This window comes from Phoenix dactylifera, chromosome 17 (genome assembly GCF_051530095.1).
Source record: "Phoenix dactylifera cultivar Ajwa chromosome 17, Ajwa_hap1_PhDact_Kaust_v1.1, whole genome shotgun sequence".
In the NCBI taxonomy this organism is placed as follows: domain Eukaryota; kingdom Viridiplantae; phylum Streptophyta; class Magnoliopsida; order Arecales; family Arecaceae; genus Phoenix; species Phoenix dactylifera.
The window spans coordinates 19,414,261-19,528,896 of record NC_143206.1 but is presented as its reverse complement, the minus strand read 5'-3'; the positions used below and the strand labels follow the sequence as shown (position 1 = coordinate 19,528,896).

The 114,636-nt window shown below is 39.7% G+C and overlaps 10 protein-coding genes and 1 pseudogene across 24 annotated transcripts; 5 read left to right on the top strand and 6 right to left on the bottom strand.

Annotated features, from left to right (window-relative positions):
- Positions 1 to 4,466: 4,466 nt before the first annotated feature.
- LOC103716777 (protein PLASTID TRANSCRIPTIONALLY ACTIVE 16, chloroplastic pseudogene) lies at positions 4,467 to 6,927 on the bottom strand (annotated as a pseudogene). Its single transcript, XR_015974297.2, has 3 exons — positions 6,859 to 6,927; positions 4,990 to 5,392; positions 4,467 to 4,877 (listed from the first exon to the last, which is right to left on the bottom strand). The product of XR_015974297.2 is annotated as a protein PLASTID TRANSCRIPTIONALLY ACTIVE 16, chloroplastic pseudogene (transcript).
- A 3,567-nt stretch (positions 6,928 to 10,494) lies between these two features.
- LOC103716751 (uncharacterized) lies at positions 10,495 to 20,659 on the bottom strand. 2 transcript variants are annotated; one of them, XM_008804890.6, is made up of 13 exons: positions 20,405 to 20,653; positions 20,196 to 20,285; positions 19,915 to 20,037; positions 19,661 to 19,828; positions 19,490 to 19,576; positions 19,208 to 19,347; positions 15,234 to 15,296; positions 14,190 to 14,732; positions 13,965 to 14,090; positions 13,614 to 13,850; positions 13,417 to 13,521; positions 13,116 to 13,316; positions 10,495 to 11,451 (listed from the first exon to the last, which is right to left on the bottom strand). In XM_008804890.6, the coding sequence occupies exons 1-13, from the start codon at positions 20,423 to 20,425 to the stop codon at positions 10,665 to 10,667; spliced, it is 2,691 nt and encodes an 896-aa protein (XP_008803112.4). In that variant the 5' UTR covers positions 20,426 to 20,653; the 3' UTR covers positions 10,495 to 10,664. The 2 variants fall into 2 exon arrangements, with proteins under 2 accessions (XP_008803112.4, XP_008803113.4); XM_008804891.6 differs by lacking the exon at positions 15,234 to 15,296 and having other exon boundaries at positions 20,405 to 20,659.
- A 10,708-nt stretch (positions 20,660 to 31,367) lies between these two features.
- LOC103716750 (protein PSK SIMULATOR 1-like) lies at positions 31,368 to 33,608 on the top strand. Its single transcript, XM_008804889.6, has one exon. It carries the CDS (start codon positions 31,694 to 31,696, stop codon positions 33,152 to 33,154), a length of 1,461 nt encoding a protein of 486 aa, XP_008803111.2. The 5' UTR covers positions 31,368 to 31,693; the 3' UTR covers positions 33,155 to 33,608.
- A 4,705-nt stretch (positions 33,609 to 38,313) lies between these two features.
- Positions 38,314 to 48,892, top strand: LOC103716749 (transcription initiation factor IIA large subunit-like). Of its 4 annotated transcripts, none has more exons than XR_015974314.2 (12): positions 38,314 to 38,809; positions 38,992 to 39,162; positions 39,263 to 39,415; positions 39,654 to 39,708; positions 39,836 to 39,894; positions 40,252 to 40,377; positions 43,055 to 43,189; positions 43,282 to 43,330; positions 43,451 to 43,629; positions 43,728 to 43,811; positions 45,578 to 45,983; positions 48,567 to 48,892. XR_015974314.2 is itself a non-coding variant. In XM_008804885.6 (11 exons), exons 1-11 carry the CDS (start codon positions 38,693 to 38,695, stop codon positions 48,588 to 48,590), a joined length of 1,152 nt encoding a protein of 383 aa, XP_008803107.1. In that variant the 5' UTR covers positions 38,314 to 38,692; the 3' UTR covers positions 48,591 to 48,892. The 4 variants fall into 4 exon arrangements, 2 of the variants coding, with proteins under 2 accessions (XP_008803107.1, XP_008803108.1); XR_015974315.2 differs by lacking the exon at positions 48,567 to 48,892 and having other exon boundaries at positions 45,578 to 45,665; positions 45,781 to 45,890; XM_008804885.6 differs by lacking the exon at positions 45,578 to 45,983.
- A 9,491-nt stretch (positions 48,893 to 58,383) lies between these two features.
- LOC103716775 (uncharacterized) lies at positions 58,384 to 61,341 on the bottom strand. The gene is made up of 5 exons (XM_088713547.2): positions 60,589 to 61,341; positions 60,401 to 60,480; positions 59,634 to 59,891; positions 58,668 to 59,486; positions 58,384 to 58,577 (listed from the first exon to the last, which is right to left on the bottom strand). The coding sequence occupies exons 2-5, from the start codon at positions 60,456 to 60,458 to the stop codon at positions 58,531 to 58,533; spliced, it is 1,182 nt and encodes a 393-aa protein (XP_088569673.1). The 5' UTR covers positions 60,459 to 60,480; positions 60,589 to 61,341; the 3' UTR covers positions 58,384 to 58,530.
- A 484-nt stretch (positions 61,342 to 61,825) lies between these two features.
- Positions 61,826 to 63,912, bottom strand: LOC103716748 (pentatricopeptide repeat-containing protein At1g11290, chloroplastic-like). The gene is made up of 2 exons (XM_088713546.2): positions 62,281 to 63,912; positions 61,826 to 62,088 (listed from the first exon to the last, which is right to left on the bottom strand). The coding sequence occupies exons 1-2, from the start codon at positions 63,794 to 63,796 to the stop codon at positions 61,961 to 61,963; spliced, it is 1,644 nt and encodes a 547-aa protein (XP_088569672.2). The 5' UTR covers positions 63,797 to 63,912; the 3' UTR covers positions 61,826 to 61,960.
- A 2,415-nt stretch (positions 63,913 to 66,327) lies between these two features.
- TOC75-III (translocon at the outer envelope membrane of chloroplasts 75-III) lies at positions 66,328 to 74,990 on the top strand. The gene is made up of 7 exons (XM_008804883.6): positions 66,328 to 67,805; positions 69,725 to 69,946; positions 70,116 to 70,223; positions 73,002 to 73,193; positions 73,301 to 73,549; positions 74,063 to 74,317; positions 74,529 to 74,990. Exons 1-7 carry the CDS (start codon positions 66,633 to 66,635, stop codon positions 74,766 to 74,768), a joined length of 2,439 nt encoding a protein of 812 aa, XP_008803105.4. The 5' UTR covers positions 66,328 to 66,632; the 3' UTR covers positions 74,769 to 74,990.
- Positions 74,991 to 76,654: 1,664 nt separating this feature from the next.
- LOC103716744 (transcription factor PCL1-like) lies at positions 76,655 to 98,426 on the bottom strand. Of its 9 annotated transcripts, none has more exons than XM_088713685.2 (6): positions 96,342 to 97,354; positions 96,045 to 96,167; positions 81,095 to 87,018; positions 79,561 to 79,677; positions 79,272 to 79,388; positions 76,655 to 77,700 (listed from the first exon to the last, which is right to left on the bottom strand). In XM_088713685.2, the coding sequence occupies exon 3, from the start codon at positions 82,908 to 82,910 to the stop codon at positions 81,165 to 81,167; it is 1,746 nt and encodes a 581-aa protein (XP_088569811.1). In that variant the 5' UTR covers positions 82,911 to 87,018; positions 96,045 to 96,167; positions 96,342 to 97,354; the 3' UTR covers positions 76,655 to 77,700; positions 79,272 to 79,388; positions 79,561 to 79,677; positions 81,095 to 81,164. The 9 variants fall into 9 exon arrangements, with proteins under 9 accessions (XP_088569811.1, XP_088569812.1, XP_088569813.1 ...); XM_088713686.2 differs by having other exon boundaries at positions 96,045 to 96,155; XM_088713687.2 differs by having other exon boundaries at positions 96,045 to 96,155; positions 97,108 to 97,354.
- Positions 76,799 to 78,567, top strand: LOC103716745 (thaumatin-like protein). Its single transcript, XM_026808326.4, has 2 exons — positions 76,799 to 76,937; positions 77,035 to 78,567. The coding sequence occupies exons 1-2, from the start codon at positions 76,877 to 76,879 to the stop codon at positions 77,709 to 77,711; spliced, it is 738 nt and encodes a 245-aa protein (XP_026664127.4). The 5' UTR covers positions 76,799 to 76,876; the 3' UTR covers positions 77,712 to 78,567.
- Positions 87,988 to 91,718, top strand: LOC103716774 (protein LATERAL BRANCHING OXIDOREDUCTASE 1-like). Its single transcript, XM_089928254.1, has 4 exons — positions 87,988 to 88,281; positions 88,534 to 88,781; positions 89,343 to 89,667; positions 91,452 to 91,718. The coding sequence occupies exons 1-4, from the start codon at positions 87,988 to 87,990 to the stop codon at positions 91,716 to 91,718; spliced, it is 1,134 nt and encodes a 377-aa protein (XP_089784380.1).
- Positions 98,427 to 102,423: 3,997 nt separating the features above from the next.
- Positions 102,424 to 106,269, bottom strand: LOC103716773 (pumilio homolog 1-like). Of its 2 annotated transcripts, XM_088713626.2 has the most exons (4): positions 105,699 to 106,269; positions 104,920 to 105,465; positions 103,112 to 103,673; positions 102,424 to 103,013 (listed from the first exon to the last, which is right to left on the bottom strand). In XM_088713626.2, exons 1-3 carry the CDS (start codon positions 105,771 to 105,773, stop codon positions 103,125 to 103,127), a joined length of 1,170 nt encoding a protein of 389 aa, XP_088569752.1. In that variant the 5' UTR covers positions 105,774 to 106,269; the 3' UTR covers positions 102,424 to 103,013; positions 103,112 to 103,124. The 2 variants fall into 2 exon arrangements, with proteins under 2 accessions (XP_088569752.1, XP_088569751.1); XM_088713625.2 differs by having other exon boundaries at positions 102,424 to 103,673; positions 105,699 to 106,264.
- Between the last annotated feature and the right edge of the window lie 8,367 nt (positions 106,270 to 114,636).

Here is a 114,636-nt window from a genome sequence, read left to right as displayed (position 1 = left end):
TCTCAGGATTTTGAAACATAAGTTTATTTATTTGCAGTTAAATTTTGGAGGTGGCGAGTTAATATTGGATTATCGAACTTGGATGTTGGAGTGTGGTTTTGCCGTTTTCGTGATTGATTCACGTCAGGGCCTCTGGTTTCTCGCCATTTTAAGTGGATGCTTCGAGGAAAAGCCGATTCGGTTGGAATGGATTCGGTGTCTCGGAGGGAAAACCAGGGCCGGCAGCTTCCAGGACGATGCGTTGGAGAGGTCAAGTCCGTGTGCTCTTTGGTGCATTGAATGCTCCTCCAAGTGGGTCGTTTTATTCCAAGTTTAGGGTTAGGTTGTTGGGGGTTTGGAATGCCTGCTATCACATCGAAAGAAACGTTCACCTCATGCACTGTTCTGCAGTGTCCCTTCTGCAGTGGAAAAGGTAAACCTATTCGAGGAACGTCGCGTACTTTTGGGAACTATTAGGTTACAGAAGTCGTACGAACCTCCACCCACTTCTTTTCTACATGTCATCTGATGGAATCTCATGTGCCCATTTCCCTGCTTTGGTTTTTATTATCAGCTAGATTAAGTAGGGCAAGAGTATGCTGTGCTATATTAATTGCATTGTTGCCAATTGAAGGATACTTGGTATTTTATTTCGACCGGAAGCAAATGAGTTTGCTGATATCTTGGTTTCTCCTTGAATGAACAAGTCTAGCTAGCTATGATGAAAATAATACCGGACTCATTTGATTCGCAGAATTTTTTTAATAAAAAAGAAAAATTAATGTTTGGATATATTATATCTGAAAAAATAATTTTTGAATGTTTGGTTGACCATAAGAAAAAAGTATATTCTGAATGTTTATATTTGGTTGAGCATATATTTTTTGAAAAAAAGTTATATAAACTATCTGTGTGTCTTTAATAAAGAAAAAAATCTTGTCTCGTCATTTGAAAACTTAAGAGTATTTCTGAAAAAAAAGTTATCTTAATTTTTAGCAAATAAAAATTGGACTTTACCATACTCCACAAGAATTTTTCTTTTTCATGAAATACGGAAATCTAATTTTTACACACACACACACAAAAAAAAAAGTTGCTTTTCCATCTTTATCCTTTAAAAACTTTAACCAAATATGAGGTATTTTCCTCTCTTTTTTGTTAACCTCACTTTTTTTTTCTTCCTTTTTATGCGAACCAAACGAGTTGGTAAAGTTAGATCTATATAGGATTGTATGTTAAGTCACGTAATTTCTAGCCCCAAGGTGAATCTTTCACAGGAATGAGGTAATTATGCGACAGAGGAAGATGAACATAGAAGAAAAGTTGACGATGAGGGATATAGGGTCCACAGGGGCCATTGACAAAGACTTGACACTGATCCGTTCGTTTGCACCCTTGACCATTCACCAGCCAAGGTGAACTTGTTCTTTCTTGCCGACTAGGCTTGTTTCCCAAGTTTTTGACTCTTGGGCCATTGTCCTTGGTCTTATTTATGCACGTGTTGTTATTTCTGGATTGCTGACCAAGTTTCGGGATCTTAGGTTCATATTTGTAGTGATTTGAACGGCATCCTTGAACCAGTGATTTCTCATTGAAAGCCGGTGCTTCATGCTCTTCATGCATGGCTGCTTAGTTTAGAGCTTGTTTAGCATTGCATTTATTTCTTATTTTTATTTTCAAATAAGAATATAAAAATCAAGATAAAAAAATATGTTTGATATTAGTATTTTGACTTATATTTTTTAATTTATTTTATTTTTGAAAAAAAATGAAAGCAGTAATTCTCACTTTTGATATTTCAAAAACAAGAACTAATATTTTTGTACTATAACCACAAATTAACAGTCTCCACCAACATCGTTGCCTCCACCACTGTACCACTACCGCTATATATCATTATATCTCCAACACCGCCACTTTCCATTGCCATATCGTCTTCACCATACCACCATCTCTACCATCTTGCCATAATCAATGTGACCACCAATGTCGCCGCTTTTACAACACCTCTACCACTATCATTGCTCTCTCTTTACTAATAGCTAGCATTTTGCCATCATTATTACCTTCACCACACCATGCTACTCTCATTATCTCCTCCACCATATCTCATGTACCTCCACCACTAATATTCTCATCGTCATCACCACCTTTGCCAACAATGTTAGCATATATATTGTCTTCGCTGCTGCTACAATAATCTTAGTCACTATAATTATAAAAATAATTAACTATATCAATGATATTTTTAAAAAATAAAAATATTTTTTTTATATTGTAGAAATAAAAAATGAAAGCGATGATGCCAGATGGCACTAGTCTTCCCATGTGCTGCCAATATTTGCCCACACTTCTTTTAAGTTATAGGTACCACAGCAGTGACTTTAGCTTGTAAGAACATCATCAATATTCTTAAGATCTTACATTGATGGAGATTAATTTTTGATTTGCATTTTAATTTAAAGTTACAAGGATTTTGATTAAATTTTGATTTGTATTTGGAAAGTTATAAGGATTTTTTGTTGTTCAGACAATCTAATTCTTTGCATCATTTATTTATCACAAACTAACTTTTGTGCGTTGCAGGTTTAGCAGCTCTTGCCTGTAACATGGCAAACAGACTTCATCATTCAAATGGCGTCATGTGATTAGCATGTACCTGGTACCTGGGACATTTGTTTCCATCCATATGTATTTGACTCGATAAATTTCGTATTTGCAGAGGCAACTAAACCATGATCATTGAGTTCTCAAATCCACATTATATCTACTGTTACTTTTACTGGCTCTGTTTTAACCTGCTAGAGTAGCCTCTAAATCCTAAAATGACTAGGAGTTGTTCTTGCCTCGAGTGTAGCTTGCTGGCAGAACTCATGTTTTTACATACTCATTTTGACAACAAATCCATTTATGGTCAATTTAAGTAAATCTGTGATTCCAAACCATCCTCATGGACTTACCAAACCCATTCTCGGTCAAAATCTGATAGACGTCGTACCAACCAGTCAATAATGGTTGTGGGCTCATCATCAGGTTTTTAATACTCTGATACATTGAGAATAATACTCTCTTGATACTCATCCAAAGGAGTAATGCTGTGGCTCGCTGACATCCTATGTGAAGCACATTTATAGAAGTTCTTGGCAATGCTGGCCTCTGGCTTATGATCTTCATCATTGCATCTTTATGTATCGACTGTGTTCGATCATTTTACTCCAATTGTGTCAAACATGTACAATTTTAACTTGCCTTCATTAGCCCATGAAACTGGAGGATATTTCTCTGGTCCAAACTTTCTTCAGCTCTGATGATCAGTATGCTTGAGCCTTGAAGCAGTGTCAAACATCCGTCTCTTACTCCATCTCATTCAATCTGTGTCTATCTTCTTTCCCATGGGCCAGTCCTGCCTAATCCATTGAATAGACTGGTCCCTCAGCTTGCATGATTTGAATTCAAACCTTTTTTTTTTGGTTTTTTTCGCAGGAGATTTATTGTCCGTTTCAACTGGGCATTCCATGTGCGTGATAGGATGATGTCCTTGCAGTGCAATTCCCTTGGATTTATTTGAAAGAGCAGCTGCAACTTGCCCTGAGGAGATAGCAGGGTTTTTTGACTCGACTTGGCCAAGGAAAGAATAGCGGGCAGGGGATAGAGAGCTTCATCAAGCATTTAACTTTGACATTGATTTCCAACTGGTTCCTTGCTGCAATCAATACGTTGGACAGACGGGGACCATCCCAAGTGGTGCTGCACAAAAAACCAAAAAAAAAAAAAAAACGAAAATGCCGCGGAGCTTGGCTGATTGCCTTAGATGTTGTTGGAGAAGATAATAACGTAGCATTTAATCTTCCAAGAGGATGCTACTGTTATCCGGAATTTGATGAACTGGAATATATAAGTTGCAGTGCTATCTGGCACCCTCATTTGCGAGACAGATTACTCCGGAGTTATGCTTAAAACTAGTCTCAGATCACACTCCCGTGCTTCCAAGTCCATTGATGCCTGGCCGAGAGCCAAACTTGGCTGCCCTGCTCCCAGTTCAAAGTCAGCAAGCTACCTCGCCAACTACCACTCATGCGGAAGCCAATATTGGGCTTGCCGTGACCACCTGCTCAAAAATTTTTATTTGGACTAGACCTGTGCTAAGTGAAGCTTCGACTCCTGAACCGAGCCTCACTCAGGCAGACCTTGAGGTGGCCCAAAGTAACTAAAGAAAACCATGGACCGAACCCTCACGAGCCCAAGATCTAGGTGTTGCAGCACACACAAAAATTTCAGGCAAACCATATACAATAAACTTGATTTTTTTAACACACACACACACACACACACACACACACACACACACACACACGCGTATATATATATATATATATATATATATATATATATATTTAAATAAAACATATCATCAAAAGAAAGAAATATCCAACCTACCTTGAATGCTGACTTGTCAGGGAAGCAGCTGGGCAAGAAATGAATCGTGATAGATAGCTTTCAGGAGGTTCAAAGGACACCAACCATGCAATTTGAACAGAAGACTGCACCCCATGGATACCAGCTAGAAGACTCGGTCATCATCATCTACATAAATTGTTTCTTGGTTAAAAAAGCCACCAAATACATCTCTGGTTTTTCGTCTGGGCTATCAGTCTGCTTAGGTTTTGCTTTCCCAGCTCGTTGCTTTGTTGCTGCCTTCTGTGGTGGCAGATTTCGAGCCTTGGCCTGGCCTCTGATGGTGGCAATTTGTGTTTTTGTTTTGTCGTCCCAAGAGAATTACACACCAAATCCCTTTGCTCTACTCAAGAGGTTTATCCAGGGAGGACCCAGCTGCCTCTGCTCTCTCTTGGGCTTCTTTAAACATCAGCGACGAGTGTAGCAATCTGCAATCTCGCCACCTGAAACACACACACCATAACGGGCCGGTGACTGAGGAAGAATGCAACTACGCGAAGCAATCATACTACTAAATCGGAATCCGTCAGCACCCTGGATTCGCTCGGTACGTACCGGCGGAGGTCCTCGGTCAGGCGGGCCTTGATGAGGGTGTAGGTGACGTCCGTCTCCACCACCTTGGAGAGGAACTCCCCCGGCGCCAGCGGCTGGGACCGAGAGAAGAGGTTGGAGAAGAAGGAAGTGATCCCGTCCAGGACGTCGTAGATGGACGGCCCCGATATCCCAGTCGCCGAGTCGTAGACCCCGGCCACGTGGCCCATCCCGGCCAGCTGGGCCTCGCGGACGACCTGGAGGGCGCCGTTGGCCGTGACCTCGGCGGGGGCCCCCTCTCGCCGGGGCTGATGGTCGCCACCACCTTCGCGGCGGGGCCGATCGCCTTGGCGATGGACTCCGCCTCCTCGAACGTCGACTCCACCGCGTTGAGCCGCTTCGACTCCTCCGGAACCGGTGCTATGATCTGCCAACATATCGGACCGTTATGATGATTCTAATTTCCTCCGCATTCCCACCGTACAAAGACCACATATTATATATATAATATTATTCACCCAAACTCCAAACTATGTATAAATATATTCTGTGCACCATCCAAATCGTAGAACATTATTTACATTATAGAAAAATCTAGATATCAAAATTTATATATTCTTATGGCCTCTAATTTAATTTTCAAATAGTTACAAAATGGACAGTATCAATCGCATTGATATAATAAAATAAATAATAGAGTATATAAATTAAGATTTTATTTTATATAATATAATTTAAATATTTTTAATCATAGATAGATTCAAATGTACCAAGTTTTTTATGATTAAATCCTGATGAAATATCGTATTATATAATTAAAATTGTCCATTTTAATATCTCCTTGGTGATTAGGATAGAATTTTTAGCGAATTTGGATAACTTCTACAAAATATATATTGATTTTTCAGATATATTCAACCCATCTACGATAACATTTTAATATAGTACAATATGATACAAGTTGTCGTTGTTATATAGGTCGGAGGTGCACGGTAACACCGGTCTGCCTGCTTGTCTCAGGATTCTCGAAATCCTGATGGAACGCTCCAGGGATATAACACGAAGGAATTAGACAGCCACGGGCAATGGGGACGCCCGCTTGTCCTGTGGCGCCCGCAACGAATGCCGTTCGCGGATCCTTTCGCCTCCGTCTGACAAAGAGAGACGTGGATGAGAGACTGGGCGTCTGGAATCTTGCCGAAATTGGGTATTGTAGATCCTTCGGCTTGGTTCTCGTCTGCGAGCGCTCCATTTTTTGGCTTTCCAAATACAAACGGATTTTGCCTGACATAAATAACGGATGCTGTCTTGGTAAGCACCTTCGAGATTGGAGGTCAGGGCCGCAGCCATCAAAGAGGGGGACTCTGGTGTTTTTTTTTCCTCTTCACTTGGCCGTGGTCTGACAGGCATCAAAGAGAGGAGTGCAGTGTCTTTTTTTATTGGCCGAGCGAGGACAGGCTCCTCCCCCTCTAGACAGGAGAGGTGAGCTCGCTCGGCCGAGTCTTGGATGAAGGACGAGTCGCTGACATTTGCAAATCTGGATGGGATGGAAGCCAGTGGAATTTTAACACCAGATAAATTACTAGGGAGGTCGGGTCGGTCATTAGCCAGATTTCTCGGGCAGAGATCAGTGTGGCATCACCTCCGCGGCGTGTAGAAGATCCCAGTGGATGGCTTGGGAGAGGGCTTGTTGGGGCGGAAAAGCATAGCACCTTAGGGCCAAAATAGCTAGCAGCCGATCTACTGAAGGTTTTTGACTACGGATAAAAGAGTACAAAGAAGCGCGTAGCCAAGCGGATGGATAGCAGATAGAGATGCAACAACTGCAGCAGTGCAGCACTTGGTAGGGCATACTAGCCATCTAATTGCTGCAAACAATTAAACATGCATCACATTTAGATTGTCTGCTTCATTATCCACAGCAAAACAGTATGATTTACCACTTAATCCACAACCTCCCATGCCTAAATTTCCCCCCCCCCCCTTTTTTTTGCAAGGTGGTTCTCCAAAGCTATCATAAACCTAACACACAATATATAGCAAGGCCAGCAACAGTACCTTGGGCATTCTTTCTTTCATAAAGAATTTCTGCCTCGGACAGAAGTTGCAATTGCAAAAACCTGAAAGCACAATTTATCTATATCCGACTATAAAATCACTCTATCAAGTGTAACCCTGCATCTACACTATCCTGTATCATAAAACCAGGTAGTGAAATTTCATCATTTTAGGCTGCTAACAGTCATGAAAAATTCAGACCAGAATAAAGATGCAGTGCTGCAATGTACACACAAATTCAGCTACATATTCTACCACACTAACAGCAGCAATAGGAAAACTGTGCAAAGGCAGCAACAAAATGGGTCACTATGTATACTAGTCTACCTTGAGCTAATATACTATTGTGTTTTAAACCTAGTTTACACACTCGGATCAAATCTAGTGCAACTCAATCTGTTACAGGCCAATTAAGAAAATTAAAGTTAGACATCTACTTGGTCCATTCCCTATTTCTCACCATAAACAAGCCAAATCAACCTGATCTTATAGGGAATAACATGAAACTAAGCATAAAGCAACGAAAGTTGTTATGCAAAGCTCAGTTTTGGTTGTTGTTTTGTTGAAGGAATACTAAATCAAATGTTTTTTTTTTATTCTTTGAATCACTCGATAGTATTCAACAATAACATATCAGTAGACGACCAACAAACAAAGTTGGAATTCAATAAACCAAAGATTGAGAGAACTCAACGTGGAGAAAGAGGATTAAATCTAAACACACACAGTTCAAACCATGAGTTCAATTTTTGATACCTTATTTGCTTAGATGATTTATTAATCCCATAAATTAATTTTAGCTTTTGCCAGCTTTCATCTGAACAATAATCTTCATGGACAATATAGTAATAGCAAAAATGAATAAATACTTTGAACTCGATAATAGCTTCCAAGTATTCGCTGTAATGATATCTGACATATATCAGATGTCTATGAACAAATACTCTCACTAGAAGAACAAAGTTACATCAATAGAATAATTTCGACAAATAAAATTTTGAAAAAAAGAAATCAGCTAAAATTCAGATGATTAATATACTCCATATTTTACGTCACTCTTTTGAAACAGTTTAAAATTGCAAACATGTTTTACCCTACAAGATCTGCATGATAGCACCGGCATTAAGATGTTTTTTTCTCAGTCTATGGAGCATATGAAGCTAAGCAACCAACTCCATACGACGCACAATAGATTTTCAACAGCCACATGATCAGTGCATATGACAAGCAAGGCCAAAAACCCAGTAATTAAAATCTTGGTGCTAGCTAAGGACTATTAGTGCTCGGAACCTCCAATTGTTACGGACAACTTCACACACACTGTTACATTAAATAATGCTAACAAGGTGGATGACGAATGTAAATGAAATATATCGGTACTTCCCAGAAGAGGAAAAGGAAACTGGAGTTGCTACGTTCATGAAACTGTGGCCTTGAACCATGAAATTTCATAAAAGATAGAAACATGCTTTCTTTTTCCTTTTTTTTTTTTGATGACCCTAGATGGAATAAGAAAAGTTGTTGAAAAGATGCGATAAATTGGAGTTATCCCAACGACCTAGACAACTTGCCACAGCCATAGTAATCAAGCATTCAGATGAGCCAATAAAAGAGAAAAACAATTGACCATATCCCTAACTCATGGGTTTCAATATTCTATTTTCAGCATCCATTCTTAGCATTTTTTTATTTTTTTAATAATTTAGCAATATGTACACATCATGCATTACCAAGTCTACTATAGCAACATGCTCCAACTCAGGGACGTGCTGAGTGCTGGCTAAGCTGCTTTTCTTTTTAGATGAATACAAGTCTGATTACAGATACAACAATTAACTACTAGTTTGCAGAATACATGGCAAATCAAAACAGACAAGACTCAAGAGTGTAAATGTAATAACAATTCAATACAACATGCAGCTGACTATACGAAAAAAAGTATGCAGCATAATTGGAACAAGGAGAAATGTACAAGAATTAATTATATTTAGAACTTCACCAATCGTTGAGCTATGATTATGCATTTGCAGTAATTACTCAAAACAGCAGAAACCAGCAAGAATCATATCCTCTTAAAAAAAACAAGATTAATTGCACAGTAATTGCCTTGTCAGAATAATATCTCGACAATATTGGCTGAGCATGTAGTTTTTGTGCATGATAAGGATGATTAAAAATTCAGCGATACAAGCCAAAGAAACCCACATGGTACTTCATATTCTAGATATGATGCTGATATACAATACAAAAATGTTGTGTAACAACTGCAGAAAAATGCTCAAGGTACACAACAATTCTCAGCATCACATATAAATTCAGATTACAGGTATACGCAACTCATAAAGGTCTCTGTATGCAAAAGAAAAGGAAGGAAAAGTGCTAGCATGAACAGAAATACTATGTTTGCTCATGAAACTGTATATAATATTCTCCGATCGGCAACAAGAGCTTTACAGTTACTTTCCCAACATTGGGGAGTAATAGAAAGAGAATGATACCAAGGATAAGAATTAACGTGGTGAAATGCATACTAAATTATGCTCAAGTAGCTTTCCCCAAAAATCTTGCTTGCAGTAACTTGACGTAGAGTAAGATTTTACATGTACTAGCTGTCAAGTTGTAAAGGTATCGATTTTGAAAATGAAACAAAAAAAAAAAAACAACACACACGTTCTTACAGCACATATGCATACACTGGGATAGTGGGATGACATCCATGAAGGGAATTGTCAGGTTGATACGACAATGAAACTATCATGAGATGGAAGCTTATCATCCTGACGTATATTTACAAAGTCTCCATAACAAGTCCAGCTGCCAATTATCCAGAGGTTAAACGAAAAAACAATGTAACAAATCATACTAATTGCTTGAATTATAGCTTCTATTATAGTTACTAAATCATTCTTCAGCAAACTATAAAGCATGTGCAGCATGTCATCTGAGTTGAGGTTCTAAAGGTGGTTCTGCACATGGCCAGATCTATGAAGTCATACTTGACAGTGTTGTCATTTATAAGTCAACACAAAACAGATTTTGTTTCAAGCTCAGCTGCAGAAAATTGTCAGGAACTTTAATTTGGAGATTAAACACTTGCTAAGGTTGTTTCTTCGATCATGTGGAGATTTTAAGTCTTAACATGAAATAAAATTAGATAGAATGATAGTTCCTGTGGAACCTGATACGAGTTTTCAAATGGCAATGTATCAAATTCCCCTGGCTAATAGCTATGAAACTATCATAGGAAGATCCCATAAGCAATTATTTAATCCTATGAGCAATGATTACTGCATATGAGTCCTATGAAGAGTACCAATAACTGAATATTAGCTAATAGCTATAAGCAACAAATCATAGACTCTGTTTCCAAGTAATTGAAGATCCTACAAAACAATAAATTCATCCAAGCAAAGTTAAGACGAACATTACCAGGAAATCTAGCAGCTAAGTCTGAATTTGAATGCAACAAAATACAGCTCAACAAATCTGCAATTATCGACTTCAGCTGCCAGAGTAAACACAGATTACACTAAACAGTCTGCTATATGAAAGGATATGCTCACACCTCATGCGAATATCTCATTCTACAGAACTTATGAATGCATAGTAAATAACAAAACAGCAACTCAAATATCCTAAGTTTAATGATTGATAGCCTTCTTTGCTCTGAGAGATTCGAGGGCCTTCTCTCGCAGCTCAATCTCAAGCTTCTTCTGCTCTAACAATGTTTCTTCTGTGTAACTTAGATGAGGACCCTTTCTTATGGCAGCATCACCATCAGATTCATCAGCATCATTATGATTTTTCTCCAAATCTGATGGGGGAGTAACAGTATCAATAGATTTCACTTTAAGTTTGCCTGCACGACGTTCCAACTTCCTCCGATGCCTCTCTTCACGCCTTAGACGTCTCTCCTCCTTGCGTTGCCTTTTCTCGTCTTTCCTTCTTCTCTTCGCCTCCTTCTTGTCATCTATCTGAGAATCAGATTCAGAACTGTTATCCAAATCCCTTTTATGCTTAGAAGACTTTTTGTGCCTTTGCTTTTCCATCTCCCGATATCTATGTGTATCAGTTTCTTCAGAGTCCAAATCATGGATATCCAAACAGTTGCTCCGGTCTACCTTTTTTCTGGACTTCTTAACGGATTCTATGTCATAATGTGATTCTCTATATTCATTGCTTTTTGCATGTGATTGTCTCTCAGCTTTAACTGCATAACCATCTCCATAAGGGTTCTTCACTGCCTGCTCATCAGATACCCTTTTCTCTGAAGAGGATGCATCTCTTGCATGTTCCTTAGACGATTGCTCTCTATCATAAGCATTATCTGGTGCATAGCTTTCATCCACTATTCTTCCAGGACCATACTCTATTTCCTCCGGTGATTGTGATACTAGTTGTTTATGTCTTTCAGGAAGATCTTCTTCACTGCCAAACAAACAGCCAAAATCATTTCTAAATGTTTGTGCATATATACATTACAGTTCACAGAGTACTAAATACTAACAAAACTTCCACAAAAATAAGTTCCGTATATAGACCTCTCAATCATCAAAGGGATCAGTGCAATGTGCAACCCATCCAAGTACATATAGAGTTGGTGATGTGTCAAACTCACACCAAATGGATCTTAGTACTGCCCTTCATGGCAGTGGTTACTTTCAAGTTGGATGCAATTTTTGAAAATGGATGTGAAGAATGAAGCATGTATAATACAACTCAAATTACAAGGAGAGATCCTCTTCAATAAAGTTGCAGGGAGCCCCAACTGTTTCCACATGAACCCACTTTATCCGCATTATAACCGCCCAAGTACCTCACACTAATAGTGGGACAACTTCTCAGAAAGTTCAAATTCAGGCAAGCAACTATGATTGAAGAGCTTGCTTATATGGCAGCAACCAAGGCACTCCCTATATCTTCTATGGAAGCTTCCCATATAATTTTGTCCAGTATCATGCAAACCAGATACAAGAATCATGTTTCACAGCCACGTGTAGATGTTACTCGGACCCTTTAATTTATCCTAAAGTACCCGCACCTGACACTTAGAAATGGGTATTGGCATAACACTGGGGTATGGGTCTGCAGGAAAAAATTCTTATAGAATAGAGAGATCCGACACTTGGCACATAGCAGCACCCAAGGCTCATACCCAAGCCCATGAAGCATTGTCTATAACTAGCCGATACTGCATAATCCAGTTTAGTTTGAACCATACAGTTTTCCGCAAGTTAAAGGACCATTTTCCAAAAGCACCAATTAGCTGTGCCTAACCATGCAATAACTGCACACTTTGTACATTGGTGTTTCATCATTTTCATATAGTTTTCAACTACTATAGTAATAGATGCCAATTGCTGTATAGATCGCATATAAGGGACTTGAGAAAACTCAATAAACAAGGCTAAAATCAATTGTAGTACACTGTGGAGATCAATCTCAGACTCAAAGGCAGTCTGCTAGATCTGACTTTTATGTTCAATTTGCAGCTGTTGATCAGAAATCAACACAGATTAATCAGCAGGAGTTTGTGGCAAAAAAGTGCTCCTAGTTATGTCTCACTATCTTAACACCAGAAACCACAAGTTAAGCTAAACAGATAGAAAATCTTCTCTCAAGATGAGGAAGTGACTGCAAGTTATTTACCCACACAACCTATAGACAACAACCAGAATAAGCTGATCGATGAACTCATTTATAATATAAAACTTCAAGTCAACTACATAGTTTGGCTTTACTAACCCTTTCTTCACCATGCAAGATGACAATATAAGTCAAAAATGAAATAAGTATGAAGCTCTGGAGTTCTGGAAGTACACCATTTTTGGCAAAAGACAGGATAAGCTCTCAAAAAGTGTAAAGCTTATTTCTCTAAGGTTACAATATGTTATTTTACCTTTAATCGATTTCCCAACAGCTAATTGCATGATAAAGAAAGGAAAAATACATTTGTGCATGCATATATCAGAATGCACTGGTGAGGAGGGAAGCAGAATGGAAGGCATGGATAAACTGCCATATCAAGAAACAAAGAACAAAACACATAAACATGTGGGGAGAGAGGAGGGGGGCGGAAAGGACAGGATCACCTTTTTTTCTCATAATCCTTCTTTCTATTTTCCAAGCTAACAGCTCGACCTTGGGAAACTGGAGAGCAGTCATCTGCCAATCTATCAGAAGAATACTCTTCTGGACCGAAGACCTTAGCATGGAAATCCTTTTGCTGCACATTAGCAGGTGAACCTCTACTGTTCTTGCATGAGGAATCAACCCTATGATAAGCATCCTCCCTGAAAATCAGAAAGTGAATTCAAACCACGATAACTATGAGACACTATCGAACTTGAAAATTTTGAAAGCTGAACAAGAGATAGTAGAACAAAATTTGACCTGGCATGACTCAGGGGATCCCTGTCTCTACTTGTTTCAGGTCTGTCACGAGGAGGTATCTGTCTTCCAGGTTGTTTAACAGGACTCTCAGAAAGGCTACGGGATCTTTAAAGGAAAACCCAACATAATTTAATCAGTACAGGAAAGGAGAATAAGCATTAGTTATTCACACCACATGGATTATCAGAGACACAGACCTATTTCCCCTTGGATCCATCCTTCGCAAATGGGATGGTGACTCTGATGGACTTGGAGATTCATCTGATGCTGCACCACACTCCCTATCATGAATATTGTTTTGATTCCTTGAATCACGCCGGGTAGACCTTGAAATTGGAAATCGGTGTAATTGTGAAACCTTATGTACTGAGTCAGTGCGTTCAGCCACCTTCCTATCCAAGGCATGATGAAAAGGTGACCTCTTTTCACGAGACCTGAGAGATTGGAAGATGTGCCATAAGAACAATTGTATGACGAAGATTTACATATCCCCTTGAATGCCAGAAGGAAGATGACTGGAATGACAAACAACAGCAAATAAGAACTACCTTTGAGATGTGTATCCACCACGATAATGTTTGGAGTTGATGCCATTAATACGGTTATCAATCTCCCTACTCGTACTCCTACGAGTTGGATATGGTGGACTCTGGCTCCTATATGGACTGCGGCTCCTGCACAATTACTACCACATCAGACATGCAATGTGATGGAAGAACATTACCACAGCTAATCCAGACAAAGCAGTATACAATTGGGCTCTGCATCAGGACCTCTTTCTTTGCCATGGAGATGCTTGACAATCCACAACACGACTTCTAGGCGAATGCAGAGGTGACCTCCTTCGGTGCTTTGGAGACCTAGGTGGAGGTGATCTCCTCCTTAAAGGAAATGGGGATCTGCGCCTTACTAGTGACAAAGACCTGCGTCGGATAGGAGACCTGTGATGTAAGGGAGAAGGTGATCTCCTGCGGACTTGAACTGGAGACCTGCAACGCGAGGAAGGAGAACCACGTTGCACATATGATGGAGATCTTTTTCGTGCATAAGGAGATCTCCGCCGGATAGGAGAGGGAGATCGATTCCTGGATAAGGAAACTGATCTTCGCCTAGTACGAGGCGATCTTCGTCTTAAAGGTGATCGATTGTATCGTGGTGAATGCCTATGGCTTGGAGAAATGGAACGTCGAGGTGGAGTTATGTATCGCCTCTCAGAAGATATAGACCGTCTGGGTGGTGAGCGATACCGCCTCTTAGGAGAGTTTGACCTTTGTGACTGAGATGAAACAGATATGCTCCTTGATTTGCAACCTCCCCTAATAGGAGGAGACACTTGTCAACCATGCTTAAACAAATAACCAAAGCAATAGCAAATCACAATGTCCGTGAGAGAGAAATTATTAAACTGATACTGAATCATTAACAAATGATAATCATCTTTGCAAAACACTTCATTCTTTTGCCAAATATTACGAATAATCATATTGATGAGAAACACTTTCCAGAACATGAATTAACAAATTTCATGGAAATATGGACCATACTCTAGAAAGGATCTTTTTTTGGTAACTTTGGTTCATTTTTATGAGAAGCCACCAAGAAATTGATTAGGCAAGCTTCACATTGTGGCTCATATTGCCAAAACATCTCATATTGCAAAGCCATATGAAATAGACAATAGAATTACTCCAATATCTACTGTAATCATGTTCAAATAATTTTAGAAGACATCTTGGTCCAGGATAGGCTGCTAAAATCACAAGAATATATAAACAAAATTCTAGAACTGATACCAAAAAAGAAAGAAAGAAAGGTACTTTGAGTAGCTCCCAGATTTTGAAAATGATTTGTTGAATGACTTACTTGGTGAAGGTGTCTGCCTGGAGGACAATAAAAGTAACACGTCAAGACCCACATTGGATACCAGTAACAGTAACCATAATATGATGGAACATATAGAAAATCAAATCAAAGAAAGGGCATTACCGATGAGATGGGGAATGATCATCTCAATATGGAGAAAAATAGGGCCTAAACAAAAGGGGTAATTTAGTTTATGGGAAAAAACTAGCTCATGCAACAGATAAATGCAAAACTTGCATTTCACTTGCCTTCGAATTATTCATTCATGAGAGACATATAAAATCAGAAATCCACCCAATTTGTCCCAACTCAGAACCAACAATACTAAACCAACTTTACCTCACAGGACCAGTGGTAAAAAGCATAAGCTACAGTCAATGGTGGAAAATGCCTACATGCTGAAAAAGATTTATTAGAGCTACTAAAGTCGGACAGATTAACAAATCAAAAACAAAAATGACTCCGTCACACTTAAGATATCAATTAAAATATGCCAAACAGTTCTGCCCACATCAATGATACTATATACCAAAATGATTAAGCACTACATATGCACAAGATACTACCAATTCTCAAAACAGAAGTGGAATAACGATCATATAAAAGATCAGAAAGCAACATTTACTCTATGCACAATTTATCAGCACATAACAGATATATATGCCTGCACATAGTGCACAACCACAGCAATTACAACACAAAGCAAATATTGCAGATACAATCAGTAGTACTCTGTTACAGGTGGAATTAGAAAAATATAAGGGCACAAAAATAAAGCAGCAGAAAAAAATTGTGAAAGCACATCAAGACAATGTGTATAAGGAGCAACTTGTTTAGAACTTAGATGCTGGCCTAAACCTCTAAAGCTAGCATTTGAATTATCTTTTATATTGGAGGTAAGTCGAACTCCTGAATGTAAAAACTTGTCATGAGTTTCCAAGAACTAGTTATCAACCATGCCACATAGGACAGGGTACAACCTTCTTTTGTTAACCACCTTTCATTATTCCACATGAAGTGCAAACAAAGTAAGATGGATGAAGGGTACCTCAAACCAATCTACTAATGAAGCATAAAGATAAAATATGGTCCAACTTTTTTATCATTTTTAGAAGTGATTCTTAGTTCAATATCATCACCCTGAGACTTAGAAAAAGATTAGTTGGGAAAGAAGCCATTTAGTTAACAAGATTAAACATGGATCATACAATCAATCTAGTCATTTCAAAAATAAACTAAATATATCAACAAATAAATAGAGAGGTTTAATGGAAACTGTGTCAATCAGCAAACATCATATCCCATGACAAGCAGGAGTCTAATTTTGCCATTAATAGATGCAATTTTCGGAAAATTAGTGAATGACAGGAGAACCGAAAAATATAACAAAGAAATCAATATGTTTATAGTTTCTACCGCAATCAAAAGATGTCATGCTACATATCTTCAGTTATAACTTCAGATAGTTTAGCGACTAACCATGATGCTAGAACTGTTTGTTCCATGTCTCTGTTTATGCATGCCTAAGCGACCAAATGTCATCTATATAATAGAGGAGTGATCAACCAGATTAGATGCACAAAATCCTTTACTCTTTCTCCCTCTTGAAACCAATTATCAGGTCATCTTGTTCTATTTTAAAATTATTTGTCCTTCTCTTCCCTTGTGCTTTGGGAACAGAGTTCCTTTTCCTTTGTTTTTTTCGCTTCTACTCTCTATTTCTCAATCAATCCCCAACTGTCCATGATAATGTATGCTAAGAACCAAGCCGAAGGCTTTTTTTAGAACAGAAACCTCACTAACCAAAATTCTTGATCATTCTATTAGTCTTCCTTAGCAATGTTTCTCTGTTAATATCTACCCACCCTCCTCCATTCTCCACCCTCTAGTCAAGGTTTTTACATCCAGATATCTTGGTGGGTACCCAATACCTAGAAAACAGGTCCCCAATACCAAGATAACTGAGATATCGGGTTGTCCAAGCCAAGATGGAAGGTGGAGCTGATTTAGAAACGTCCAAATACTCATTATCAAGAAAAATATCTAAGGAAAGAGATCTGGATATTGGCAAAATTTCAGTTGAGAGAAAAAAGATTCAGGCCCCATTTGGCAGAGCTTTTGGCGAGCCAGAAAGCACCTTCTGTCCCTCCAAAATTACTTTTAGATGAAATAGGAGTGTTCAGTAAAAAAAATGGAAAGTTGTTTAATTTTGCCAAAAAGTTGAAAACGTCTACTTGAGAGAAGCTCCAAAATGGAGATTCTTCGAAAAAGTACTTTTAGCACGCATCGAAAAGTTGTTTTAGATTTATAAAATTTTTCTTTTTAGACCAAAATACCCATGATAAAATCATATAATTACTGGAAGTGTCCCTTTATATCATAATACACGAAGAAAAAAATTTCCAAGAGCCCCAATAAACAAAGAACCCTAATCAAAATATTGTATTATGCTATAAATATAATATTATATTACATTATATCATACTATATTGACATGTTATGTTATATAATATCAAATTATGCTATATTATTATGCTATAGTATACAATATTATGTTAACTATATTAGAATAATATTATATTATACCATATCATATATTTATCTATTAACATATATTATATTTTATTATGCTCTGTTGTATAATACTATGCAATATCCTTTATGATCATTTTGTCATACCAAAAGTAATTTTTCAGTTTGTTTGCCAAACACATATTAAAGTTTCATGGCACTTTAGAAATGAAATTACCAAATAACAAATAGCTTTTTATAAAAGTTCTACTTTAAAAAGCTCTATTTCAAAAAGCTCAAATTCAAAAATCTCCACTGCCAACAACTCTGCCAAATGGAGCCTAACTCCACTTCTATTGTGCCCCCCTCCCTCCTAGCCAGTCTCCACCACCATCCATGCCTAGCTTATCTTCCTTTCTCGCAAAGCCATCCAAATTCATCTCACTTGCCTCAAAAAGCTGCCTTTTCCATCGACCCTTTCTTCTCTTCTCTAATGCTCCCTTCTTCTGCTCCAATGTCGTCCATGCGGTGAACCCATCTTTCTTCTTCTGACCTCCCCAACATCTTCTCCTCCCTGTTGTCCACCTTTCTTTCTCCTCCCAACGAAAAAATAGAAGAAGAAGAAGAAGAAGAAGAAGTGACCAGATCAATTTTCATCTTCATTGCCATGCCATGAACCAGATCCGACATTCAATAGCTTTCAATTTTGACCAACGGCCCAATCTCAGACAGTCCCAAGACTCCCAACCATCTCTCCTCCTCATGGTTTGACTAGATTGATACATGGAAGTGTTAAATCTGGAGTTGTCTTTTACTTTGATTTTTAGCATTAACCAATAATACATTAATAAATGTAATTACAATATCTTGGTGGATATACTCGTATCATTTTACCCAATTTTCCGGGAGTTATCAGTTTATATCAACAGGGATACTTTAGGCCTATATTTGAAACTAATCGTATCAGCCACTGGCTGGAACTAATACAAACTGAGATCTCGGTGAAGATCTATGCCATGAGGAAAACCTTGTTCCCAGTCCAAGTAATCATTGCGAGAACTATGAATCGAAGGGAAAGAAAAGTTTATTTTTACCTTTTCCATGTGTGTGTATGTTGGAAGGAGGTGAAGGGGTGTTGGATAGATTACTCAATGCTTGGACATGATGTCTGATATATCTAAAAACATAGAGATTTAATGTTGGTCACTTGCTATTGTAACATCAATGATCAACTTCTAGACTTTAGGAGGAAAAAAATTCATATTCTTATATGAAGAATCATCTGATGCATGCGAGTTTGAGAAGAATTTTAGCCTGAACACCTATAAATGGGATCGGATTGTTCATTGAACATGAATGCACTGCTAAGTCATATAAAAAGTAAGGAGGGGAGACAGGAAGGCATGTGGCTACTTACCAGTTTTTTGATCTTGAATGATGCCCCATGTCCGCTTCTCTATCTTCTTCAGGGTGAACACTAGAAGCCCTTGGCGGTGATCGCTTTGAAACTGAACCAGAATCAGCATTAGCAGACCTTGACTTTTCAGCTGCCCCATCCTACAGTAGTTTGAGGTAAAGAAGGATATGAACCCAAATAATCGGAGAAGCTAGCTGAATGGCATAGAGAGATAAACACATGTCAAACAAAAAGATTCCTCAATTAAACAACGAGAGCTCTTGCTCAGACAAGTTAAGTTACCATCCCCCTCGGTTTCTCTTGTTCCAGCTCTCTTCCCACTTTCTCTTTTCTCTTCTGAATTTCCTGAGCAATTCTATCAGTCTCCGCCTGCAATAACAAAGAAGCATTAGATAGCTCGGGAAACAAAAAGTACGACAAAAACAACAACTGTATGGTAGAATTCTGAGAAACCTTTCTCCTATCTGTTTCCTCTTTCTTCGCATCCAATAACTGCTGAGGAACCCCACTGGCATTATTCTGAGCACTGAGCAGTAGAGCCCAAAGCTCCTTCATGAACTTCCCTGTATTCTTCTCCATGAACCCAGTGAGCTGGATCTGGATCTGTTTCCCGTCCACCTCCTGTTTAATATAATGTAAGAACAGCTGAACGTAATTCCAGATGAATGTGCACCAGCTAAAGCTAGCAAAGAGTAATGGTAGAATACCTTGCCATCCAGAAGTCCATATACAAAGTTAATGAGGACTTCATCTTCGAACCCAAGGAGCTCTGTCGCCCTGGTTGCGATCCATGGCCTTATCACATCCATCTCTACCTTCGTCATATCCACCTACACATGGAGTATAAGATAATCGAGATTCAATTCCTATACTTCCAAAAACCCTAAACGCCCCCTGGAAGATTCCGTTAATTGGACACTAAATAATGGAGGAGCCTTAAAAAGGAAAACAAACGATCAAAATGCTAGAGTGGAATCGAGGTACCGACCAGATGATCGAGCTCCGGCGCGAATTTTTGTGTCTTCAAAAGCTTCGCCTGCTTGTTGGAGAAGCGAGTATCCTGATCCGCCGAGGTTCCCTGAAATTAATGGCAAGAAACCGTTAAAAACCCAATCGATCCCTAGGTTGCAGAAGAATCGAACCAGTCGGCGGAAGAGATCGAAGGATAGATGGGAGACGGCCGAGGATTCCGCTCACCCGGAAGAATCCGCCCGACATCTTCTAGGGTTTGCGAATAAATGGAAGGGTTTCGACGCGAGGAAGGAGAGGAGGAGGCGACTAGCACTGGAGTCGCGCCTGTGATCCTTCCGCTGCGAGGGTTTTCTTGCAGGAGCCTATCGAGGCGTCCAACCCGGTCGCGAGGGGGTGACGGTCTTTTTCATTGGTACTTCGCGCACGAAAAGACCCTAGCTAAAAGTGAAAAATTACGAAAGCCTTACCGTCATGGAGCTGGCCTTGGGCTCCTGGATTTGGAATATATATATATGGGCTATATATGGGCTGTTGCAGTATACGGCCAGATGAGGCCTATTCGGCCCGCAGCCTAGATGCCGTAATGCTTTTTGTCTTTGAAGAAAACACATTTCCTAGGTGATGTTCCGATGTCACATACTTCATTTTTTTTTCATGTAGAGGCAACACAATAGCAAATTGGACTTGCATGTGTTGTTTGTGATCATTATCATGTTAGAATAATTTCAAACTATGGGCTTACACTGATTGCGTATTTTTGTTTTATAAAATGGGTTAGACGTATGGCTCAGAATGGTACTATGATTAAGCCCAATATGATGTGTGATCATTTTGTTTTATGGGCTTTGGTGCACCTTGGATGTATAGGATTGAGTCCTATTTATTGTGGTACTTTTGGTATGTAGGCCAGGAAACCCAATTAGGGTTTTGGAGCCTTTAATGGGAAGGCTCCTCTATGTTTCCTATATATAGGCTAGGTCCCCCTCTCCTCTCCATATGGTTGATAGCTTGCCCCATTGACGGCTATCTTTTGTGAGGAGCAAGGAAGGGAAGATCCAGCCGCTATTATTCCAGGTGATTGAGGAACGTATTCAATATGTTTTCCGCAGGTATATCTCTTAAACTTGAATACGGTATTATTTGTGATTCTAAATCTTAGCATGTTATTATTTATGACTAACAATTGGTATCAGAGCCTCCATGCTAAGATTAGAGTCCTTCATACACAATTATGATTTCATCTAGACTTACGGATTAATTTTATGCATCGGTGAATGGATCTTCTACATAAATCTGCATACACAGATTTTTCATTGATAATCAAATATCAGGTTTGATTTTAATTTAAATCTGCCATTGTATATTATTTTCGGATTAAAAAAAAAAAAAAAAAAAAAAACTCTGTTTTCCTTCTCCCGCATACATCCTTCATCTTCTTCCCGTTCTACAACTCCTCTCTTCATGGGCTAAAAGAAGAAGAAGATGAAGGATGGCAAGGGGCCTTCCTCGCCGCTGGCCGGCGCCTCTGTGCCGTGCGACGGCCGGCGGAAGGAGGCCGAGGCGGCTCGCCCGCCACCACCGCGGGCGGACGGCCGCCCCACGGTGCCACAGCAGGCGGACGCCGCCGCCGCTGCGGGCCGCGGGCGCGTCCCAAGCCACCCCACGGCCGGCCGCAGGCCGTGGGGGCCTCTCGGCGTCGGGGGCTTTCTTTCGGCCACCCCACGGCCGGCCGCAGGCCGTGGGGCCTCGCGGCTTCGGGGGCCTTCTCCCGGCTACCCCACAGCCGGCCGCGCAGCGGCCCGGGGAGCCTCGCCGGCCGCTCGCAGTGGCCGGCGTGGGTGGCAGCCATGGGTGGCAGCCGCGGGCTGCCACCATGGGGCAGCCATGGGTAGCAGCCACGGGCTGCTTCCCAAACAAGGGAACAGCGGCGGCCAGGAAGAAGATAGGCCAAAAAAAAAAAAAAAAAAAAAGTTTTAGGGTTTTGCCCTTTGATTGGGCTTGGGCCTACTAAGCCCAACCTGAATGGGTCCATGGTTGCGGGTTGGGCTCTTTTATATAACCAACCCAATTTTATTTAATGGACCATAATGGGTTTTTAGACCTGGGGCTAAGAGTTAGTAACCTATTTAATTAATTATTTAAATATTGAATAAGCTGAATCAAGGCCCTCATGCATATTAATTATTGAGGTGTTAAATTAATAAATTATTAAATTTTGGACATCTCTTGCTGCCATATATGTCTTTTGTAATTAACATTTTTTGTTTAATCAATCACATATGTTGTTTTTGATTATTTTTGTAGCATGTTTAATGGTTATGATTTTGTCACATAACTATCATTTTGTGATTGAAATTGTTGGGCATAAAGACTATCCTTATTTTCCTATTTGAGAATATTTTGAAATTGAAGTGGGTGGTAGCCGCCAAAGTGGCACACTCACTGATATTTATCTGATTTTCTCAAAAAAAAAAAAAAAAAAAAAAAAAAAAAAAGGGTAGCATTGCATTTTGCCAGATCATTGAATGCAATATCTTGCCCGAAGGTGTTATTGTGTATAATGATTTGGAAAAATGACATGAAGTGATTAATGGGATTACATTAGCTTAGAATCATTCTTCTGCCCAAAGGTGATGGTGTTTTTGACAGCTGATGTGATTTTGTTAATTGGCTTCATGATATGTCTTAAGAGGACCTTATAGCGTGTTGTATTGTTAGCCCAAAGGTGACTTTACAATGATGCACCAAGGCTCTTACCGTAATTAGACTTATATGTTTTTCAAGTTTGATTACGGACTATTTAATTAATAACCCAAGTTGATTAGATAGATATGTTATCATCCATTGATTGCATGCATCACTTTTGGATGATATTAAATAAAATATGTTGTTTCCGCTTTTTTTTTTTTGAATGCCTGTTCCCTATCAAGCCAAATGTCTGTCGTTGAAACCTTGACTGGAAATAATATGTGAGATGGAAACGAGGCATAGAAATAGCACTGAGTTTTCTTGGGTTTAGATTTTGCTTTAGAGGAGCAGCACCGAGCTACGACCTCTCTAATGCACTAGTAATTTCAGCACCTCTTCACTAATCTGCAGATCCTCTCAAGTCATGAGCTAGGCTTCGGTTCAATTTTGATAGTCAAGTAATGGTTTAAGTTTTATGTAGGCAAACAGATAGATCCCAAGCTCATCTACTAGGTTTTATTGGGGAATTAAGAATGTGTCGATAAGCATTAGGCTTTTCTAGGCAGAAGTTAATGAGGGTTTTCAAGATAAAAAAAAAAAAAATAAATAAATAAATAAATAAATAAATAAATAAATGATGATGGGTTTCTGGAATCAAACAACAGTTGAACTGATATGGAAAACAAATCGCCCGCTGATCACAGATCCATACTTAGCAGCAATGGATGGAGTGATGTGAGCAACAGACCAACTTGCTAATCAAAAATCTGCACTTAGTAGTAGACTGGTCACGGTTAGTAGACAATTAAGAGCTGAGTATTGAGACAGCATGTTTGTAGACAATTAAGAGATTGATTTGAGCATCGGAAAGGGACTATAAGGGGCTGCTTTAAGAGCAGACCGAGCTAGTATAATCAAATCTGAGCTAAGTCGGACCAGAAACCCTTATTCAAGCTGGTGGCTACTTCTGATAGTTGAGGTTATATGCATGTAGAACTTGAAGCAGATTTAGGCTGGTTGGGTGCAGAAAAGGGAAAAGAATAGAAAATATTCTGAAGAAAGAAGACTTGCTCCAGACTCCCCATCTTGGTCAAGCCTTTTACTGAAACAATAAAGCCCCTAAGTTGGTTCAAACTTGAAATTAATTTTTAAGGAATCGAAACATTAGAGAAAGTAATATGTGACCTTTTCATAACCAATACAAAGGTCAACTCATCTCAACATTTTTGTCGAGATTCATCCAACATCTTTAATATGTCCTGAAATCATGGCAGACTCCATGAGGACTACTACAGCTAATTGATATGTCCTAAATATGTGGTAGACTCCACAAGTCCTACTACAGTTTATTGGCATGCCCTATCTCCTTTGGCAACCATGACATTCAATATGAACCTGCTAGCATGGTCGTTTTATGGTCCAATTTCATGATATAGTCACCTGCAATAAGGCATGTACTATACCTACTATTAAAGGCAAAATGCAATTTCCCCAATTGCTTGGAACAAAAGATTTGGTCATCGAGCCTCTGTTGGTTTTGATGCAACTGACATATTTTAAGCCATCAATAAACATCCATTTTCTGTGTTGTGGCATAAGCATTTATGCCACATTTCAAAGGAGCGAATGGAAAGATTGATGAAAGCTGACATTCTGCCCTCTCTGAATTTTTCAGATATTTACACTTACGTAGATTGTATTAGGAAAAAGCTGACTAAAACTATAAGGAAGAGATCCACTAGGAGCGATGGTTCTTTTGGATCTTATTCACATCGATATTAGTGGACCGTTACTTTCTACTATATGTGGGAACAAATATTTCATAACCTTCATTGATGATTTCCCGCATTATAGTTATGTTTACTTGAGTAATGATAAATCTCTCGCTCTTGAGAAATTCAAGATATTTAAAATGGAAGTTGAAAAACAATGTGGGAAAAGTATCAAAGTTGTGAGATCTGACCGTGGTGGTGAATACTATGGTAAGTATGACGAGTCTGGTCAGAACATGGGTGATTTTGCAAGATTTTTACAGCAAAGTGGGATAGTCCCTCAATACACAATGCCAGGAACACCTGAGCAAAATGGTGTTTCTGAAAGGCATGATCGGACTCTGAAGGATAAGGTTAGCAGTATGATTAGTAAAACAAATTTGTCAGAATTCTTATGGGGTGAAGCATTGAAATCTATCGTATACATTCTGAAAAATGTTCCTAGTAAAGATGTTGAGAAAACTTCTTTTGAATTGTAGACATGACGTGAACCCAATTTAGCCCATTTTAGATTTTGGGGCTGCCCAGTTGAGGTTAAGATTTATAATCCTACTGAAAAGAAATTAGACCCCAAATCTACACCAGAATTTATAGATCAAAGGGCTATAAGTTCTATAGTCCTAATCATGGCACCAAAATTATTGAGTTCATTATGGAGAAATTTCTTTCTTGTACTTGGTACTAGTGGGAGTTCTGTATTAAAGAAAACTTTTACAGAACCGAGTCAAGTTGTGGTTTCAATTTTCGTTGTACAAGAAAGAGTTATTTTTCAGCTGATTGCCACAGTTCATGAAGAACGTAAGCATCAAGAAGAGCCTCACGTTCCTCCTCAAACAGTGGTTGAGTTAGTTTTTTGAACCACAGGTTAGGAGACCACAAAAAAAAGAAAGAATGTCTGCCCTGCCTAATGACTATATTTTCTATTTACTAGCGAGTGATTTTAATATTGGGCGTAACATTAATTCCGTCCCTTTTAAAGAAGCATTAACAAGACCTGACTCAAATAAATAGCTGAATGCCATAGAAGATGAAATATTTTCTATGAAGAAAAATAGAGTTTGGAAACTTGTTGGGCTTCTACCACATGTTAACACCATAGGTTGCAAATAGGTTTACAAATTCAAGTTAGACTTAAAAGGAAAATTTGGTGTGTAAGTTGAACAAATCTATATATGGGCTCAAGCAAACATTCCGACAATGATATTTGAAATTTGATGAAGTTGTGACTTCTCTTGGTTTTATTGAAAATACAGTGGACCAATGCATTTATCTCAAGATCAGTGGGAGAAAATTCATTTTTCTCGTTTTGTATGTGGATGATATTTTACTTGCTAGTAGTGACTTAGGGTTACTTCATGAGACAAGGAAAATATCATTGCTAATTTTGAAAAGAAAGATCTTGGGGAAGCTTCTTTTGTACTATAAATTGAGATACATCGTGATAGAGATCATGGCTTGTTGGGACTTTCGCAAAAGATATACATACGACGCATCCTAGAGAGGTTCAATATGCAAAACTGTGCACCTGGTGATGTACCTATAGTAAAAGGGGATAAGTTCAGCAAAGCCCAGTGTCCAAGAAATAAACTTGAAAGAGAATCTTTGAAGAACATACTCTATGCAAGAGCTGTAGGGAGCCTGATGTATGCTCAAGTTTGCACTAGAGCAGACATAGCCTATGCAGTGAGTGTCTTTTGTAGATTTTAATCGAATCCAGGACAAGAGCATTAGAAAGCAACTAAGAAAGTTTTGAGATTATTGAAAACGACTGAAGGTTATATGCTTACCTTTCAGCGTACAGATCATCTTGAGGTGGTAGACTACTCAGATTTTGATTTTGTAGGATGTCAAGATAATCTGAAGTCAACTTCAGGTTATATTTTTATAATGACTGGTGGTGCTATTTTTGGGAAAGGTATTAAGCAAACTCTAGTGGCTTCTTCTAACATGCAGGCTGAATTTGTGGCATGTTATGGAGCTACAGTCCAAGCCATTTGGTTGAGAAATTTTATTTCAGGACGAAAAGTTGTTGATTCCATCTCGAGACCAATTACCATCTATTGTGATAATAGTGTAGCGGTATTCTTTTCAAAGAATAACAAGAGTTCTGGTGGCTCTAAGCATATAGACATCAAGTACTTGGTGGTCAAAGATAAAGTTAAAGAAGGGCAGACAAAAATAGAGCATATAAATACAAAAGCAATGATTGCAGATCCATTAACTAAGGGACTCGCAACGAAAGTCTTTAAGACACATATTGCTAATATGGGCATTGTGGAAACCTTTGATGTTTTTGGTTAGTGGGAGTTATTTATGTAAGAGAACTATATTTTGGCTTGATCCTTTTTACAAGGGTATGTAGGCAACCCATATGCTTCGGGTACAGCCTCTTCCAATTATAAAAAAAAAAAAAAAAATATTTATCTTCCTATTTATAATTCTGTATTTTGTGCACAGAAATTATAATTATGTTTGAGCATGCATTGCACATATGTCTTTTATTATGATATCATTTTGATCTCGAGATATAATGCATAAAGACATGATGTGAGTCTCTTTTGAGACATGTGGCTTCTTTTGAAGCATTTATGAGGACCAATATGAATTAGCACACCTTTGATCACATTTTGGTGCTAATTTCATACTACATACTACCACATTGGTTGGAGGATGGGGATCCATGTCGATAAGGATGTTAGCATTTGTAGCTGTGGAGTGGTCTTACATCGATTAAATGGTGTATCGACTTCCATGCTCAATGTTGATGTTCTTGTTGGACCGGATCATGTATCCAAGGTGATTATCATTTGAGCTATATGTGTGGCCACTTTTGTAGTCTAACCCGAGAGTCGTTTTCAAAACAAAGTTTTTAAATTAATATGACAATCCGTGTTCGCCCAAGTGGGAGAATGTTAGAATAATTTCAAACTATGGGCTTACACTGATTGCGTATTTTTGTTTTATAAAATGGGTTAGACGTATGGCTCAGAATGGTACTATGATTAAGCCCAATATGATGTGTGATCATTTTGTTTTATGGGCTTTGGTGCACCTTGGATGTATAGGATTGAGTCCTATTTATTGTGGTACTTTTGGTATGTAGGCCAGGAAACCCAATTAGGGTTTTGGAGCCTTTAATGGGAAGGCTCCTCTATGTTTCCTATATATAGGCTAGGTCCCCCTCTCCTCTCCATATGGTTGATAGCTTGCCCCATTGACGGCTATCTTTTGTGAGGAGCAAGGAAGGGAAGATCCAGCCGCTATTATTCCAGGTGATTGAGGAACGTATTCAATATGTTTTCCGCAGGTATATCTCTTAAACTTGAATACGGTATTATTTGTGATTCTAAATCTTAGCATGTTATTATTTATGACTAACATATCATAGATTGCTAGATCCAATGGATACTCAAAGCTAAAAGGACCATGTATAATGTGCTGCTACTAGGGTTAACATTGTTAAGTTTTAGCTAACAGAAAGCAGAGACCTGTAGCTATCATGTAATGAGTTATATGACTGCACACTTTACATTTTCAAGTCAAGGAGAATGATTCAGAATCAATCCAAACTGTTGAATATAATCTACGCTATACGATATACTTAAAAACCAAAATTTATGTTTTTGGTGGTCCCTAAGCTATTTATCAAATATGTGTCGAGATGGGTGATTAAATAGTATGATACTATATTTTACTATAAGCTAATCATCTTTTCAAATATAATGAATTTAAATTCGCATGTAATTTAATATGTATAAAATAACAATCCATAAATTGATTTTCAATTTATATATCCCGTCATATAGTTTACCATATTAGTGCAGTTAATACTATTTATTTTTGTACCAACTTGAAGCGCAAGTAGAAACTACCAAGACTTATGAATTCTAGTTTATAAGCATTTTTTGTTGTGCACATCCTGTTCAATGTTTTGGATCTTCTATTTAGATGACTTCCGATTCATTTAAAATCATTAACTCCTTTTACAAGGAGATGATGTAAAAGTTCATAGTTCATCTCTAATATAACAATTATGATCATAAGGGAAAAAAAAACTAAGTTGCATAGTACTATTTATAGAATTGCAAAGTATGTTTGATACGTACTGGCGCATAAGTTTCCTTTTCTATTGTTTGTTACATAATAAAGGCTAGCATCGAGGCTACATCCAAAGGCTTGAACAGCAACAATCTAGGCTAATTTGGTGAGGAAGATAAGAGGCCTCCAAATACTGTGCTTTACTAGCCTTGGCTAACCAATCAGCTAGCAAATCGTTTTCCTTCCCTGAAAAGATGTGCTGCCATGAATGCTGGAAGAACCTTCCGAATTCCCCCGAAATCCTTAAGAATAGCAATTTACTGAGATCTTGAGTGACTAGGATTGTCGATCCATTGGATGATGGTCATAGAATCAATCACCTTCCAGCCATACCCACTAAGTTTTCTAAGTGCACACAATGGTGCATAACCCTTCCAGCCATCCATTGGATGTGAAATCGGCTTGTTTTGCAGATTCGCCTGATACAAGAGTATATGGATAAGACCGCACCTCCTTTTATAGCAATGCCCAGGCAGGCAGCTGCTGATCTCCAACTGGATAGAAAGAGGAGTAAAAGGACTAAAATTTATAAAAGATTTCTCCAAAGTGATCATCTGCCAAGAAACCATGCGGTATTCTTCTAAATATTCTTTTAAGTGCTAAATGATCCTTTTTTGTTGCGTTAGTGATCAACAAGCGATCATCTGCAAATAAGATGAGTGATATCTCAGGTCCACTCACGGTCGGTTGATATACCTTACCTTTAGTTGATTCTGTCATTAGCTGCCTTGTGAATTGCTAGAGCAAAGCAAATCCACAACATCTTTAATGCAAGTATTTACGCTTCCGAAACCTATGGCTCTAAACAGGGCGGCAGTGATAATCCATAGATTACGAGGCAAATTAGCTCAATAATAGCTGGTGAAAGATGAGTTGCAATGAGAATTTCAAACAGATTAAATCTCTCTGACTATAAGTCCATCATCATCAACGAGTGGTATTTCATGCGAGGTTAACTGGGGATCAGTATGCATGCAGGAGGAGGAAGGTAGCCTTGGGGTCAAGGACATTACTCAGCTCAATCTCTCCCTCCGTGCACAATGGAGTTGGAGGATGCTCTCAAAGGGATCAGGACTCCGAAAAAAACAAAGTGCTTTCATCCATCATTGGAAGCAAGCATGATTTAAGATCGGCAATGGCCGACAAACCTTGTCTTGGAAGGATAGCTGGATTTGCGATGCACCCTTGCAATCCATTTTCCCAGCCCTCTACTCGAAAAGCCGCAAATGGAACGGTTTTGGTTGCAGAGTTCTTCAACAATAGATCTGGGACTGGGAAAAAATCAAATATTTTCTGTGGCTTAGCTGGAGGAAAAAATTGGAAAGAACTACCTCGGTCCGCGGGTTTTATACTCTCAAGTTTCCTTTGACGACCTCTGCCTGACTTGGTCACTTGGACACAAAGAAACATCTTGAAACCGACCCATCCTATAATTCTCACGCTTCTTGCTGCCGTTATTTGGGCCTGCAAGAGAGAGCGTAATGCTTGGCTGTTTCCTCTGCTGCCGCCCTCCCGCACGCCTTCAACGACTGGTCCTCCATTTGCAATCACAGCATACTGGCTCAATTCGGAGAAGTTTGGTTGAAAGTCAAGCATATTCATAGAAGACCGCCGGATGTCCGACGCCAATCTCGCTGGATCCGGCACGTACGGCACGGTCTGTTGGACATTCTGAGCTTTGAGCGCTGCTACGCATGGTGTTTTTCTTCCTCTTGCTGTGTCAATGATGATGTATACGACTTCGTCTTCGTAACTGATAGTCTCTTGCATGGTTGCCCTGGTCCCCGCCGCGTAATCTGTATCACAGGGGATTAACTCGACGTTTCCATATCCTTCCAATAAATCATGGGTGCCGTTTTTCTTCGCCTCCCCTTTATTCAAAACAAAGACTACAAATCCATGCTTACGGACCACATCTGACTGAGAAAAATAACACACTTGGAGACGACCGGAACCGGCTGGCCCCTACCATCAAGATCACAGAATCCTTCGTCAATGGCAAACCTCTCAAGTTAAAAGAGAAAACAACACGTTCAGACCACGGCGGGGTGGACACGCCAGAGACAGCAGCTTCATTGTAAGCACAATGATCTCCGAGCTTTTGACACTGGCGAGCCACGGACCGCCCACTTTCTACAGCCCTCTGCATTTGTTAATTGGTTGCGTTGACCACAAGGTGTGGATGCAAAGAAGGAACAAGAGGAAAAGGGAGTGCAACCTTTGGAAACCCAGATATCAAAATATTACAAAACACGCATGTTTCGCTAGCTGATAAGCTTACTAATTGTTTTCCCGTTTTCCACTGTTAGAATTTGGGAAGTCATAACCTCACTACTTCCCGGTGCCACCCCCTGGGCCCCTACTTTACAATGACAGAATCTGGTACGATAGCACGATAGAGGTGCAAGTGCAACCGAGCCCAAGCTCCCACCACGAGCTCATCACGCGGCCTAAATCGTGGACCAAATAGGAACGTTGGTTGACGTTCGGTCGAGATCCACCAATACACGCATCAACAAAAATCTAAAACACTAACAAGAGTTCATCAGATGGACTTACAGAGTTGGACGCTTCCCCCAGCTAGCCTAGCTATATATATATTGTATTTTTGGTTGTTGTTGCCTGCCGCTCAAGCTAGGCGCCAATCAAATGTTTGCTTGGTGTCATCCTGCGCGGCGGTAAACGCCCGCTATTCCACGGTTTCCACCCCTTATCCGTCACGACGACTTCCATCAAATGGTTGCAACCGCGTCGCCGAGAAACCTCTCGGAAATGGTGCCCCCCCCCCCCCCCCCCCCCCCATCTCGTCCCTTCCCTCAAATAATACCCGGTCTCCCGCCTCCTTTAAGTCCCCGCTAAATCCACACCAATAATTCCATAACAACCAACCCCTTATCTCGCCAAAGAAGAACAAAACAACGGAAAAGAAAGCCGTGGATCACTGGCGTCCGTTCCAATGGTCATCGCCAAGGCGTGGTTCGCCGATCTGCGGGCGCTAGTCGGCACCGGGGCCGGCTATGACCGCGGCCTCCGGCCGGACGACGCCCCGGGCGTTGTCGGGATTCTCGCCTTTGAGGCCGCGGCCACCATGGCCCGCCTCGTCTCCCTCCACCGCGCCCTATGCGAGCCGGAGGTCCTCCACCTCCGGTCCAACACCATGCGGTCCCAGGGGGTGGCCTACCTCAACTCCACCGACCAGTTCCTCCTCTTCCGCCTCGCCTGCGCCGAATCGATGGACGACCTCGACCGCGCCGCCGTCGCCATCTCCCGCCTCGGCGTCCGGTGCCGCGGGGCCCTCCCGAGAGGCTTCGCCAACATCTACGCCGACCTCAAGGCCGGCGAAATCATCGCCGATCCAGACCGGCTTGGGCTGGGGTCCACTCCGAAGGCGGTCGAGAAACGGGTCAGAAAGATGGCTCGCTATGTCGCGTCGACGGCGAGATTGTACGCGGAGATGGAGCTGCTGTCCGAATTGGAGGCGTCGGAGCGGAAGAAGGAGCAGCAGTGGAGGCGGTACAGCGGGCCGATACCGATGCAGAAACCTATCGCCTCCGATCCGCTCCGGCTCGAGATCAAGTCGCAGCGTCAGAGAGTCCGGCGGCTCAAGGAGGAGTCTCTCTGGAGCCAGAGTCAGGAGAAGGTGGTGGACCGCATGGCCAAAGCCGCCGTCTCCGTCTTCACCAGGATCTGCGCCGTCTTCGGCCAGTTCGTGCCGGGGCTCCCTACTAACCGGACCGGTCTCAGACCCCGAACCTATCCGATATTCACCAGCAAGTACTCGTCCGGTCCGATGGAAAGACCGATACCAAGGGAATCGAACATCAGAAACTCGGCTCCGATCTTAAGAACAAGGGAAGCGATGGCAAGGTCATGTACCAACTGGAGCGAGCAATTGGAAGCGCCTCCGGGCACGGTCGGAGGATCGGGCCTGGCGCAACGTTATGCGAATGTGATCGTACTGGCGGAGAGGCTACATCTGACGAGGGCAGCCGGCGATGGGCGGGTGGACCGCGAGAAGGCCGGGGAGGAGGCGGCGCTGAGGGAGGAGCTGTATGGGCTGCTGCCGGTGGGGTTGCGGGTGGCGGTGAGGGCGAAGCTGAGGGAGTGCTGGAGGAAGGACGGCGGGGTGGTGGACGAGTGGCTGGCGAAGGGTTGGAAGGAGGCGGTGGGGCGAATTCTCGGGTGGCTGGGGCCGGTGGCGCACGATACTGTGAGGTGGCAGGAGGAGCGGAACATGGACCGGCAGCTGCGCTTTGACACGAGGCCGAGGGCGCTGCTGCTGCAGACGCTGCATTTCTCCGACAAGGAGAAGGCGGAGGCGGCGATCGTCGAGGTGCTGGTCGGGTTGAGCTGCGTTTGCTGGTATGAGGAGCGGCGGTTCGACTCTTCGAGGCCAGGTTTTGATGAACATGATTAAGATCAACTGATCAAGTTCAGAAGAAGATGAAGAACAGTTAGTTATGGAGATTTAGGAATTTGTTAAGCCCCTAGGAATTGGTAAAAAACATTTTTGGATTCTTTTTTTTTATGATAAAAAACATTCCTGGATTCATGTTTAAGGCATGGAATGTGTTTACCCATTCCCCTTGCTGGGTTGGCCGTTTCCAAGAGTTTCATAGTCCCAGAGGCTCTAGAGACGGAAGATGCTAGAAAATATACTTATTTTTTCGTAAATGTGTTGTCGATCAGGTGTCTCGCGTGACAACGTAGTGGACCGGTCAAAATTATCTTCATGAATTTGTGCGGCGCTGCCCTGCCACAAACGTCTCGGTCAAACAAGTGTGTCGTATTGTACCAAAAAAAAAAAAAAGGCGCATCGTATCCGCGTCATGAATAATTTAGATCCAGCTTTTCTTCTGTTCCCACTCGATTCCACAAGATCAGTGTTCATGTCTCGAACGATGACGCTTAAAACACGGAAATAGATGGTAAAGGAGCTCAATTGAGTAATAGTAAGGTTTGACTTGATTCTTACTTTCTTACCTACCGATCCAATTCTATAGGTTCATACACCAATGATTCAAACATGTCAACTGAAGAGAGATATTACATCTATAGTTAAGTTCTGATGGGATTCGATATGTTGGTGCTGGTATGATTGTATTCTAAGCAGCATGATGTTAAAGATATAAATTATCAACAAGTTCATTAGGCATATTGGATGGATTGGGAGACTAACATAATAACAAATAGTCAAGGTCGTGCACGTTAGTAGAAACAATTCATTAATAGGTCGATCGAGCCACACTGCAGATAATAGCTTTAATTTAACAATAAAGCTAATTAAATCTCAGAGTTTATCTCGATGAGCGTAGATGCTAACCTGACCATGCAAACATGCATCAATTTGAAACACTTAAAGTGGGCTGTGCTCATGTCATTAGAGTCAAAACACATGAGAAATGCATGCCATTATTCGATTTTATGAAGATCATTATATGCAATTATCGGGTTTAAAAAGGGGGACCTAGTAATGATTAAACAAATCTCCAACACATCTTTAACAACCAACTACTATATGCAACTACAATGAGCCCCATAGAAGCATCCATGAACTCTTTGTATGTCATATTCTCTAGCATGGTGACAACTCTACCTTAGAAAATTTATATCTATACTCTTATTTTTCTCCATGTAATCAATCTTTTGATTGTTCTCTACCTTCGAGTTACTGCTTTTCTTATTGGCTTTATTCTTCATAATATTCTCATACTATTAGAAAGTTCAAGTCTTTTTATTAAGAAATATTGTTAAAATAGACTTTCTGATTGGTCTATTTAATTTGGCATACTAACAACCCTATCGATCACTAGAACTTTTTTTCAGAAACTAACAATAATTATAAAAATATATATATATATTGCAACTTTCTCATAGCCAACAAGTATAAATCATTATCGGTGCCAAACAAAAGCATCAATCAAAACTTGCATGCATGTTCAAAGATCTAAGTTGCCACATTACCTAAGTTGCAGCTCATGGAGCATTTTCGATCCGAATTGTGCTTTTTGAAAGATGATCTAATCCTCGCAAATGGAATATAGCATGTTAATAAGCTTTTTATTGGTTGCCATATATCAAGGATAGTGCTAATAGAAGCTTGCATTATTATTGAAGATTTTGTCGTGGACAAGGGTATTTTTGAATTGCTCATCGTCTTTTTTTCCTAGCATATGTTTGCTCATGAGTCATGAATGGTGAATGTTAAGCAGATGTCACATGTTTATTATGTATCCCATGGAGTTAGATATTTAACATGTACTCATAAAAAACTCCAAAAACTTCTAACGTATGATATGTGATGACATTTTCTTGAAAAGTAGAATAATTTCATAAATTTGATCAGCAACTAGTAAATCATAGTCTTTGGTATCTAGAAGTGAATGTCGAAAACACAACTGTATATATAGCGGCTCTAACTTTGGGTTCAAAAAAAAAAGAAAAAAAAGGAAGAAAAAAAAGAAAAAAAAAACATAATGCAGTATGCAGGTGCCCAAGCAAAAAAAAAAATACCTTTAAAGATGCCATGGAAATTTCTATCAAAAAAGAAGAAGAAGAAAAAAAAAAAGCTACGGGACCTTGGATGACTTGGTAAAACGTGCCTTGATGGAACATGCTATGTTTTTGCTTTCTTAAATGCGTTCCCTTTGTATGCAACCAAGGTTATGTTGCAGGGAATTATGTACTAATATGTACAATTTATTAGTTGTCTTTTCTTGACATCCACATACTCTTGTAAATTAGCTATTCACATGCATGATTACTCTAGTAAAAGTTACTTTTGCCATATAATACAATCAGCCATGACCCATGAGCTACTATGCAATTGTTTGTCAAGGTAAGAGGCATATATGGTGATGGATTTACAAGTTCATAGGTTGAAAGGATATACTTGTGTTTCAAGACATTTTGGCTCGCTTGATGATGAGAATCTGAGATGATTCCAAGTTAACTGGTCAACCATCTTATTATTGTCATTGAAGATAAATCTGGCAGTAATCTATCTCAATCATATGAAAGACAAAAGCGAGTGTACAAGTCTACACGGGTTATGAAATTATTGATTTTTTTTTTATATACTTAATTGCTCATTGATGTCTTGAGGAGAAGTTTGAATAATCAATGGAAATGAAAGCCAAAAAAAAAAAGAGAAAGGAATCAAAAGAGAAAAAGAACACCCATATCTCTATATTAAACGGGAGAAGGTTTTGTAACCGGACTTTTCCTTGCTGACTGGACTCTCTCTCGCTCTCTCTGCACTTTTTCTTTAAATCGAATGGCATATTATAATCCTAAAATTAGAAAAAATACAATTTTGTGTCACCTTCTTTACCTGGCCAAGAGGAGAGGGAAGCCGAACCTATAGCCTCCACATGTCGAGATCCCCTTTTTTTTCCTTCAAATTCGGATGATTAAAGGATTCCAAGAAGATAAGTATATTTGAATTTCTCCTATAGTTATTTTCTTTAATAATCTCGACTTTTTTTATAAGATCGCAACAATCTATCAAGGACTTTATGATTTTTTCCCTTATTTTACTCCAATTACAACGCCATTCTTATATTCATACTTTGTCTTTAACTATTGTAGTTGTAGCTAATTGTATCTGCACTTTGAAAATGCATCATAATTTGGAAATGAGCACACGAACAGGTGAAGTAATCTGCCATCCGCTTTCCGCATGTAGCAACTTCCCAAACCCATGAGCACGGGGGAATTGATATAGGAATCATGTGCAGGCATTTTATATAGAATAATCAACTCACACAATTCAGAAATTGCCCAGGATTTTTTTTTAAAAAAAAAAATAACAGGTGCTTGTTGAAACAACTATAAGTAATGGGTTAATATTACCCACCCAAGGTAAATTAGCAAGGTAATATAACTTGCCGTAGGCCCATTTCATTCTCCGGTAGGTTCCGAAACTGATGGATTAGGTTCTTTTGGCAATCAACAGTGTGTCAAATATTTCTGATCTGCCTTTGGCCTCGAGCTAGAGTTTTCTTTTAATATATATCTTTCTAAATATGTAAAATTATATAAATATTCTCATCAAAATTATTATTTACATGTATATCCTCATAAAACACTTATTTCACATATATATTCTTGTTTTTCTTTTCTTTTTTTTTCATATATATCCATACCATCAAACACCATTAAAAATAAATGGTTTAAAATTAAAATAACTGAAGTACCTTTACGGTAGATATGCAAAAAAAAAAAATAAATCATAAGGGTATACACATAAATATGTTATTCGCAGAATTTTATATATTTAGAATGGTATACACTAAAAAAATCTATCAGACAATGATCAAAATTCAGCTTAGACTTGCCGAGTCTTTCCTGATTCGGTTAGATCGACAAGTCAATACAAAGGCCAAGTCATATTATCAATTTTCTTTGTTTAAGATCTTAACTCAGTTAAGTAGAAAATATTAGACGGTCATTTTGGTAATGCTATTTTCTATTTAATTTTGATATAATTATAATTATTAAGTTTATAACATCTGTATACTTTTCATTATTATTTTTTAAATAAAAACATAATGAATTAAAATTAATTATAAATACTTTAAATGAGTAAAATATTTTTTAGTAAATTATAAATATTGAGTTTAAAATTTCATAAAAGCATCATAATTTATAATATTAATATTGGATTATGCGACATGATAATATCGATCTTTTTTTGTCATTGTCTTCAATTAATAATAACTGAATTATCTTCAGTGGATTTGACTTCTATCGTTCGAGCATGTGCCCCAAATTGAATATAATTCAATCACAATTTTGGGGCATATGCTCCAATGGCAGAAGTCAATTCCAATAAAAATAATTTAGTTACTCTTAATTGAAGATGGCGACAAAGAAAATCAATATTATCATGCCCTATGATCTCATGTTGATGTCAATTTTTATGAAAAAAATCATAATATCTTTATGAAATTCTCACCTCAACAAATGAACAACTCACTACTTATAAATCACCACAAACCATTTCACTAATCCAAACATCTACAATTAATTTAAATTTACTATGGTTGAATATTACAAAAGAAATATAAAGTATATATATATATATGTCATAGACTCAATAATATTAATTACAATAAAATTAAATAGAAGACTATAATTATCAAAATAGTCAACCGATATTCCAACTTAACTAAGTTAAGATCTTAAATAAATAAATTTGATAATATTACTTAGTCTTTTTTTTACTTATCGTTATGAAAGACTTGGCAAAACTTTTATCATTTTTTAATATATTTTCTTGAGTATGCACTCTTCTAAATATACGAAATTACATGAATATTCTCATTATGAGAATATTTACCCCTAAAAATATTTCAATTATTTTTAATTTTAAATTATTTATTTTTTACTCTAGGATCTGAAAGTACGTTGTACATATGAAAGAAAAAATAGTATACATACAAAATAAATATTTTATAAAAATATAGATATAAATAATAATTTTATCAAAATATTTATATAATTTTATATATTTAGAAAGATATATATTTCTTTTTAAAAAATATATATGACCCCCTGGTCTTCCTGCAAAAAGGCGGTCGCACAGTCCGGGGATGGGCTCGCTGGTCTCGGACGCCGCCTCCTCCCGAGCCTCGCACTAGCGCCGGTAGATCTAGACACGTGGCCCCACGGTCCTCACGGATGCAAACCTATTTATATTCTTCTCTTAATACCAGCTTTCTCGTCCGCAACCCCTCCTCCCTCCCCTCTCTCCTCGCCCCACACCACCCCATCCCCCGCCCACCAACCCGCTGATCGCCGAGCTCGATACCCTAGATCCCCCCAAAGCCCCTGATCCTCCATGCTCTTACCCTCAGTTGGGCTCCGATTCGCGCCTCTCTCACTCTCCAATCTCGCCCGCTGGTTCTCCTTCGCCTTTCCTTTCCGTCTGTTCTGTTCTTGATCGCCGGAGATGGCGCGCAACGTCTCCAGTGTCTACATCCATGTGGTGGATGATGTCATCAGCAAGGTCCGTGATGAGTTTATCAATTTCGGCGTTGGAGAGAACGTCTTGACGGAGCTCCAAACGGTGATTTCTTCTTCTCCCCTCTCCGCTACCAAAATCTCTCCCCCCCCAACCGAAAATTTAGATTTTTAATCCGCCCTATTTCTGTGGTTTTGTTCCCTTTTCTTCTGGTGCTTGGATTTTGTTTCTTTGATTTGGTTTAAGTGTTTTGACTTACAAACGGATTCTTGGGAAAATAAATCCAGCTCTGGGAGATGAAGATGATGCAGTGCGGAGCCATCAGCGGGGCGATAGAGAGGCCGCCACCTGCCCAGAAGCCTTCCGGACCGATCACCCCCGTCCATGATCTGAATGTACCGTATGAAGGACCTGCAGAGGAGTACGAGACCCCAACGGCTGAGATGCTCTTTCCACCGGTGAGTTCTCGGACTCTTGTTTTGTAGCGTCATCGACCTCTTGTTTTATAGATTTTTTTTTGTTTTTTCATTTTCCATTTTCTTTGGGCTTTGGTTGCAGACTCCTCTGCAAACCCCCATTCAAACTCCGTTGCCAGGAACAGATCAGTCGATGTATAACATTCCTACAGGCCCCTCTGATTATGCTCCATCTCCGATAACTGATATCAGAAATGGTGTTGATTTAAAAGCTGGAAGGCCTAGCCCATACATGGTATGCTAATACATGAATGAACTATCTAATTTATATAATTTGTTCAGCAAGATAAACTGTCATTATTTATTTAACCTAGTTAATGTGGTACATGGTAGCGTTACTTGGGCATGCTTGATGTCGTGAACATATGTGACTGTTCCAAAGATTACAAGTTTATTAGTATTTCAAAAGGTTTGCATCGTAGATGGTATTGATGCAATAACATCCTCCTGACCTTTGCTCATAAATTTTGCAGCAACCACCCTCCCCTTGGACGAGTCAAAGACCTTTGGGTGTTGATGTTAATGTAGGTAAGTACTTGGTACTACTTTCTCGAGCATTCTGGTGGTAGTTTTGTCAACCAAGTAATATTACATGAACAAGGCGATAGTAAAAGATTGATGTGCTTTATGTGGTGTTGTGTCCTGATTCCTGAAGCTTATGAGGAAGGGCGTGATGAGGTGGATAGAGGAGCTTCTGATCAACCCATGACCCAGGTATACTGTTTATTTTGACATTTGGATTGCTAATTTATTGTTCACACACACGAACACATATTTATAGATATTTGAAAAGGCTTGTTCATCATAGGGAATTGTGTGTACAAACTGCGCATACGTAATGGACTGCTATCTAGTTTCAATTTGCATTGTGTATTGCTTGAGGAAACATTTCAATGCATTTCCAGGATACTCCATATGATTGCTCATTTGTGAATTACAGTTTTTTTTCTTTTCTATGATATGTTGGTATACAATCTTTTGTCTTGTGAAGTATACTATCAATCCACATGAAAGGGTGTGAAGTGGTGAAAAGTTGAGTCTGGAGCTAAGAAGTTCACTTTGGATTTTCAGGACTTCTTTACGATCTCCTCTGGAAAACGCAAAAGGGACGATTATGCTTCCCAGTTAACTTCTGGAGGTTATATGCCACAACAAGATGGAAGTGGAGATGTGATGATAGAATTTCTTCTTCCAGAGGTGAATTGCAAAACTTACAAAATCATTTCCTGCTTTCTTGTTTGTCCTCCCACTTTTATTGCAGTAGAGATTAATTTATTGTTGATGCCACCAGAGTTATTAAGGACTTTTCAGCCTGTCAACTGATTATGTTTGTGAGGGTGGAAAGTGCCCTGTGCTTTGTTGATGTCTCAAAACACTGATTATTGATGGTTGGCTGGAAATGCATGTGAAATGGATAATGATCATTTCCAACTATAACCACAATGAACATGCTTTGACCTATCAATTTGGTCTATAGTAATTTTGCGCACTACTTTCTTGAATCCCTCTAGTGACTTTTCTACTTTTTTTTTTTTTTGAAGTATTGCATATTCAGGTGCATGAGATTAGTGTCATCATATTCATAATCGATAAAAAGTTATAACATCTATTCCTACATTTTGGATGTATCAATATAGATGCTTCATAATTTTCATGTGGATGTCAAACAACTTAAATTTATGAAGCGCCTCTTTTCAGCATGTCCTTTGTGGGCCAACTAGACTGATCTAATGTTAAATTAAATGGAAAAAAGAAATATATTGAAACCCAACAACCTTGTGTGTGGAGACTTATGTAAAGTTTTGTCGTTATTGTATTTGCTTTTACCAATGTTAAGCCTAGCTATGTTTTTCTACAATGATGACATAGTCGCATAATCAATGGGGTTAGGCTTGCAACTCTGTAACAAAAATGTTCATTTCAGATGTGTCAAGGATGTGCTTATTAGAAATGTATTGTTGTGTCATGGGTAAAAGACATTCTTAATGGATGGTGCTATTTTGCATAGCAGCAGCACAGTGTTTGTCTTTTTTATTGTCCATCAAGTTGCATATGCTAAAAAAGGTTAGCCCAATGCATGAGGCTCCCCTTATTGTAGGGTCTAGGGAGCATCAGAAGTGTACAACCTTATCTTGCATGTAGAGAGGTTGTTACCATGTTTCGAACCTGTAACACTCAGGTCTCAACGGAGCAACCTTATATTGCGCCAAGGCTTGCCTCTTACTAAGTTGCATATGATATGCTTAAATTTTTGTAAAGCATTATTATAGTTATCAAGCATTGAGACATGTTTGCAGTGTTGCCTTCGTGAGTCCTTCTTGCTAACTATTTCTATAAAGCATGCCATCTAATGTACGTCCAAGCCTTTTTTGTATCATTTCTCATAACATCCACTGATGTTCTGTTTGGTAAGCACAATGATGCGACTCCATATAATTTATGGTAAAATTGTCAACTTATTTCATTGCACTTGTTCTGCATACCTATCCTGAGAGAAACAAGGTTTTGTGTTGGCTATGACAAGCGGGCATCATGTTAATCTTCAAAAGTGGGGATCTTCATGGCTAAAGTGGACCCAACTGGAGAAGATGCCTTATAAGCTTCTTTATTTCCTTGGCTCTTGATAAATATCTTGGGGTCATCAAGAACAATTTCATCATAAAATGGATCAGTCATGAGCATCCCTTGTCCTTCATTGGATGTCCCTTTAAGATATTTGACATTGAAGACCAACTCTATTTCCTTCATTGATTTTTCAAACTTTGGACCTCTATGCACTTTTTTTCACATGATTGTCTTTTCATGTGGTTTCTTCTCTTCCATGGCTTCACAAAATTCTCCTTTTGTGCTTCTCACTCTTGTTGCTCTATTTTTTCCATAACAGATTTAGCATTTTTTGTTATAAGATAAACTATCTCTCCATTTTCTCCACTCATGTCTCAGTTGACAGTAGCGTGTTATTAAATTGGTACAGCCTTCAAAGTTAACGATCTAGGAGTTCAAATTTATTTGTTTTCTATTGTTTTGAATCACCAAGAGTTTACAAAAACAGGGTTTTAAATTTGATTTCGATATTCCAGACTGTAGCATGTTACAGTCTGCCATGTGCATTATAATTATGTTCTTAATAAAAGATTCTGACAGGAGGATGTGTGATGCATCTTTAATACTTCTATTCTTTCCGTTTGACCAATTTTTGTAAAATATTGGTATTGCAATAAAAGCATAATACTGGCTCTGGGCCTAAGAAAGAACTCTGTTGTCATATACTGGTGTTATTCCCTTTCTCATGCTTCAGGTAAAGTTGTATATATTAGTAATCTTTGACTCATAATCCTTTTTTTTGCTTCCCTGATTATAATCAGACGTGTGAGGTTATTGATTAAAAAAGTCAAGTGAACAGTTTGAGTTTGAAGTTCATTCTGTTCCATGAGCAAGAATTTCATGCCAATATCAACTTTCAAAAGTGCAACATCTAATGTCTGTCCATCTATCAAACAGTTCAGCACAATGTAACTTTGGTTTAACATTCTGAGAGGGTTCATTGCATAATTTTAGCAAGGTTGTTGCACCAATACCAAATTTAAAATATTTAAGATTCAAAACAGGCCTATCTAGTAGAAAATGTGAACTGATGAATATTTGCAAACCCCCATCATCGATTGTGTTTAGAGACCCAGAGGGCATTGTCCGCTATCACATGCAACACAGTATGCTAGGTCTAAAATTTGGGTACTTTCGTAGTTGCAGTTGGAAGTCCAATGCTTCTTTTCTTTTGTTTTTTTAAGGAAATGGAAGTACTTTTTTCTACTGTTAGCTGCAACACATTAGCTGCTATCATGTGCGCCTCTCATCATCTTCTTTCATTCTTTAGTATCAGCCAAAAGAAGTTCAAAAATCAATGACTGGACGTGATCGAGAAACTGCAGTTAAGATTCTATCTAAGAAGGAAACAGAAGCAGCTCCAGTGCTTCCTCAGCAGGATGGGGTCAATGATGAATATGATGATGTATCTACTGAATGTTAGAATAATTTTAAATTTATTATTCTTTTTTTATTGTTTTCCTTTTAGTGACATTATTTTCGGTTTTCTTTTTGAAGCTGTTTCATTTCCAGGGAAATGAAGACTACAATACTCCGGCAGAACATGGTAAATTTCTTGTAAAATACTGAATTACATTTAAGTTTGAAATGTTTTGATACCGGGATATGCTTTTGAGAATATAATTACAAGCTGTCCTTTATGTTTTTTTAAATCTCATTTTTTCAGTTGAACTACGAGCTGCTACCCCTGCCGTTGGCACACCAAAACCAGCTAAAAATGAAGCAGCTGAGGATGATGAGCCTCCTCTTAATGAGGATGATGACGACGATGAAGATTTAGATGACCTTGAGAATGGTGAGGAAGAGCTAAACACACAACATTTAGTTCTAGCTCAGTTTGACAAGGTAACTGCTATGCCTTTTGTCATAGGAGTGACATGTTAAGACAAGGTATTTGCTATCTTACTGATTCCCTTTAATTTTTAATTTTTTCATTTGAGTAGGTAACACGGACAAAAAGCAGGTGGAAGTGCATTCTCAAGGATGGCATAATGCATCTCAACGGCAGGGATATTCTTTTTAATAAGGTGTGTACTTTCAAAATACAACATTTGACACAATTTTTTTTCCCCATCAGCTGTAATCTCTTAAGAAGATTATTGTAGCTTTTCTGGGCATCCAATCCTGTAAAATATATTCGTGGCAGTCTGTCCATGTGTTTTCTTTAAATTTTCGGTTGGTAAAATTCTCAAGATTGCTTGCAGATGTTTTCTTATCCCTTTTGGAGAGGCAATAAATTCATTTATTTTTTAGTGAATTCCTTAAATGTTAGATGTCTTTTACTGAGATATATTATTGTGGGCAGCAATAATTATTAGCATCTGGAATTTCATAGGCTGGTGATTCTATTAGTTAATTATTGGTTGAGCCACAATTCTGCAGCTGAATTAAATTTCATGCGTCATATGCTATTGCAAGGCTGATCTTTTTTGTTAAATTTAAGATGCTCTGTGTTAACATCTTGTTTCATTGATCTATGCTTGAAACTTTGATGCCTGGATTTCTAGCATTGCTGCAACTATCTGATATCTGACATAGCATCTGCGTGAAGTCTGAAACTCATACACTTGCGTAAAGGATAATGCAACATACAAACAACAGATCTTTACCCAGCTAGTTTGGGCCAATGTAGATCTATGGAAGATCGAGATCTCTAGCAGTATCATGCTATTAAATAACATTTGGTACTCTTGCGCTCAAGATGAAAGATGATATGATAACTCTTATTTCATTAAGGTACCAAGAGAGCATACTGGTTAGTGTGAACAGAGACATGTAGAAAACCTTTATGAATTGTGTCACCTGTTTCATAATTATTGTTTTCTTGTTGTGGTTGTTTCACACCGATTGTGTCACGAGGAGATCACATTTTTGGGGTTTTTACTGTGCTTCCATGTGAACATGACATGACATGTGAGAATGGTGAGACGTACCTAGGACACACCGGTTCCATGTCTCAGACTAGCAGGACCCCTCTTACTTTATGTGTACCTTGGTGTCTCAAAAAATGGTCTTCTGGTTTTTTAGACTGATGAAGAAAACCCAGAAAAAATGTCCTGCACATACCTAACTCCTCTGTCTCCAAAGTTCCTGCCTTCTGACAGTCTTTGATGCCAACTGAGGAATATGAAGTGCTATTTGCTTCATGTTCGCCCTTCCTTTGCTCCTTTCTTACATAACTCTATAATGGTGGTTGTTTGTGGCAGACTTGCTGTTCTGATTGTAATAGCAACATCACTTTTTCTATGGTTGGATAGCTTTTCTATGGATGGATAGCTCACAACTGTATCCATGGCAGTTGTTGGGATGTCTGTCGGCCTTTTTCATTGCTAACCTACTGCAATCAACCATATTTGAGCATTTTATTTTTCTTCCTTTGCCAATGTTCCCATACTTAAAAATACCCTTTCTTTAATATTCTTGCTAACACTTTTCTTTGTTTTTTTTAGTAGTTTAATTTTCTCACAATTTTTTTTGAAGAGAAACTTGTGATAAAAGGGTCTTCTTCTGCACTGCTTTCATTTATTAGATAGTGTATAAATACACTTTCATGTGCATTTGTATCTCAAAATGGTCCCCATCTTAGAGAGATTTAGATTATCAATGAGCCATGAGATACCGTCATATATGAAATTTAAGATGTACAAGCACAATATATGAATAAATCAGTCATATCTTGTACATATTTCAGTTCAGATCTCAGCATGTCTGGAGGATACTATGAGCATTCTGGAACTTCTTGGAGATCATTCCAAATTTTTTTAAAAAATGATTTTCTAATGGCTTCCTTCAGGATGGTCTATGAATGTGAGAAACAACTTGCGTGTGCATGAACTGGCAAAAAGAATTTTTCATGGTCTGGTCAAAACATAGTTGTCGAGGTAGGGCTATAGAAGGTTATGATGCTTGAATTTCCTCTTGAGCGAAATGTCAATCAAGTTTTATATGTTTTCTTCGATTGTTAAAAACTGGATTGGCTGCAAATCTATGAGGCAGCTTAACCGCCGCAAAACAGAAGTGCAAGTTGGGGACAAGCAACCATATTATTATGAAGAAGAGACCATAACCGTGCGTACTTTCAGAACTTGACAAACAAAGGGAGATCAGAGCCTTCAAACTAAACATATCACTTAACGACCTACAAGGAAACTTTAGCAGACAAGACAAATCATTCACTGCAGTCATTGTCTATGCATAAGGTATCTTCGTAAATGAGGATGATATATATGCTACTAGTTTTCTAAAAAAAATTCTTGAATAACTTCTTAATTAGATTTCAATCCCTTTATGAATTCTTTGGGCATTTAAGTTGCTCAATCATGTCAAGACATTTGCTTAACCCACTGTAAATATGTGTTGGAGACTAAATGATACTGACCTCTTGGGGACTTGGCCTGCAAACTTTTATTTGGAGCAAAAGATATGCCTTATGATGGCTGATGGAGATTTATCAGAAAATCCTACTCAATACTGACATTTTATGGATTGCTTGATATTTTTGACTGTCACACGAATGTTATTTACTTTGTTCACATTCCAAGCCACATTATGAGTACGCCATGAAAACCTTAATAACAAGCTTTACTTTGAGTACTACATTATCTGTTAAACTTGGCCAAAAATAATTATTTATGGTTCCCTATGCCCTATGGTATATTTCCTACCTTGTACATGTTATGATTTAGATTAAGCTAGTTGCCTTGATATTAGACACTTCCTACAGAGTACCATGTCTATCACTTATCCCATTACTTGAAAAGTCAAAATGCAAACTACTGTCATTCTCATTAGCTGATGCGGAGCACTGGACCATGGCATCTACTAATAAAGTCATATGATAATGACATTATCATTTATGGCTAATCCCTAACCTGTCTCCTAGTTTGCAGCTAATCCCTTCTTCTTTTCACGAACAGACAAAAGCATGCAGAGCTTGGTTGTTAATTTACCCAAGTAAAACCAAGATGGCATCATAACGTCCGATATTCATATCACTGAATAAATTGCCATTGTTTCCACTGGACAGAATTCCTTCTATTTACTTATTTGCAAGTTGGTTGTTTTGGATGTCCACACAGCATCTCAAGGGGAAGTACTGAAAAGATTGAGGTTTTTGAAAATGGAGCAATCTCCAGACAGTTTGAGAAACCTCATTGTATTCAACAAATGTAGTTAGATTTGGTTTTGAATATGTAGAAGATACGGTCAATTGCTCGATGCGCTTGTCATGCATGATGTATTCCATATATGATAGGATCTATCACTCATGAATAATATCATAAAACTTTTTGAATGAAGATTCTTTTGGCATTTAGGTGTTTCGTAATAAAATTACGGAGATATTACAATTAATAATGACAGAAAAGTAGGCTGCAAAATATTAAGGATAATAATTTTTAAACATGTGGGATTGTGGGGAAAAGAATGAAATGCCTGAAAACAATTAATCATAGTGAACTAGTAGCATGGCAATGGCCAAATACCTGAGATAGTAACCATTATGAGTACAAGGTGGTTTGTTGCTATTATGATTGGATTAGCATGTTGATTGCAGCTGATGCCAACTCAGTACGAAGTTTTTTGAGGAAACTGGTAGTGGACATTGTAAACCAAAATGAAGCAAAATAATATAAGTTGGGATAAGTGCTGCTTTTGATTATGTGTGGAGAGGGCTGCACGTGCGCCATACGCACGCATGCACGCGTGCGCGCACAGTCCAAAAGGAAACCAGTATCCCTTGGATTATTTGGAGATTGTAGCTGCTTCAAAGATGGTGAGCAAGAGGACTGATGCTTCGTAGTTGGTATGCCAAAACCCTAGCTCCCTCGTCCTTTGTTTTTTGGGGTTCTTTTTTTGTTTTGTTTCCTTCCTTCCTCACCCGTCCTGTCAGGGTCTTCTTGGCTCTCTTTCCTTCATCAGGCTAAGAAACTGCGATGCCGTTTTTGGGCTTTCTTTTCCTTGTCAAGCTATGAATGGCAGGATTGATTTTGTTTTGGTTTTGCCATCTGATGTGATAAAAGAACTCGGGTTACAACCTTAAACATCAAGTGAGAGCGGAAGCATGAAACATGGACTGAATAAGCATATCATGATCTGTCATATCTCACATCTTGTGTCCAGGTGAAACATGTTATATTGGACATGGCATTCCCTAGAAGTGCCACGCACAGATGCAGGAAGCTGGTGCTGCAGTGGCTAGGCAGATGAAGTGTCATAATGTCATGTTGTCTTAGGAAGTATTGTCGCTTGTACAAACTCAAAACATGTTGTACAAGTTAAAAGGAGAATTTCACAGCTGAAGTCTGAACTCTGAAATCATGGATTCTTGTGATGAATAGGAAACTGTGTTCATATTCAATGACAGTTGTTGGTTTCAATAATCTAATACGTTTAGGGAACTTAAAAACTTCCAATTCAGAATTCTTTATCATTATTACCTTCTGAACAATCAAACATATCTTTGGGCTATCCTTGTTGCAGTTTTTACAGTCAAATCCATGGTATACAAACTCAAAATCCTCAATATCAAATATTTCATGGCTTTAGGTAGTGCTTGATACAGCCTTTATTTCTTAACTTTTTTTTAATTTTTTTTTTTTCCAATACCCAGTTTACTCATGAGCTGCTTTTATTCCATTCCATATCTGCATGTAGAAACTGGTTTCCTATCATGCAATTTATTATTATAATTTTTTTGCCATTTTGTGAAGCTTGATTGCTATCTTTGACAAGATATATCAACTTTTTAGATATATCTGAGAGAACTTATTTGTTCATTTCAGGCTACTGGTGAATTTGAATTTTAAATTTTTTTATGAAGAAGTTGTTTCTAGAGGTGGGAGTGATGGCGGATCAACATGTGCTTGGGCTGAGTATTATCCTTGCAGGCGCTATGTTATTTGGTAGATGTGGGACATAGCAGTTATGGGAAACGATACCTTGGAGACAATGTAAAAAGAAAATCCCATACTGAATGGACTGATAGGGTTGTTGATTTTCTTTGTAAAGATGCTAAAATTAATTGGACGTTGTAAATTTGTTTTTCTGAAAACAACGAGAACAACTGTATCCATTATTTATTTTCAGCCTGTTATACTTATTCGTGTCATGCTAGGTAAATGCGTTGTTGTCCTTTTGTTTTGCCCATTCATGTATAATATGGTTTCCTCGGAGAGTCGATGGTGAATTACTCTTCCAGAAATGCCATCACCGGACAAAAATTGTTCTGCCTGAGGCTCCATCGAAGGGGTTGATCAGGGTTTTAGACTATTCAATCCGCCTTCAGGCCGTCTCAGGTTTGAAGATATGGTCTATATGATCTTGACATCTAGCATCAAGCTATACGTTTTGATAGTAATACAGGCAAATGGCTTGAACCATCTCGCCATGGAGAGTTGGTGCATGATGGATTTGATTTGTGTTGCTTCATTTATTGTGCCCTGAATGATGAGGTTGTGGCGTTAAAAACTAGTAATATAGTTCTAACTACCGAGATTGCAAATATAAAGATCTGTGCATTGTAGCTTGTGTGACAGCATTCATGGATCTCTGCATCTTTCATCAGAATGAGCTTGGATGGCACCAGGTCATGGCAGGAAACTAGCTTCTCTCTGTGCTTTATTTAAGATGTGTTTTTTTGATGTTTGACTATGCTATCCAAGATGCATATCAGATGAACAAGAACGGGAGTATATCTAAATTTTAAGGTCGCTCTGAAGTAACAGCTCAGCAAGTAATCGCATGAAGGATGGGCGGCAATCTGCAGGCTTGATACCAATGGTCAACCATTCCTTCTTCGTTACTTCTGGGCAACACTGCAAGTGTGGTCTAATTATCCAACGATGAAGAGTCAGACATTTAGGGTGGGGGATCCGTGGTGTCCGACCTCTATGTTGAAAGAGCGTGGTTAGCTAGGATCATGGTAACAGCTAGAATGCAGCACTTTCTTGCAGAGTCATGTTAGTTTCCTAAGTTTTTGAAAAAAAATTCCAGTTACCAAAGAATTGTTCATAAATTAGGTAGGTTCCTAATTAATGAATACTTTTTCAAAAGAATATAGATAGCGTATGGTGACCCAAATAGGATCATCGAGGTGATCTTAGCTCACCAATAATTCTTATCTCAAGATAGTCTGATCTTCAATGACTTAAAGATTACCGTGTATGGTTACTTTATGGGAGTCTAAGATCTCTCACCATATAATACTAATATTATTTTTTATATATTACATAAAAAATACTATAATAAAATAATAAAATATTTATTTATATATTAATTATTATAGTATATTATAATATAATATATATAATATTGATATAATATATTAATGATATATTGATGTACTAAATTTTTTTGCTAGACTGAGTGAGATTTTTATCCTCAACTTTTAGCCCAAAGAGCGCTATCCTAAAGTGATCTTAAATTACTGACCTCAAGGTGAGGCATTCCATCATTGGATTGAGCGATGATTTAAGAGGTGAAGATGATTTAGAATTACTGCCATGTAAGATCATCATGGTACAACCAAATATAGTGATCTCATCACCTTTACTCACATCATCTTTGATCTTAAGATGATTACCTCATACCAAACGCTCCTATAAAGTAAATCATGCTTGTGTTTGTGCGTGCAAACATGTGTATGTGTACGATCTTATGAATCACCAAACATAGCGATCTCATCAGCTCCACTCACATCATCTTTGATCTTGAGATGAGCACCTCATATCAAGCACCCTCATAAAATAATATTATACTTGCGTACGCGTGAGCATGCATGTGTATGTGTGTGATCTTATAAATCGATCTTCTTCGTGCATGACAAACATGCAGGTATGCATTTTTAGATTTTTTTTTTTTGAAATTTCTTCTGTAAACTATGCTTATTTAATAGTTCTCTCAAATTTTATTTAAAACTTAAAGAAATGAAATGAAGTTGGGAAAAGGAATGGGCTCTTCTTATTCATTGCAGTATACAAGGATTCTATATATAGATGCCGATGATTCTTTTAGTGACTATCTTTCCTAACTGTTAACAACAAACTAGCAACAAAAAAACAAATTTCTGGTGTAACTAACTCTGCCAGCTGCATGCGTAATGTGGAGTTTGTAATTTTCCAATATCCCCCCTCAAGATGGAGCATGAATACTGAGAATGCCCATCTTGCTAAGGAGTGGATCAAGCTGTGCAGCTCCAAGGGGTTTAGTGAGCACGTCTGCCAATTGGTCATTGGTGGAGACATGAAGAGTCTTGATGAGGCCAGCAGTGAGTCGTTCTCGGATGAAGTGGCAATCAACCTCGATATGTTTGGTTCGTTCATGATATACAGGATTAGAAGCTATGTATATCGCAGCCAAACTATCACAAAATAACAATGCAGGCTGCTGATGGGGAATGGCAAGCTCCTTGAGTAATTGAAGGAGCCAGACAATTTCTGCAGAAGTAGTGGCCATTGCACGATACTCGGCCTCTGCTGAAGACCGAGAGACAGTGTGTTGCTTCTTAGATTTCCAAGAAATGAGAGATTCACCAAGGAATATGCATGTGCCAGTAACTGAGCGACGGGTATCTGGACATCCAGCCCAGTCAGAATCTGAAAAAGCTTTCAGATGCAGAGGAGACTTGCTGGGAAAAAATAAGCCCAGTGTCGGGGCCTTCTTGATGTAGCGTAGCACCCGAGTGGCTGCATCTAAGTGGGGCTTGCGAGGTTTGTCCATAAACTGGCTAAGAGTTTGAGCTGCATAAGATAAATCTGGCCGTGTAGTTGTGAGATATAGCAAACGCCCAATAAGCCTTCTATAATGAGTGACATCCTGAATTTCTTCTCCGACATCTTTAGAAAGTTTCAGCTTTGGATCAAGAGGGCATGCAGCAGGTTTGGCAGCAAGTAAACCTGTCTCTTCAAGAAGCTCTAAGGCATATTTCCGCTGGCAGATGGTAATTCCTTGTGCGGTCGAGCTACTTCAAGGCCTAAAAAATATTTTAGAGGCCCCAAGTCTTTGAGCTTGAACTGCCTATGGAGGAATGCAACAAATTCATCTACTTGTGCTGCATTGTTGGTGAAAAGAATTATATCATCGACATAAATCAAAAGCCCGACAAAGAAAGCGCCACTATTGCGAATGAACATAGAACTGTCAGCTGCAGATTGTAAAAAGCCATAAGACAGCAATGTTGAGGAAAACTTGGAGAACCATTGCCTTGATGCCTGTTTTAATCCATACAGTGATTTATGTAGCTTTAAAACCTGTGAAGGATTTGTGGATTGAAAACCTGGTGGCAAGCTCATGTAAACTTCTTCATCCAACTCCCCGTGAAGAAAAGCATTGTTCACGTCAAGTTGGTGTAAATGCCAGTTCAAAGATGATGCCAAAGCCAATACAGTTCTGATCGTCACCATTTTGACAACCGGAGAGAATGTTTCCAAATAGTCCAGCCCTTCCATTTGAGTGTAGCCTTTAGCTACAAGGCGGGCCTTAAATCTCTCTATGCTCCCATCTGCATGATGCTTCACTTTATATACCCATTTACAGCCAACTGTTGATTTTCCAGCTGGTAATTCAGTTAATGACCAAGTCTTGTTCTCTTCAAGAGCTTGAATCTCAAGCCTCATTGCCTCCTGCCACTCGGGTAACTGAGAAGCCTACTCAAAAGTTTTTGGTTCGAGATGTGTAGAGATAGCAAAGGCATGTGCTTTGTGAGATGCAGAGAGCCTATGATATGAGAGAACTGAATGAAGAGGAAATTTTATACCTGTAGCCGCAGGAAGATCCTTGGAGGAGGTAGCTAAGTGGCAGTGGTAATCAGCAAGATAGCTGGGTTGTCTTCTGACTCTCTCGGATCGCCTAAGGATTGTGGGAGATGCTGGAGAGTCAGGTAACAAAGAAGATTCAGATGAAAGAGAATCTGCATCTGGGTTTTCAGTGGAAGTGTGAGTCTGTGTTGAAGTATTTTCTGGAGGAATTGTAGCTGGGGAAGAAGGTACTGATGTATCAACAGTTACAGGGGAAGGCATGATATGTGTAGGAGTATGAGAGGTATCGGACATGAAGAACAAGTGAGAGTTATCTGGAGCATATGGAAAGATATGCTCATGGAAGACCACATCTCTAGATACAAACACAGAATGATTATGCAGATCATAAAGACGATAACCTTTTGTTCCATATGGATATCCAATGAATATGCAGGTCCGAGCCCTAGCGTCAAATTTTTTTCTGTCATGAGCTAAGGTGGATGCATAGCAAAGACATCCAAAAACCCACATGTGATCATAGGTCGGTGGAGATGAAAATAATAGTTCATGCGGTGTTTTGCCGTTTAAAACTTTGGAAGGAGTTCTGTTGATGATGTATGCTGCGGTTAAAACACAGTCTCCCCAGAATTTTATAGGCAGAGAGGCTTGAAACTTAAGAGCTCTAGCCACCGTAAGAAGATGTCTATGTTTCCGTTCTACGACTGAGTTTTGTTGTGGAGTGGCTACACATGTTAATTGGTGGATTATCCCATGGCTTTGAAAAAAATCTTTCATGATAAATTCAGTTCCATTGTCTGTCCTAATGGCCTTTATTTTGCGATTGAATTGTGTCTGCACCAGCATGCTAAAATTGCGAAAGATTTGTTCTGTTTGGGACTTATGGTTCATTAAATATAACCATGTGCTTCGTGTGAAGTCATCAACAATGGTAAGAAAATAGCATGAACCATCTCTTGCAGGAATGGGATATGGTCCCCAAACATCACTGTGAATTAATTCAAATGGGGATTTAGTACGTATCATGCTGGAGGGAAAAGGTAACCGAGTGTGTTTAGCCAAAGGACATATTGGGCAGACATGTGTAGAACTAAAATTCATAGCATAATCAATGTTGTGTAACATATGAAGTTTTGGAAAAGATAAATGACCGAGGCGATAATGCCAAAGGTCTACAGTAGAAAATTTTGTTAGGTAGCTAAAAGAGGGAGGTGAAGCAGAACAATTCTTAGTTAAACTTTGAGAGCCAGGCACCTGTAGCTGATAAAGTCCGCCGACTACGCTACCCCGACCAATTATCCTCCTGCTGCATAGGTCCTGAATATGACATGAAGAAGATTCAAATGTAAGTTGGCAATTAAGGTCAGAGGCAAGTGTTTGAACGGAGAGTAGATTAAAATGAAAAGTTGGGACACATAAGACATTTTTTAATAAGAGGTGACTTGTTAATCTAACACTGCCTATGTGTGTCACTTGCACAGTTTGTCCAGTTGGAAGTTGAACTCTGGAATTCAGTTGTGCATTGACATGAGTTAAGAAAGAGACATCTGATACGATATGATCTGAAGCACCCGTATCAATGATCCAAGCACCATTTGAGAAACCATTTTGTGAAGATAAAACCAAAGGTATGATATGAGTAGACAAAGCGAGAGAAGTGGGAATACCTGTCATGTTTGAACTGGAACCAGTACCTAGCGAGAAGGCAGAAGTGAGAGGCTGAGAACTCTTACTCTTGAGGAGTCAAGAAGCTGGTCACACTGTTCCTGAGTAAATGGAAAATCTGATGATGATTTGCTTGTTCTAGCCCCTTCTTCTTTAGCACCAACAACAGCAGCTACTTGAGTATTAGAACCAAAAGTACCTTTGGATCTATTTCCCTTGTACCCGGGTGGATAACCATGAAGGAGAAAGCATTTGTCAATGGTATGGTTATCTTTTTTACAGTGTGTACAGAATAATTTCCCTTTCTTTGATGAACCCGGTCTATAGTTTCCTTTAGCCATCATAGCAGCAGAGTCTAGGACTGGGCTATTTCCAACCTCTCTCTGTCTTTCCTCTTGTAACAACAGGGAGTAAACTTTACTCAGAGGTGGAAGAGGGTCAATGAGAAGGATTTGTCCTCTAATTTGACTATAGGTGTCGTTTAGCCCCATTAAAAATTGAATCACATGATTTTGCTCTAGTGATGGAAGTACCCCACATGTACAGTTTCGGGCAGATATGTAGTTATTCAAATCATCCCATAAGCCCTTGATTCTTGTGTAATATGTAGTGATAGAGGAGTTACCTTGCTGCAAGTTGGAAATCTCTCTTTGGATTTGAAAAATTCTCGGCCCATTGGTTTGAGCATAGCGTGCTCCTAGCTCATCCCATATGTCCTTTGCAGTTTCAAGATAAAGCACACTTGAGGCTATTTCCTTTGACAAAGAATTGATTAACCAGGACATGAGCATGTTGTTGCAGCGACGCCATGCGAGATACGTTGGGGATCTTTCTTCAGGTCTGTTGATAGAACCATCAAGGAACCCATACTTTGTTTTTGCTTCGAGTGCCAAAGTCATGGATCGTTTCCACGCATAATAATCTTCGTTGCCATTGAGTGGCTGAGGAACAAGAATAAGACCGGGGCTCTCTCCATGATGGAGATAAAAAGGGCTAGTTGGATCATTCATCGGATCAACAAATGTGTTAGTCATGGTGAGGTAAGAACTCTCAGAAGAGAAAGAAGGAAGAACAGCCACAGAACGTCCTCAACGTGGCTCTGATACCATAAAAAAATGAAATGAAGTTGGGAAAAGGAATGGGCTCTTCTTATTCATTGCAGTATACAAGGATTCTATATATAGATGCCGATGATTCTTTTAGTGACTATCTTTCCTAACTGTTAACAACAAACTAGCAACAAAAAAACAAATTTCTGGTGTAACTAACTCTGCCAGCTGCATGCGTAATGTGGAGTTTGTAATTTTTCAATAAAACTTTAGATAAGTCATTTAGATTTTGTTGTCAAATTGTTCTGAGTCCCATCGACAGCAACAGCTACGGCAACACCAGCGTGGGAAAAAAAATCCCCTTCATCTTCCTCCAATACGTTGCAAGGAGAAACTCCAAGTATCATATTTTCTTGAAAATATTTTTCTTTTGCTTGCTAGTATCAAATGTGTCCACATTGAATTGGTGGGGTTTGCTCACGTAGCATACCATCAATGAATGCGAGAAACCAAAACAAATTCAAACTACACAAAATCTAGAACAGAATTACATCCTCGGAGGAGATGCCGCGGTTAGTTCACGTTGCGTGCCAGCGCGCACGGGAACTGAAACATGGGAAGCAGAGATGCCGGCTCCACCACCACCATAGGCAAAGCCGGGTGACGCCATCTTCCGGGCGGCGTCATTAATGTCCTCTGCTTGTCCTCGCACTCGCCGCCGCCTGTTTCCTCCACGTCCGAAACCGAAGTATCGACCTCGTAGAACGGCGTGGGGGAAAGATTCAGCGGCGACAGCAGGGGAATCGGCGTGGGAGAAGAACCGACCTTCTCCCAAGCAAAGGCGTGGTCGAGCTGGAGGGACGCAGGGGCGCGCTTCTGGATTTTCCTCTTGGGAATTTGATCTCTATGGCCAAAAAAATCTACGAGAACTTTATTTGGGAGTTGTGGGGAAATGGCTTTGAAATGTGAGATGATCGGAGATGGGAAAATATATAATTTTTACTATTATATGATGCTTTTTGATAAATTGAAGTGATGGAGTTTCCTCAACAGAAAAAAAAAAAAAAACTATTAGATAAAGATTTATCGCTCGAGTTAAAATATGGTAATTATAATTTTTACTATTATTCAGCATATTGATTGTTCATGCTGCAGAAATTCTTATGAATGTTCGAGGGGAGTGGTTGGAAAATATTGCATAAGATGGTAATTATAACAATTTAGGATCTCATCTAAAATTGTTAGCGGAAAGATGTTATTTAGATTCTTGAAAATATAGCATGCAGTGTTCCTATTTCGCATAAGCTATAAACCGAGTTCACTCTGATACCATTTATAATAATTTAAGACTTCATCCAAAATAGCTAGTCGGAAGGTATTATTTAGGTTTCTTAATCCTGTATAAGTATCTGAGACTTCTTGACAAATAATCGATGTGGAACTAAAAACACGCTTGTATGGGTTCTTACGGTAATATGCTGATGAAATAGTCGATACCTAATGGATGACGAGTACTCAACATTAGGGGAATGCCTAATAGTTCAATTAACACAAGTGCTAACCACAAACTAATGGATACCTACACTGCCGGCCAAGGGCCACGCTTTTTACCCAACTCCACTCTTTTCAAGAATTCATCCGCTGGTAAAGCTCTCTCCTTCCCAACTTCTTTCGTCTTTGCGATTGTTCCTCCGCATCCAGACTTGACCGGCCATGGAATCGCCTTCTTTCTTTCCCGCTCGGCCGATCCATCCTATGTCTTTTGCAAATGGCGAGAGTCTATCCATGGGAATGGAAGGGTTCGCTGACATTGCCTTGTCGGGTTATTCACTGGCATCAACAGCGTAGTTAGACTCGGCAGGTCATTAGTGGTGGTAGATATATGTAAAAAGCTATGCTCTTGAATCACCTACTATATATGAACTGCTGCGGATTATATAAAAGCTTTGTTGCTTTGTGGAATCACTGCAATTCCTGAACAGAACTGAAGCAACGAGATTCATTGTCTTCTTTTCCTCTGATCAATGCATGAAATACAAATTGGTTTGCAAGAAAAACCAATAATTCAGTAGATAAACATTAGAAAGGGAGGTCAAAAGTACGAAAAATGAAGAAAAAAACCAAAAAGATACATTTGACTTGAACGTGTCTTCGGTTAGATAAACATCAAGGAAGCGTCTTCAGGATTGCACTACTTGCATGAGGAGTGGGGGCAGATTAATTGTTGTTCGCAGAGATATCAAAACAAGACGGCGAAATGAATGGAAAGTTGGGAGATTTTGGACTATCACGATTGTACGATCATGGTAGCGATCCCAGAATCACTCATGTGGTTGGAAACTTGTGGTTATATAGCTCCGGAGCTCGCTAAAATAGGCAGGGCGACCCCCGGCACCGATGTCTTTGCCTTGGGGGTTTTGTTCCTTGAGATTGCATGCGGAAGGAAGCCAACAATGCAGCAAGCATCACCATATCTTTATTTGGTGGACTGGGTGTGGAGATGTCGGAGGAATGGGGTGATTCTGGAGGCTGTAGACCAAAAACTGGGAAGTAATTATTATGATCCAGGGGAAGTGGAACTGGTGCTGAAGCTTGGATTGCTCTGTTAATTTACATCCTGGTTGCTGGATGGCGATCTTCCGTTGCCTGAAATACCCAAGGATGCGATAGACATTACTGCTTCATCGCCAATTCCAGAGAAAGAATTAGATGAGCTCGCAGTTTCACAATTATAATTTGTTATTTGGGAACTATTTGGATGGCGTTATTTTGTAGATCGACCGTTATATTTGGCGCCGCCTCTCTTTTATTTATACTCTTTTCTGTTGATATAATATAAAGGGCAGACGGTCGAGCGCGCGCGGATGAGCTTTTATATTTATCTTCCAACCCCCCACCTCCCCTCTCCATCTCCCTTCTCTATTTGCTTTGGGATCGGATTAGTCGTCGGAGATGCCCGTGGGATTTCACCCAGTTGGCACGTCACAACTTACGTATCTTACAAGTTTAATTAGCTGCGCAGAGGAGAAGTTTAAGGAAAAAAAGCGAGTTATTAATAGAGTATTAGTTAATATATAACAGTTGGAACATTGGAAACATTGCTCATAACAATGTACGATAATGAAACATTGCTCATAACAATGTTGAATTCAAAAGGTAATAAAATCTCATTATTTGGGGTACATCAATTCAAGATATGAAAGATCGCCTAGGCCACGATTTCCTCCGGTTCTTTAAAAGATAAAAAGTACGATAATGTATGTGTGCGTCAGGGCCTCTTAATTGGTGTATGCTTGGAGTCTCCTTCCGTCAATTTCGACTTCTTCTGCGAGTTGGTAAATCTTCAATCAGCGTATTGCCAAAATTTCTATTTTTTATGTATGGCCACGTTAGTCATGCATGCATGCATGCGTACCTGCATAAGGATTTGTAGAGACTGGGATGGGCGGTCCATGTTCCTGAAGATTTTTAGAATCTAAGATGGGCGACTCATGCACATTAAGATTTCTAGAGACGGGGATGGGCGACCCATGCGCATGAAGATTCGTAGAAAGCGGGGCAGATGCCTCCTGCACGCAAGGATTAATGGCAGGAACTTGGATTGGCCTCTGATGCGCACGAGGATTTGTCTCAGTACGAGATACCTCCTCCCTTCCCAGCAAAGAAGAGACGGCTTCCTTCACCTTCTCCGCCACACCCACTTCACGCTGGGCCTGACCGGCATTCCTCGGGCTGACAGCCTCGGTGATCACCTGACAGAGTGCTCTATCTTCTTCCCCAGGCTCCAGCTTGTGCATGAGATACTCCCTCACCGAAATCCCCTTATCGTACATCTGCTTTGCTCCCGACTCATACCCAGTTCCTGGGCTTTGGATCTTTGAAGCTATCATCTGTGTCGCCCCCGAGACCATGGTGTACGCCGGTGCAAGCATCCCCGTTACGGTCTCGGCCAGCGTCTTATCGGTACCGCTCTCTCCGACAGGATCTTGGTGTGCGGCCGGGCTGTGCAACAAAGATTTAGCATGGGGGCATGATGTCTCCTTGATCGCGTCGAGGTGGTGCAGAACCGGTTGTTCGAGCATGTCGTCGCCTTGCTTCATTTCTGGTTCCTTGTCAGCGTTGTCGTGCTGGAAAACTACCGATTTCTCGAGTGCACTGGGACTCTGTACTGCCGTCGACCGATGTTGGGAAGTTCCCTCTTTGTAGGCGTCAGGAACCGTCTCTGATTCATACACTGAAATCACAGGCAGCTAATATCTTAACATTCCGTGCAGAGATGATTGGACTAGATATCGTGGAGAGTGGAAAGAGAAATTAACGAGTGAGAAAAAATTAGAAAAAAAGGAAGAAAAGAAATGAAGGGGCGGATATAGATGATTACTTGGAGCGCCGTGGTATTCAGGATCTTGTTCGTCATCCTCTTCGTCCAAGCTTACTCCCCATGGAGGGGTGGGATTGTCATTGTCATGTCCATGTTTCTTCTTAGCAAGAACGTGCCTCCACTTCCTAGCCTTCTCCTTCACCTTGGTCAGAACCGACTTCTTCTCGTGGTGGTGATCGTGATCATCTTCAAAGTCGAAGCCGCTTGCGAAGGTTGGAGTTACAGGTGCTGACCGGTGCCCATTTGCGACATCTCGACCTTCATACAAATTTTACCACATACATATATATATATATGTGTGTGTGCATCAGAAGTAACTCACAAAGAAAGCAAGTCTGGATCTGCCAATGAATGTACCCATGCTATATAACAAGCCCAATAGTGGCTTAATTTCTTTTTCGACGGTTTAAACTTTTGTTGTTGATCGGAAAGTAAAACTTTTGTTTTGATACAACAAGAGCATGACAGGATGAATGTGGGAAGTATAGACAAATATCAAAATATTACTCTTGCTTAAAAAATTCAAGCCACCATCCAGAATCTACAAAGTCCCTATTGTTTCTCTGACATGGTGCTATATATCGTCAACCGGCAGTTTCATGCGTCTCTTATTTCAGACTCGTCTGTGGTTAATTTGAAGAGCTTTCAAGAGAGATTAAATCATACGGAGGCAATCAATCTAACGTCCGTCTCCTACAAATACAAACCGGCAAAAACAGAGGATGGAGGACTAGTGGAAGAAGTGGGTGGGTGACAGGAAATTGTACCGTGGTGAAGAGGAGAAATGCCCTCCTCCACATGTCTCGGCCCTTCCGATTCAGACATTGTTTTTGCCCTCCTCCTTGTCCTGCAGCAGGGTCGTCAATTCATCTGAGATCGATTCCGAACAAAAAAGGGACCTCGAACCGATCGAGTTTGGATTATAACGTGGGGGCAGTTAGGAACAGCCACCTACTTTTTAGCAGCGTTGATGGTCAGGGGAAAACGAGGCCTTCGCGCCACCCCGAGCTTATCGTCGACTAAAAGAAGGGAATGGCAATGGTTGAAACCCGTCTTGCCACATGTCCCTCTTGTCACCGGCTGGATGAATTCAGGCTCCACCTGCTTTTACTCAACACTTCCTGGAATCCCGCTTCCAGTTCCAGCAACATCGACGGAGGATTGAGGTACCGTCGCCGGATGGTAGCTGGAACCCAATTCTAAAAAAAAAAAAAAAAAAAAAAAAAGAAAAAAAGGGAGAGCTTCGGGCAGCGTGAGAAGACATTTTCTATGCAAGAAGGGTATCTAATGATGCAAATAGGAAGACTCCTCTACGGTGATCGATTGGATACGGAGACAGTCACCCACTGATTCTTAAGATTCGCAGATTAGTCAGGAGATGGTTTTCTTCCAGACAGCACATGTGTATCAGAAGATGAACAAAACTGCAGACTGGGTTGCCCCCTACGTTGCTCGGCACTCCGGAGAGTTTACTTGAACTAGTGCCGCTGAGATATCTTCTTTTTTGTATCATTTTATTTCTTTTGACTTGGCTAGCTATACTTATGTAAGAGCTATATGAAATGCAGAGCATTTCTTCATCTTTTCTCCAGCATCAATCATTTTGCAGTGATCTCAGGAGTAATACCAAATACAATGGAGAGCGAGAATCTTGGAGGGTCAGAGCTTGCGGTCACTGAATGGCGTCGGTATCTTCTGGCTTGAACGACTAGTTTTGGATGGACATGCAAACAGAAAATCTCTTTTAGGATGCAGAAGCTACAATCACTCTCTAGAACAAAATTTAGAATTGACAATTAGATATTCAGTTGCCAAGAAAAAAAACAAATGAAATTTAGATTGTAGGTTAAGTCAGAACACAATCTTGAATGAACTTAAATATTTCAGAAGTTCTTAAGTTTTTAGGAAAAGCGTTCAGAAACGAGATGCATCTCTAGTTGATTGCAAAATTGAGACACATGTCATGATGATCCATATAAATGGATACCAAACTCCAATTTATTTGTTTCGATGCTCTCCGTTGACATGACTAGATGCTTGAAACTAATGTACAAACTCACTTTTCTGGAAGCTTTATTTGCTTGTGTACCTAGCTTTTGACCCCCGAATCCATTGAATTTTTCATCCCAACTCAAAAGCAATCATCTTACCCCTCAAAACAATTGGAGCTACTACAAGAAACATTAAAAAAATTCACAAAATTAATACTCATCTCATTTGATCAGCCTTCAATCGGATCCATCTATCTTTCCTCAGCAAAATGGTCAGTTAGTGCATTTTATATCAATATAATCTTCTATGGGTCATAATTTACAACAGCAGCAGTATCATACCAATCCCTCCAATGCACCAACAGGAATTCGATCCTCGATCCAAGTCCAAGCTGGCTTCTTCTTCACTTGTTTTCCCCACATGGTTTTCCGCACACGTGCTGCATTGTCCCAACAACCATCAGCTGCAAAGACATTTGAGAGAAGAACATAAGTAGAATGATCATCTGGGCAGAGCTCAAAGAGGTGCTCTGCAGCTCGTTTGGCTATCTCCACATTCCCATGAATTTGGCATGCACTTAGAAGAGCCCTGTATACTGAAAGGCCTGGCTTTATAGGCATATTATTCACAAAAGATTCTGCTTCACGAAGATAACCTGCCCGACCAAGAAGATCAACCACACAAGCATAATGCTCCAATCCTGCAACAATTGGCAAGACACCTTCTCTCATCAAATAGAAAATTTCAAGGCCCTTCTCCACAAGCCCAGCATGGCTACAAGCTGTGAGCACTGATAGAAAGGTAGTATGGTCTGGTCTAACTCCAATTTGTCTCATATGTTCGAACAATTCTACAGCCTCCCTGCCATAGCCATGTTCAGCACACCCTGCCATGAGTGAATTCCAGGAAACCAGATCGGGCTCAACCATAGAAGAGAAGACTCTTTTGGAATCACTTATTACACCACATTTTGCATACATCGATACGAGACCATTCTGAACACATACATTTGAAGCATGTCCTGTCTTCCAAGTGAGAGTATGGATTTGCTTACCCTCTTCAAGAGCAGAAAGCATTCCTATAGCTCTGAAGACACTCGTGAAGGTGAAGAAGTCTGTGTCGATACATCCCCTTCTCATTTCCAGGAACTTTTCAATTGCTTCCTTGCCATCTCCCAGATGAGAAAATCCTGCAATGACTGAGTTGCAAGATATCTGATCCCGACTTGAGACAGTGGGATAAACCTTTACAAAATCCTCCAAACTGCCACATTTCGAATACATGGTTACGAGGGTGACTGCAATGTAAGGATCGGCCTCTAACCCTTCTCGTAGCACAAGACAATGGACTTGCTTCCCATGAACCAAATCTTCAGGCCTCGAGAACGAGCTTAGGAGGCTGTTATAAGTCACCTTATTCAACCGAACACTGAGACGACTCATCTCTCTGACCAACAGCATGGCATCATAAGGTCTTCGTTGCAGCACATATCCAGTGACCAGAGAGGTCCAAGTGATCACATTCCTCTCGCCCATCTCATCAAACACTCTCCTGGCCGCGCCCATATCGCAGCACTTTGAATACATATCCACCAATGCAGTCCCCACCACCACATTCGAACAAAACCCATGCTCAAAACCAACGCAGTGCAGCATCATTCCATAACCCAGAACCCCTGACCGGGAGCATGCCACTAGAACAATCGATACAGTAGACGGGCTCGGAAAAATCCCCTGAGAAACCATCTGCACAAAAGCTCCTATGGCGAGGAATGGGATTTGGGACAGGGAATGTCCATGGATCAGAGCATTCCACGTGACTACGTTTCGTTTGGGCATTTCGTCGAACAACTGTTGCGCATCGGAAATTCTCCTGCACTTGCAGTACACGTCGAGAAGAGCGGTAGTGATGAAGAGGTTGGAAGCGAGGCCCAGCTTGATGACGGCGGTATGTGTCTGCTTTCCGGTCGAGAGAGACGAAGATTTGGCGGCCGCGGAGAGGATTCTGACAAAGTCGTAGGGGGCGGCGGACAGGTGGCACGGGGTCTGGGGGTCCAGTGCATCGTCCGAGTCCGAATCGGTGTGGCTTGGGGCGGGGGAGATGAAATGGGATGCGCCGTGAACCGCGGGGCGGCGGCGGAGGAGAAGCGGAGAGGCGAAGCGGCGGAGCATCTTACCATCATCTTCCCGAGGTGGTCGCGGTGGTGGAATGCAGTCGTCGTGCCGTCCAACTCACGGTCAACTCAGGCTCCCAGGGGGTTGGGTTAGACACATGTACCAGCAATCTTTTTCTTAAAAAAAATGAGAGACATTAGATAAGAAGGGTGGATTTTAAATGGGTTTATAGGGCTTCATCCATCCATTTATTTATTTATTTGTTTGTTTATTTATTTATTACTAGAAAATATCATGAACAATGGATCACATATGGAGGTAGTCCGCTCCAAAGGTCTCTCAAATTTTACTAAGAAAGCATGATGATGGACCATAACTATAATATCGAGATTTGATACATATATCTTACTAGAACACTTTATCCATGCTGATGTTAGTACCTTGAGTGAGTGGTTTATTACGAGAATGGCGCATGTGATGATAGATTACTACTATATAATTGAGGTTTGATACATAAATTTTACATAAATATTTTGAATTTATTTTCTCTCTCCTTGTAATAACTTTAGAGTTATTTTTGATATAAAAAGTGTATATATAAAGGGGGAGGAAATGCGCGACAAAAAATTAGGTATATAACTTGCATGGATCTACTAAAAATCAAACCTAATTTAATCGGATATGCCATATCTTCTATATAAAGTTCGACAAAATTGACATATCATGGAAGGCATTTGACCTTGAAACACTTGAGTTCAAAATCAAACCCTCGTATAATGCGCTTCCTTTTTTTTGTTGGCAACAAAGAGATCTTAGGATGACATTGAGGTTGGGATGTGAGATGCGTGATTAGATTTAGATATTGCAGTTAATGAGACTCCCACAAATTTTTCTTCAACAAGGAGCTTCAAATGAAGGGAAGAGACAGAGGGGGGGATGGGGGTTTGGACTCCCCCCACCCCCCTCTTTCCCTTTTTTGTAGCATTTAAAGAATATTGAGAGATAGAGGAGGATACATCAAGGGAGGCAATGAACTTTTATATAGGATTTAGGATTTCTATAGTTTTATTCTCCCACTCCATGAAGGATTTATGAGACAAAAGATATATGATATAATTATATGTTAAACACGAGTTTAGTTGATGCTTAACTATTTGGTTTAAGTCCGACATAAATTCAAGCTAGATCTTGTCAAGCCAAACCTAACTGAAGTAATAGAAATCATACCTGGTCCACCTCAAGTTAATGTCTGGCTCAAGTTAATTTGTTTAATCTATGCCAGTGTATGGAGATTACCAGGGTACTCAGAGATATCAAATATATGAGTGGTTAACAAGAAGTGGAGTTGTAGAGTACCACCTCCCCATGTTTTTTGTTATGATAGTAGTAAAGACAAACATTTGAGAATCATTTCCCAACACGTAACAACATTTTAGTATTTAAATCCAAACCAAAAAAAATCTTGATGCCAAAACACGTATTAACGCTTCGTAGTGGTCTTGACGATAATGAAGTATCGAGTGCACCATTGAATACTAGCATTCAACACATAGGGCTCGTTTGGTTCGCGGGAAGCATTTTCCTTCCCAGGAATATGATTCCTGGGAAAAAAATTCCTAGGAAGAGGATGCCTAGAAAAGTACTTTTGGCATGTTTGGTTGACCATGGGAAAGTAACAAATTTCCAAGGTGCTTATGTTTGGTTGGCCATCCACTTTCCTAGGAAAGTTATATATAATTCCTATTATGCCCTTAATAAAAATTAGGTTTTTAATGCCTCTTTAATGCTGAAGGGACTTTTTGGGAAAAAGTAAAAATGGAGTGATTCCCACCTCATAGGAAAGTAACTTTCCCATGTTTCTCATGGGAAAGACTTTCCCATGAAATGTGGGAATCACATTCCCATGGGAATACAACTTTCCCTTCTCTCTCCTTTGAAAACTCCAACCAAACAAGAGGCATCTCATTACTTTCCCGTTGACCACACTTTCCCCCCTTCTTTTCCCGCGAACCAAACGAGCCCATATAGTCGATCTGAAAGGGAATATTAATGTCTATAATTTGTTAAGAAGGCAAGTGAGATGTAAGCAACGCTTTTGCATGAAGCAGGGCTTATAACGAATGATCAACATTTTTTTTTTTGAAGCGCAAAGTAGGGTTTATAAGTTATTACTAAATAACGACAATATAAATATCTTGATCTTGGCACCCGTCTAAAACGATAAAAGTGAAATCGCGAGCCAAAGTTTTGAAGCATAATGCTTTATCGAGGTGTTTAAAAACTGGAAGCTCGATTATTTTGGTAAAAAAAAAAAAAAGGAAATGCGGTAGAAATTTTAGATCAGCATGAAAAATCAAATATCAATTAATTTTTAAATATTAAGTTTTTAATTTAATAATAAAAAATTTATGTCTTATTTGTTGGTTTTTGTCGAACTAGATGACCGAGGGGAGATGGAAATATCTCAGCATATGCAGCAAAATATTTTGTCAAGAAGGAACAATTTTCCAAGTATAAATTTAGCCTAGAATTGTTAGTTTATCGGGTAAAACTTAAACTCGACGTAACAAGTAATTGGATCCCGTCTTCCGACCGGAATCTCGGTCTGCTGCGGCCAGCGAAGCAATCGTTTCCCCGGCATCATCTCCATGCATAAACCCTAAAACCCCGACCTCTATTTGTGGTAGATATCGTCACCGTTGGTAGGTGGTGTTCTTGCACTTTTGGCCGTCGCCCTGTGTGCCGTGCGTCCGTGAGACGTGAGCTGCGAAGGAGGAGGAGCCCTATTCGGTAACTATACCACCAGCCAATCTTCTCCTCCTTGCCAAATAAATTAAATCAAATCCAACGCACCTCTCCTTTCTCCTGATCCTCCTTCTTGTCGCCCGACTCCATGGCGTTCTCCGCTCAGAGGCTAACCCTGGGCGCCCAGATACCCCCCTCTGGCTCCGCCCATGACCGCCGCTCCGCTTCCGCCGCCGCCTCCGCTCCCGCCCATCACCTCAAATGTGTCCTCCCCTTCGCCAAAACCCCATCGCCTAAGCCCCCCACCAACTGGACCCGCAAGAAAACCCTCGCCACCTTCTTCTCCTCCGCCCTCGCCTCCGCCGCTGGCGGTGGCTTCCTACTCCACCTCTCCACTCCCGTCCCTCCCCCCGGCAACACGGGAGGCGGCGGCGGCGGCGGCGGCGGCGGCGGTTGGGGCTGGGGAGGCTTCGGCGGGGGCGATGGCGGAGGGTTCTGGTCCCAGATCTTCTCGCCCCTGGCGGCGATCGCGAGGGAGGAGGATCCCACCGGCGGCGGCGGCCCGGAGTGGGACTCCCACGGCCTGCCGGCCAACATCGTTGTCCAGCTGAGCAAGCTGAGCGGGTTCAAGCGCTACAAGATCTCGGAGATTCTCTTCTTCGACCGACGCCGCGGCACCACCGTCGCCGGCAACGAGGACTCCTTCTTCGAGATGGTCTCCCTTCACCCCGGCGGTGTCCATACCAAGGCCCAACTCCAGAAGGAACTCGAAAACCTAGCCTCCTGCGGCATGTTCGAGAAGGTCGACCTCGAGGGCAAGACCAAGCCCGACGGTACCCTCGCCCTCACCGTGTCCTTCACCGAGAGCACCTGGCAGTCGGCCGACGCCTTCCGGTGCATCAACGTCGGGCTGATGGCCCAGACGAAGCAGATGGAGATGGATCCGGACATGACCGACAGGGAGAAGCTGGAGTACTTCCGGAACCAGGAGAGGGACTACCGGAGGAGAATCGACCGGTCCAGGCCGTGCCTGCTGCCCATGCCAGTGCAGCGGGAGGTACTGCAGATGCTTCGGGAGCAGGGGAAGGTCAGCGCGAGGCTGCTGCAGAGGATCCGGGACCGGGTCCAGAAGTGGTACCACGATGAGGGGTATGCTTGCGCCCAGGTGGTCAATTTCGGCAATCTGAATACAAGAGAGGTGGTGTGTGAGGTCGTGGAGGGGGATGTCACGCAGCTGGTCGTCCAGTTTCAGGATAAACTCGGGAATGTCTGCGAAGGGAATACCCAGCTTGCTGTCGTTCGTCGGGAGATGCCCAAACAGGTGAATTTACTTTCACCTGATCTCTGTTCTTATTCCATGAGATGAAAACTCCTCGGAGGCTTTCATCATTGTTTAATTTGAGCCAGTGCTCGTCATTGAATGAGTTGGCGGACAGAATTGTCAAGGAAGTGTTTGGAAAAGAAACAGTGTATATAGGTTGCACCTTTACCTTCTCTTTTGATTTTTGAGATTTCATCTGTCTTTGACATGCCACTAGCTTTTAAAGTTGTTTAGCGGTAGCCATAAGAAAAGTTTATAGTCACGGTGATGATACCACTATCAACTGCAAGTGTAACAATGAAGATGAATGTTAGTGAGTAACCTTGACTAGTTTGCGGTTGAGGTTAGCGAGGAACAGTATGTCAAGGCCTTCCTGTTTTTTCTTATCTTCATTAGTTATAAATACTGTATCAGGTAGACGAGAGGGCTCTTATAAGTTATTTTGAAGCAGGCACCTGTATTTAAGATTGACTTGATTGTTGAAGGTGACTGGAAGAATGTGATTGCTTGATTAAGTCTTGATGGAGAATGTGAAAGTTCCACTAGTATTTTATGAATTCATAGTCATAGTGGGACAAAACCAATGGGATGGAGGAATGAAAGTTAAGACAGGTGACTTCCTTTCAAGAGAAGGCATAAAATTGGCGCATGGATCATTGTTAGGCATAATAGCTACTTTGATTTCGGATTAAGGGGGTAAGCAAGATACATGAGTTTGGGATGCCTACGAGTTTTCCTTGGTACCCATTTCAAGATTACTTAAGCTCATATTTGAATGTCGAAATGCTATTGCAGAATATAAATATAGGCCAATTCGACCTTGATGTTGTGCCTGCTTAGGACATCATCACTCGTTGATGTTTTTTGATTGAGCTCTATTCTTTTAAAATCTGGAGATTTTATTATATTCAGACTTGTGAGGTGTGGATTAGCAATAAAATGTCTGTTTCTCTTACCAATCAATGGAAAACGAGTCAGATTGCTCTAGGAAACTGCTTAACACTAGTGTTGTTAATTACACTAAATTCTTTTCCTTGTAGGCAATTGTTTCCATTTTTAAATTAAAATGTTCCATTTGTTTCCTGTCAGATTAGTTTTAACATCCATCCTTTCTTTCTATATAATTTGATTACATTTCCTTTTCCTTGCAAATTTGTTTAAACATGCAACTTAAATTTGATAATCTCATGGCAGTTTCTTGCACAATTTTCTTATCAAGGTTAATGCTTGTGAAATAGATATTGTCTTAATCAAAATTAATGTGCTTATGAGAGTGGTTTTGTGAGGAGGGATGTGTATTCTTATTTGGCAAAGTTTAACATACATTGCCTTGGGTTTTTTTAGCTTGTGGAATGTAATTTATATCCATCGGTGAGTTATGCATATAACTTGTCAGGTAATGTGTTAAAGTTTGCTCAAGTTAAATGATACAGTGAACCCTTTAATCTTCCACCTTTACCTCGTAGCTCATTTCTTTTCAAGGATTTGATACTTCAACAAAGACAAATCTACATGTATTGAAAAGACATGCTTTCTTAAGAAGGGAGAAGTCTGTTGTCTAATGTGCCATAATTTGCCTTTCTGAGTTTGCGCTACCAATTGAATTGAACGGGAACAAAAGGACATTGTTCTTATTTTTGAAGTCTTTCGAACAGCTATTTTTCCCATTGTTTGTATTATAATCATGAATATGTTCATGCTGGAAGGTTGAGATCATGTTCTCATTGTAGATCTCTTGATAAATACTGCAAAAGCTGGTCCTATGTGCAAGTAATGCCAATTTTTGTTTCAACTTAAAATAATGGTCGCACCTGATATGATTCAATGGATGTGATTTCTGTTAAAGTGCATGCTGTTTATAGGTAATATTTGGATATTTTTAAGTATCCTAACATCTTTTGATGTTAAATTTCTTGCAGCTTCGACCAGGACATGTCTTTAATATTGAAGCAGGGAAACAGGCTCTAAGGAACATAAATTCACTTGCTTTATTTTCTAACATTGAGGTGAACCCGCGACCTGATGAAAAGAATGATGGAGGAATCATAGTTGAAATAAAGCTCAAAGAACTGGAACAGCAATCAGCCGAAGTAAGCACAGAGTGGAGTATTGTACCTGGACAGCAAGGACGACCAACTCTGGTATTTAAGTCTCTTCCTTTTTGTCTTCCAACTTTATATTCTTAGCCTGGTGATATATGTGTAGCTTTCACATAGTTTAGACTGTATGGATCCTAAATATTTAGATGAATTGTCATCAAGCTATGTTAAGCATATTTACTCATAAATTGGAGGGTGTTCTTTTTTTCAGGCATCGATTCAACCCGGTGGCACTGTTTCATTTGAACATCGGAATATCAAAGGGTTGAACAGATCCATAGTTGGCTCTGTGACATCCAGCAATCTGCTCAATCCTCAGGTGTGTTGGTAATCATCCAACAGTGCATTGCTGTATATTTTGCCTGCTTGAATTGGGTTTGCTGCAATTAAGTTACAATAATTTCATTTTGTCCTTCTCCTTCCATTTGAGTAAAAGACACCTTTCTTTCTTTGCTCTTGCTTTCTTGCTTTAAGTTGGTAATCTGCCAAATATTATCTGTTGCTTGCTTTTCTTGCATTTTGTAACATTTATTTCCCTTAAATACATTTTGGGCTGCAATTTATTCTATATATACAACAACTTATTGGTGATGTATTTGTTTTAATGTATGTGCCAAGCTTGTGAAGATGTCTTACGCTTGACCTTTACATTACTTTATTCTAGTTTTGTTTTCTAAGTAAGAAGAAGGGAAATGTTCCTATAGGGTCATGGGTTGTTTGCACAGGATACCTAGCTTGCTTGCAAGGTTTAAAAATGTTGCTTATCTTGTGGTAGCAATCATTTCCGAAATGACCATAAACTTACAGCATACTGAAGTACTAGCACATGCTATATCAGAATTTGATAATATGAACAAACAGAATAAAGGTTCAATAGGAGAACCTGTCATTCTCCATTCTACACAATTGTGGGTTGCTCGTGATGAATGGCAGACATGTTTTAGACATGTAAATCCATATTTGAATGCAGGAAAAAAATGTCATCCTAGATCAGAGCATGCAGGTCGGTATTTATAGTTTAGAAGTTTTGAATCAAATATGTAATGAGGTAATTGTCTTGCATCAAACAACATAGCATCATATTGAAATTTTAAGACTGTCAACTAATTTAAGATACTTTAATCATGCCAGTTATGGTAACCTTAATAGAGCAACACCCAACTAAAAATGCTCTACGAATCAAAGATGATATACAAGAACTAATGGATTTTCTGTTATATCTATATGCACTTGTTATCTGGAAACTTCAGTATAATGGGTTTCTCAAATTTGGGATCTTTGAGTGTGCTTTAACTTGTAAACTATTTTCATGATTGATATAATTTATTTTGTTCCTTTCCACAACATGTTACAGGTCTATGAACTGGTCAAATAAATTGTGAGTATATCACATGTAACTAAATGAATGTTTGAAAATCAATTGTATATCAATGCCTAAATTTTTTAAACATTTTTCATGGCAGAAAAATGGTCTAAGTATTTCTTATGATCCATAAGAACTAGTGCTAGTATTTGGCATGCACGACACATGTGATGGATTCAGGAGATATCCAGATGAATGGCCATGTTCTCGCCGGACAAGATTGTTTGGACTTTGGAGTAAATTTGATAAATATGCTTTTTGTCCAATCTCATTTAGAGTGAATTTGGGAGGACGCTGTTGTTATAAAAAGGGTACACATCAAAGGGTAGGGAGGCGTTCCTTGAGAAGGTCCCATGGTGGTCAAGTATGTGGAAGTTTGAGACCAAAACCAGGGGATGGAGATGCAGGAGCCTGCGAATGGAAGCCGTGACACTAAGAGTTCTCATCATAAAATTTAATTGATGTATAATCCTTTGCTCCTTGGTTTCAAATGCATAGGCTTTGCATCTCCCTACACCAACTTCCTTTAAAGGTTTCATGGTAGGCCCCATGTGTTTGAGTTTGCCTTGTCGAGGAATAGAACAATTTCTAGAGGTTTGATGGACCCTCTCATCTAAATTTCCTTGCCAAGGAGCAAAACACCAATTTCTAGAGCTTTGACATCAGGCTGATAACCAGTTACAAAATATGGTCAATCCTTCTCAGAGCATTGGCAACTTATAGTTGTGCTCTCTAGCTGACCCAATAGGAAAATGCAAGGATGATGATAACGATGGCCTAACCATTAAGGAAACAAACAACCATGTAATCATGAAGTAAAAAAAAGGAAAAGAAACATACCTCTTCTTAGTAGACTAAGAAGGGTCAGACAGCTGTTCGTTAAAAAGTATTAAGGAGGGATGGCTTATGTTTAGGATCAGGGAATTATTGATCCATTGATTTGTTCAGATTTATGCCAAAACCGGTAACAGTTATACATATTATTGCAAAATAAACACATATTATGCAACAGACTTAGGCCTTGATTTCAGGTGTAGATTGGATGCATGTGTAGTTGCATAGATATTTAAAGTTATTGGGTATATGCTATTTCTATTCAGCCTGGTCTTTTGATAAGGATGTTGGTGAAGAGGCTGGGGAGTTTTCTGGCTGCCTCTTTGGGTCATTCTGCAGGTTGCTTGCTTTCTCTCCTCTTTGTTATTCTGTGGATCTATTTATGCTGTCAAATACAATATATTTTTATATTGATACACGTAAATGCTAAAAATTAGTTGTATATTTTTCAAAACTTCCTTTGTCCACTTGATTGTATACAAGGATTCACCAGTTGAACAAAAACTTATCCAAAACTTCGGTCTTCAGATTAGCAATGGAGCCATACTTGTCTGAAAATCTTATGATGTTCATTTCTTCCTAAACGCATATCATTACCTTCATGATGTGGGTCCCATATTGTGGAGTCGATATTCATAAAAGCCTTGGATGATGCATATTTCCGAAGCGTGGTGTGTGAACATGAGCTTGTTCTTTGTTCATCAATTTGGGGTTAGCACAATGATTACACTATTCTTTTTGTTAATTTATGATCTCTGAACCCAGTTACCTAACTTTTCAACACATGACAAAGATAAGAAGAAAAAAATACATGCCTTACTATCAGCAAAGTGCATCCGGCTTCTTTTTTTAAATGTCTTGTACCAATTTAACTTGTGACATTTTACAATGCTTGTTTAGGATGACCTGTCTTTCAAGCTAGAGTATGTGCATCCGTATGTGGATGGTGTGTATAACCCTCGCAACCGCACGTTCCGTGCTAGCTGCTTTAACAACCGGAAGTTGAGTCCTGTTTTCACTGGTGGGCCAGGGGCGGATGAAGTTCCACCTGTATGGATTGACAGAGTGGGATTGAAAGCAAATATAACAGAGGTAGATGTTGATGTTTTCCCTTAGTTCAATTCTCAAATTTACCCTGTAAGTTTATTCTTTGAAGGATCCTCTATAATATTCTATTAAATGCATTGCCCAAATTTCAGGCGTTCACACGGCAAAGCAAATTCACTTATGGGCTTGTGATGGAGGAAATCACAACTCGCGATGAAACTAGTAGTATATGTACTCATGGTGCTCGAGCACTTCCTATTGGTGGCTTAAGCATGGATGGACCTCCAACAACCCTAAGTGGTACTGGTATTGACCGCATGGCATTTGCGCAGGCAAATATTACTCGTGACAACACTAAGTTTGTAAATGGTGTAGTTGTTGGCGAGAGAGATGTCTTTCAGGTATATACTGTTTGTTTGCTTCTCAGTTATTTTGAATTATGGCTACAGTTTTTGCATGTTAAGGAGTTGCTAGATGGCTGAAAAATTATTCAATGAGCTGTATCATTAGAAACTGTAAGTTGTCGACTGCTATCACGGATGCACACAATGACCATAACTATGACCATTATATCCTAAAAGGTTTTTTAGTAACTAAGATTTGGAAGATTTTTTATTATTTTATTTCTAGATGTGTTTACAAATCATTTATTTATATGAATGCTAGACATGGAATGTAGTGGCACCCTCGTGTTAAATGACAGTGAGACAGATGATCCCTTTTTATATCACTTAATAGAACTATTCCCATGACAATCCATGCTTTTAGATCTGTTCAGAACAGATATTTCAGTATCTTCTTTCATTTGTATTATGTAATCCATTTTTGACTTCTTTGTGTGTAATAAAGCATTTTCTTCCTGATATGTGTTTTCAAACTTATCTTCCGATGATTGCATTTTTCTTGTATTGCAGTTAGACCAAGGCCTTGGAATTGGCAGCAAGTTTCCAGTCTTCAATCGTCACCAGCTCACATTGACCCGCTTCATTCAGCTGAAACAAGTAGAAGAAGGTGCCGGCAAGCCACCACCACCTGTTTTGGTCCTTCATGGACATTATGGTGGTTGTGTGGGAGACCTCCCAAGCTATGATGCTTTCACACTCGGAGGGCCCTATTCAGTGAGGGGCTACAACATGGGCGAGTTGGGTGCCTGCAGAAACATTCTTGAGGTGAGCATAAGTAGAGCTTTCTGTGCATATTAGTAGCTTGAACTTTCATAAATCCAATGTGGTTCCTTTTTAATTAAGATTAAAAATATATCAATATTCTGACAAAATCCACAAGCCTTATTTCTGGTGGTTATAGATCATCCAACAAGCCTGGGTTTTTTTTTTCATTTTAATCACTTAAGATCTAACCCTTCCTTTCCATACTGTTCAGCTTGCTGCTGAGCTGCGGATCCCTGTGAAGAATACACATATTTATGCATTTGCAGAACATGGGAATGATCTCGGTAGTTCAAAGGATTTGAAAGGGAACCCAACCGAGTTCTTCCGCCGAGCTGGACATGGTTCATCTTATGGTGTAGGTGTCAAGCTTGGGTTGGTAAGAGCAGAGTACGCAGTTGATCATAATGCTGGTGCTGGCGCAATATTTTTTAGGTTTGGAGAGAGATTTTGAGGGCCGTTGCCTATAATTTTGGACAGGTTCCAAAATTTTGCAGATGCTATGGCATGCTAACCATATATTCATTTACAGGATCCTGGTTCATTTGTACCAAGTTATCAGGGTTTTTCTGCACTGTATTTTAGTTGATTTTTCCAATTCTTGGAAAAATTTGGTGCCTTTGACATTACTTTCATTTTTCTTTTCAGAATAAAAAAAAAACCAACTTCTGTTTTATTTCTAAATTTTAAACAATATAAATATGTTTGGTCTAATCAATTTTTGTTAAAAACATAAATACAATGATGGTAGAAGAAGGTGGTGATAATGATGGCAATGATAGTTGAGGCCACAATAGCCATGGTTTTGGATTTTTGGTTTTGTTGGGTGGGGTTGCAATGTTGAGTTGGTGGCAATGTTGATGAGGATACCAATGATACGGTGGTGGTCGTGTGGTGAAGGGGCACTGGTGGTGGCAGAAGCAATGGTGATGGTGGAAATGATAGTGGGGAGGTGGTGATGATGGGAGACCATAGTGGCGACGCTAGGGGTAAAGATGGTGGTAGTCGTGGAGAGTAGAGATGACAGGTGGCGGTGCTGTTGGTACTGGTTGTAAAAAAACATAATTTTTTTTATTTTTAAGGATGGTGAAAGAATTTCTTACTTGCATTTTATCTAAAAAAATAACTTGAGATATAGGAAATAAAAATAATAGGACTAAATATTTTTTTTTTGTTTCAGTTTTTGTGATTTTATTTTTAATTATAAAAATAAAGAAATAAAAATGATGCCAAACAAGTGCTTAAGCTTTTTATTTATTCCCTCTTATCACTTAAAACTTTATTATGATGATGCTATCAACAGTATAATTGGCACAGAATTGATGGTTAGGGAATTTACTTAATGTAGTAAAAATTGTACATATTATGTTGTATGTTGAAAATCTCTGCATACTAGTTTCCGTGAGATCCAGTATCTCTGCGATAGGGTGAAGAAACTCCAGGGCGGGGACTTTATGATGGCTCTTGCATTTTCACCATCTGGATAACCAGCCTGTACACAAACATATTTCTATTGATTGCTTGTATTTTTATCTTTAAAATCAATAGGCTCAAACTGGATGTGTGGATTTGGGTCCGATGCCCCTTCACTAAAAAAAATCTTGCTTTTGGGAGAAATCTAGGTCTTCACTTGTCTTTTCTCAAATTTGATATTTGGATGGACTCTGTGCTTGTTACTGTCTGCCTTCCAAGGTCCAGGCCAATGCGGTATGATTTTAATTCTGGATTGCTAACTCTGGCACTGGTTAATGGATTAAACTCTAGCTGATTTTAGGTAGGGGATGTGCTTCGCTTCAGTATTTTCAAACTGAAAAGACCTAGCGATGGTCATAGCATTCTACCACCGCCAACCCAAAACAAAAAGAAAATACATCCACAGTGATCGTGAGGCGAAGAAAGAGAGCAGACTTTTTAGGATTCCCGATCGTAATATCAAGCGCCCCAGCGGAAATGGACGATGCAAGCTTCCCCCTTGCGGGCAAAATAAGGGGAGAAAATGATTGCGGAACTCTTTGAATGTTCTCTTTAGTGATGTGAATGAATGACCTATACTTTCCACGGTGTGCAGGCCATCACCACTTTGCTACGTCCCAGTTCAGTGTGGAAGATTCATGCCTGTTGCCATTGGCATAGCAAACAAGCTTTGGTTTAAATCCCCAAAAAGATGCCTCCGAACATCAATTGTCTGACCTTTTATTTTCATGGTGGCGTTGGCAATCACATGTTTAAAGGAAAAGATAGCCCAGATCTAGATAAAGCAAGGGCCAAATATTATAATCATGAGTTCCCCACCTGCGATAGTTAATTCCAAAGTCCGAAGGACATCTCCAAGAGAAAGAATTAAGAAAAGCAAAAGGAGACTATAGATACATAGATAGATTAGATAAATAAATAAAATGAAGTTACAAGTAGTGTGGCAACGAAATTCAGGGAAGCCACTACCCCCACTCCACCGTCTCTTTGCTCTTCCAAACATCACATATAACTCCCCTCCCACCGAGAAAGAAAAACGCAAACCGACACCACTAAGCCAACATCAAAAACACCATAGAACTGGGGAGAATGCTAACGCACAAACTAAACTTTTTCCTCCTCTGGATCTGCTTGTCCATCACGCTATCATGTAAGATCAAATGTAAAGTGAACGATCATCCTTGTATTCTTAATTTTGCTGACCAGGGAATTTGAATTCTTCCTTCTCCACTTCTCCTCTCTTGCAGGTGAGATCCAACTCATACTAGTCAACAATTGCAACCATAGCATATGGCCTGGAACACTCGGGAATGCAGGTCACCCGACCCCAGAAGATGGAGGCTTCCATCTTGATGCGTTCGAGGAGACATTCTTCGACGTGCCTACCGGCTGGTCTGGGAGGATATGGGCCAGGAAAGGCTGCAGCTTTGATAAACAAGGCAAAGGCTGCTGTGAGACAGGGGACTGCAGCAGGCTACTCCATTGCCAGGGCATGAGTGGAACACCGCCAGCTACAGTTGTTGAGATGACCTTTGGCACTGCCAGATCACCACTTCACTACTATGATGTGAGCCTGGTGGATGGGTTCAATCTTCCAGTTACAATGAAACCAATCGGGGGACAGAATGGGTGCGGTGCGGCAGGATGTGAGGTGGACTTGAACGTCTGCTGCCCTTCCAGGTTTGAGGAGAAGCGGCAAGGGAAGGTGGTTGGGTGTAGGAGTGCATGCCTGGCTCTGAAGAGGGACAAGTATTGCTGCACTGGGAACTACAGTTCCCCAAATAGTTGCAAGCCAACACTTTTCTCCCGCATCTTCAAGTCCGTATGCCCTCATGCATACAGCTTTGCCTATGATGACCCCACAAGCTTGAAGACATGCAGGGCATCACGATATCTCATTACCTTCTGCCCTCCTGCAAGTTAAAGGAACAGGGGGTTAATATCCGTGTTTGCATCTAGATGGTAATAATAGTAACGCGTGCCTTTCAAGTTCTATCTATTTTGTGATCAGTTTTTCTAGGAATGCTGGTCTTCTGTGTTCATGTATTGTATGATTGCACATATAAGTGTCAGCCAACAATCGACTGGGGAAATAAAAGGAATTTAAGTATTGCATGTTTGAACATATGGGTGTCAGCCAAAATTGACTGGGAAAAGAAAGAAAAAAAAACCTAGGATGCTTGCATGAAGTACAGGTCTCAGATTCAGGTCAAGAAGATGGCAGAGAGAAGACCATAAAAGAGTCAGTTGAGAAAGTGCCACAGACAAGATACATGAGAAGAAATTGTAAAATATGATCTATAAAACCAGATGCAAATCAAAGGGATGAAATGTGTTATCAATGTTTTGGGGGGTGATTTCTTTTATGGAAAGTGCTCATTAACAATTATACGATCAGTATAAATAAGATGCATTTGTGCCAATGACACTCTGGTAGATAGCCATGCAGCAACCATCTCACTTGCCCAGGCTGATTTTCTGATAATAGGGGTGAAGGTAAAGTACTTTCACACAAAGCAGAAATTTTATGTTGCTCCATAAGATATGCATAAACCACCAAGAGCACAGGTTAAGATTGAGGCTCAATTATGTCTAAGGCATCACTGACATATGAAACACAAACATCACATACATTAGTAACTCGGGTCAATTGTGAGATATGCATTAGAAGTCAATGTGGTACTAACAAGAAATAAAGTATCAGAATTATCACTATACAGCTGAGACTAAAGTAAATCAAGTTCAATAAAAAAGACTTTAACCTCATACATGTCTGCAGCAATAATGACAGGAGCAATCTAATAACAGATATCATTTGTACAAAGAACACCCTACATGCGATGTTCACTTTGGATGTGGTTGAAATGACTATCACTTGGAAGTCAATGCGGTACTAACAAGAAATAGAGGCAATTGTCACAATTATTATTGTTCAATGCCTTGATCTGTTAATCATGATATCATCTATTTTGTGTAACATAGAACATGGTCAAAGTATCATACATTAGTTCATAACTACAATGTTAACTTTGTTCAATTCACCATATCCAACATTATAAGTCCGCAATTAGAGTTTGTGGTCTGTAAATTTGTATAGTTGGTCCACTTCCCTAATATGCATACCTTGTGATGCAAAAAATGGATAACACATACTTGCAACTGATGCTTTACTTCTAGGACATACGTATGCAAAAAAAAATGAGAAAACAACAGGGAGAAATTTATGAGAAAATACTTCCCGTAACATTGAGCTCTTTTTTACATTTCATGGTTTCAGAATACATCCGTTAAGTAAAATATGTCTTAATAAATGCTTTCAAAAGAACATGTTTTGAACTTCCATTATGGAAGAAAATATAAGTCAATCTGTTGCTTCTGTGAAACTGAATTACTTTTTCCTTTTCAAACTGAAATGACTTTCAGAAACTATATTAAAATCTTGTATAAGAATTATATGAAACAAAAAGAGTTTTTTTTGTATCACCTTAAATCTCTTTGTAATAACTGCAGAAATTGGCCCTGCATCTCCATCGACTGCCTCATAATTAAACATACAATTCCTATTCCCCTGGCAAAGTTGCTTCACTCTGCACGTACTTGTCTATGTATGAAAAACATTCTACATAAGTATGGACAAAAAAGAAAAATATAGGAACAAAAACTTGCCTATATATATTTGATTATAACATAGATATAATATAAAATTATGTATAGCAAGTAAGTAGACTCTACAGCTGCAGCAACAACAACAACAATATTCAGAGAAATTTTACCTTGCCCAGGAGAAACAACAATAACCAGGCATCATGAATGTCAGCATCGCAAAATGCATTACTGAAACCCAGGAGTCTCCTTCCTCCCACAGTTAACTCTCAAGGCTATCCACTGACCTGAAAGACAGGTACATATGCCATGTCATAGTAGGATATGCTTACCAACCATACAACTTAACTAGAGAGAATAGATATTCTTTGTCAACAAACAACAGTAAAGCCTTACCCTACTGATATGGCTTTGGCATCTTTAAGGAAGGATATATGAAAGGATTGAGAACAACTTTGCAACCATTGTCAACTTGATGTCAAACCCAACTGTGTATTGTACCAAAAGATTTTTGTATTCTTTCTTTTGATATGAAATTCAACTTGAACAGCTAGAACACATCAACTCTCAAGTGACGAATTAAGAATGCCATATTAGTTGACTTGTTAATAATTATGATATGAATATGACTTTAGTCATTAATTTTAACAAACATACACATTTGTTTTTGTCTACCTTTTTTAGTTATTCATGTAATCTGCTCACACCATGAAACTATGTTACAGTTTACTTTTGGAGGTTCAACTGTAATTAGTAGAAAAGAAAAAAAAGGGTGCTGATTATGACTCACTTTTGATCCCTAATTGCAATGACACTATCAAGGAAAGAAAAAATCAACAAGAATTACTAAAAAATCCCAAACAAAAATTCAAGTATTGGCTTCCAAGAAATACCACAATTAGAAAAAGCTGAACTCAAGACAAAGGTGTATGCAATACTTGTTCGCTGAGAAGGAATATTTGATGCAGGTGTTGCTAAGTGGTCTGCCAAATTTCTTATATATTCGATTAAATGCTCTATAACATTTATTTTTCAAGAAATGCATAATGTAGTTCAATAACTGGTAAAATCTAACAACACATAGTAGCATGTATAAGAAACATCTAATTCCTAATCCAGTAAACAGATTTACAAGTAAAATTCATTTCCTACTATCAGTAACCTTCACAATGGCAAGTAAGCAAGCAATGGAAACATAGTGTTTGAATTCAAGCATTTGTCATGATTCATATACCAGAGAGAAAAGTGTAGTATAAGAAGCTGAATCAAAAGCCAGCAAAGGGATAAATTCAGGCATAGGAGCAGAAAAATGGTTCTCTTATAAGATATATAATGTGGGAGCTCCAGGAAGGTTCATCATAGCATAACACTGATACTTGCTTTTCTCTGTAAAAATAACTTTAGTTTTTGCTATCATAAAAAGCATGGTACATGGATTTGAAGAATAATAAGACACAAAACAGTATAGCGATAATTGAATTATGGCTAGTTCTCGTGATTATTGTAGCAATATTAGATGCTTGACATGGAAGAAATGCAGATAACATCTATCATCCAATCGAAAGCTGACGTATGTTGCACATAACATGCTGATCCAAGGGGATGGAAATTGGAATAGATAAATGTGCTGTCAAATCTGGTAAAACAGAAGGGCAGAAAAGTTTCCACATTATGCTGATAAACAAAGTAGAAAAAGAAAATTACCTCCCATACGTTCATGTTCTCCAATGAAAAAGAAATGTGATATTAAACAAATCCAACATCCAGCAAGAGTTTAACTCCTCCGAAGCATTTGGTCCAGAACAAGACAAACTTTATAAATATCTGTGCTTCGACAAAAACCCTCCCTGCAAAATGCCCTGATTGTTGTTTCAAAGATAAGGACATCTGGAAAAAACCCCTGCCTCTCCAATCCTTTCCATAGATCGAGCATTTCTTTGAGTCTTCTACTCCTAATCAGCCTACAAGTTAGAGATACAACAAGATCCTTAGAATATCCATATTCCAGAGATCCAAGGAAACAATCAGCAGCCTCCAAATACTTTCCTTGTTTACAAAGGCCATTAATCAAAATTGTGTAAGTGATTGCATCTGGTGTTATCTTCTGCACATCCATGTTATAAAAAAGATGCTGAACCTCATTTATCGTTCCCTCAAGATAAAACCAATGAATCATCGTGTTATATGTCACCACATCTGGAACGAACCCTCTGCTGCTAATCAAACATTTTGCTTTGCGAAATTTTCCACCTATGCAAAGGCTATGAATCACAATGTTAAATGTCCTAGTATTTGGGGAGATCCCCTTTTTAAACATGTCAATCAAGAGCTTAAGAACAACCGACCATCTCCCAATCTCACATAACCTGCTCATCACAGTGTTGTAACCAACAACACCAACATCCCATTCCAGTTCAGAGCTCCTCTCCAATAAGCATTTGGCCTCCCAAACTTTTGAATCATGACAAAGGCAATCAAGAAGGATATTCAAAGTGACTGCAGTGGGAGACAATCCATTCCCCAGCATAACTTCCAATTTCTGGAATGCTTCTTTAGCCTTGTGGCTCTTACAAAGGCCATCGATATACGTGTTATAGGTGATCGCATTAGGCTTCCAACCCTTCAACTCACTTTCTCCTAAAACCTTCTCAACCTCATTAAAGCTCCCCACTTTGCAAAGTGCGTCGATCAATATATTGTAGGTCACACAATTCGGAGGGCAACCGACACTCCTCATAGCAGCCATCAGACTTTTAGCCTCTTCAATTCTTCCTTCATGACAATAACCTTGCACGATGGGCGTATAAGTGTGGACGGTGGGCGAGCATTTCTCCTCCAGCATCCAATCTAAAACACCCAATGCCTCCCTAATTCTCCCTACCCTACAAAGACCCGCAATCAATGTCGAGTACGTGGTGGTGTCGGGACTGTGCCCACAACCCTTCATCCTCAGGAGGACCTCGTAGGCCAGATCGAATCGTCTCGCATACCAAGAATGCATCTTTACGAGAATGTTATAGGAGGAGACATTGGGGCTTACCCCCGACAAGATCATCTCCTCGAATACTGCTTCGGCTTCTTCCGGACGCTCTGCCATAACCAGGGCGTTGATGACCGTGTTGTAGCAGAGAACGTTCGGATTGCACTTGGATTCTTTCATCTCGCCGAAGAGGCGGAGGACTTCATCAACCTCGCCGACCTGGCCGAAGGCCCTCATCAGCCTATTGTAATCAAACGGGCGTGGGTGGATTGGTTTGGAGCCGATCTTTGGAAGGGAAACATGGCCCGATCCCGATAATTTCTTCACCGCCTGCAAGAAGCGAGCATGCAGTTCTTGGCTAGAGGGTTCACGAATCTTCTCAGCAGCAGAGGATTCCGACGGGAAGCAGGAAGTGGCGGCACTTTCGTCGTCCGGAGGCGGCGGCCGTATCCAGTCGAGGGCCTCAGAAGCCATGGCTCGACTCCCAGATAGGCTCCGACCGCGGTGACTCTTCGAGCACACGACGTGGCCGCCATTCATCAAGAACTCCACGGCCTTGAGGGCGGTTCTTGCGGCGGCTGCCAATGGCGGAAGAGGAGATCGACAACCCCAGCGCTTCGAAATTTCGGCAACGTTTCTTGCTCCCAGTTTTCGAACGGTCCGAAGGAGCCTTTCCCCGGCCGCCCAAGTTTCAATCCGATAACCCTAGAATCTAACAGCCACTATGATATTCATGAGGCAGTCTCTTACGAACATGCGCATATAAACTTTTATGCGTGTAGGAGATTCTACGGGGACAAAGAATATCTCGGCCGTTGGATCACCCAGATCAGCCATTCCCCCGGCCAAGGTCTCCACAGAGAGCCCCTCCGTGACTTCCCCCGACTTCTCAAGGCCGGCCTCAGACCCGAACGGCACGTCCTTCCCAGCGTTATCCGAGCCTGTGCCAACCTGTCTGATCTGGAAACCGGAAGGGATTTGGTCCCTCGCTCGCTGCTCGATTCTGATGCTTTCACTGTGAGTGCTTTGATCGATATGTACTGCAAACGCGGTAAACTTACACAGTGCTCGGAGGGTGTTTGACAGAACGGCTGAGAAGGATATCGGGCTATCCCAATGGAGGCCTAGCAGAAAGTGCCATGGTCTTGTTCTAAAGATGAGACCTTTAGGAGTAAATCCAGATTTAGTGACATGCGATGCACTGTTTTCTGGGTTCTCTCGAATGGGCAATGATGAAATGGCCATGGATCTGCTCAGATCAATGCAGGATCATGGAGTTGAGTCTGATGTTGTTTCCTGGACTACAATTATATCCGGTTTTATGCTCAATTTCAAGCACGACAAGGCCTTTGGGATGTTCAGGCTATGGTAGTGGTTGCAGATATGACGCCAAGCTCAGTCACAATCAGCTGTCTAATGCCAGCTTGTGCCAATGTTGTGGACTGGAGACATGGAAAAGAGATTCATGGTCATGCTGTGGTGACAGGGAATATGCCAGTGCAATCAGGAATGCTTTGATAATATGTGAGAGAGTAGCATTGCTTCATGGAATTCTATGATTATCAGATACTCAAACCATGGGTAATATGACAGTGCAATCAGGCTTCTCTATCAGTTGCAAAATGTATTGGAATATTAATTTTTTTAAAAAAATATTTTCTAAACTTTAGTTGTTTTAAATGCTTTAAAATATCTTTTCCAAGACACCTCTTTTAGAAGAGTTGTGACTTCACGAAAGAGAAAGTTGGTTTCCAGAAAAGATATGGTATTTCTGAAACGTTATGTATCTTCAAAACTATCGCGTCTCTTTGGTATTCTGGATAGAGTTATAAATAGACTCCTTAGAGATTAATTAAAAAATAATCTGATCTCTTTTTTTTCTCATTAGTACTCTGTCTTCCAAGAGTTTCTTTTACAGACAGTTTTTTTGCCCTTCAACTTTCTACTTTCTATCTTTTTTTTTATTTTCTAAGCATTTGAAGGAGTCGGTCGGGTTGAGCCTCCACAGCGATCATGCTCGTTATAGAAGGATCGGATTGAGCCAGATTGTTGTACTTTGAGGACGAGATCGCCACAAACCTGTATGTAAGGGGCAAATCACGTTCTTAAAGTAGTGTATATCACACGCCTCGATCCAGACAGGCTCTTTTCAATCTTCTGATTTTATTCTATTAGATTATTTTTTTAGAAGACTTTTATAAAAAAAAGATATACCAGTTTTTAGGCAAAATATTTTCAAAAAAAATGAGTACGTAAAATCTGCTTACATTCACTGTAGTCTTCACATCTTGTAGTCATGCTGGATTGTCGAACCAGGGAAGAGTTTATTCAGTTTGATGCAAGAAGACCTTAGGCTGGTGCCAGATTGGAGCATTAGCTTGCATGGTGGATTTTCTTGGGAGCTGGGAAGCTTGCGGAGGCTTATGATGTCATCAAGGCATGCCCGTGGAGCCAGATTCTTTTGTGTGGGAAGCATTATTAGAGGCTTGCCCCCAAGTCCTGGCAATATAGAGCTTGCTAAGATGGTGGTTTTGCATCCCTCTAAGCTCGAGCCAGAGAGTGCAGGGGGCTCTGTGCCATTATGGAACATAATAGTTGCTGGGAGAGAGGCAGATGCTATCAAGATAAAGAAATTGAAGGAGGAGGAATGGAAAAAGTTTCATGCTTGCAGTTGGACTGCAAACTGCTTGAGTGAAACTGTAGTAGACAAAGAAACTCTGGTTTCATGTACTCCATAAGCACATTAGCACAGATTTGCATGCATTTGTAGAAAGCTGCATGTTCTATTTAATTCTTGGTCATGTTTCTTTGTGCAAGGTTTGATCTGGTGGAAGATTGATTCCCTTGGAGCCAATGCAGAGGAGAAGTCTTTCTTATGATGCGAAGAAATAAAATAAACAGGAAGGTCTTTGAGAATAATATATGAAGATCAGGGAAAAAAAGGCATAGAAATATGTCAAAAGGGTTGGTTTGGATCCGTGCTGATTCATGAAGATTCGGAAATGTTTAATACATAGATGAAGGTTCAGTGCTGTTGATGTGGCATCTCAACGACATGCGAAAGTATAGCAAAGAGACGCATAGAAAGACTAGTATGGCACCTCTTGGTGGTCTTGGAGAAATATCTCAACTTTGTACAGAGAAACATAACAAAAGACAGCAAAATCTTTGGAGAGATTGGGGCAACCTCCATGAATGCAGGGAAGAAATGGGTTCAACAACGTGCTATAACTTTCCAACATAGAGAGCCTAACTGCGAGCTTGAGCAGGAATGCTCAGCTAGTAAAGAAATGCTGCCTTCTGGTGAAACCAGATGAAAGACAGAGAAAACAATAGTCTGCAGGCTGGCTTGGCCAGCTTCATCTGGCATCTCAACGTTGAATTGAAACATTGTGCTTCAAAGCATGCTACAACGAATTCGAAAGGTCATCATTCATTAGAGTGACGACAAAGGCACTGTAATTTACATTTCAAAAAAAAGTTAAAAAAAAAAACTCCAGCATTGTAAGTTCTCTGTGTAAGTACATTTGATGATGAACGGCATTGAAGTAAAAGCAGCAATGGGGTGGAAGAAAAATTAAATTATAAAATCACTGCAGAAGTGGAACTTAAACTTGCTGCCTCAAGAATCCTTCCGCTGGAGTAGAAATAGGCAGTGACATCAAATGGCTTTCAAGGATATTAATGAATATATCTGGCTTCTTAACATCAGAAATTTATGATAACCTGCCTTATCTTTCCCTTTTTTACCCTTTTATCATGTAAAGCCTTACCAGTTCAAAAAAGTGAGATGCTGGACCATTTGAATGGCCTAAATTTATGGATTTTTATATAATTTAATCCAGAATGTGTATTAAGGTATACAATTTCTCTAATCAGTTCAGGTGTCTCTGCAGGATCCTGATGCATGCTTCTGTTCAGTAGTAAGATGGTAAAAATATGCATTATGTTGGGATGGCCATCACTAACTGGTTGAAAATTCTATGCAGCAAAAAGCTGTAGACATTATACATTTGGCTTTCAGCATGGTCGGGAACCTTATTTCTCTATCTTCAATGAAAACCTGATTTAATTTCTGAAGGAGTTATACAATTTCTTTTTCCTTTTAATTATGACCTTTGTACTCAACTTGTATCTTTCCAGAACAACTAAGAACAGTATCCTGTTGTATGAGACCATCAAGTACCCCAAAGGTACCCAAGATCCCCGATCTCTATTCTCGTTTGCTATGTCTTCATCTTTCTTGTCTTCCCTTCGCTGATTTGGAACCTAATGAAATATTCCTAACAAATTGTTGCTGCAGATCATTTATTTTCTTTTTCCTTGGAATTCCACTCATTCATCTGTAATTTGCTTTGAATGAGTGTGCTCTTTCTCTTCAGACATTTGCAGGACTATTGTTCCAGTTGTAGTACTTAAAAAAATGCATAGTATTTCTCCTTCTCAAAAGAAGATCGTGCAGTACTTTTCTTCCTTCTTTAGATAATTGCCATTTTTTTGGAGGCAAATGTCTGGTAAATCAATAAGTGATGCTGAAGTAGGTATAAGTTTTAGTTCATTAACTTGATGCCTTCTTTCTTTTCCATTGTTTCCACCGCTATCCCATTTTACACATGGAAAGACCCAAATTTCTAGCATTTTCCTCTTCCTGAAAAATAAATCATGGCATAAAAGGTTTATTGGTGATACAGAACATGCTTACTGTTTGTTATCAATGTAAAATTCTACTTTAAATGAAATAATAGAAGGAACTGTCTTTAAGCAAGCTGGAATTATTAAAGATGGCTGGAAGGTTGACTCCAAACAAGATCAAGTTACCTAACAATGAAAACGACATTTGGGTTTAAGTTTTTAAACTGTATCAATCCATAGCATATCTGGTGGGTGCATTTTTAAATTTAAGCCAGCACAGCTCAGAAAGCATCATTTAACCAGAAGGCCAATGAAACAAGAAGATTCCTTTCTCAAAAACTTCATTAAGGCAACATTCCAATTTTGGATTTTGCAGAAGACATATGCTTGAAAACTACTGCTTAGAATGCTTGGTGATGCCATCCTGATTACTTATGCTTCTTAACAATGGAGTCATTGACCAGCTTGAGATATTGAATTGGTGGAAGCATTCCAGTACCCGACAGTCTCTAAAAATCACAGTATCTGATATAATTATGTCGAACTACTCAATTTCGGTTTGCCCAGAAACAAATTATGCTCACAGGGTATTCTTGAGGGAGTAAAATAACTGAGTAAGTCATGTTGGTTATGTGTCAGCATGCATTAGCTTTTTACGACAGTATAATGGAACCATTTGAAGTTCTATTTGGACAAGCTTAAGGGACTGGAACTAGCTGGTACCGGATTGCTGCATTGGATCCTCTTGGAATATTATCCTTGTCTTTGGGATAGTCATCATTAATAAACTATTGGCTTTGATTTCTACGCTATTATGCTTAATACTGATATTTTAATATCATCCAAAGTTGCGTGTTTTTTACTCTCCAAATGCCAGCCTCAAAAAAAAAAAAAGCAATTAGGCTTCTTTTTGTAGATGTAACCCTGTTTTATAATTACTTTTATAGTTGGTTCCTGCACCTTTATAAATACCCAAGCAGAGTAGATGGTTCAGCAAGAGGAAATGGACCCAAAGGTTGACAATACGGTAAATGAAGATGATCTAGGACTTGGATGGGGAAGATCCTTACCTGTGCCAAGCGTTCAGGAGATTGTGAGGAGGGATTCATTTTGTGTTCCTGAAAGATATATTAGAGATAACACTGACAGGCCAAGAGATGCAAATCTTTGTCTTCTTTCACCTAACATCCCTGTTATTGATTTTTCCTTGCTTTCAAAAGGGCATGAAGGTGAGCAAATGAAACTAGATATGGCCTGTAAGGACTGGGGCTTTTTTCAGGTATTCAAAGGTCACATTCATTTTAATAGATAAGCAGAACTACGAAAATGTTTTTAACTCATATGGCATTTATTGTACATAATGTACCATGGGCATGATGAGTGGAATTCTCCAGCCCCTTTTCCAAAACATGGCAACAAATCGATTCACAGCATATTCCACATGTGATGATTGACCCAATAAGCATAATTTCAAAATAATAACTTATGCCTCATCTCATTTATTTCTAAGTATGTACTATATTTTTAACAGATTATAAACCATGGAGTACCTGAAGACATTTTATATAGAATCAAGAATGCAATGGCTGGATTCTTTGATCTTCCAGTGGAAGAGAAAAAGAGACACTCGATGGCACCAAATGACCTCGAAGGATATGGGCAAGCATACGTAGTGTCAGAGGAGCAGAAACTAGACTGGAATGATTTGATATTTCTAATGATACTCCCAACTGAAATGAGGAAATTAAATTACTGGCCAACTGTGGTACCAGATTTCAGGTATGTTGACAACCAATGCTCACATGTTTCACTTTTTCTCATTGGTTTGCTGAAGATTAACAGAACCAACCTCTTATTACTTGATGTCAGGACACTAATTTTTCTGACAACATCATCACAATTCAAGAGGAAAAATAAACTAGCAAAATTCAAAGTATCAGTGTTACAGTTTTCTTTCTAAATTCTTTTTGATAGGTTTGGTGGTTATTAACTGACATGATGTTTCATTTTGATTGTTTATTGGGCCACATAGTTCAACATATCTGTGTATAAGATCAATTAAATTGCTTATTACTTACTAATTTAAATCAAGATCCTTGAATCACACATATGAGAGAGCAGTCTCTAGAAACAGATTATTTTTTAGACTTCTATATTGTTCTATGAAGAACTGTTGTTACCGCAACAAATCAGAACAAAACAACATAAATAGCATAGATTATTATATGTGTTATCATGATTAAATTCCAGAACAACTCTAGGTAGTTAACAATTATCTACACATACATTGTCTGTCGGTTGATTCCATACTAATCTATATCATTTTACCCCTTTCGGCAGGGATGCGGTTGAAGTGTTTTCAATGGAAATGAACAGGATAACTGTTGAGCTGCTTGCCAATCTTTCTTTGCTAATGAACATGGATAAAGATGGGCTTTTAAGACTGCATGGGGCTTTAAAACAAGCTATGCGTATGAACTACTATCCAACTTGCTGCAGACCTGATCTAGTTCTGGGTGTGAGTCCACATTCAGATGGCAGCTCTATCACCATACTCTTGCAAGATGACAATATAACTGGCCTCCAAATTAAGCACAAGGGGGAATGGTTTCCTGTAAAACCAATTCCAAAAGCTCTAGTGGTGAATATTGGAGATGCTATTGAGGTATTCAGAATCTAACTAGCAAATTTTCTATTTTCGGAACCCCAAAAAACATAATATTAAGCATCAACAATTAGCTTTTTCCTGCATGTCGGTCCTCCTTTACATAAATTGTACCTTGCCAGCATCATATCTGAACCATTTAGTCTTCTTTTTCTTTAGTCTTTACATCCTCTGTTTTGAATGTCTAATCAGAATTAAAGGCTACCACCTAATCAAGTCTTTCTACCAATAATTGCAGTCCAATCATGTCAAATAATAACCTCATAAGTCATAATGTTGCAGACTTATATCCCAGATGACATTCCTTGATCAATTCTCCAATTCTGCTTCTTATAAGCTTCCTTAAATTTGCAAGTCTTCCTAGTATAAGCATACATCAATCCCATCATCCTCATTCAACATTTGATACCTGCATACCCAGGTGCATTCCCACTTAGGACACATCATACATCCTTGTCTAAACTCTCTTGGGTATCAACTCCACAAGTTAGAACAAAATATTCCATCTGGAAATCCTCTGGTCCCTGTGGGTACCCTTGATTCCATAAATATTCCAACAAATGTTGTGCTCCAAGTATTTTTCTTTTGCTTGACTAATTCCTTGTTTCCAACTTCCATTAGCCAATACCCAACACAATTTCTGCAAATAACATGGATCAAGGGACTCCCTTATATATGTCAGTCAGTAATGCCTCTCTAACCAGCTATAAGAAAGTAAAAACCTGGAATAAATATCTCAAACCACACAAGAGTAATAAAGTAAAGAATAAAAATACTTATAAAATGTACAAAAAACAAAAACGTTCATTGACCAAAATATCATGATATCTGAACTCAAAATCAGTATGCCAACGGTTTCTGGGAAATGCTATAGAAAGGCATGAATATCAACCTGAGCATGAAACGATGAGAGTGCTGTACCTAGACTCGATGACAACTTATCATTTGCAGCACACTAGAACACTGCATCACACAAAAAATGAAGCTGCAGAGCAACTTTTCCATAGTCTTGACTCAGGTGACAGGCATCAATCATCAATTGATCCATTCAGTCACACAAAACTATCTATGTGAAGACAAAAGTACTTGAACTCCAAGACATGATGTAGCAGTCAGTATTAAATAAATGATTAGTTTCTTTGAGCTTTTGTAAACATAGGAAATTCTAGGTGACTAATAGCTCATGATAGCAACTCGCCTACAAGGATGTCCATAACCAGTTTTATATTATCTAACATATCCGAGGGTCTAATGATCAATACTACTTAAAAAATGTTCTTCATATGCCCCTTCAGATATAAGTGACAATAACGTCTAGGCACGTAAACCCTTATTGACTTAGTTCTTTGACTGCCAAGCTAATTATAACAAGAAAAAAGGAAAAGAGGAAAAAATAAAATAAAAGATAAACAAGACCAGAAAAAAGGTAAAAGAGCTGGTCTTTCGACTGAAAAATTACTTATTTTAAGACAATTTGAAAAGGTTGAAATTTGATCTTTGGTTGAGATCTGGAAGTAAGAAGGAACAAGGAAGGCTCAAATAATGAAGTGAATCTAATTGTCTAACTTAATTTTCACCAGTGGAACATCTGAAAAATTGCATTCACAAAAGAAGCAGCAAGCTGCACCTAATCGGAGAGATGCAAAGAAGAATTCTTAGTCATCCACAGGTCTAGGCTTGTCATTTATTCTTTTTTTTTTATTCTAATTGCTCATTAGATTGATTAATGACTAACATGTCTCTGGAACCAGGGTAATTAATCATCTGTTTATCGAATTTCATAGGCCTGGAGCAATGCAATGTACAAAAGCATTGAGCACAGAGCTGTCACAAATGAAGAGAAAGCAAGAATGTCTCTTGCAACATTTGTTATGCCAGATGAAAATGTGGAAATTGGGCCACTGGATCAAATGGTAGATGACATCCACCGACCAAAGATGTACAGAACGGTTAAATATCTTGACTACATCAGGCACACTTTAGGAAGGAAAATGGAGGGAAAAGCGCATACACATGTTTTAAAACTAGATAACAAGGAGTGCTTAGGCTGAAATTTTCTGTTTCTTCTGTGGATGATACCAGTCTAAACATGGAGGAGAGTGTTTCACTTATTAAACCATAGATCTCCTTGTGTTTAAAGTTGCATAACATAACTGCATTAAATTATTCAATTTCTAGTAGCAATAATAAACATATTCTAAATTATAATGCCAATAGTCCTGTTGTTCCTTCATTGCCATTGCTTTTGTTCATAATTAAGATATCTTTTACCTATTTGTTGATCATATGTAAATCTGTTATATGGATATGCAGTGAAACATGATGATATTTTGACTTTGAGTAAGGGGGGAGTTTGGCATGGTCATATGCTCAAAACAGAAGTATATCAATGTCAAGCTTCTTCTAAATGGACACAATAGCCATATGCTGGTTTCGTCCAGTAGTTTCATTTCCAGTGCTAACATATTAGTCCAGCCTCAAATATAGACACAATAAATGCAAAATTCTTTTGCTGATTCATAGCCCTTTGATGCAGCTTTTCATCATTATATATGCTTATGGAGTCTAGCATGTATAATATTAACTGAAAATCAATGCAAAGTAAGCAAGAAAAATCATGGTTATTTTACATCTCCACTTGAAATTAAATAGTAGACACTCCTGCTACTACAATAATTGACAAGATCACCTCTAAGGGCATCCTAAGAACTTGTTTGCTATTGTTGTTGATAGATTATTTGCTGGTTCCATATAGTGCTTTCACTTCCAGTACTAACATATAAGCCCAGCCTCAAATGTTGACACAATAAATGCAAAATTCTTTTGTTGATTGATAGCTCTTTGATTTATCTTTTAATCTTATGTGTACGCTTATGGAGGCTAATATGTATAATATTAACTGAAAATTGATGCAAAGTAAGCAAGAAAAATCATGGTTATTTTACAACTCCACTTGCAACTAAATAGTAGACACTCCCGCTGCCATAATAATGGACTTCTAGCCACGCGTCCTAAGAACTAGTTTACTATTGTTGTTGTTGGTGATGGTGGTGGTGATGTTGTTGTTGTCAGTCCATTACTGATTGATATCTCTCTCTTGATGCAGCTTTACAATATTGACTGAAAATTGATGAAAAGTAAGCAAGAAAAATCATGGTTATTTTGCAACTCGACTTGCAAATTAAAAGTAGCCACTCCCGCTATTGCAATATTTGACAACTTCAAGACCACCTCAAAGGCAACCCTAAGAATTTGTTTACTATTATTGTTGTTGTTGTTGTTCAGGTAAACTTCGTACATGAATATCCAAGGATAAAAGAAAAAAATGTTGCAGGTGTATCGTATGACAGAAGATTGCTACAAGTATCCAACTAAGCTTTAATGGTTGCAGTTGGAGAAATTGTCTCAATAAGGAGATATTTCATGAAATGAAACCACTTATGTATATTCAACATGAGATATTTTGCAAATTCAGTATCCAAGATAGTACACCAATGAACCATGAAAAACAAGCCCTTGGGTGTCATATCCCCTGCCAGCTCAAGCCTCTTAAAATCAAATATCACAATTTTTATTCAGCTCTTTTTTTAGGTCTACCCCTTGTCTTACCTAATCTTGTGATACGAAATCACAGGACCTCCTCAGATCTCATTGCACAGGCCCATATTTTCTCAGTCAGGCTTATATAAGTGAAATTTCTAAAACTAACTCGTTTACAGATTTACCTTACTATGAGATGGTGCTCACATTCAGTTTAGTCCATATTACTTAAATGAGTGAAAAATCCTTTCCACAAGTTAAGAAGTTAACTATTATCACCATATCATTGAGCAGCATAGATATTGGTGTAAACATGATTTGAAATAAAAATGCACTATTTTTAGAAAAGATAACAAATTACATTAGTATGATTGACTTATCATATGGGACCATTTATCCAAAGATTGACCAGTATCATGGAATAGCATTATCTAGGTAAAGAACTGATTTTAAGTTGAGAACTTTGAGAGACCTTCTATTACATAACATGCTTGTCAAATTCTGAGATGATTCATGTATATTTGAAGACATGATCAGAGCTAAGTATGCATCTAGAATGTGAGAGAGAGACAAAAATGATCAAGTATGACAGGGACATAAAATTTCCAACAAAGGATGCTCAGACAAGGATCCTGCCAATGTTAAGATCCTTCACAAAAGAGGAGCAGGGAGTGCATATACAAAGGAACAATGACAGTAGTCAGTAAATCATGGAATATACGTTAAAATTCAGCAAAATTATTAACTGGAAGAAAAGAAATACATGAGAAAAGCATGAAACAACTGTCGTTATCTTAGTGAATAGAAAGAGTAAATTTTATTTTCCATAAGCTTATTCTACCTTCAACGAGGAATCAAGTTGAGACACTCCTGATGTCTCACTGAATTTGTAGTTTAAAATGAAACTAATCCTGACATGGGTCCTCTCTCTCTCTATGGAAAAAGGAAAAAAGCAGAAAAAAGCTTAGAGGCCAGTGAGCTTACTTTTCAGATATTAGATAAGCCATCATAATTGATTTTAGTTTTGAATATTCAAAAAGATATAATCTGTGCACCTGCATGTCTGATAGGAATTGGAACATTACAATGTCAGGTTGCTTAAATTGCCTAAAAGAATGTGCATGATATGATGCTGCATTTGGAATCTTGGAAATGTATAAAGGAAAACAGATGGCAGAAGCAGGTGGCATCCTGAGTGATCCAATGGCAGAAGGCACCAAAGCAACAGCCTTTTGGCTGAAAACGATGCAGTCTAGCTAAATTTGCTGGAAAATACCACAATTAGTGTCAGAATGTTGCCAGGAACAAGCTCTGTATTCCATGTTCAACTAACTAGTAACTATAGATTGAATGCTAAAATGGCAGGCTGTGAAGGTTTAAGGACCAGAACTTCATCTTGAAGCAATAGAAGATGCCTTCTATAGAAAAAAAAGGAGGGCAAGCAGGTAATGGAAGTCACAGGCATCTTATATTTTTCCAATAGTTTCCATGAACAAGATTCCTTCTTCTTAGATATCATGTAGTCAATGGAACCCTACTAATCTAAGGAGACTTTCATCTTGTTGAGATTATTAAAGAGAAATCACTTTTATTGCCTTAGTAGAATTGTCTAGATTTGCATCAATGAGCGGTACATTTGTGCAAGTCATGAAATCTGGTCTACATAATGTGCTATATAGTAGTTCTGCCAACCAAGTAAGAAACAAATTCAACATGTGTAGACAAAAACCAGGCAACAATCATCCCTAAGGAACTCTTTAAGGGGATATAGTGTTGGCTTTAAGAACTTTGCTTGAACCTTGAGTAGTTATTTGATGAAATACTATTAATGTAGGATAATCATATTGCATTGCGAATATATATGTAAGCAATAGGATTGATTTATTTTCTGAGATAATTTTCGCAGATGAACTGCATATCTACCAATAGTAGGGAGTGGAAAAGAGAGATGAAAGAAAAATAAGCTATGAATGTCATAAGATGAGCAAGATGGTGGATCATTTTCTTTCCTCGCAACCTATTTTTTGTGCTCGCTCATCTTATGGTATCGAGAGAAAAGAATCCAAGGGGATTTGCTTGTTATTCTAACATATAATCCAATTTTTTCATTTAGAAAAAAAAAGGATATTGGAAGCGGGTTAGATGATGGCTATGAAAAAGAGGAGTAGAAACAAGGCCTTTAAGTGGATTGATAATTTTTACATTGCTCATTGTCCGAAGTGACATGGAGAATGAGAGTAGGAGAGGGAGAAGAAGTGTGGTTTGGCTACCAGGTCCTTTTAAGACAAGGAAAAATGTATAAGTAATATTTTTTTTTTACTCAAATTTGTGTTTATTTCAATTTGAAAGTTGAATAGAGAGAGAGAAAACAGGATCTGGTACAAATATCAAATGGAAAAATAGATTGAAAATGTAATAATGAAAGATTCTCAAATTAGTACTTGTATAAGGTGCAACCAAAAGAAGCAGAATTTAGGAGACTTTAGGGGTGGACCCAAGAAAATATGCTTCATAAGGGCATGGACCATTAAAAGAAGAAAAAAACTGTAATTTTAAGAAGATTTATGCTTTAATTGCTTTTTAACATGCTAAAATGTGCAGAAGGAAAAGGCAATGATGATACAATGAAATAGAAACAAGAATAGAACTTTCACTCAAGTAGTCATGAAGCATCAACTTGTCCTGGCATGAATTTAGACAAGCATACTTGTAGTAGTTTAACATTTATCTTCATGGATGTTGCAGCGTGTCTAAATGCATACTTCTAGCTTTAACAGCCACAAGTTATAAGCCTGTGGCCTAACTTTCATATTGCTAACAGAAGTTCAAAAATTCACCTTCAAAAGTTATGACCACAACCATAACAACTAAGGTTAATCCAGTTGTTTGGGTCTGGCATTTTTCAATCTTCACCGATCAGTAATAGCCACATCCATTGCCATTGCGAGCTTTTCCACATCCTCGCAATAAATTTGGCACACATAAGCACATAACAACATATTGATGCTTTTTGCAAAATGAATATTGCAAGTCTACAAAAATAAACTGTACAATGATGCTATACCATATGATGAATTACCCAAAGGCCTAGATAAATGGTGAAATTAAGCAGTAATTAACCCAAGCATGTCTACCTGGTAGTAAAAGAAGGCAATCATCTCAGACACTATTGAAAAGCAGCGCATGACTGAAAATATGGTAATCCCGTGGAGATAAAACAACCGCATAGAATAGTCTTGCACGCGATCCTATAGATAGTTGAGACTTCAGGAGGCATATAAGCTACCATTTCTAGAAAAAGGAAAACTAAAATTGAAACAAACAGTCAAATTATCATAATATCATTACTAGAGAAAAGGACACAAAGATGGATAAATAGAAGAAAACAAATTTTCCACATTTACAAACATAAATTTGGATATCAAACCACTATCCGAAAAAGAGTCAGATACATAGCTCACTCTTTAACATGTTTGATAACTTTTATTTGCCAAGTGTAAATGTAGGAGGCATACTTGAGATATTCTATGCTTATGTGTGCACTAATCATCAAATAAAGATGTCAGTAACTCGGCAGCAAATCTAGAAATATAAATGGAGCTTGTTGACCCTAGTAAAATAATCACTCTTCCAGTGCAGCTACCTCTGACATAATTGTTTATCTAACTCATATACTGAAATGAAACATCATGAGATGAACTATGAATTCCGGCCAAGGATCGCTAACTAAACCCTTATGCCTAAGACAGGACAAAGAACCCCTGAATGTTGTCCATTGTTAATTATGAAAACAGAAGATGCTATACTAGCAATAGGTGCTTAAAATATACATGATGCTTCTTAACTTCAACACAAAGACACAAAAAGATGGATAAATTGAGTTCAGAATTAACAAAGTACCTCCAGATAAGCTCCTAAAACCAGGCACTGGACATATTAATGCAAAACCAAATTGGTTAAAGTATCAGGAGAATAAGCTCGCCACACAACAGAACATAACAAGGCAGAGCGTCATTCTGCCATGCCTCTCTGGAGAAATTTAGTCAACAATTGTTTTTATTTCTCTGTTGTTTATCACTGGGCGTAGCATGAGGATATGAAACAATTGAACCAAACTTGTTACCACCAGACCAGTCCTTGTGCTACTCCTCGAAAGTTCCACAAGGATGGTGTGACTCAAATCCATGATACGCTCCATTATTCTGGTGGTTATTGACTGGCACCATCCCCACAGGACCTCCATGCCCATGGAGATGAGCCATGCCAAATACCGGCATCGGGATCATTGCCGGCACCGCATAGGGCATGGGTACCGGCACTGGAGGCTCGTGCAAGCTCTGTGGCACCGGCTTGGAGACAGACAGATGGTCGGAGGACGACGGCCCGTCGTCCGGAAGCCCCTGCATCCTCTTGAGATAAAGGCGATACTTTTGGAGATGGCTCGCGACGTTCTCCCTCGTCAGCCCCTCGACGTTCATCAGCTGCATGATGGTCTTCGGCACGGCGTTCTTGATGCCAAGATGGGCGACGACATCAACGAACCTCTTGTGGAGCTGCGGGGTCCAAACGAGGCGGGGGCGCTTGAGAGTTCTCGCAGAGTGATCGTCGTTGGAGTTCTCCGGCCGTGGAGCAGAGGAGTAGGTCTCCTCCATGGCGGCGGCGGCGGTGCCGGATGGAGAGGCATCCGACCGAGGGACCTTGCGCGAGGACTCGCCAGGGCCGTCCTTGCCGGCAGGATCGTCGCCCTCAAGAACCATGGGGTCATCGGCGGCGGCGGCGGCGGCGGAGGCAGGGGAGGGGAAAGGTTCGAAGGATCTGAGGACAGAGGTGGAGGAGGAGGAGGACGACGGGGCGTGGCGACGGAGGTTGGAGACGGTGTGCTGGGAGGCGCGGTGGACGTCGAGCAGGGTTCTTGGGGGGTCCGTCTTGATACTAAAGGCGCAGGCGAGCTCCGGAGAGATAAGAGACTGGGACAACGGAGTGAGGTCGTCGGCGCTGGGGAGCCCGATCTCCCACTCGAGGACCCTTCCCTCGTCCCCGTCGCAGCCGTCCTCGGCGGCAAGGCGGTCGAAGTCGCTGTCTTCGGCTTCCTTCCCCATCACGGGAATTCAAGATCCGACAAGAGAAATCCAATTAGGGTTTAAAGAAAGGGAAGGCCATAGATGATGGGGGTTTGAGTCGCCGGAGACGATGGAAGGCGAGAGGAGGAGACGGGGGAGAGGGGGGGCTCTCTGGGATATTTATTAGTTTAAATGTCTGATGGAAAAGTGCACCACAACTGTACCTGTCCGATTGCCGACGTGGACCGATTAGCCGGATATTTTTGATCCGCTTTCACTTTTGCCTTTTCCACTGATGGATTTATTAAAATCGGATGCTGACCGCTTTTGATATATATCCCATAAAAGATTTACTTTTGCTTCGCTTGGAGAGAAGAGGCGGTGCCACGTTGGCCAAAGAAACTATCAACGGCTCGATGCGAATCTTGATATATATCTCGCTGTTAATGGTCAGCAATTGGTTGGGTTGCTTGCATTGCAGTGTGAACGGAACCCCAATCACCTACCACTAGGATGATGGGCCAACCTGATTGGTCCACCAGTCCTGGACCAGCATCTCACTTTTCTCTTCCTTTCCAATCAGCCTTGTAAAAATGATGTGTGGTCCAATAAATGGAAATCGACATCTTGGAATGGCCGACTGCCGATTTTCCACCATTGACAGCACCAAGGATTCGTTTACACAAAAAAGCGAAGAAGATAGTACGTTTAATAAAAAAAATAGAAAAATATTTTAAATTTATTTATATTTTTTTAAAAACATAAAAAAAAAATTTTATGAAAAATAAATTTTTTATATTTGAAAAAAGAATCATATACTATTTGGCGTGATATTTGCTCCTGCGTGCCCTTAGTAACTTCCGGCGATCAGGTGGATGGTTGGGGATGGGCAGTCCATTGACGTTTTGGAGGATCGGTGGCTGACAGAGCTACTGCTCGGTAGGCTGCCGATGATGGTCAATTCTACAAGACTGGTCGGTCGCAGAGTTAGGGATCTGATGATCCCTAGCAAGGGTCGGTGGGATGAGGTTGTGATCAAGGAGGTTTTTGGAACACATCTTGCGGAGCGAGTGCTGGCCATTCCGATTCCTCAGGAGGGGTTGGATAGGTAGGTGTGGGCGGCGACTGGGTCAGCTAGGGTGAGGGCAGCCGATGTGCAGGCGTTGTTGGGGGGTGAGCCGATCAGACGCTGTGAGGGCAGGTGGATTTGGAGGATGCGAGCTCATCCGCCGGTGGCATTTTTCATTTGGAAGGTGGTCTGAGACTGTCTGCCGACCAAGAGGATGTTGGATAGGAGGGGGATGGGGTTGTCCCCGATGTGCATGGATTGCCCGGAGGCAGTGGAGACTATTAGCCATGTGCTTTTTGAGTGCCTGCGAGCAGCTCAGGTCTGGAGGAGGGCATCCTTCCCAAGGCTTGCCTTTGGTGTGGGAGATATTCTACAGCAGGTTAGGAATGCCTTACGATCGCCGAGCACTGCTGGATGGGGTACTGCTTCTGTCTACCTGGCGTATCATATCTGGCTAGACAGGAATGCCAGAGTTTTTGAGGGGAGAAGGGCTTCGCTGAGGTCCATTGTAGAGCGGGCTCCATGTCAGGCAATGGAGATCTTGGAGGCCACTGAGGTTGATTCATCTAGGATAGCTAGGGACATCTGGGACCCCTCTTCGCTACCACAACGTCCGGGTTTGTCTTTATCTTTTGGGAGCCCCCACCCCCTGGCTACCTAAAAGTGAACTTCGATGGAAGCTTGCCTGGCGGTGGCGATCAGGCGGAAGTAGCTTTTGTCATCAGAGATTATGGCGCTAGGCTGATTGCAGCAGGGGGTTGCCGCTCCTTCGAGGCCTCGGCCTTTGGAGCGGAGCTCAGGGCAGCCTAGGAGGGGCTTTCTTATGTGAGATATGTTTTGTAGGCATGCTGCATCATTTTGGAGGGAGACTCAGCTTCCCTGATAGCGCTTCTCAGGGAGATGGGGCGGGAGGAGGTGGAGCACCTGCTTCTGAGTGATATTCGTCGGATGCTACGGGAGTGTCGGATTCTTCACGTCGGACATATTTTTCGGGAGGCGAATCAAGCAGCTGACTGGGTCGCCTCTTTCGCTGCACATCACTTTGGAGAGTTTCTTTGGACTTAGGAGGCTTCGGTTCCTTTTGCTTTACGATGTTTGCTTGATGCTGATGTAGCTGGCAGTTCTCATGCTAAGGTAGTGTGAGCTACCGATTCACCCAAAAAAAAAAAAAGAGAATCATATAAGATGCAGAAAAGTATAATTCCTACCGTCTGAGAATTTGAATAGTTTTTTTCTCAAATACTCTCCAATTTTTAGATAAAATAAAATAATTTTTTTTTTTAAGAACATAACATATATTTTATATTTTTTTTTGGAAAACTAGATGCTAAACTAAATAAGTTATTTGGTAATATGTCATTTTTTTGTCATTAAATATATAAAAATTATACATATGCCCGAGTATCAACTTTTTATAAAAAATATTTTTTAAAAAATAATTTTTTTCAGTGGACCAAATGAGTCCAAATAAACCATATTCAATATGACAGGAAATGATTGGTCATTGGATGGAGCAAGATTATAATATAAAACATCAATCTTTTCATGATCCATGGCAACGGATTCTCTCTTTTTTTTTCTTTTCAATAGTAGGGGTAGCTCCAAGAATATTTTTTCTGAAATTGTTGTCATAATCATCTCACCACAATAATAACAAGTCTATTTGGATCAGCAGTAACAGGCAACTGATGATCAGTTAAAATCAGAATAAACAACAACCATGCTCAAATTGACTTGGGTCGGAAAAGCTTTATTGTCAGCACCATGGACTCCCGATGCAGCTTTATTTGATTATATACAAGGTGATAATTAAATGGCCAGTGGGCGATAAAGCTTCTCTCTCGACAAAACTTCTTTCAACAAGGGGTGGCAGGTCATACTTAAAGTTGCCGATGGGTGACGCTTCCTTCTCTAAACTAAAGCCAGACAGAGACCGCTGTCCAAAACCAAATGGCATAAGATGCAAGACAATTATGCCACGCTGCGCAGAGAAGAAGCCAAGGCCTGCACCAGTTCCGGCAGCCCAGGACCGACATCTGAATTCTAGCAGAACCTCAACCCTGGAAATGTGGATGCTTGCGACGATGCCATGCTTCTCTAAGAATATCTAATACCATTTGCAACACCTTCAGGTAGCTTCCCTCCGGATTCTAATTTCCTAGTCACAACCCCACCAAAAAGGATAAATACGAGGAACAAGCTCGAAGATTTTATTTCTCCACTACTACCCAGAGGAGACTACTTTATGAAAGGGTAAAAGAAAGAAAGTAAACAATATTATGAACATGACTAGATCTCCGAAGAAAGATCATATACTCAATCGCACGCGCACGATGGCAATATTATGAACATGACTAGATATCAGCTATTGAAACCCAGCATATTACAACTAAAATTAAATAAGGCATTCATATCATCAGAGGAAATGCAAAACCAACCATGGAGATGATACCAGGGGCTTGAATTAAAAGATCGTACACCATAAGAGAAATGAATGAATCCCATGCTTAACAAAAGAAAATACTGGCTTCACTTGAATGACAGAGCACTCCACATCACAACATTTGTGCAGTCATGGCTAACATACTCTACCCTTCTTTTTTCCTTCATCATTTCTTTACACACATGAAACAACTTGTGCAAACATTTATCTCCTCTCCAAGGGGCCTCAGCCTTCACATGATTCGCTATAACTTCAAACTAGAGAGTGTACAATTCTCACTCAAGCAACTAATTTAGTACCGACCAGCTCATATCTGCCTACATGGATAGATAAATGCAAAAGGAGCCTGTGCTTGCCTCTGTTAGCTGTACAGCTTCCTGCCCTATGCCTTCTACGATGTATATGAAAATTGAACTATTCTTCTTTCTGCATGAAACAAAACTTGTTAAGAGTCATAAAAATTAAAGCCATACCAACAACCAGATAGAAGTAAAAAATGGAGGAAAGCCCATTGTACCCTCTCTGGTTCTTGAAAGCAATTGCATTGCAAATTAAGTGCATGCTGCTGCTTATCTACCATCATGTATATTGCAAAAATGGCAGTTGCTTTTGATAAGATTGTTAACAAGTCTCGTGTATCATACCTCCAGCTGCAACAAGTTTCTCTACATGTGCGACTACATGCTTTCCATAAGTATATTTCTTCAGTGCATTCAAGTGGACCTTTATCAGTGAGAGGATCAGCTCACACTGCTGATCATCGCATGTCTCCAATACTTTCTGCACAACATAGTTCGCAAACTGGTCTTTCATCATTGCCTGACAACCATAAACACAAACAAGAATGTACGTTGCCAGGCATACATATATACAATAATAGCCGGCAAGCATGAAGCTCACAAACAATCGATACAGCCAAAATAGATTTTGTCATGCATAAGCATGGCACTTTTAAAACCAATATTTTGGGTAGCGACCCTATATTTCAGACGCAGCAGCGGCACTCTCAATCAGTGGGGTCAAATTACTTGCATTAATATGATTAGCCATCATCGATGCTGCTGCTGAATTCCTGAAGTATACACCTGTTCCATAGCTTGCAAATGCTGCATTTGCAGCATTTGGATAATGAGAAGGAGAACCACCTAGACTAGCAACTGAAACTGAAGGTGCTTTCAGATATGAATTGGCAGAGGAAAGAGTGGTGCCAGGCTCTTCCATCAGCCCATTTGGCCTGAAAATTGAATTGCTTAAGTCGGCTACAGGCCCAGCATCCTCATCCAAATCATGATATGACGATTTAACTGATTGTGGAACTGAGGGCAAACTTACTTAAAGTCCTGGATCAGAATTTTTTGCATAAGGATGCTGAGGGTTCTGAGCACCTGGAAAGAAATCTCTGCTGATCATCAATCTCTTGTTGCAGCTTCGATTGCACCATAACATTTTCATCTATTGATGCGGTTGAGGACAAGTTCAAACCAGATAAAGCCGTCACAAGATCATCAGATTCAACAGTACCAGATGAGACACCATTGAAGGAACATGAGCCATTGCTAGCCTTCTTTTCAGTGCCTCCAAGTTTCACACCCACAGGTGGTAGGCCAGGGCTAGGAGTTCTTGCTGCCAGCTGAGGATCAGGAGAAGCACTTCTCAAAAGAGATGAGCCTAAAACAGATGAAAATGTATGTGATGCCGGTAAACCAAATTTGTTGATTACATCCATATTTTGGGCATTGCCACCAGATCGCAGGCCATCTACAGGTCCTATATCACAATGTGAAGAAAATTGTGCTTCAGCAGAACCTAGTGGGTCAGCCCCATCATCAAATGTATCATGACTGGCTGCACAAGATGGGTGCCCCAAGATGGAAGTTGTGCTAACCAGGTCATCCTGCAATAAAGATTAACTATATTTACCCAAAACAACTAACAGAAAGGCAGTGTAGTAACCAAAATTCACAAACATAATGAAAAAACATTCACCTTGTGATAAATAAACATAGTGTTGGAGGAACTTCAAACAGTTTCAATATCCACTACCTCATATCTTATTTTCTATTTTTTACTCCTTATCGAATACCTCCAAATACATATTTCTAAACCCAATGGACAAGCCAAAACAATCAAGGCCGGAATTAGACTCTAGAAGAAGCAGCAGTGGAAGCAACAAGGTGGCGAGCTAAAATGAATAAAGAATTAAAGGCCTGATAATACAACAGGCAACAGAAAATGAGATAGCATGACAAGGCTACCGACTGATAGGACAGCAAGCAGGAATATGCATGAAGTTGAAAACAATGTCACAATTAAAAAATCCAACCATACATTACAAATCTTGACAAATGTGGATGATTTTCTTCATGATTTTGCATCGCTTCGTTGGAAAGCCAAGTAAATATCAACCAATCAGAACATGGGTCAACTGTATGGTTCAGAAGTTCAGTTATTCAGATTGTTTAGGAATTCTTGACTTGCTTATTTAAGTGGATGAAAATATTAATAAATTGATTGATAGCCATTGATCAACAGTTGGGGAAGGATCAATAATAATGAAAGTTTGAAATTTCTTTCACAACCTTTTAAAAATGGATTTGCTTGTCTATCTCTCCTTTTTTTTTTTGCTAAGGATGTCTATCTCTCCTTAAAAAGACAAAAAAAAAAGTCAATCTTTCATGGTTACTTATTGCTATATATCAGATCATTTCCTAAGAATCTGAGCCTTGTGAATCTACCAGCACTCATTCAAAGTACACCTCCCAACTACCTGAGAAACATCATATAATCATCCTCATTATAAGCAAGCATGAAACCTACCAGATCGACATAAAAGAGCAAGCTAAGAACATCAACAGGACAAAATGAACTGTTACTAACTGATAGCAATATGAGGCTTTAAATCTAGTCCGATACGTTGGCCACGATTACCTGGCATCACCCAAATACGTAAAAGGAAAACTATCAGAATACCCATTAGAGATGTATCATCTGGTAGTGGTCACAAGATTTCAGCATCACGAGGTTAAAAGGGAAGAAACTTTTACAGCATATTGTTCTTTTCACAACATAAATAGAACAGATAAAAGAAGTTGGTATGTATGCGGTAAAAGACAAGAAGATTTTGCGTCACCGAAGATCACCTGAAGGACTTCCACGTAGCTCTTCTGCCTGTCAAGCTCTACTTCCGGCAGCCCAAGAAGCCCACCTGTTCCGTTGTCCAGCCATCTCACCAGAACCTGGCGCCCTCCTCGGCTCCACCTCACGATCTTCTTCTTTCCCGGCTGCATCGAGAAGAGCGATCTGCTGCCCCCATCCTCTGCCCTATGAGGCTTCCTCTGGTCCCCAATCCCCCCAAGTCCCGAGCTCCCGGCCCGGAACCTAGGGATGGACCGCCAGTCTTCCTTTGAGAGCAACGGCGGCGGGAGCCTGGGGTTCAGATTTACATGCGAATAGTAGTAAGAGGGGTAGGCTGGATTGGACCGAAGTTCCTCCGTGGAGAACCCGGTGCCCTTCTTGGCTCTCAAGATATCCGGCAGCACAGCACTCGGCGACCCCTCCACAGTGGGAGGAGCGGAGCCGCTGCGATAAAGATTCAACTCCCTCGCTCTATCACTCGCCTCCAGCCTCCTCTGCTCCCGGAGCAGCAACCCCAAATCCTCCCCACTAAATCCATCTCCATCAGAGACCTGATTCCCATATCCGACAACAACGTTAGCGGGCTCTCAGTGCCCATTCGGCATCCAACAAGCCAACGAAACAACGACAGAAAAATCTCGCGAAGAAGAGAAAAAGGAAGCGACTTACGAAGCTCCAAAGCTTCAAAATACAAAATTCGGGAACTGGAAACACGATGTTTAAGCTAAAAAGATCGAAACATTCGTCATTAAAACAACGATTCCGACCAAGAAAACCCCAATACCGGAGCTCCGGGACCAACCACCCCCTGGAGAGGAACGCGGAGGTGTCCGTCCGGTGGCACCGACTTCGAACTCATTCGAGAATCCAGCGATCGGAGAGCAAAGGCGCGATCTTTCTACATCGGAGCTCGCCGTATTCCGCGATCGACCACGGGTTCCACCATTAAATCTTGGAGAGGGAGAACAAGGAGAAGAGCGGGGGTGAGAGAGAGAAGGGAGGAGAGGAGCGAGGCGAGCGCCTGGGTGGTTGATAGGGGCCAACGGCCCGGGCGATCCCGACCGTGGGATTCACAGACGGGCGGCTGTGATTGATCCGGGCAGGGGACTCGGGCTAGCCAGACAGGAGGGTGGCGAATGGGGATTGCCGGATTGGGGAGCAGCGCAACTACTGATGTCGTGCTCGAAAAGCGCGGGGTTTCGGGGCGCCACGTCAGCGGGGGCTAGGATTCGGGGCGCACGTGCCCCAGAGTTCCCCGGCGCAAAATATCTTGCCTAAGATTTCGTTTTCTAATAATTACTTTAACAGAAGTATTCGCTGGATTTTTATCCAGACATCACAAAAGGATAACAAGATCCAGAAAATTTTGCATCAGATTTAGCTCGCCATTCTTTTAAAGAACTCTCCACTGGTACCATCGCCTTATTCTTATCTCTTTATCCCAAAGCTGGATATTTTATCATCCAACCCAGCACGCCCGATGAGAAACATTACCAAATCCGTTGACACGTGGATCACAAGTTTGCTCGTCATTTTTTCTAATCTTCATTTATATTGCAAACGAGTGTTGAGAGTAAATACACGGAAGGGATAAGAATAAGATTGGATCTAAAACTTTCCATGGAGGAATTATTTCCTTGGGGGCCATGGTAGAGAATCATCACTCTCTTGAGCCTATCATCGCTAACTTTGATACAGCATATAACTGGCAATTAAGAATTCAGCAATGCCTCTCATTCAGCAAGAAATTGTCTCTTCTCGATCAGTCTTGTCCTCCGCAAACCTCACCCCTCGCCCCCAACTCCCAGGGAAGCACCAACCGCTTCCCCCACATCCATGCCATCGCCCAGAGACTCTGCTTCACTCCATGTCACGATCAATTGCGACCTCGAGGACGAGAAGCAGAGGGCTCATTTTGCCATGCTGCTTGGCCCCATGGTCAGCGGTGATGTTGTCGATGATGGCATCAGAGGAGTGGAGAGAAATCCAGAGGATGAGAGAAATACATTTACATCGTATCTGGCTTGTAACCAAAATTGAAATCCAAATAGATTAGCCCGATGCATTTGGTTTGGAGCCGAAATCAGAATCCAAATCAGATTTAAAGCTAGAGATGGATATTCTTATTTCCTCATCGAATCAAAATGAGAATAGAACTCCCCCAACCAAATTGCTGAAATAGAAGCCACTCACTCCTATTCTCATTTCAGTGTCGAACTCTTCTCTAACCAAACATGCCCCTACTCGGTAGATGAGATAAAGTTTTAGAGGGGGGGGGGGTCGCAATTTTATTATGACCTTACAATAAGTGCAGCTAATTAACAAGGAAGTGGTGCCCCTCAAGTTCTGCACGACTATGCATTCCAATGCCCCAAAGTGAATTGATGACTTAATGTGCAAAAGAATATCCAATGTTTTTTTCTGCATTGGATGAACTGATCTGAACCCCTCTATCTATATATGCATCCCAATGTTTCCATGCATAGATTTCAAACCATTAGTCTATAAATAGACACCGCAACAAAAATAATTTTTGACGGCAAATTGCTTGTGGTATTTTTTATTATATATCATTATAAATTTTCTTTTGTTGCATTACAAAATTGAATTGGTAGTCGGCCAATGAATAACATATAAAATTAAAATTATTCTACTTTAATGGTTGAAGTTTTAAAATTGAATTTTAAAACTAAAATCAGCAAACTTTGATGTAATAAATGATACTAAATAGCTTCCAAGAAATACATTCATTTTTTTTTCATTTTTATAAAAATATACCAACAGAATCTAAGCAAAAAATTTCAAAGATTTATTATGATTTACTAATATAACTATTCATGAACAAAACTCAAGAAATCAAGACTTGGTTCTTTCTCCCATAGTAAAATATATATCATGTGAAATATATGGTTAATCAAAATACGTTCTCTAAGCTGTAATTATTGATGATGAAGTTTGATCCACTGAACGGTCTTTTAGTCCTCATTTAGTCCCTCAATTTAAAAATCCAATATTACAAAGGATATAATCAGCCTCCTCAATCGTAAAATCAAATCTTGGTTCAGCCTCCTACAGTACAACTTAGATTATGGGGATATATAGTCAGTAAACATACCATCTCTCGCATTAAAATATATCCTTTCCAACAAAACATGATAAATTGTATAGTCTATTTACTTTTCATCCAATTCCTTGATTTAAGACACAAAGTTTTTAGTAAATTCTTGTAGAAGTTATTGGAGGTGATGATATAATATCAAGCTCGTAATGGCGTCAGCCATTAATTGGCATGGAAATCTCCGTTCCTACTTCCAAATTCTCCCTATAAATGTACTGCACTTTCACCTGAATATGATTCTGCTTTTCTCCAGACAATTAATCGTTTTATACAAAATTCATACACCTTCTACCTCCTCGTTAAGACGATGATGTTACGGCTGGGCCAACATAGAAATGCCCAGTATTGCTCAGCGAACGATCTCAAGCTAGCTAGTTGAATGAAAAGTGGCCACTTGGAGTCTTGGACAGAGATGGCTAGTGTCCTTTTGGCTGTTCTCAGCTTGAAGGCCAAGCTTTGCTGACGTAGCTGGGTAAGAAGCCAAGATTGGCTTGCAGAACTTTTCTCAAAAGATTCGCTTGTAAAATTTCTTGGCTCATCAAAAACAGAGGAGGAGCAGGGCTAGTGCAACAAAGAAATCTCACACTAACGAAACTTCCAACAACCGACTTGTACTCTACTACTTCCTTTCCATCTTCACTCATTACAAAAGTTGTGGTCGCCCATCATCTATCTTCCTTTATGTGACGTTTTAGCGTTATTAAAACATTTCAGAAAACGAAAAAAGATGTTGGTGTGATAAATTAAGAACCGACATGGTTCCAATGATTTGTAGCGTCGCTACCCGGTATTCCTCCTCATTTCATATAAGTTGGAACAAAGGGGTCTATTAGCTTTCCTTGCTAGCCAGTGATGTTTTATATTTCCTAAATACATAGCCGAGTCCTGACCCACCCATGCATCGGTTACTCCCCTTTTTAAACCTCTATAATTTGTGTTCTTTGAACCTTGCAAAAGTAAAACATTGCAACTTTCGGAAATAAGGTGCACAATGCCAAACCAATATAAATCTCCCCACATCTACCCACTTGTCGAGTGGGCACAGCGTCTCGTGGCAGCGGGCGGCCATCATGCCTCCCTTTAGCTATCTGTTGCGGTTAGAAATCGACCTGATGCCGAGCTGATTAGGCTGCTGGAGGGCTTGGACAATTGGTTATTCGGATCGTAGAGGTTCACTGAAGATCACGATGCGCCTTTAGGTGGCGAGGTGGTGGTCGTTGTGCTCGGATGATGACTCCAACACTGGTCGCTTCTGAGATGATCCTAAGAAGAAGAGATAGTGCTCGGATCTTTGCTCTGATGCTGGATTCTATCTCAAATAGCAAAGACGAACAAGTCCTCATATCGAAGAGTGTTCGACGAAGGACCCTTCGATGTCTAAGTTATACGGATTCTCATAAAATAATGGAGGTATTGTGAGAACGGCAGAGCAGCAACACGTAGCACAAGAACGTAAAAGGGCTCGAGAACACTTGCCTGGAGAGACCCCTGAAAATGATTTATATAGGCAAGGGTCAACGCTCGTTGCGGAGGAATTCGGGTGTATGGCTCGTCCAATTTTGATAACCCATCACATGTACCAAAAGTCCGACACGAGCATTTCATCCACATATTATGCTCTGTGCAACTCGCCCATGCGGTTATGAAAACTGCTCATGGTTGTGGCCGAGGTGTCATCAATTGGAGAAAGAATTTAAAATTTAACGGGCTTTCTGTGTGCCTCTAAGTTGGCCGTATGACGAGTTTTGACTAGTTGATCGAAAGCTTTATGGTGAGCTCTGATTGATCGGTGTACCTCGTCGACTGTGGTCAATTCGGAGACATATCAACAATGAAAGATTTTTAGCCACTAGAAAAACTTTGCAACAACTATCAAGCAAGAGCCGTAGGCCATGTCAAAGCGCACCTTCTTGCGTGCCTTTCCGACCACTCTCTACGCAGATGCTCCCTCAAGGAGTAAGTGGGTGGGTATTATATTCTTAATTGGAGCGAGCGATTCTTGCAAGCCATCTGCAACGTCGGTAATTTTATCACAGCTTTTTAAGGGTTCGGATTTTGACCGGGCTTATAACTCATGAACAAGAAGAGGTTGGGGAGCCGGTGCATGTCGATAACCCACTAATCCGATTCGAAGCAAACCCAAAGCATAGACTTGAATTTAGGTTTAGAGAGTTCCATACTTGAAAATTAGAAACATGACCAGATTATATACATGTGTATATACCATTCTTGAGCACATAAATATCTAATTTCATATATGCATATATACATCTGCCAGTATCTACCAGTTTTTCATTTTAATTGTAAATAATAATTCCAAAGCGCACCGAATAGTTTATTAAATATCCGAGTTCGACCATTACTTGATCATTGTTGCATCGAATATTGGATATGGGTATCGATATTAAATTGGATTTCAGTTTAAATCTGGATCCGACAAATGTAGTTTGGAATTGGGTAAAATACCACCGAATTCGATCCTTCCAAGAAGAGGGACTTGGGGCAAAGGCTGCCGCTAGGCGAGTCTTAACGTTGGTATAAGAATCATATTATGGCAGCCAAAACAACAAGATGGAAGCTCTCCAAGACTTTTTCAATCTTTTCCTACCGGTCCTATTCCGAATTCTCAAGTTAATAATGACACTAATATTGATTGTTAATTTTATTATCATTCCCTCCGAGGTTACCTATGGTATACGTCTTTGGTTGGTCCGCACTGTAGACTTAAAAAGACGTTGTTAGTTGGTTAGTTGAGGTCAGTCTTTAATTTGTGGAGACTCAGTTGCAATTAGTTCTGCCCACAAGAAGGGTGGCTCTCTGGTGTGGGCCCTTTGTAAAGACTCGCCACGATCCGATCCACTTACGGTGCATTCTGTTCGGTTTGTGAAAAAATTTTTCTCATCAAAATATTTTTTTAAAAAAATAATATTTAAAAATATAATATAAAAAAATAATTTTGATATATCTAGTTGACTATGAAAAAATAGCAAATTTCAAAGTGACTTATATAGGGCATCTACTTCCTAAAAAAAATATTTGATGGTGACAAAAAAAAAAGGTAGAAATTTTGAATAAGTAGAAGGTAACTTTTTTATATCCCTCATGCATTTTTCTTTCGATAAAAATACTACTTTTTTATTTCTCTTCTTTGAAAACTTCAGCCAAACAAGAGGTTTTTCTTTGTTTACCATACTTTCTTCTCTTCTTTTTCTCTGAAAGAAGGAAAGAAAGCAGACTAGATGTGCAGTGGATTTGAGAAATCTTAGATGATGTGGAAAGACGTGGGCTCTTCAGAGATGGAATTAGTAAGAGGTCATGGTGCAGTCGGTCGTGTAAAATTTCGTGGAAGGCGAGCAAGGAAACCTTCTCTACTTTATGCGCTGGCGCATGATGATAGGGATATGCATTTCGCGGGGGGGTTAAAGAAGCTGTCTAAGAGAATTTTGGTCAATCATGGTTGAGAGTTTCTTTGCTGGTAAAATCCACCGGCATTACCCACTGTTCTTGGTTGGCTTGTTTATATATAGTCTAGTGGCACATTTATAGTTTGGTCGGTTAAGTAAGATCGGTATTACATTAATTTGGTAGTTGCTTGCAGTTTGAAGTCATAAAATTCCTTCTTGCCGACTCTTGATGCTTGCTGGTTGAACAGGTGATAGAACCTAGTCCTGTTATAATTGGATAATTTGGAGGATAGGGGTGCATACATTAATTTACTCAAGGGAAGGAGCATCTAATAGATTCATATGATTGCATGAATCGTTGAGAAATTTGAGATCAATTTTTTTGTCAAAATTTTCTTCTCGTGAAGATCCATTAATACATTCAAATGCTTCACATGGAGAGAGGATTTGAGAATGTTGTGGCTACTAAAGGAAACATTTTATTCAAGTAAACAAACATTGCTCTACTTTATTATTGTACTTGTACTTCTCTCTATATGGTGAGGTATAGAATAATAGATACATTTCTACCAAAAAAAATAAATACTAGATACATCAAGAATGCTACGAGGCAAAACCAGGATATATATATATATATATATATAATTTGAGTCATTCTACTCCAAAGCTATTTTTGGATAGTTATGAATATAGGACTAATCCAGCCTGTAATCATATGATCTTGCTTGTTATGTTGGCTCCATCTACGAATGCTATAGGATTTTCAGTTCAATCATCTAAACAAATCCTAAAGAGTAATTGAATCTATGAGACAACTTGGTTTGCATATTCAAATGTGGTCTCTATCGTTAGGTTTGTTGTTGACTACCCAAAAATCAACCAACGGGACATTCACGATAGCAGAGGCATCAATCCTTTTTCATTTGGGCCTGACTTTAAATGTATTAAGGACTTGTTTGGCTTAGAGAAAAAGAAGGAAAGAAAATATGGTAAACAAAGAAAGTCCTCTTGTTTGATTGAAGTTTTTAAAGAAGAGAAATGAGAAAGTAGTATTTTCATGAAAGTAAAATTTATATGTTTCATAGGAAAGAAAAATTCATAAAAGATATAAAAAAGCTACCTTCCATTTATTCGAAATTGGAATCTTTTTTTTCTTTCAAAACTATCCTTAATCCATCAAAATTCACTTTGAAATTTAGGAAGTAGATGCCCAAAGTGGGTAATGCCGGTTGATTTTACGCCAGCAAAGAAACTCTCAACCATGATTGACCAAAATACTCTTAGACGACAGCTTCTTTAACCCCCCCCCCCCCTGAAATGCATATCCCTATCACCATGCGTCAGCGCATGAAGTAGAGAAGGTTTCCTTGGTCGCCTTCCACGAAATTTTACACGACTGACTGCACCATGACCTCTTATTAATTACATCTCTGAAGAGCCCACATCTTTCCACATCGTCTAAGACTTCTCAAACCTACTGCAAATCTAGTCCGCTTTCTCTGTGGTGGTTGCATCTACTAAGATTTCTCAAGCATTACGCCCCCTCCCCTAATGCTAGGAATGAACAACGTCAGAAGAGAGAGGCAGAAGTAGTGCTGAAAGCACTCGCGCAATGGCATTCCTCTTTTTAAAGTTTGCAGAAGCGAAGGACCGCACAAAGGACCCATGCATGCATGCGCGCGTTTCCGATAAAAGCATGCATGCATGCAGTGTAACGTACCCTTTCCGCGTGCACTTTTGAGTCCGAAGGTGTGATCTAATAACTTGCCGATGAGGGTTACTGTGAGTGTGCGGAAAGGAGCACCTGAAAAGAACCTCGACCCTCCAATTTGTGGTCCTAAGATTCCATCCAATTTGACTTGCGATGGAGCAGAACGTACGCCCATGGCCTTAGTCGGATAAGCATCAGCTGCTAAATCCCAAGAAGAAAGAGCCAAATCCAAGCATTGAATATGTTTGATTGAGGAAGAAGTGTAAGTATTCCGAGCGAATGAAAAAAATAAAACAAAAAGAATACTTGCACTGAGCCTATGGGAGCATCTGCGTGCGTGTCAATTTTGTGGGGAAGTCAACCGAGCTATGCCACAACGGAGAGATCATGATGTCCTACATATATATCAAAAAGAAAAAGAAAAGAAAAGAAAAAACACTAAAGAAAAGGGAATTGTTCTTTGTTATGGAGCGGTAGTGGAGAGCAAGGCCCGGAATCTCACGCTCTAAAGGGAAAGGATGGCCTTCTTTACGAAAGAGACACGTACGTCCCCCGCCCCTTTGTTCTTTCTTTTCCTCCACGAGGGAAAGTTGTCTTAAAGTCAAAGCAAAAAAAAAAAAAAAAAAAAGTTGTCTTAAAACGCATACATAAAAATCCCAGGGAAGCACATGTATTTGCCTCACTTATTACTACATCAAAACACAGCAATGTTGCAATAAAATTGCCGCTCAAAAACCCAAGGATGATCACGCACGGTAATTTTCATATCGTATGAACAGGCAAGATGCCAAACTCAGGTAGATTTAAGGAATATGGAATAATCTTCTTTACAGATTTGAGGAGATTGATCACCAGGTCGAGAAGCAAGTATAAGCATTTTTCTAATTTGCATAATTTTATGGTCGGTGCATCAATTTGAATGGCACCAACAATATCCTCTATTAGATATCATGTTCATGTTAGTCTAGCATTGTATAATAGGAATAACTTGTCATGCTAAAAAATCATGTCATTCCTTAAAACTTATTATGAAAAAAATGAAATAAATAAATATTAGAAGTGCAACAAACATAAAAGAATTTTTTAAAATTTATATTTTATGGATGCGGTATTTTGATATTTCTTCGAAATTAGAATAGAAATTTTGTAAGAATCTATTCAAATCCAACATAGACCCTAGCTTATGGTAGATTGCATATGAAAAAAAGAAACTATGAATATATATATTTTTTCTTTTATTATACTTAAATAATGGATGGTACAATTAGAATTTTCGTATCAACTCTTAGGAATACATATAAGTTGCCAATAGAATTGGTGGATGCCCGACTTGGCTGGGCCGATCCGTGCATCCCATCTTGACCCGTTGGACGGACTCTGTTCCCACATCGCCGCCGGTAACGCCGTCAGCTCCGAACCAGTATTATATCTCCACGTGTCACGAAAGGTCAAACCCGTTGGCGAAGGAAGAAGCGTCGCAAGCACGCCA

Bases quoted from the DNA above. Each gene is read 5' to 3' on its own strand.
- LOC103716749 (XM_008804885.6), top strand. From the start codon at position 38,693: ATGGCGCGCAACGTCTCCAGTGTCTACATCCATGTGGTGGATGATGTC. The intron at 39,416-39,653 runs GTATGCTAATAC...TAAATTTTGCAG, and splicing joins GAAGGCCTAGCCCATACATG to CAACCACCCTCCCCTTGGAC. The intron at 43,630-43,727 runs GTAACTGCTATG...TCATTTGAGTAG, and splicing joins TTCTAGCTCAGTTTGACAAG to GTAACACGGACAAAAAGCAG.
- LOC103716775 (XM_088713547.2), bottom strand. From the start codon at position 60,458: ATGTCTGAATCGGAAGGGCCGAGACATGTGGAGGAGGGCATTTCTCCT. The intron at 59,892-60,400 runs GTACAATTTCCT...ATTTGTATGAAG, and splicing joins CATTTCTCCTCTTCACCACG to GTCGAGATGTCGCAAATGGG. The intron at 58,578-58,667 runs GTACGCATGCAT...ACCAACTCGCAG, and splicing joins CTCTACAAATCCTTATGCAG to AAGAAGTCGAAATTGACGGA.
- LOC103716750 (XM_008804889.6), top strand. From the start codon at position 31,694: ATGGTCATCGCCAAGGCGTGGTTCGCCGATCTGCGGGCGCTAGTCGGC.
- LOC103716745 (XM_026808326.4), top strand. From the start codon at position 76,877: ATGCTAACGCACAAACTAAACTTTTTCCTCCTCTGGATCTGCTTGTCC. The intron at 76,938-77,034 runs GTAAGATCAAAT...CCTCTCTTGCAG, and splicing joins CTTGTCCATCACGCTATCAT to GTGAGATCCAACTCATACTA.
- TOC75-III (XM_008804883.6), top strand. From the start codon at position 66,633: ATGGCGTTCTCCGCTCAGAGGCTAACCCTGGGCGCCCAGATACCCCCC. The intron at 67,806-69,724 runs GTGAATTTACTT...AATTTCTTGCAG, and splicing joins GTCGGGAGATGCCCAAACAG to CTTCGACCAGGACATGTCTT. The intron at 69,947-70,115 runs GTATTTAAGTCT...TCTTTTTTTCAG, and splicing joins AGCAAGGACGACCAACTCTG to GCATCGATTCAACCCGGTGG.
- LOC103716744 (XM_088713685.2), bottom strand. From the start codon at position 82,910: ATGAATGGCGGCCACGTCGTGTGCTCGAAGAGTCACCGCGGTCGGAGC.
- LOC103716773 (XM_088713626.2), bottom strand. From the start codon at position 105,773: ATGAGTTCGAAGTCGGTGCCACCGGACGGACACCTCCGCGTTCCTCTC. The intron at 105,466-105,698 runs GTATTGGGGTTT...TATGGGAATCAG, and splicing joins TGGTTGGTCCCGGAGCTCCG to GTCTCTGATGGAGATGGATT. The intron at 103,674-104,919 runs GTGATCTTCGGT...TCTTTATTGCAG, and splicing joins GCTACGTGGAAGTCCTTCAG to GATGACCTGGTTAGCACAAC.
- LOC103716748 (XM_088713546.2), bottom strand. From the start codon at position 63,796: ATGCTCCGCCGCTTCGCCTCTCCGCTTCTCCTCCGCCGCCGCCCCGCG. The intron at 62,089-62,280 runs GTTATCTTCGTG...ATGTCTTTGCAG, and splicing joins TGATCTTCTTGGTCGGGCAG to CTGATGGTTGTTGGGACAAT.
- LOC103716774 (XM_089928254.1), top strand. From the start codon at position 87,988: ATGGTTCAGCAAGAGGAAATGGACCCAAAGGTTGACAATACGGTAAAT. The intron at 88,282-88,533 runs GTATTCAAAGGT...TATTTTTAACAG, and splicing joins AGGACTGGGGCTTTTTTCAG to ATTATAAACCATGGAGTACC. The intron at 88,782-89,342 runs GTATGTTGACAA...CCCTTTCGGCAG, and splicing joins ACTGTGGTACCAGATTTCAG to GGATGCGGTTGAAGTGTTTT.
- LOC103716751 (XM_008804890.6), bottom strand. From the start codon at position 20,425: ATGTCGGGCGGATTCTTCCGG. The intron at 14,733-15,233 runs GTACCTTTCTTT...TCCTCCTATTAG, and splicing joins AAATCTGGGAGCTACTCAAA to GGGAGGTTGCAAATCAAGGA. The intron at 13,317-13,416 runs GTCAAATTTTGT...TCTGATTTTCAG, and splicing joins GATCCCCTGAGTCATGCCAG to GGAGGATGCTTATCATAGGG.